We start from the raw sequence: 101,498 nt of genomic DNA on the forward strand, positions 1-101,498 counted from the left end.
CTCGGGGTTTGCGGGCTTGGAGGGCCGGGCTGTGTTAGGCCCGAACAGGCGGCCCATAATAAGCCCAAAGCCTATTTACACACATATATATCTTCAATTAAAAAAATATAGGATTTTGGCTATTTGTGATTTGAACATGAGACCTCATATAACAAGCTTTAACTCTCAACCAATTAAGCTGACTAATTTATTGGAAGAAGATCCTCTGCCTTGCTTCCCTGCAAGGCAGGGGATCCTCTTCCTAATTTATTTGTCTAGTATGTGAATCATAACATATTAAATAGCTCTTTCGTTTGTTTACTTCAATAAATTATTAATATGCTTATTAAGTTATTATATAATACTATTATGTTAGTGTAATACCATAAATAATAAACTTTTAAAATTATATACAACATTACAACTATAATAAAACATAAATGTACATGTTTATATACAACTTCTATCATACAACTATAATTAAAGTTATTAAACCACGATCGTTCATTAATTCGACCACCATTACCTCACTTTTACATCTCTGATTGAGCTAATTTTTTGCATGGATTATCTTTGAGTGGAAAACTAAAATATGAATGGTTCAGATCGTTAAACACATGATTGAGATGTGAGCTTCTATATATAAATACACTTGAAAAATATAATTCTAATAACTTTCCCGTTGAAACCTTGTCGTTTCCATAATTGTGAAGACCACAACTTAATTTCAACAATTTGAGCCGTTAATTTTCTATGTTCATAGTCAAAGATCATCCTTATAAAAAATCGGCCAAATCAAAATTCATTTACCCGTTCGATTATCATTAGAAAAACCACGATCGTTCATAAGTTGGACCACCGTTACCTAACTTTTACATCTCCGATTGAGCTAATTTTTTGTAGGGATGATATTTGAGTGGAAAACTAAAAAATGAACGGTTCAGATCGTTGAAAATACAATTGCATCTTATGTTTATAAAACATATGTAATAAAAACTCTAAACCCCAAATAATACTTTTAAAACAATCCAAACCCCAAATAATCCATTTAAATATTTAATACCAAACTTGAGATTCTTTATATATTAAATTATATAAAACCTAATTTATTGGAGTAAACAAATAAAAAACTTATTAAATATGTTATGATTCACAAACTAGACAAATAAACTAGTCAGCTTAGTTGGTTGAGAGTTGAAGCTAGTTCTGTGAGGTCTCATGTTCGAATCAAAACATAGTTAAAATCTTTTTTCTTTTTTTATTGAAGATATATTTGTGTGTAAACAGGCTTTGGGCCGGGCTTCGGGCGAGCCGTGGGCTTCAAGGAGATGGCCCAAGCCCAGCCCAAGGGACTTTCGGGCCGGGCCGGGCCGAGCTGGCCCAAATTTCGGGCTAAATCGGGCTTCAGGCCCAATGGACCGGGCGGGCTTCGGGTGGGCTTTTTGCTGAGGCCTATCTCTAATCATCTAAAATGCACCAGCATTAAACTGTGTTATTTTACAATATAGGCTTATGATTAGAACCATTCACTTTTTAGATCATCTCTACAAAATATCAACTAAATTAAAAATTATTTGGTCATGTAACTGTTATAAAATAAACATACGATTTTGGTAACTATTAAACTCACTGTCTTTTTATTCAATAGTTGTTATATAACTAAATAATTTCTGATTTGATTGATTTTTTGCAGAGCTGATCTTTAAAGAGTAATCTACTCTATAAGAAAAATCATTTTGGGCGACGAATACCATTTTCATCGCCTAAATAAATAAGGGTTTGGGCAACGAATCATTTCGTCGCTCAAAGTTACTTTAAGCGAGGAATCTACCCTTCTTCACCCAAAGACACTATAGGCGGCGAAAATGGTTCGTCGGCTAAGGTGACGCGTCAAACTGGTCTAAACGCTATATCTTGGGTGACGAATCTTTACGTTTGTGGCCCAAAGAGTGTTTGGGCGATGAACATAGTGGCTCCTCACCTAAAGTAACTTTGAGCAATGAAAAGGTTCGTTGCCCAAAGTCACTTTAGGCGACGAAAATGGTTTGTTGCCTAAGGTGGCGCGTCAAACTGGTCTTAACACTATGTCTTGGGCGACGAATCTTTTAGGTTCGTTGCCCAAAGAGTATTTGGATGACGAATATAGTGGTTCCTCGCCTAAAATAACTTTGAGCGACGAAAAGGTTCATCACCCAAAGTCACTTTAGGTGAGCAACCACTAGATCCATCGCCCAAGGTCCAGTACAGTACAATTTTAATTAGTATGCATTTTAATGCATAAACTTATTTTGATTTCACCCATTTTTTGTAGGGATGATCTTTGAGTATGAACATAAAAAATGAACGGCTCGGATCGTTGAAATCACGTTGTGATCCTCGCAATTATTGAAACGACAAGGTTTCAACAAAAGAGTTAATAGAATTTTATTCTTCAAGTGTAGAAACCGTTCATTTATATGTAGAATACGATGCGATAGTGTTTTCAATCTTTTATTTGTAGAATACGATGTGATCGTGTACTCAAGTAATCGAGTGAGTATTGCTTGTTTGTAGATTCTTATTTTCTTTTATTTATTATTACTTTCTTGACTTAAGTGACTAGTTTATGGCTCATTAATGCATAAGTTTCACACATGGGAATTTCATTGTATACAACCTTTTTGGGGGTGTGTCGGGTCAATCCTGTTGACTTTGACTTTTGTTTGACCTAGGTTGACTGAGGAGTTTTTGTATGTAATTTGATAAATAATTATCAACTTGGGCCTAATTTAATAAATGGAATAGTAACACACCTTCCGACGGGCTCACAAGTCATCGTGATGCGCACTGCTATTGACTCTGCCTGCCCATACTTCTAAGGGTAGTTCGGTATTTTAAACAGGCTTATTCTCTTCAGTTGGTTTGGGGTTGAGGCATCACTGGTGATGATCGACTTAAGATTAATTGCAGAGGATGCCGGCTGCCACGAGCTCAATTTCCTCTAGGCTCAATTTTGGGGCGTGACAAACACGAGAGTAGGTATATGGGTGCTTGCTGGGAAACACTTTCACTGAACTTGACTGAACAGAGAATCCTACATTGAGGTTTACAATATGTCAAGTAGGAGTTTTTGAGGATATGATAGATAGTCCTTAGACCTAAGATACCACCGAGGTCTTGTGTGTGTGTTTCAATATACTTTAACTACATAAATGGACCAACGCAATTAAGCACGGGTTACATATATAGGTTGTGTGTTGTGTGAAGATTTTCTTTGATTCCTGTGAGAAGATTTTCTTTGATTCGTCCATTTGCAGTTCATACATCCTCCATTTGCCTTACTAGCAAGGATGTAGGCAACAAATGAGCCATTTGTTTGTTGTTGCCATCATCAAGTTTATTGGTTATCAAGGGTGCATATGGGTGTCCATCTGCCATGATGACCAGTTCGGCCAGTGTTACGCCTCTCTCCGAAATTTCCTTCCAAATTCTTCGTGTAAAGTCTCAGTGTGTTTATATGTACCATATACTACCAAAATCCGCTAAGTCATGTCCCAACGATTATAGCCTAAAAACGTTTGGACCACGTGGACGATAGAGATATGTTATAATTTTGACCTTTTTACTGGATTAAAAATACGGGTGTGCCACTAATTGGGCTTACGGCCCAATATTGGAAAAGGAATGTGTTATGGGCCTTAGTTTTCGGTGTTTTAGGCCCAATTAACTTCCTTCTAAGACGATTGTTCAACCAAGTAGGAACCGAACTTGGTTCAGACTCTTTTCTTGCCTAGTCTGGCTAGGACTTCATTGATCTAAACAGATGGTGATAGCATGTGTAAAAATTCTAAGGATCACAAGTTAAAAATGAAATGGTCTTGGAAAAAAATAGAATTGCTTACAAACAAAAGTGAAACTAATATCATCCACACTTGGTCGATATACTATAGTGGTTCTTACCACAAATCTAGCCATCACTGTGTAGGAAACCCGAAAATGAATATACAATTACAATAAGAGACATTTTCATTGATATAGTAATCGATACCAAAGCTTAAAACAGTGCCTTGGAAATGCTAAACTACATAAAGAAGAAAATTACGTAAAGGTTGCTAAAAGAACACTTAGCTTTCTAAAAAACTAAATGGCACTTATGCTTAGAGCAATGAAAAGTACATTTAGAGCCGGTATGAGTTTTGAGAGCGTATGGGCATTATTCTGAGAGAGATCCTTTTGTATTTCTTGAAGCTGCTATATTTAGGAGAGGCTTCTTCATCCTCAAGTTTTTCTCCTTCTAAATGTGTGATGCATATAGGGTGATGAAAGAACGGTACGAATTCTTACGATGTGATAACTGCACGACTAGTGACCGTTATTTGCTGAGCTGACATTTTTTAGAAATAGTTGTCGGTCGAAGTCTTTTTTCTCTGTTCATATCCATCGACCTTGTGTCTTTGGTTGTTCGCCGAAGTCTTTTGTCTTTGGTGGTCAACTTTTATGCTCAAACCCTTTTTTTTTTTTTTGTTCTTGGGTTTGATAGGGATGCATGTCCTGCGTCCCCTTCTCTAGGGGGTCCAAACAGGCGGTTATTGGTTAGGACACCGACATTGTGGGTGGGTGGGTGGGTGGGAGGAAAGAGAAATGAGGCTTGGGTGGGTTTTTGGACCTTTTGGTTGAACAATCTTTTTTTTTTTTTTTTGTTTTATTTTTAATTTAAGTGCAAAATATATATTTTCACCATTAAAAAAAAAAATTAAATGTAGATGGGTGGGAGGAAGAAGACACGGGGATTGGGTGAGATTTGTTGATTGTTTTTTTTTTAATTGACTTAATTAAGTGTAGAATATATATATATATAATTTTTCATTAAAAAAAATTATATAGAAATACTTTTTCAATTTACTAAAAGAGATTTTGTTCTTAAATTCTATTCAAGATGAAATAGAAAATTTAGAGAAAAAAAAAAGTTTATAGTTTAACAGAAAAGTTGACGTAACTACCACATTATATGGTGGCTAATTTTTATGAGTGATATTTATGCAAAGCCGATATGGTATATGTGGAAAAAGGCCTTAGTTAATTAAGATACTGACCAAAATAGCCCTAAAAAAATCACGTGAGTAGCATATAATTATTTTAACAGAAAATATGACTTGAGTTACGACTTGACAGATGGGCCACTTTGTCACAACATTAAGTTCAGGATGTAAGTGAATAAAAATTCATGTACTTGACGCAAGCCCATTTTTCCCAGACAGCTGAAACTGCTCCTAATGCAGTTTGAATGGCAATGGATAACCATTGGTAGACTAATTAAGACACCAGTTACATGGTAGGTAATCATTGCTCTGAAATCATGTTATGAATATAACCAGATCAATTAAAAGCACAAAGCTACAGCCTACACGAAATAATATTGAAATATTAGGCCGGGGCCATGTGGAACATAAAGAATCTTAAACAAGGCCAAAGACTAAATAAACAAGTGAAGCACCCAATTTCTTTCCAGTGCCAGAAACAAATCCCATCCAGGTTTCCTTTGGTTTACCTACTAGAGCAAGGTATCTTCCAGTAGCATACAACAATCTTTTGGTTCTAAGCATATTAGTAGCAAAACAAATAACTGGATACATATGGCTGATCAACCCAGTCATTCGAAGATTTAAACCAATCGCTTGAATCTGAAAACTCCTTTTAGTCCATGAAACAAAGATTAGGCCTACCTGCAAGCATGGTTCAAAAGCATCATTGGAACCAAAACAAATGGGACTTATTTCTATTTCCATTTTAGTTTTTTAAACCAAAATAAGCATGTCGTACACAGATGACTTGTACCTGAAATTTGTGACATTAATTCTTCTCAAACCTTCAAAGCAGCCTTGTGAACCATGGTTTCTTTGTGTATTTGGTGGCAGCTCTTCTCAACAAGATCAAGCAGTTTCTCCAGGTTCATAGCCCACGAATTAAGAACATTGTTGCTGTCCTTTGCAGCTTGGAAACATATTATTCCTACTGGCCTGTCAATTTTGGCCACCAGTGCCTTAGACACAACCATATCTGAAAGATGCTTCTCAGCTTCCTGAATAAAAGGAGACAAAAACTATAGCTAAAACTATAATGAAAAAAGATGCAGAATTCAAATAATTCCAGCCATGGCATCCAAAAACTATTAGTTTTTTGACTGAGCTTAGAGATTAATAAAGTAGGCAGCATGCCAAAAAGGAACTTAAGAAAGTGAAATACTAAAGCCAATCATGAAACATACATTCCCACACCCTCCGGCTTTTATTCCTTTTACCCTTTCTAACCAATGTTACATGAATCATGGGTCGATTTAGTACATGGTATGAGTATAAAGTACAATACTCTCTCCAGTACATGGTGCAATGGGGTAACCTTAGTTGATATGGTGTTTTGGGTTGTGGTTTTTGGAACTCTTATACAGATCACTTTCATTATTATATATGACTATGTATAATTATACATTTACTTACAAATAGTCAAGTTCTTTTTTATTTTATACTTGTTTATATTTATATAATAAAACAAAAAAAATCATTTACCAATCCAATAAACTTTCACAACTAATCGACGTTACTTATGAATTTAAATATCACCAAAATATAGAAATAAAGTATGAGAAATAGAGGAAGAAAAGCAAAGAAACAAAATTGTGGGGAAGGAAGACGGATTGCACCAATTATGGGGAAGGATCCAATTCAACAAAAGTGTGACAGCAAAAGAAATAGAGAAAGAAACGCAAAGAAACAACTGTGGGGAAGGAAGACGGATTGCACAAGAGCTGGGAGTTTTATTACTCATTTTCATTGTTCTATTACTAAAACAAAATGACATGAACACATACTAAAACTAAATGACATGAACATAAGCTAAAACAAAACATCATGAACATATACACAAACTAAGTAGTTGTACATACCTACAAGTCAATCTATGAAACGTGTAAGACGGGAACTGGAAAGCATAGACTGACTTCTGAAGGGTTGTTTTGAAAATTGGAAAGTAATTATACTTTATTGGTATCTTACTATCTTGGTGTCCTAAATATATGTGGCGTTCAAATTCCTTCCAAATTAAATTTTATACAGCTGTCATTAAATGACAAAAAAAAAGAAAAAGAAAAAAAAAAGAAAAGGGGGAGGCGGCACATAACTACTGTCTATCCCACTTTCTTGCAGTTCCAAAATCTTCCCAATGTCTCCACGACAAACCGGCAACGATGATTGTCTATCTAAGTAACATGCTTTTCCAAAGAGTATTCTTCCTAATTTGGGGCTGTCAATTTGGCCAATATAGAATGAACACACATGTATATTGGGGTCATGCAACCAAGATCAGGATTCATATAGAGGACCTTCAATCCCAATAACTCTGTGCAAACCCCTTTTCCACTCCCATGTTAAATTTTGAAAATAAACAAACTAGAGCAAAATAGGACAAACTATCCAAACACACTCACCTGGAGTGCATGACACTATAGAATGTGCATATGCACTTCTAAACAATATAATTCATTGTAAAAAAAAAAAAATGTTAGTGACATATACAAATTAGCATCAACAAACCTGGATGCTTAGACACAGCAGCTCTGCAAGTCTCTTCAAGGTAATCCTTGAGTAGTACTTTGAAACAACAAGAATGTTCTGCAAAAGCATCACATGTCATCAAAAGAAATTGCTAATAACACAGCTAAGTAGAGAGAAGATAAGGATGTCTCAGAAAAGCATACATGTTCAATTATTCTCTGCCTTAGATCTTCAGCTGCTTTGTCACCCAAAGAGCCTCCAAGCATGTTCTTCTCATTCTCAAACTCATCCTTGAATGTATTCCAGAGTGTTGTCCATTGTATGACCTCCATAGTTACTACCTGTTTCAACAGCAACCTACAGCAGAATAACAAAGGTAGGCCTCATATGTCATACTAAGAGCATGTATTAAATATGTGATCCAATAAAGGGAGATGTGCACCGAATGCTAATGTTGAATATACCTAAAATATGGAATCTCAGACAGATTCTTATCCTCCAGGGTGGAATTAAGAAGGCTTGACTGCATTGGATCATATGGTGCCAGAACCAAGTACCAACAAATTTTCCTCAAGACCTACATGAAGAAAATATCAGCAAAGCTCAACAGAATTCAGGAGACATAAAATAAATTAGAGGTTTACCGGGATCCACTGAGCTGGATTCTCTCTAACAGAAGGAATCTCATATATAGCCTTGTAGCAACGGCAAATCTCAAGGTAATCATTGTTTTGAAAATAATACCTACAAAAGCAATAAGAAAACAGCATCAATAATCCACTTCCTTTCACCAACAAAGCAAGAAAACACTCGTAAACTGAGGCATCCTCAATTCAGACGCTTTTACAAGGACCACTTAAAAATTAAACTAACAAGAACCTCATAGCACCAGTTCGAACTCATGCAAAATATTGCAATCAACATTGAAATGGTTTTCATAGGTCTGTTTTTTTTTTTTTGTTGGGTTTGCATAGGTCATGTTCCGTTCTTTAAGTGATTTGTGATTGTCATTACTTGGACGACCTAAACAATGCAGAACAAGAGATATAGGAGTTTCAAGGACAGAAGCTTTTCCAAATCCAAGAAACAAAGAGCACCATCCACTTGTTGCTAGATAGCACGCAGTTTACTCATATATATATTTTGAATATTTAACTATGTCAATAGGTTATTTGTTAAGTAATCCAACATATGATGTTGTTTCGTAAGAATTTTAATTATTTTTACTGCCTACCAATTTACGCATTCTTTAGAAGCTATTCAACTTCTAGCATCTCAAAACAAGAAACATGAATTCATGGATCTCATACTTAAATCTTAGAGAGAAAAAATCATTAATGCTATTCATTAAATACATCACTTAATAAACTAGTCACTGATGATCACTATTTCACGACATTAAATATGTTATTTAGGTAGTGTTTATTTTTCAGAAACACATTCTATGAATTTCATATTCATTCTTTGGAATGAAGTTTTTAGAAATCCATGGAATCCAACATTTCCATTCCAGTGTTTAGAAATTCTTTTATTATAACACCAATGAAATTTTATATTTTGAAATAAAAAATATAAGGGTATGGTCAACATTAAAATTTAATTAAAAGTTCAAACCAGGGAATGGAAATGGGATACCCACCCCTTCCTTTGGGAATGCAAAACCTCCATTTTGTCAGTTTTGGATACCCATCAGAAAGGCAAGCCAATACCCATTTCCCTTACCAAACACGGGAAAGAAATCCCATACCCATCCAAAGTGGCAAAAGAGTGAAACAAACACTGCTTTAGAGCTTTTGAGAAAATTTTGCATTTCTTCTCAACACCCTATTAACAGCATTTCAAAAGATACATAATGTGCAGACTATTTCTTAGTATCTAAATCATACTTGAATATATAAGAATCTAATGTCTGATGAAACCTCAAGAAATCTAAATAAGGTAGTCAAGCTTTAGCAAACTGTATGAAAATAATTGAGACAAATACATAAGAACAAAAACATAGAAAAGGGAAAAAGACACCGAAATACCGTATCATTAATTCGTAGTAGATTCGCTTCAACTCCAAGAGCGATGGTATATCAGCAGGAGCTTCTTCAACAACATTGTCACCTTCTTTAGGCTTTTTCTTTTCCTTCGATGTATCAATATCAAAAACTCTTGGACTAATCTTCCTCGATAGTATTTGAGCACGAACATAATCTTGACGGTCTAAGCACAAACGAACCTGCAAAATTTAACATCCGCAGAATTGACTCAATGAGAATCATAACTAAAATCTAAAAATTTGTGCTTGTAATGAATGAGTAGCGAATTTAATGAGTAATTTAGAAGGGAATTAGACCCATACTTGTTCAAGAATGAATGCGATCTTCTCAGTTTTTGCCATAGCACCAAAAGTTTCCACCTGTAAAACTTAATGATTAAAAATGAGTGCTAGGAAATGTTTTCTTCATTTTTTTTGTGTGTGTGTGTGTTGGGTTGGGGGGGGTTCCAAAAATGATAATTTCCATACTGACCGCAATTTCTTGCATCAAATCAGCAGCTTCAGCAATAAGCCCTTGCTCTTCCTTAATCTTTGCAAGTCTTTTGATTAATCGAGCTCTCTCAATTTCAACATATATCTAAACAACCATAGAGCTCATGAAGATTTTAAAATATATATAAGGCCAAATTACATAATTTGAAAGGAGGGAGTTCAAGCTTTATAGAAAATGTTTACCTTCCCAGCCGAAATATTATTAAGTGTTTTAATAAGCTCGCTACGAGTTTCAAGATCTGGTGTCTGATCAATATATTGCATTGCTTGCTGGACCATAGCAGTTACAGCCTGCACAGAAACAGACAGCTCATGAGAAAAAACAATCAAAGAACATTACTTATATGAATATACTAGAATTATCCATGAAAAGTAGAAAAATACATTCATATTAACTAAGATGTTCACCACACAAATCCCAATATAGAAATACTGGACACACTTGATTAATAATAGGACAAAGCACAAAGATAAAATGCATTCCAAAGCCCTCTTCAGCAAAAATATCAATATTATACCAAGAGATGAAAGATATGTATTTACAGAAATAAATACACATATACACAGAGCTTTTTCTTCTTTGAAATTAAAGAGTACAAAATCATAGAAATCCTAACAACAACAGTGAATTTGCTCTTCCATAAGGGCAAGAGATACCAAATAACTCTAAACATAATCTGTAAAATTCACATGAACTAAAATATATATATATATATATATACATAATTAAGGGTCCAATATTTACTAAATGGGTACCTGCTTCAGCTGACCACGGCGTTTGGACAAGACAAGAATCTGATCATTAAGGGTCTTCCAAGCACCCGCTTTGAAGCAGAGCTCAAGAATGTCAGTGGCCGCCTTCTTGGTTCCCGTCACGTCACCGGAGAGCCTCATCTGCTTCTCTACACTGAGCAATTGCTCTATTTGGGCATCTAAATTGCCTCCTTCCTGAGAATTCCACAATTTCACAAGAACCATAACAATTCAGGATCTACAGCAACAATTATTGACAAACTAGGGTTTTGAATTGGCTTACCATTGTTGAACCCTAGAGCCCTTCTGGTATGGAAGCAAGATAGAGAGAGAGAGAGAGAGAGAGAGCGAGAGAGAGAGAGAGAGAGTGGTGTTGGGCGGATTTGAGATTGGTGAATTTGAGAGACACAGACTAGACGCCACGCACAAGTAGTGGGGAGGAGTATGAACAGTTTTCGGTAATTAAAGAGTAATTAAGTACTTTTACATAAACTTTTGGTTGAATTTTAAGGATGTAATAAAATGGGCTAATAGTTTTCCATTTAGGTTATTTAGTTTAACAATATACTGATTAAAGTTTTATGACTTTTAAAATTTTAACTAAAATTCAATAATATTGTAATTATTCAATATTATATAATATTAGTTTATTAGTTTCAAATTTTTTACACATACCAGGTGTCGAGCCTTTGACGATCATTTTCGAGTGTTCGGCAATACATATTTACTTATTCTGAAGTTCTAGTTTGTCGGCTTTATAAGTTTTTGACTCTGAGATTTTGAGTTAAAACCTAACATGCAGCTTCTATAAACCTTATTTTATACCCTAAGAAGATATGAAGTGAATTCGTACTTTATATCCTTAAAAAATAAAAAATAATGACATATTTCTTTGACTAGACAATGGTTAAAAAGCTTTATTTATAAAAATAAAGACTTTATTTTGGAAAAAAAATCATAAGATTTTTTTTGTAAATAAGAAATGTTAGAAGAACTAAACTCTAATTTTCAATAGTTTTTAAAGAGTTCAAAATTTGATTAGTTTTCCAATTTTCTCAAACATGATTGCCCAGAGAATGAGGGTTATGTTTCGAAGTTGAGGGTCGAAGGGGATGTGGGTGTATAATACGTTCCTTTTTTTTTATAGAAATTGAAAAATTAGTATGATAACGATATGTATAGGATTGAAAATTAGTTTATATATCGCATCCAAAAATACATAATTACATGTTTTTTCCCCATGAATACATAACTACATTTAAATCTAAAAAGTATGTTCAGAATTAAAACAAAGGTTATCTTGTGTTTGAATACGAAATTTGAAGATGAAATTTTGGGTCAATTTGGAATTTACAAATCCCTTTTACTTAAGATACAATTTTAGTGGAATTTGAGAGTTCCAAAATCCCATCTCAAAATTCCACGTAAATAGATGTCATTTTAGAATTCCTCCTAAAATGACTTTGTTAAAAATTAAACAAAAAATCACGGGTCCTAAGACTTGGGACCAGGGACTTGGATCTTGAATCTGGCACCCGGCACTAGGCACCCAAGACCCGGCACCGGCACTTGGACTCAGCATCCGAACCTAGACTTGGCACTCGGCACCCAGCATTGGGACCCAGCACACGAGACCCGGACCCAGCACCCAGCATCTGGGACCTGACACCCAGTAATGAATACCCAGACTCGGCAGCACCTAGCACCCTATGCCGGGCACTCGAACCCAAGACCCAAGATGCGAACCTAGACTTGATCTTGGATGCTATCATTTTCAAACCTCATAATTTTAAATAACTTAACCAAACAAGTTACTTTGCAAATTCCATCACTTAAAATGGCTTCATTTGACATCCCATCGCTTTAAAATTCCTTGAAATTTCAAAGTTCTTCATCCAAACACAGCCTTAAGGCTAAAACATAAAATAGGCTATAGCCTAGAAGGAACAAAAATAATAAATCAGACTAGTTTTTAGTAGGCTGATTGATCAGGGCTTTTTTTTTTTTAATAAAATATTGTCATTATCTGTTAGTGATAACCAATAATCATTGTTACTAAGTAATAGCTCAAAGATCACATGATAGTATTCCTAAAGGATTAAATTAATCTAGTTAATTAAAACAATAATCAATAAAGGGTGCTGCTATTTAGACCTAATTAATTTACTTTCTCACCACCATACTCTTTACACCCAACTCTAAAATTAAAATTTTAAAAATTTATTACTACACCTAATAACTTTTCCAAAAACATCCTTATTGATACCCAACAAACACACTTAACACTAACTCAACCTATTCCTTTCTATACCCAACAAACAAACCCAATACTAGGGGCGGGCACGGGACCGGGGGGGGGGGGGGACGAGACTAACCTCATCTCGTTCCCATCTCATGCTTTAGATTCGGGATTGGTACAGGACGAAGGTGGGCGTTTTGGAGCTCTGGTACCGTCTCGTCCCGGACCAAACCAATTCGGTACGGGTTCGGTACCCACCCGATCCCAGACAAAAAGAATAAAAGAAGAAAAATAAGTGGCTGGGAAAGTGGCCAGACGGCGAGGTGGGTGACTGGGCTGGGTCGCGCGCGGACTAGAAGTGGTTGGGTGGCTCGAGTTTAAGGTGGCTAGGTGGCTGGCCAGGTGCTGGTCGCGAGAGAGAGATGGAGGAAGTGAGAAGGAAGAGAAAGGAAGAAAGAAGAAAAGAAAGTGAGGGCATGAGTTGGAGAGAGAAGGAAAGGAGAAAGGAGAAGAAGGAAGAAAAAGGAAGTCACGGGTTAGGTAGAGAGAGAGAGTTTTAAAATTTTAAATAATAATTAAATGGTTGGAGAGAGAGAAAAAAAAAGTTTTAAAATTCAAAATAATAAATAAAATATAATTTGGGACGAGATGATTTTCAAACATCAGAACTGTTCTCGTCCCATTTAAGAACGGGATGAGACGGGATCGGGACGGGATGAAGGAACAAAATTTTGGGACGGGATTGACCGGGACAGAACGAAATGAAACGGGACGATTTCGGTATTTCCGGTATTAATGCCCACCCCTACCCAACACATCACCACCACCACCCAATGCCAACACCATAATCACAACCATAAGGGCTGGGTCGGTGTTGGTAACCGAATCGAGGGGCAACGACCGACCACCGAACCGCCACCGACGGAATGGCCAACTTTGCAACCTCCACCGCTATCGACATGGTCGATTACCGACAGCTTCGGAAGCACTAATTTTTGGTCGGTGTGGTTGGTAACCGAACGCTAGAACTCCACTTCTTCTATCGCACCAGCAACCCAAGATTGTTGTCGTCTCTGCCTACATATTCATCGATCTACCGGAAGAAGAAGAATTTGCAGAAGAAGAAGAAGAATTTGCATAAGAAGAAGAAGAATTTACAGAGGAAGAAGAAGAATTTGCATAATAAGGTGTCGGTCGGTGTTGGCAAACTGACGGTTCAGACTTTTCATGCCACCACCGCCAACCGACATTGACTTGTCAATTAAGCGTCGGCCAACATTTTTGCGATTGCGGTTGCGTTGGTGGCGGTTGCGATTGTGGTTGATCAGCATTCCAACCTAGCCCTAACAACCACCTAACAACCACTCCTTCTACTAATTTCTCTTCTTTTTTTTTTCTCCTACAAATAGATTTAATAAAAAAAAAAAAAACATCCCCATGATATGCGCACAAAACTACCCCCTCCTCCTTTTCTTTCTCTTTTTCTTTCCTTATTCTTCCTTCTTTTTTCTTCTTTTTATTCTTAATTTATATTTTTTGTAAAAACTCCCCAAGAGATTTCCTCCTACCCACCTACCCAACAATATGGAGCCTCCCCGGGCCAATCTAGAAGTCTGCGATGTTGCCTAGTTTGTGTCATCTCTCTCTATCTCTCTCTCTCTTTCTCTCTCTCTCTCTCATTTCTCTCTTTATTCCTCTCTTTGGTCTGCTACAATGGAGGCCAAATCAGATTGGCTTATATTTTTTTTTTTTACGACAAGAAGAAGAAGAAGGTCGAACCACCAATCCACCACCCTTGCTTTGGTGGTTTTGCAAATACAAAAAGGAAGAGAGTGAGGAGAGGGAGGGAGGGAGGAAGAGAGTGAGGAGAGGGAGGGAGGGAGGAAGAGAGTGAGGAGAGGGAGGGAGGGAGGGAGGGAGGTGAGAGAGAGAGAGAGAGAGAGAGAGAGAGAGAGAGAGAAAAAAAGAAAGGGGGATGGAGGGCTTCCAGTCTTATCCGCTGTCGGCGGTGAGGTGAAGGCAGGGAGGGGCTGTTAGCGGGCTGCAAGTAGGGATGGACGATGGGTTTGACTGAAATGCATGAGTTTTTTTTAATAAGTTAGTATGTCATGATTGGTCAATTTACATTATGGTAGAATATGAAATTACATTCTTATTAAAATATTGGGGCTATTAATAAATTAATTGGGGCTAAATAACAGCATCCATTAATAAAATTCATTTATGCGAATTTAGCTAATATCTCATAACATACGTATAGATTGTACCAATTGGTACATATATGTAAAACTGTCAGTTCAACAATTTATTGGGTTATTAACAATCCAACAATCCTAGAAAAAAGTTGTAACAAATTTTAGAATGCCCAATGACAGAGGAAAAGATTCATAACATGTGATGACATGCCTATTTTTCATTCAACTTTCAAGTCAACAACAACAATTTATTGAAAAATTAGGCCAGGGTCTTCTTAAGATATGGGAATAAGAGGCTGAATTGGCTTACCATTGTTAATGATTGAGTGATGAATGAAACCCTAGCATAGCTCTTATAGTATGAGAGAGTGTCATACTTGAAACGGGTGTACACGACATTATTGATGTAAATAGTCCTTTTAAATAGTATAAAAAGTAAAATAAAAATTAAAGGCTTGGACACTAAATTATAGTAGTAAAAGGGATATGAAGAAAAAAATCCAAGGGACATGCAATTTGAAAGAGGACAAAACCATTAAAGGAAATCCAATATCGTCATATTTTTTAGAGTAAACAAATTTAATCTCGAGTTCATGAATGAGAAATCAAAACCACACAAAAACCTTAATTGAAACCCAAGCATATTGTTAGCCAAAAGTAAAACTATAGGCAAATTGAGACACAATAAGAAATCGTAAAAGAATATAAAAAGAAAGTATACCAAATGCGGGAACCAATTGGGCCCTCTTTCGCCTCCTTCCAAACTAATATTAGTGAAAGATAAAAAAATTGGAGAGAGTTGCTCAATACTCAAGACTCAAGAGAGAGAAACATGAATGCCCTAAGAGAGAGTGAGGGATATGTTTTGAAGTCGAGGGCCGAAAGGGACCTATAAAATAAGTTCACAATATATTTTCCCTTAAAAAATGTTTGGCCTCGTTTGGTTGACAATCATTTCAGTGTATCGTATTACTATGGTAACGATAAGTATGTATCTAGGATTGAAAACTCATTTAGAATATTGCATAATTGCATTTGCATCCAAAAATACATAATTACAACTCTTTTTTTCTTGCTAGGAAAACATAATTACATTTAAATCCAAAATGTATGTTCATGAAAAAAAAAAATGTTGTTTTAAGGCTAAAATAGAAAATAGGCTATTAGCCCAAAAGAAAAGAAAATGATATGTTGGACTATTTTTTAGCGGGCAGATTGATTGGCATCTTTTAAAAAAAAAAATATATATAGATATATATATATATATTGTCACTATCCATTAGTGATAACTCATAGTCATTGTTACTAAGTAACAACTCAAAGATCACATGATTGTAATGACAACTTAAGGATTAAATTAATCTAGTCAACTCAATAACTAATAAATTATTATTAAAAATACTATTTGTAATCATAATTTCTTGCAAATATAAATACGACAAGAAAAGTGTACAAAATATTTGATATTTGTATTTACAATTTTGAGGTTACAATCTCTATGTGTCTATTCTTTACAAGAATATTCATCTGATTCGATCTTCGAAGTTGTGCTTGATCCAAGGGTGATGAACACTTGTTCTTGAATCGAACGGTTGAATCTAGCTTTGAGTCTTCTTGAACGGTTGAAGCTTGATCAAGGGCCGTTGAGGCTTGATCTTGATCAATCTTTGACCATGAGGTGTGTCACATGGTAATGGTTCTTCGGCTTTGGTGGTGAAAGAATCGGCACGTGTGTATTGTGCTTGTTGATTCTCGACGAGCTTGATGAAGAACTTTGAGTGTTTGAGTGTTTGAGTGTTTGTCTTTTGGTCAGAGAGTTTGTTTGATATTTTTTGCCAAAAGTCTGGAGGTCCTTTCTTCTGAACTAGGAGCCTGTATTTATAGGCAAGAGAGAGGAATTAATTTTCACGATTTAAATCCCTTGATTTGTGGGATTAAACCTTGATTGTGGAATTAATTCTTGATTTAATTTAAATTGGGCTAATTGAATTAATTTAGTTTATGATTTAAATAAATGTCATTGATTGAGAATATTTGGTCAATCAATGCCATTAATTTAGGCAATTAATTAATTAATTAAGGACAATTTATTCCTTAATTTAGCCTTTAACTTGAATTGAATGATGGGCTTCCCAGATGTCGGCACATGTCATCTTTGGTAGCCCAATTTATCTTGATGAGTCACATGACACGTGTACTTGTGTGGAGCTTAGCTATAGATTGCACCAGTCATCTTTGGCCAGTCAAATCATGAAATTTGCAATTTTTACCAATTTAATTTTATCAAAATTTCGGTGTCTACATTATTATAATTAATTATTGTATATGAAATTTCTAATATGTATACAAGTTATCATAGAACCAATCTTAATATGCTCGGTTCGTTTTACCAAACACAAACCCGAGGAGAGGCTAATCACGTTCGACCTGAGGGTCATTAAATACCAACAATATTCTTATATTGTTTGTCCAACTTCTCTCTCCAATCCTTCATATTACAACTCCGAAATGTCGTAGCTCTCGCCCATCCTTGAGATCGAGATGTAGTTGGTGAATGAAAGTCCTTTACCAAAAAAATGACCGTACACTCCTTCCCCCTTTCTCGATGGCCTAAATAGAGGGCATTCGCAACTGATTCCTGTGTGGTCTCTGATTTTGTTACAATCACGATGAATTATGGAGGGAGAGCTTAGTTTTAGATTGCTCGATCTCCACTTGATTGGTAGCATCTCTTGATCGCTGGGACCGATATGAAGTCGCAAAACATAGTGCTAAAAACTCTCCCTCGACTTTTCCTTAGCCTTTTTTTTTTTTTTTTTTTTCAACTTTGCTTTGTACAGTTTGGATGTGTTTGGTTGAAAATCATAGTATCTTCGACCTAAAAGAATAATCCTCAATTGTAAACTATTTTAGCTGGCATTGAAATGACCCCCTTTGTCTTGGCTGAAAAATACAGTACTCTTAGTCTGAAATTAGAATAATCCTCAGCTGCAAGTCATCATATTAATCAAAAATAAGATTGGAGGACGAGAATCATTAAATCCTTCGACACTCCCATGAGTATTCTGAAATATAACTCCCATGTCTTGGTCATTTAATTCTAAGTTGAATTAACAATATGGCGACTGCCACGTATCCAAAACTTCTAAGCCTTATTTTGGGACGCAACACGTATGGCTACCCATGGATCAACCCTCTGAGCTCCTGAACAACTATTGTGGTACAAACTGTGCCCTGCTAGACCGACTACCTCATCTCTCAGAGTCTTGTGTGAAGATTTTCTTCGATTCATCCATTCACGGTTCGAACATCCTTCATTTGCCTTACTAGCCAGAATGTAGGCAACAGAGGATCCATTTGGTTGTTGTTGCCATCATCAGGTTCATTGGTTTTCAAGGGTGCATCTAGGTGTCCATCTACCATGGTGGCAAGTTTGGCCAAGGTTACGCCTCTCACTGATTCCTTCCAAATTCTTTGTTTAAAGCCTCGGCGTATTTCTACCATACATTAAACAAAATTGACTTAGTCAGGTCTCAGCGAGTGTGCCAATTTATGTAATAGCCTAAAAACATCTTAGTTATGTGGGAGGCTGAGATTTGCTATAATTGTGGACTTTTTTACTAGGTTAAAATATGGGTGTGCCATCGATTAGGCTTGTTCCCCAATATCCAAAAAGGTATGCATCAATTAAGGGCCTTGGTTTTCGGTTTTTTGGGCTCGAGTGACTTCCTTCTAAGATGACCGTTTGATCGAGTAGGAACCGAACTCGGTCTGGAATCTTTTCTTGCCTGATTTGGCTAGGACTTCACTAATCTAAATAAATGGAGATGGCAAATGTAAATTTGAAGGATTAGACTATGGGTTGCAAATGAAATGGACATAAATAAAAATAAAATACCTTAAAAACAAAATCGAAACTAATCTCATCCACACTTAGTCGATATATATACTATAGTGGTTGTTACCACAAATATAGCCATCACTGTGTAGGAAACCCGAAAATAAAGATACAATTGCAAAAAGAAACATTTTCATTAATAAGGAAATCAATACCAAAGCTTAAAACTAAGCCTTAGCAAAGCTAAACTACATAAAGAAGAAAATTACCTAAAAGTTGCTAAGAGAACACTTAGCTTTCTAAAAACCTACACGACACTTTTGCTTAAAGAAATGAAAAATACATTTAGAGTAGGTCTGAATTTTTACAGCTGAATGCATGATGCGTGTAGGGTGATGAGAGAATGGTACAAATTCATACGATTTGACAGCTGCACGACTAGTAACTATTAGCTTTTGGTGAGCTGGCATTCTCCAGTTAAAGTTGTCGGTCAAAGCCTTTTTTCTTGGTTCATGTCCATCGGCCTTGTGTCTTTGGTTGCCCATCAAAGTTTTTTGTCTTTGGCCATCAACTTTTATGTTCTTTTGGACATTTTTTTTTTCTTAGCTCCTTTGGGCTGGATTGGGCAACGTGTGTTCTATCCTCAACCTCTACTTTTCTTTGTTTTTCTTTTTTATTAATGTAATGTTTGTATATTAACAATTTTCTAAGACAAAGCATGTGTATGTAAGTTTCTAGATAGGTTAGAGTTTTTGGGCAACGAGATCAAGATCATGTCAAGAGAAGTTTGAAGTGTAGCATGTTAATCAAGGTTCAATATCGAGGAAAATTTTGAAAGGTATGATTCGATATTCAATCCATTTAGGAAAGGTAATTTGACTTAGAGAACGGTACATTCATTCTATATGGTTAGATTCATATGCATATGTGTTTATCTTTGTTTGTATGTGTATTGGTTGTTAAAAATGTTTTTGGAATAAAAAAAAGTTCGAACTTTAGGTTTAAATGTTTTTTGAGACCAGAGGATTGATCTTATCCTTGGGAATATCGAATCTTCAGAAGTTGAGTTTTTCAATTTTTGTCTATAGGATCGATCATATGCTTGGTAAGGTCGAATCGATCCTATGATTTCAAACATTTTTTATTATTTGTACGATCGATCCCGCAAAACGTTTTTAGGTTTTTCACTTTTCCTAGTATGAGTTTTTCAAGGTTTTCATTCCTAACTCATCTCTAATTAATCTTCCATATGGGGTCTATGACTTATTTTAGTGCTGATTTTATCTTCTTAGCATATATTTATAGTGCTTTTTGTACAATTAGTTACACAATATTTTCTCATCAAGGAATTTTCTTTTCTTTTATATAAAGTAAACCAGATTTAATTATTCTTAATTTTAACAGCATCCAGCTTTAAGAAACCGAGTTATTTACGAGATAAGCTGCACAGTTTGAGAAGTTCATGATAAGTTACTTACAAGTTATTCTTTGGAATGCATCCAATCTAAGTATACGCGGTCTTGGAGGATTTACAAACATTTAATTTCTTAGGTTCACCGAAGAGATAGGCGCCTGAGTGGCCCAAAATTTCTCATATTCTAAGAATTAAGTGTAATTTTAATTCTTTCTCAAATTAGTAATATGTGATTTGTTCTGATCTCTCCCACTTTCATTTAGTTTATTTAGAGAAAGACTATATTAAACTGGTGACTGAAACCATTTATCTTTTCGATCTTTTTTTGGCCATTTGAAACCATTTATCTTTAGTTACATGTTATGTGTTCATCTTGTTTATTTTTCATTAACTCTGTGTAATAAGTGCAAACTCAGTCTAGGTACTTCAGTTCCCTTTCCCCTGCATCACACTGCATTTTTGGCTATTTAATTGGTGACAGTGATCATGAGAATTACCCTAAAAATCATATATTAAATTTCCATATCATCATAAGAATTGATCAATTACTGGCTTCTTTTGTTCCAAATATTCATGGAAATCATTTTCTATTGATATACTTGATTTGTATGTATTCATAGGGTTAGCTCGAGTCCTTATCATTTGGGATTTTTTTGTGTCGTTCTCAAGCTAGTCAGCTAGCCTCTCATTTTGAGATCATGTTCCTTTCTAAATTAAGCTCTTGTATGATGCTTAGAATTTTATTTGTTATTAAAATGCATATACATATGTTCTAAGGCATGTTGGACCCGTTTGTTATGGCACAGATACCCATTTGTTAGAAGGCAATGCTTCTCGGTATCTGTGAGTTCTTTACCACACTTCTTGGTAGACCACTTATTTAAGGTAATCTGTAGTCTAAATGGAAATTCTTTTTATTTGTAAATTTCAGAATTTCTATTTTTGATTTTTGGTTTGGTGGGCTGTGGTAGGAGAGGAGAGAGAGAGAGAGAGAGAGAGAGAGAGAGAGAGAGAGAGAGAGAGAGAGAGAGAGAGAGAGAGTTTATGGGTTTGCAAGTTCACTGAACTTTCGAGTGGATAAACAGGCCTTTACATCTTTTGACAACTGGTTTTAAAACTAACCACTTTTGCAGGTACACCTATTGAGTATTGAGGCTGACCACGTACTTGCATTTGTTGGGAAATTTGGAAGGAGCAGGAGCACTGCAAAGTTATATACCAGCATATCCCTAATTGATACCAGGACGACTCCTCCAGACAGTGCATAACTCTCATACCAGAACTAGGGCCTCTCATTGGTGTTGGCCTCTGGCCGGCAACTTCTTTAATTAAAGATAAACTTAGATGGCTCTTAGCATGATAGCTTCCTTGCTGGAGGAATTGGAGCACTGGTTCGTGATGACAAAGGCTTGTTATTTACATCTATGTTTTATGCTTTCATACTAGCTAATTTGGTGTTTCTTAGTCTTCCTAGCTGGTCGATTTCTTTCAATTCTTATGCTCATGTTTTGTGGACTCTAGTTGTATGGGCTTTGTCTCCCTTTTGATCGTTTTATTGAAGTATCCTTCAGACCGAAAAAAAAAAAATAAAAAAATAAAAAAATAAAACAGTGAAACCCTTGGAAAGATCGAACAGTCCTTGGTTTAGTGATCGTGTACTACAAGACTCATGATCACTTCTTTGTAGAAGTAAGGATTTGTCCCTACTGAACAAATGATTCAAGGCTTAAAGGACGCAAATGACTGTTATGGAAATTGAGGGACCAAAATAAAATGAAAAATGGTTACAAGACCATAGCTGTAATTTTTCCTCTTTTTTATCTATATCTACATCTAATCTATTTTTACTATTATAAAACCATAAGAATGATTTAGTTAAAAATATTGCCTAATAGGCCTCACCAAATATGGGATTGCCTAAAATACTCTTCATTCCACAAAACAATCACATAAAAACAACTTAATAAATAAAGGTATAGTTGTAAAATATAACTATTAAAATAATATTTAAAAAATAAAAAAAGACACCCCACCACCTTACACTACAAGAAAAAAGGGTTTGGGAGAGGAACGGAATTCGTCGCCCAAAGTAGAGTTTCGTCGCCCAAAGGTTTGGGCGACGAAACTGATTCGTCGAGCATTTGGACGCCTAAAATGTGACGCCCAAGAGTTTGGGCGACGAACCCATAAATTTCGTCGCCCAAAGACACCTGGAGCGACGAATTTTTTTTGTCTCCTAAAACATAAAATTCGTCGCCCAAAGCATGTTTAGGCGACGGAAAAATTTCGTCGCCCAAAGATGGTTTGGGCGACGAACACCCTTATTCGTCGCCCAAACATGCTTTGGGCGACGAAATTATCCGTCGCCTAAACATGATTTGGGAGAGGAATAACTAATTTTCTCGCTGGAACGTGCTTTGGGCGACGGACAAATTTCGTCGCCCAAACATTCTTTGGGCGACGAATAAATGTGTTCGTCGCCCAAATCCTCTTTGGGCGACGAAATTTTTCCGTCGCCTAAACATGCTTTGGGCGACGAATAAGGGTGTTCGTCGCCCAAACCCTCTTTGGGCGACGAAATTTGTCCGTCGCCCAAACGTATTTTATTTAAAAAAATTTTTTTTATTTAAATTATATATATGAATTTAATATTTAAAAAAAAAATCTTTATTCAAAAACTATATAAAACAAAATGAATAAATTTATATATCCAAACTATCCATACAAAGTAGAAACAATTTAATTAATACATACATACAAATAACTAATGGCCCCCTAGGTCAGTAGCATCATCGACACCGGTGGAGGAGTCTGGCCTGCACTGGTCAATGTTGGGCGGCAGCACAAACCCAGGTACAATCCTGGCCAACTGGCCAAACATCTGCTGCATCTGCTGCACCTTACTCGTCTGCTCCGCATATGCCGCTCTCGATTCTTCTAGCTGACCCTTCAACAACTGCACTTCAGTGGTCAGGTTGACTATATCTGCAGATGGCTGAGATGAAGACCCGGCGCTGAGATCACGAACCCGACCCGCTCCCATTCCGCGTATCTCCCTACCACCCCTAACACCCAGTGTCTCCGTCATAATACGAAGACCGGCATCGGGATCGGGGACTGAGATCGACTCCAACGGAGTGTCCGGAGGGTACTGGCTGGCCACCTCCTCCAAATAACTCGCCTTCTTGGCGAGCATCTCAGCCTTCAAAATATTATACACAAGTTAGGAATTAAGAAATCAAATACAAAAATTTAAATTTGTGAAATAAAACTAAAATATAAAAAACTAACGTGCTTCGCCTTGCCCTTGTCGTTGCCGGGTCGGGCATAAACATCCCCGTAATTGTCGACCTCCGGAAATTGCGAACCAGCCTGAAAAAGAATGTAATGTTGACAAAAACTCAAACAATACTAAGGAATATATATATATATATATTAAATTAAATAATAGTGCACCTGACTATACGACTCCACCCGGTATGAGAAGGGCATGGAACCACCATGATGATCAATCCTTGCGGGCGCTTTCCGGTTCTGAAGATTGGCATTCGACTTCCTCTGTTAAATATTAAGCAAATTGGAAATGCACATATTAGTGTATACACAATAAAGGAATAACATAAGAAAAAATAATTTTGAAGTCCTAAAATGATATAACATACCAAAAATTCCGGACTCTGAAAATGAGTGCACAACCACTGCCACTGATCAAGCCGAGCTGCCATCTCCGGAGGAGGGCTGGCCAATGCCTCATCTGCCGATCCAAACATGTTATATTCTCTGTGCAGCTCGTGCTTCCATTGTGCGTACACTTTTCTCAATAACTTCTCCATATACCTAGCCACATCCGGATCCTCCATCCGAATGTCATAGTTTACCTGAAAAAAATGCAATTATCAAATTGTTAGAAATGATCAAATTAATCATTTTATATTAATCGAAATATACTCACAGAAATGGAGCCCATAATGCTCCTCTTGATGGCGTCATCAACCTTTTCCCAACTGGGGAAAAGCATGGGGCATTCACCACGGATAATCGATCCGACAAAGGAAGCGAAAGTACTATGGACCTCCTTGCTCGGTCGTAGGTGACCTTGCTCAAGAACGATTCGAATCCTCTCGTTCGTCGTGCGAGTGATTCGCGACGCCTTCAACCCTCTACTTATCCCCCTCGTGGTTTTGGTACCTAGAAAAGCAAATATAACATATTAATTTCACAGTAATCTTATAACATCTAAATAAAATTAAACATAAACACAAGTGATGTGAAAACATTTTTCTTACTCTCTGATGATGAGGCAGTACGAGTGGATGATGCAACATTATTATATGCACCATAACGGTGACCCCGTCGGGCCCTCCGTGCCGACTGAATCGCAGACCCAGTACTAGATGAGAGATCTGGGGATATCGCCGGGGTCGAGTCGCCCTGGGCTATGAGGTCGGGCTGTACTGCAGGGGCGGGCTGGGCTGCAGGGGCGGGCTGGGCTGCAGGGGCGGACATAGATGCTGAAGTGGACCTCCGAGATCCACCCCTGTTCGAGATCAAACTCATCTGCACAATTCAATAAATATTTATGTTAGTAAAAAAGAAAACTAAAGTAATAACTTACTAATCTGAATCATCATTATCACTTACTAATATGAATCACCATTATCAATTACTAATCTGAATCACCACTAGAAATACTCATTTCATCATCATCATCATCGATACCATCAACATCATCATCTTCATATTCATCTTCATCTTCATCTTCATCTTCATCATCTTCATCATCATCATCATCATCATCATCATCGATGAAATCATTAACATCAATTCGGGGAAGTGGCCCAAGATCAATTGATAAGGCATCGATCTCAATTGGAGGAACGTCATGTATCTCGACTTGTTGTATGATAACATCATTGTTGTATGGATTAGGTATGGTCGAAGATGAATCCTCTTGATAGGCCACGTCATCCTGATTTTCTTTTTCCGGAATATCCCATATATTTCGATTCTGAATCATCTGAGCTACTTTCCAACCCACACCCGCCTTAGGATCATCCAGATAACATACTGGTTTTGCCATTGTGGCAAGAATAAATGGATCATTCTCATACCATCGAGTGTTTGTATTCACAGATATTAAGTCGTAATCGAGTTTAATACTGTTGTTCCTATTCGGGTCTGTATTAAACCAATGACACTTAAATAACACAACTTGAAAGCGATGCGAGTACAAGACTTGATGTACACTCGTCAGCTTGTCGTAGAAATCAACCGTGCCAGTGTCCAAGTTCTCTACACAAACCCCGCTATTTTGAGTGCTCAAGATGGCATCTCGTTCTACAGTTAAAAACTTGACTCCATTCACATTACATCCAGAAAACGTTTCAACCCATTGAATACCACTCGCCAAACTCATTAACTCCTTGTATAACGGCGAATTATCATCAGTCAGCTTTTCCATCTGTTAAAAGACAATGGAATTAATATATTACAAAAAATTTACAAACACATGAACGAACTGATCATTATTGTCAGTAATCACTTACATGTTCCTTAAACCATTTAGGAAACAATTCCCGATGCTTTTTCTGTACACGTTCCATGTCCCATCTTGGATAGTCGCGCTTCATTAGTTCCTCATGCTCAATGCGTAAAGAGTCAACTTCTTCGCAATTGTTGAGTATGAACCAATGAGCCACCTCCATATCGTGTTTCGAGAATTCAACAGCTGATTTAGGGGCTTCGCCAAATGGTCGTGTAATTTGAGAAAAGACAGAAAGTGTCTCATTTTTTTCACCACTGTCGTCGTTGCGTTGGGGGCGATTGAATGACGTCTCAACACTGCTGAGGTACATTGCACAGTACGTGATGGATTCATTTGCAATGTATGCCTCTGCTATGGAGCCTTCGGGGCGTGCCCGGTTTCGGACGTACCTTTTGTAATTACCCAACATTCTGCAAATGTAATTACATAGTGAGAAAACTTTTATGAGTAACATAGAGCTGAACTTGGAGAATAGTAATGAAATAGTTTAGAAATTGTTACCTTTCTATTGGGTACATCCACCGATAACTGACCGGCCCAGCAAGAATTGCCTCTTGCGGTAAATGTATCATTAAATGAATCATTATATCAAAAAAGGCCGGTGGAAATATTTGTTCAAATTTGCATAGGATGTACACAATCTCATCTTTCAATTTTGACATGTCCAACACGCGCAACGTCTTAGCGCAGATATGCTGAAAGAACCTCGACAACCCAACAATCGGTTCAACCACATCTTCGGGCAAAAACTTTCGAATACCCACCGGAAGCAGACGTTGCAATAAAACATGACAATCATGACTTTTCAAGCCCAAAATTTTTCCAGAGTCGATTTTCACATTTCGAGAGATATTGGCCGCGTATCCATCTGGAAATTTAACCGATGCAAGAAACTTTAAGAATTCTTTCTTGTCCACAGGCTTCATGGTATAAAATGGATGTTTCTTTATCATTTTATCACCCTTCTTCGTTAACCACAAATGTTTCCTGATGCCCATTTCTTGCAAATCTTGTCGAGCCTTAATTGTGTCCTTTGATTTTCCCTCAATGCCCAAGATTGTCCCCACCAAACTTTCGCACACGTTCTTCTCAATATGCATTACATCGAGATTGTGCCTGATTTTCAACTTGGACCAATACTCCAACTCGAAGAATATCGACTTGTTTGTCCAATTTAGATGTGCAGGTGACCTTGGCATATTTCGTTCTTTGTTAGAGGGATGTTTACCAATCCGGCCAAATTCTAAGTTATTCAACTGCCTAAAGATGTCATCACCAGATAATTCTTTAGGTTTCACGCCCATCTCCTTTTTTCCGTCAAAGGCCTTCTTACTGTGACGCTATTTATGATCCCCCGGCAACCATCTTCGGTGGCCCATATAACATACTTTACCACCGTGCCAAGCGGAAGTTATATCTTTATTACAAATAGGACATGCCATATAACCCTTGGTGCTCCAGCTTGATAAATTCCCATAAGCTGGGAAATCATTTATTGTCCACATGACTGCCGCACGCAAGGAAAACATTGTTTCGGTGGACTTATCATATGTCGGCACACCATTTTGCCACAATTCTTTCAGCTCATCAATCAACGGCCGCAAATATACATCGATCTCCTTGCCAGGGGATTGCGGTCCTGGAATTAATAGCGTCATAATTGTGAATTCTTTTTTCATGCATTTCCAGGGAGGCAAATTATAAGGAACCACGACCACTGGCCAAGTGCTGTGAGATGTGCTCATATTTCCGAATGGATTAAATCCATCAGTAGCAAGTCCTAATCTGACATTTCGTGCATCTGCTGCAAAATCCGGATATATCTTGTCAAATTCTTTCCATGCGCTTCCGTCTGCAGGATGTCTCATCACATCATCCTCAACCCGCTTATCTTTGTGCCACCTCATGTCACTTGCAGTATGTGTCGACATGTACAATCGTTGCAACCTTGGCTTAAGTGGGAAATAATGCAACACCTTTTGCGGAATCTGTTTCTTTCTCTCTACAGACTTGTTCTTATATCTCGGTTCATTGCACACAGGGCATTTATCCTTCCCTTGGTGTTCTTTGTAAAACAATACACAATCATTCTTGCATGCATGAATCTTTTCATATCCCAAACCGAGATCTTTCAACACCTTATTCGCAAGATAATGGGTTTCAGGTATATGATTGTTCTTTGGAAGCATTCGTTTCAAAATCCCCATCAACTGATCATAACTTCGATTCGAATGTTGATTAAGTACTTTCCAATGCATTAACTCCACAACAGCAGTTAGCACTGAGAACTCTTCACAACCAGAGTACAATTCCCGCTGAGCTTGTTTCAACAATCTCTCGTACTTATCAAACTCTTCTCTTTGGACTTCGGGCAACCCATCATCTTGATCCATATTATCGCTCTCTGTATCATCCTGACTGACTTCGTGATCTAGCGATGCATATGGATAAGCATCGTTTATTATGCCCATCACTTGGTCATTATCATCAGCAACAGATTCAGTAGGCTGCAGAATTGTTCGGGTCTCCGAGGACGTCGAAGCATAAACTCTCGGTTCACCATGATAATACCATGTCGTATAGTTGTGTGACATCCCATATCTCACCAAATGAATTCTGACTTCACGCACTGTCTTCCATAAAGAGTTGTTACAATTCCGGCACGGACACCTTATATTATTCTGAGCATTGACATGTTCCTGTGCAACTTGGATAAATGACTCGATCCCATACAAATATTCATCACTAACACGATTCGTATTACGTATCCACTGTCGGTCCATGATGCCTGTTTCCATATTACACGACAATTAGAAAACGATGCGTCACCATTCTTCGTCTCCTTATGCCTCCGGTAAGGGCCCTATCCCATTCGAGAATGCACATATGTGTCGTGGTTGTTGGCTCACACGACGTAGTTTCGATCTGGGAAAATTTCGGCAGCATCTCCCTATGGTTCTCCAAGTGCACGACGTAGATATTTAAAACAAATATCTAGTATGCACTCGAAGAACACATAAGGAGATGTTGCCGAAATTTTCTCAGATCAAAACCACATCACATGAACCGCTAACCACAACACATAATTGTGCACTCCCAAACTGTCCATGGGTAATTTGGACAATTCAAGAATCATATTGGGGCGCAGTCACGCCAAGCGCCCATGCGCGCGTCCAATAGACTCTCGAACGGGTCTAAGGTGAATTTAAATTTAGTGTACAAAGTTATCCACTGATAACTTCGCACGACTAGTTAAATGTACAAAGTTATCGATTGATAACTTCGCACAAGCGCTTCGTGCCACATGACCTCACCCAGTACTCGAGGAGTGCTGGACTACGTCATCGAAAATTTTGCAATTACAACTAAACTAAATGTAACATACAAACTAAATTATAATTAATCTAACAATATACATATAAGCATACAAACAAACTATTAAATTTTAGCATATAAAAACATACAAATTAATTAATTAATTTTAACATACAAACTAATTCACTCAAAAATTTAATACAATTATATATGAAATATTAAATACTAAATCATACAAAAACTTAACTAAAAGATAGATTAAACACATACCTCACCAAAAATGCAATTATCCTTCACAACAAATGCAACACTATCCTTCCTTCACCAAAAAAATAAATCATTGTCAAATATGAGCCCAACATCAATCTAAATTCAAATTTCACAACAAAACCACTAAATTAAAAAAACCCACAACATTAACTAATTACCACTAAAATCAGAAATTTCACAATCAATTTATGCAAAATCCACAATAAGTACAAAATCCACAATATTAGAAAACATAAAAAACAGAAAATACCATAAAAAATAGAAAATATAAAATAAAAAATAGAAAATACCATAAAAAACAGAAAATACCAATAAAAAACAGAAAATACCATAAAAAACAGAAAATACCAAAAAAAAAAAAAAAAAACAGAAAATACCATAAATTCAAAAAAAAAAAAAAAAAAAAAAAAAAAAACCTGTTCTGTACGTGTTGAGCTGCTTTCGGCTTCGAGGGGGGGGGGGTTTTGGGTGAGTGGTTTCGGCTGGGGGGGGGGGGGGATGGTTTCGGCGGGGGTGGGTATTCGCGGGGGTGGGTTTCGGCGGGGGTGGGTATTCGCGGGGGTGGGTATTCGCGGGGGTGGGTTTCGGCGGGGGTGGGTATTTTCGGGGGTGCGAGGGTGGATTTTCAGGGGAGGGGCGGGTGGGTCTCCGATGGGGGGGGTGGGTTTAGGTAGGGGGGTGGGTTTTCGCGGGGGGTGGGATGCCGATGGGGGGGGGTTTTGGGTTTCGGGGAAGGAGGGAGGAGGAGGAGGAGGCGGAAGGAGGAGGAGGAGGGAGGAGGAGGAGGAGGAGGAGGGAGTGAGAGCTGAGGGAAGGAGGAGGCGCTGCGAGGGTGAGAGACTGCGGCGCTGCGAGGGTGAGGATCGAGTGAGTGAGCTGACTGAAGTGAACCCAGAAATGGGTATAAATTTAAAGACTTTGGGCAACGAACATGAATTCGTCGCCCCAAGTATATTAAAGCGACGAACATGAATTCGTCGCCCAAAGTGACTTTGGGCGACGAACGTGTTAATTTGTCGCCTAAAGTCACTTTGGGCGACGAATTCATGTTCGTCGCCCAAAGTTGTTGACTTTAGGGCACCGTTTTATCCCGCCATAATTTCAGGCTTTGGGCGACGAACTGTTCGTCGCCTAAAGCTACATTTCGTCGCCCAAAGTTGAATTTTTTTATGAACCATGATCGTTCATACGTTCGAGCTCCAATACCAAACTTCTAGATCTCCAATTGACCTAATATTTTAGAGGAATGATCTTTGAGTGACAAACTAATAAATGAACGGTTCAGATCGTTAAAAACACAATCGACATATAAGGTTCTACATATAAATCAGTGGTTTTTGCATTTGAAGAATAAAATTATATCAACTCTTTCGTTAAAACCTTGTAGCTTCAATAATTGTGAAGACCACAACGTGATTATCACAATCAGAACCATTCTTCATATATGTTCATACTCAAAGATCAAGCCTGGAAAAAATCGGCTCAATCGGAGTTCATCTACCCGTTCGATTATTATTATAAGAATCAAGATCGTTCATACATCCTAAATGCTAAACCTAACTTCTACATCTCCAGTTGAGTTAATTTTTTGCATGGATGATCTTTGAGTGAGGCACTAAGGAATGATCGGTTCGGATCGTTAAAAACACAATACAAAAGTGATCTTCTACATACAAATACACTTGAAGAGTATACTTATATTAACTTTTGGGTAGAAATTTTGGTGATTCAACAATTTGTGAAGACTACAATGTGATTTCAACGATCGGAACCGTTCATTCTATTCGTTTATACTGGAAGATCATCCCTGCAAAAAATCGGCTAAATCGGAATTCATCTCATACTTCGATTCGTATTAGAAAATTTACAATCGTTCATAAGTTCAACCACCGTTACCTAACTTCTACATCTCCGATTGAGCTAATTTTTTGCATGGATGATCCTTAAGTGGGGAATTAAAAAATGAATGGTTATGATCTTTGGAAATACAATCGTATAGTATGCTATTACATATATAAAATTGTAAACAAAAAAGTATTCTCACTTTGGGCGAGGAACTACAAATTTCGTCGCCCAAAGTTCTCTTGGGCGAGGAACCTCACAATTCGTCACAAAACAGGATGACCGATTTGGGCGACGAACAGGTTCCTCGCCCAAACATAGTTTGGGCGACGAACATAATTTCGTCACCCAAAGTGTCTTTGGGCGAGGAATATGTATATTCCTCGCCCAAAATGAGTTTGGGCGACGAAATATTTTGTCACCCAAAGTAAGTTTGGGCGACAAATTTTCGTTTTCCTCGCCCAAAGGCACTTTGGGCGACGAACATGTATATTCCTCGCCCAATGTATTTCTCAATTAATTGTTTGTTGTTAATGTTTAGGCGACGAAATGTGTTCGTCGCCCAAAGTTACTTTGGGTGAGGAACGTGTGATTCGTCGCCCAAACCTTCTTTGGGCGACGAACATGTTCGTCGCCCAAACCTTTATGACATTGAGCGACAAATTTTCTTGTTCGTCGCCCGAAATTGCTTTGGGCGACGAATATATGTTCGTCGCCCAAAGTGTGGTCGCCCAAATATGTTTTTCTTGTAGTGTTAAAATGTAGAGTGAATGGTGTGAAGTTATATAAAACAATTATAACAAAATAGAGAAAGAAATCTTTTCCCAATAGATTAATAGGTTTGAGTTTTCTAACAAACCCTAGCCGCCACCCCTAAACCCTCTCTTCTCTCTCCTCAACCCTATCTCTCTCAGCCCAGTATTTCCAGGGGGGGGCGGTGACTCCTTTGTTCCTCACAGGCCCGTTGCTCCTACTCCCACCTCTCCTTTCTCTTTCTCTTTCTCTTTTAGAGCCCTTGTAAAATCTACTCTGCATTGTAGTTCGATATATAATTAGATCGAGCTATCTATTTTCTAGGATCCATTCAAGAATTACCCTACAATAAAGTTAGACACATCAGAAACCACTGAGCTATATAATTCTGATCGAATAAACAGACAAATGTTAAACACTAAAAATAATGATGATTTTATCAATTGGTTAAATAGTTAAATGATTTTCGATTTGTCTAATTTATGCATGGATGATCCTCAAATTAATCGAGAATTAGAAAATAAATGGCTATGATCATGGAACTACAGAGTGGATCTAACAAGGGATCCCTTAAATAAACTTATTTTAGGAATCTCTTTTGGGCCCACTGTATAATGTACTTTGAAGATCAGAATGTCTATTTTGTAGGTGTCCATTAAAGAATCATTTTTACAAAAAATTAGATAAATAAGAAACTATTTAATCAATTGATAAAATGGTATACCATTTAGAATGTTTATCGAAATTATTTTGTTCATCGATATGGTAGCTATTAATGGTTTTCGATTTGTTTATTTTTTTTTTTTTTTTTTTTTTTTTTTTTGTAAAAATGATCTTTTAATACAAACCTAAGAAGAAAAAAAATGGCTCGGATCGTTAAAATACAATATGTCCCACGAGGGATCCCTTAAATAAAATTATTTAAGGGAGCCCTTAACGGAAGAGGCATGTGTGTGTGTATATATATGTATATACATGCATGCCCCTTTCATTAAGGGATCTCTCATTTAAGGGTGAATAAAAGATCTCTTGTGGGGCTCACTCTACATTCTATTTTGATGATGGTTAGAATTGTCTACATTAATTTTTAGCTCTCCATCAAAGAATCATCCTTGCAAAACATTAGCTCAATCAGAAATCATTTACTCGTTGGATTAAATGGTTATTATTTCAAGTGTTTATGGAAAATATTTTGTTCGTCTATTTATTTGATTAAATTCAGATAGCTTAATGGTTTCCGATCTGTCTAATTTTTTGCAAAAATAATCTTAATTTGAATAGAGACATAAAAAAATAGACAGTTCGGATCGTTGAAATATTATGTGAAGTAGGCTCTATGAGCCATCCCTTCAATAAAATTATTTGAGGGATTCCTCAATTGAAGGGACCTATATATATATAGGTCTGCTATAAAGCTAATTGATTAGTAAGTTAATACGAAACTAACCACTCTTTTAGGCTCACCACATGACTAATCGGATAATCTAAACCATCCATTTTTTAGGCCACATGCACTTCAAAAATCATCTTTGGAAAAAATCAACCAAATCCGAAATTATTTAGTCATTTAACTATGATCAAATAAATATAACAATATGATATAACTAATTTATATTTTTCAAACATCTATTATATATTTCTTGCGGGGATTTGTGTGCACACAAATGTCGTCAGCCACTTAATTAGAATATGTCAGCTAATTACATATATAATTACATTAATTCTATAGGTTAAATCCTTTAGTCAGTTACGATTTGTGAACGTGAGCTGTGGAAAACGGTCGGGTATTTTCTCATCCAATATGGTATAGGAGAGCTTAAAGAACCTGGAAGAACTTGAAGTAAGAGACTCACTACAAGAATAACCCCCTTTTGTGATTGTACAGTGAAGGCTGATATACATTTGTCACTACTGTTGGGTTGGTGGTGACTCTTAAAGTTGCAAGTTCCTTTTGGATCCAAAAGTAACGGTTGGATTGTTACTCTCTAATTAATCAATTAAGTATAACATATTTATTGAGAGAAATGAATTACTGTGTATTTAAAAATGGACAGTTCTCATATTTATAATTTTTTTATTAATTGAAAAGTTTAATTTAACCAGAATGGGTCCCGCAATGTCGAAGCCACAGTCCATTATTATTTGCACTGACTTGACATGAATATCAATGCTGGTTTAAAAAATAAAAACTTACCAATTAACTTCCATTTAGACTACGCCCCTATACTCTCCTCCCTTATCTTCTCTCTCTCCTTTCTTATCTCTCTCGTAATCCCTCCGCCCCTCTCTCCTCCACACCCACATCCACACCCACACCCACACCAAATTCTCTCCATCACCACCCTCTCTGCGAAGACAAAACCCAAGTCATTCTCGACACCGACAGCAAAAAGGTATCATTTCTCCCTTTTTTTAAGTTTTCCTTTGGGTTTGACTTCTGGGATTTTGATTATAGGGTTTGATTTCTGTAGAAAAATTTGTAACTTTTGGGAACACCCAAATCCCTATATCTGTCAGCATTCTTCTTCTTCGACAAAGTGAACACTAAAAAAGGATTTTCTTTTTCCCATCTTTTCTGATTAGGGAACACCATGTGAATGATTTTTATTCTCTGAAGGTGTTTTGTTTCGGTTTTTCTGGAGGGAATACCTAAAGCCCCAAAACCTTAAATACCCAGACATCCAACCAGAAGAGAAGATCAAAAGGTAAAAATAATGGAAAAAAGGGATGGATTATTGATTTGGATTGAGGGGAGGATTCCACTGCAACATGAGACATGGTGGCCCAAATGGAATCGCATAGCCATTTACAGTTTAATTCCACTGCAACATTAGACATGCAGGCTAGAGTGGAATGGCACCTATGTAGCAGTTAAGATCCAATGCAGCAAGAGAGTAGAATAACCAAGTGGAAGTGCAGATATTTGTAGAAGCAGTGATCCACTGCAGACGCATCCCAACATAAGTCATGAATCCAGCCGACAAGACCTGACTTCTGCCTGCAAATTGGCAGCCAAATTAATAAATAAAACACAGTAGCTGGAAATAAAGGAAGGACGGATAGGCTTGAAGTTGGGATAGTGCTATACCGACCCCATCCTGTTAGACTGTCATTGCTTTGGTCGCTGCACTGTGGCTATTGGATAATTGTGATTGATAACAGTCAGTCCAAGAGAGAAAGGGGACTGTTATATATCAGAAGGAAAGGCATGTTATTGTTGTAGTGATTGTAGCTTGCTGGAATCGGTAATTGACTTTGAAGGTCTATAAATCAAAGATAAGCATGCTACTGCAACATTCTCTTGCTTAGAAATAATGGAGTTGAATGATCTACCCATGTTGCCTCATGTTCTCAAAACATTTTTGCATTTCAAAACTTGAGAAAACTCCAAGTTTTCAAATTTAATAAATTGAGATATGTGTTCCCACTCTTCATTGCTGAAGGTCTAGTCAAACTAGACTCCATGAATATAAGTGATTTCCTGGGGATGGAAGACATTATTGCCAAAAATGCAGGAGGTGGAGATGGAGAGGTTACACACAACATCGTTTTATCTCAAGTAAACACTCTCGTTCTTGTCGATTTAAGTCGCCTCAGAACTTTTTGTGCTGCTCCTATGATGCAGTACAATCAACCAAGGCTTACAAGTGTAAACCTAAAAGAACAAGAACCCTGAAATCCATCAGAAAATTGAGAGAAAACCTTAATAATTAATTTGATAAAATAATAGGATAATTCGGCTAGCAATTGTAAAATTGCTTAAGTACGCTTAAAGAAACCCTAGGGTGCAAACAACCTTATAATTAAGGCCCACGGGTAATTACAAACCCAAATAAAATATAAACGAAAATAAATAAAATGTCTAAAAGTTTAAAATGCAGTTTTGAGGCCTTAAACGACCTCAGAAGGCCGAAAAAGCCCATATATCATGGCAAGCAATGAGTTTGACTCGTCTCGCGATTTCCTTCGAAACGATATGCATTAGTGCCACTTTCAAAGCCAAACCTTCCGACTAGTAGAAATAATTTCCCAAATTTCTTGGGTTTGCAACGATCAAGCTGTTGCATGAACTTTTCCGCCATCCGTTCTGCATCATCCTAATTGCACTCTTAACTGGCCATCACTGAGAAGTTTGGTGCTTGCCGACTTTCCTTACATGAAAACATTTGTTGCATCCACAGGAATCGGCCTAGGCCATCTTTTCGATGAAAAGGTATGCACATGACTCAAAAACCCACTCTACATGTTCAAACCATTTCCTCCACATATATATATATATATATATGATTTTGGACTCTTGAGACATCATCGTTTACTCATGCCGGTTAGTTAACAGAAAACTTGTCAATATGATATAACTGTGATCAAATAAATTGGTGGAATACAGAGTTTTCAACAAACACTGAAATCATCACTATTTAGTCAAATAGTTAAATGGCTCATAATTTGTCTGTTTTTTTTTTTTTTTTTAGCAGAAATGATCCATTAATAGAAACCTTAAAAATGGACCATCAGTATGCATGCATGCATTCATACATATATATATATATATATATACCCATAATTTTTTTTTTTTTCCAAATTAACAGTTATGATTGCATAGAATCGGTGGTTAATTATGTGAAATAAAGTTTTTAAGTGTAGTCCTAATTTACAATGTTTTAAAAACATAGAATGTCACTTATATATATAGCTAGTATAAGATGTCACACACACACTGACACACACACACACATATATATATAGCATAATTATTTGGGACAAAAAAAAAAATTAATTGCATGGACAATGCATTTAATGGTTGCATTTAAAATGATTTTGAAATGAATAAATAATTGAAGTAAATCAGTTCCTTGTATCGATTGTCTCTCACATCTTCGATGCGGCATCTTTCTCTCCACACATACGGAAGTTTGTCTCCCACAGGTGGCACTTGCGCCATTATCCCTATGTGTTTAATTCCATTTAGATAAATGACTCAATATTAATCTTCGTTTCTTACCTTGAAACTATTCAAGTTCAATTTCGAATTTCGATTCATCATTACTTGAGTATATATATGAACATGCATTAATTAACATTATAAATAAATAAAAAACATGTATCTAGATTCTTGACTGCTAAGTTTGGGAGACATATATTGTCGATCTAGACTATGTATTAACAGAATTCAATGTATTTTCAGGTTGATTTTCCAGTCTTGGAGACATTAAAAATTCGCAAGATGAACCACATCGATCAGATGTGGAACAACCCACTTCCACCCAACTCCTTTTGTGAACTAAGAGAACTGGATGTATCTGATTGTAACCAATTATTGGGTTTGGTAACAACGTATATGCAAAATAGATTGCAGAAACTAACGACATTAAAAGTGAGCAATTGTGATAGACTAAAAGAGATTTTTGAAGAGCATGCTGTCACAATCTCAGAGTCAGGAGAAACACCTTCAATCTCTCAACTTGAAGGAATGCAAACTCGAGGCCTTCAGAATCTAACAACATTGGTTATTCAGAAATGTCACAGTTTAAAATATTTATTCTCTCCTTCTGTTGCCAGAGGTCTGGTGAACCTCAGAAGACTAGACATATATAAATGATCAAAGATGGAAGAAGTAATCACAAAGCCAGCAGACAGTGAAGAAACAGTGAATAACAGCATGCTTCCTCAGCTAAGTGGTTTGTATCTTGGTTTTCTAACAGATCTGACCAGTTTCCCCCAAGGAAATTATACTATCGAATGGCCGTTAGTGACAAAAATAGAAATTTGGGCATGCTTTAAAATGGACTTTTTTACTCAAATACCACCTGAACTATAAAGGGTGTGCTCAAATACCACCCAAACTTTTTTTCTTGCCAATTTACCACCTGAACTTTCACATATTGGCCAATTTACCACCTACCGTCATTTTAGTTAAATTTTCTGTTTATTTCAAGGGTATTTTCGTCATTTATATAAAAAAAGCATTTTAAATATTAAAAAAAAATCTAATTAAACCCCCTAAAAAAAAGGGTATTTCCATTTTCTATTTTTTTAGTTTTTAATTTTTTTTCTAATTATATTTTAAAAAAAGTTTTTAAAATAATAATATTTTTTTATTGTATTCAAGGGCAAAATGGGAAGTTTGGGAAATTTTTTGATGATTTAACAGAAAAATGGATGTTAGGTGGCAAATTAGCACATATTAATAATTTCAGGTGGTAAATTGGCAAGAAAAAAAGTTTGGGTGGTATTTGAGCACACCCCCTGTAGTTCAGGTGCTATTTGGGTAAAAAAGCCTTTAAAATGAAGAATTTCTGTTCAGGATCCGTTAGCATAGCACGAGGAGTGGAAATGAAAGGCAGTACCGCGCTTCAGAATGTTTTTGAGGAGCTCGAGAACAGTAAGAAATAAACCTCACTTGGAATATATTTACCTCATCCATAATTGCATTTTTGTTGTATAGTATTATCATTTGTATTTTGTGTAAGCTAAGGGATCAATGTGTAGCGTATTTGTTGTGTGTGACTCCAATTTGACTGCATTTCTGCTCGTGCAGAAGTGAATCCTGCTTGAGCAGTTTGGTACAGATTGGGATGCTGTGTTTGCCACATGTCCTGCTCCACCGGAGATAAGTTTTTTAGCTGGTGACAGTTTTTTAGCCATGTTGTGTCTCTCCTCTAGAGTTTTGTAAATAAGTTTGTTTAAGACTTTTTAACAATAGTGATATTCGTAAGATTGTGAGTTTTTGAATTTGGGTGTAATTTCGGATTCTTCATTTTCTTTGAGGAACCAAAAGGTTCTTTGTAATCTTCTTCTTCATGTGTTTTGTTCTTTATTATTATTATTATTATTATCTACATTTGCACTTGCATTTGCATTTGTGTTTGCGATTTTGAACTAGGGTGGGTGATGATTGCTTAACTAAAATACTTAAATAACAATGGTATATCCTGGCCAAAAAAAAAAAACCAATTTGGTATATGTACGGTACAAAAAAAGGTGCTTGTTACATCAAATTGGATTGGACAAAACCATTTTTTCGATCAATAATAGACGGGAGAATTGAAGGAAATCGAACATTTAGATTACCATGATCCTATTCTATTATTCCATAATCACTTACTACTTGAGCTAATTTTAAAAAATTTTAAAATAACGTCGTTTCATATTTAATATAATTAAAAATTTATAATAAAAAGAAGAATGAAAACAAAAGAAAATATATGCAGTTTAGAAGTGTTGAACGATCTCTTTATTGCAAACAGAGGTATCCATCTTATTGTGTAAACAGAGAAAGTAGAATACAACAAGACAAACATGAATTACAATTAGTTGATTATTGAGAATAGAGGTATCAAACGGACCGGCCCATACAGTTAAGACCTAGGTCCGGCACAGCCAATAATCATCTTGATTGGTGGTTTTACGTGCCTTACTTCTATAAGGTTTTTGTCTTATTTCCTTATTCCATAAGGTTTTGCTTTTTATATAGATCTAGCTTTCTCATAATTCTAGGGAGCTCACACATATTATACACTTATGAGAGATTTTTCATATTAGGCCTTCCACATCAATGAGTTTGAGGGTGAGAGTGAGAGTGAGGGTAGCTGAGAGTGAGAGGAAACCATCAAAATGCCTACAGTGGGCTGGTATTATGAGAGTGAGGGTGAGTGAGAGTGAGAGTGAGAGTTGAGGGCTAGAGGAAGCTCCGGCTAAGCGTGAGAGTGTGTGAGTTTTTGGGTTTCGTGGGCCCCACCACCTGTGAAAAGACAATGAAGGGCTTTTCAAAAATCAAAAAAGGTGAAAATAATGAAGGAATTGTGATAAAAGGGAGAGGAAATGATGTAAAACAGGAGGAAGCCAAAAAGTGGCCGACAAGCCACTGTGCATCGCAACAGCTGTCGGCCACCCTCCATCACGTGCGTGTGCCTTACACGGAAGGCCCTAAATCACTTGACCGTTAGAGATTAACGGTCAAGATTAATAGCCCGGTTACAAATTATGTGCACTATTCATCTATCCCTCACACAAACTCACGCACTCAGCAGTGAACATTCCTTTGCTGAAATTCTTCATGCTCAATCTCTTACTTTAGCCACATCATCATTCTCTTCTTAATCCTTTCATGGCATGATACTTGGATATTCCTTTTGCTAGCTTTGTCTTCTAGCTAAACCAAGTAAGAAACCTCCAAGTGTCCATGTTAGGTGATATTTGATCAAAACATGGGCACGATTTTCATTGTTCTTTATCTCTTTCCATTTCTGCATTTTTTACACCTTGGGCATTGAAAGAGAGTATGCTAGTTATACCAGTGAGGAAAATTATTTTTCTTATGAAAAATTGATTTCTAAAATATGAGTTTTGTTTTCTAAAATCTGAGTGTGTTTTGTATGTTCTTCATCATCATCATCAAACACTCATATAGATTTTAGATTTTGGATTCTCCATCGACTTCTTTAAGTTTTGTAACTTGAGGAAGTTGATTTTTATAGAATTTAAACTTGCATCTCATAGTTAGGGTTTGGAGTGAGTCATTGGATGTATATTTTCATGTTATCATAGTTAGGGTTTGGATTGAGTTATTGGATTTATATTTTCATGTTATCATAATGAATTGTTTATCTAGACTAGGTCCGCAGTTTTTCCCATTTGAGGGCTTTTCACATCAACAATCTCGTGTGCACTATGTGATTACGTGTTGGTTTGATTGCTTAAGTTAATTTGATTTTCAATCGGTTGCATAAGTAGTCAACTTGGTAATTTTTAAAATTGGATAATTTTGTGACTAAGCCTATTCACCACCCTCTAGGCTTAGTTAGTAATCAGGCTTGGGAATTTTATTTTTGTCATGCTCAAACCCTTTTTCTTTTGTTCTTGGGTTTGATATGGATGCATGTCGCGTGTCCTCTTCTTTGAGGGGTCCAAACAGGTGGTTATTGGTTAGGACACCAGCATTGTGGGTGGGTGGGTGGGTGGGAGGAAAGAGACAAGGGGCTTGGGTGGGTTTTTTGACATTTTGGTTGATCAATTTTTTTTATCTTAAGTGAAAAATATATATTTTCAATTAAAAAAATTAAATGCAAATGGGTGGGAAGAAGAACCAACGAGATTGGGTGAGATTTGTTAATTGGGTTTTGTAGTTTTATTTAATTGACTTGTTAAGTGTAGAAAATATATATAGTTATTTTTTTTATTAAAAAATTTATATATATATTTGTTTCGGTTTTTTTTTTTCTTTTATTATGTCTAAAATAGAAAAGCCCACATGCAAAAACACGGTGTCAAACCAATCTACTTTAATAAGCCGAGCGCGCAGCATTGTCCACCGATCTCACAATACTATTAACTAAGCACTCGATATTGTTCACCGAGTGCTTAGAACTGTTCATCGAGTGCTAAGCAATTGCCACTGTTTGACAATGGTAATGATTATTACTGTACAACAATGATTATTTGAAACTGCATAAAAATGATTCTTATAAATATACTTTATGTCTTTTCTTAAATAAACATATTAAAAACTAATGAAACCAACATAAAACACAAGATTCAAGCTTGTGGAGTCACATCCACCCGTGTTGTAATGTAAAAATAACTGTTACTAATTGTCATTATTTGACAATGGCAATCTGGCCAGTTAAAAAAAAAAAAAAAAGTAGCGCCGAGCAATCCACACTATAAAAACATGGGATATGTTATAACGTGGGTTTATTTGTAAAAAAAAATGGACATATTTGTCATTGCAACTATTTAAGTGGGCTTATTTATTGTTAAGAGCTGTAAAATGAACTTTAAAATCAAATACTTGTTATAGAATAAAAGAGAAAGATAGGAGAATTCAAAGTGTCTTTTTCATTAGCATATGACCTCTATTTATAGGCCACAGGATGACTAGGGTTATGCTCCCACAGTCTCATATTTTACAAGGGATTGAACTCTCTGTAATTATCTACACAATTATCTTCTAGATAAATACAAGAGATTGTTAGAAAGTCAACTATAAGATTAAATGTAATTATGTGATTGATTGTAATTTGTTTCCTGTAATTAATTCCTATAATTCCTCCTTGTAATTCTGGTAGACGTTTGTACTTATACCACCATTGTGGTCTTAATTCAATATCAGAAATGTTTTCCCTCAAACGTTTTGGCATGGTATCAGAACCAACTATGATCTTCTCTCTATTTCCATAGGAATCAGAGATTGTTTTGCGTTTTTGGGTTGTTTTTTTTATCACTACTATCAGTTTGGTTAACAATTTTTCCATAAAATCGTGGATCTGGGGATTTCTTGATCCGTGCAAGAGTTCTGCTGTGCCAGTTCGTCAGTCCCGTTGTGCACCGATTTCTCGGGCACATCGATTGCTCAGTGGTATTTTCCAAGCGCTCGGGTCTAAAGTAGTGACGCTGGTTCTTTTTTCTTCAATTTGTTACTTTGAGCCACTTTCGTATCATCATGTTTTTTTGCTTCCTCTAATCCCAAGGCTGAGGACTTGGTTTTCAAGGGCAATTCAGCCATTGCTTGTCGATTCATTGCCAAGTCAGGTTTATCTAACTCTACTACTAGTATTCTTGTTTTTACTAGTGATAGTGCTTGAATAATTGACATAGGTGCTACTTGTGATCGCTATGTGTTTAGCCACTTGTCATCTCATTGCCCAAAATCTGTCATTACTAATGCCAATAGTGTGTCTTCTCCGATAGTTGGGGTTAACACTGTGTCACTGTCTTCATCTTTATCTGTCACTCGTGTTTTATTTGTTCCTTCTCTAAATTGTAACCTTCTGTCTGTCAGTCAACTAACCAAGTCCCATAATTGTGTTGCCACTTTTTTTCCTACTCATTGTGTTTTTCAGGACATCCATACCAAGAAGAAGATTGTCAATGGTAAATGGAGTGAGGGCTTGTACCATTTGGACAACGGGTTACCAAAGATCAGATGGTGAAGGTTTAGTTCATGCTATGGGCAACAACAATTTGAAGAGGAAAATAGAGATTTAGTTGTGGCACCGACAACTAGGTCATCCCTCCTTTAGTTATCTGAGGCGACTATTTCCTTCATTGTTTATTGGCTATAATCTTTCAGATTTTGTTTGTGAAACTTATGTGTTAGTAAAAAGTCATCATAGTATTTTTTCTTCAAATGATAATAAAGCTAGAACACCTTTTGATTTGGTTCATTCAGATGTTTGGGTCCAACTCCGCTTTCTACAAATAAAGGAATGAAGTAGTTTATTACATTTGTTAATGATTGCATCGGGATGACCTGAGTTTATCTTTTGAAGCATAAAAATGATGTAAGTTGGTGTCCTTCATCAAACATTTTGTCCTCATTCTCCTCAGCAGAATGAGGTTGCTATACGAAAAAACCAAAAAAACCAAAAAAATCCATCATCTTTCAGTGGTGACTCAGTCACTTTTACTTGGGGGCCATGTTCCCTCCCATTTGTGAGGTGATGCCTTGAGTTCTGCAGTCTATTTATTTAATCGCACACCATGTAGTGTTCTAAATTTCATGAGGCCTTTGGATGTGCTAGCTGATTACTGTACTGTACCTCCTATTCTACACTTGGAGCCCTGTGTTTTTGCAGGTGTGGTCTATGTCCAATTGCACTCCATCAGCATACCAAACTTGCTCCAAGAGCATTGAGTGTGTTTGTTGGAATATGGACCCTCTCAGAGAGGGTATCTGTGTTATCATCCATCTACACAAAAGTTCTATGTTTCAATGGATGTTACTTACTGCTTCTAATGCAGTTTGAATGGCAATGGATAACCATTGGTAGGCTAATTAAGACACCAGTTCATGGTAGGTATTCATTGCTCGGAAATCATGATGTGTGTATAACCATATCAATCAAAAGCACAAAGCTACAGCCTACACGAAATAATATTGAAATATTAGGCAGGGGGCATACAGAACCATAAAGGCGGCCAAATGACAAAATAAACAAGTGAAGCACCCAATTTCTTTCCAGTGCCAGAAACAAATCCCATCAAGGTTTCCTTTGGTTTACCTACTAGCAAGATATCTGCCTGTAGTATACAACAATCTTTTGGCTCTAAGCATATTAGTAGCAAAACAAATAACTGGATACATATGGCTGATCAACCCAGTCATTCGAATATTTAAATCAAACGCTTGAATCTGAAAACTCCTTTTAGTCCATGAAACAAAGATTAGGCCTACCTACAAGCATGGTTCAAGAGCATCATTGGAACCAACACAAATGGGACTTATTTCTATTTCCATTTTGTTTTTTAACCAAAATAAGCATGTCGTACGCAGAAGACTCATACCTGAAATTTGTGACATTAAGTCTTCTCAAACCTTCAAAGCAGCCTTGTGAACCATGGTTTCTTTGTGTATTTGGTGGCAGCTCTTCTCAACAAGATCAAGCAATTTCTCTAAGTTCATAGCCCACGAATTAAGAACATTGTTGCTGTCCTTTGCAGTTTGGAAACAGACTATTCCTACTGGCCTGTCAATTTTGGCCACCAGTGCCTTAGACACAACCATATCTGAAAGATGCTTCTCAGCTTCCTGAATAAAAGGAGAACTATAGATAAAACTATACTGAAAAAAGATGCAGAATTCAAATAATTTCAGCCATGGCATCCAAAAACTGTCAGTTTTTGACTGAGCTGAGAGATTAATAAAATAGGCAGCATGCCAAAAAGGAACTTAAGAAAGTGAAATACTAAAGCCAATCATGAAATATACATTCCCACACCCTCCAGCTTTTATTCCTTTTCCCCTTTCTAACCAATGTTACATAAATCGTGGGTCGATCTGGTACATGGTATGAGTATAAAGTACAATACTCTCTCCAGTACATGGTGCAATAGGGGTAACCTTAGTTGATAAGGTGTTTTGGGTTATGGTTATTGGAACTCTTATACATTTACTTACACCTCTTTTTTATTTTATACTTGTTTATATTTATATAAATAAAACAAAAAATATCATTTATCAATCCAATAAATTTTCACAACTAATCGACATTACTTATGAATTTAAATATCACCAAAATATAGAAATAAAGTATGAGAAATAGAGGAAGAAAAGCAAAGAAACAAAATTGTGGGGAAGGAAGACAGATTGCACCAATTGTGGGGAAGGTTCCAATTCAACAGAAGTGTGACAGCAAAAGAAATAGATAAAGAAAAGCAAAAACAACTGTGGGGAAGGAAGTCGGGATTGCACAAGAGCCGTGGATTTATTACTCTTTTTCATTGTTCTATTACTAAAACTAAATGACATGAACATATGCTAAAAGTAAACGACATGAACATATACACAAACCAAGTAGTTGTACAACCTACAAGTCAATCTATGAAACATGTATGACGGGAACTGTAAGGCAAAATCGGACTTCTGGAGGGTTGTTTGGAACATTGGAAAGTAATTATACTTGATTGGTATCTTACTATCTTGGTGCCCTAAATATATGTGGCGTTCAAATTCCTTCCAAATTAAAATTTTTATATAGCTGTCATTAAATGAAAAAAGAAAGAAAAGGGAGGGGGTGGGGAGAGGAGGAGGGGTGATACTCAAAATTTCCATTTCTTTAGAACAGCACAAAACTACCGACTATCCAACTTTCTAGCGGCTCCAAAATTTTCCCAATGTCTCCACGACAATGTCACTGGCAACGGTGATTGTCGATCTCCGTAACATGCTTTTCCAAAGAGTATTTCTTCCTCTCTTTTTTTTTTTTTTCTGAAATCAAACACCAACATGGGGCTGTCAATTTGGACAATATAGAATGCACACACACGTATTTTGGGGACATGCAACCAAGATCAGGATTCTTATGGAGGACCTTCAATCCCAATAACTCTGTGCTAACCGCTTTTCCACTCCCATTTTAAATTTTGCAAATAAATAAACTAGAGCAAAATAGGACAAACCATTCAAACACGCTCACCTGGAATGCATGAAACCATAGAATGTGCATATGCACTTCTAGACAATATAATTCATTGTAAATAAAATGTTTGTAATATATACAAATTAGCATCAACAAACCTGGATGCTTAGACACAGCAGCTCTGCAACTCTCTTCAATGTAATCCTTGAGTAGTACTTTGAAACAACTAGAATGTTCTGCAAAAGCATCACATGTCATCAATAAAAAATTTCTAACACAGCAAAGTAGAGAAAAGATAAGGATGTCTAGGAAAAGCATACATGTTCAATTATTCTCTGCCTTAGATCTTCAGCTGCTTTGTCACCCAAAGAGCCTCCAAGCATGTTCTTCTCATTCTCAAACTCATCCTTGAATGTATTCCAAAGTGTTGTCCACTGTATGACCTCCATAGTTACTACCTGTTTCAACAGCAACCTACAGCAGAATAACAAAGGCAGGCCTCATATGTTATACTAAGAGCATATATTAAATATGTGATCCAATAAAGGGCGATGTGCACCGAATGCTAATGTTGAATATACCTAAAATATGGAATCTCAGACAGATTCTTATCCTCCAGGGTGGAGTTAAGAAGGCTTGACTGCATTGGATCGTATGGTGCCAGAACCAAGTACCAACAAATTTTCCTCAAGACCTACATGAAGAAAAGTATCAGCAAAGCTCAACAGAATTCAGGATACATAAAATAAATTAGAGGTTTACCGGAATCCACTGAGCCGGATTCTCTCTAACAGAAGGAATCTCGTATATTGCCTTGTAGCAACGGCAAATCTCAAGGTAATCATTGTTATGAAAATAATACCTATAAAAGAAATAAGAAAACAGCATCAATAATCCAGTTCCTTTCACCAACAAAGCAAGAAAACACTCGTACAATGAGGCATCCTCAATTCAGACGCTTTACAAGGACCACTTAAAAATTAAACTAAATAGCACCTGTTCTAACTCATGCAAAATATTGGAATCAACATTGAAATGGTTTTCATAGGTCATTATTTTTTTTTTGGGTTTGCATAGGTCATGTTCCGTTCTGCAAGTGATTTTTGATTGTCATTACTAGGATGACTTAAACAATGAAGAACAAGAGATATAGGAGTTTCAAGGACAGAAGCTTTTCCAAATGCAAGAAGCAAAGAGCACCATCCACTTGTTGCTAGATAGCAAGCAATTTACTCATATATATATGTCAATATGTTATTTGTTAATTAATCCAACATATAATGTTGTTTCCTAAGAATTTTAATTATTTTTACAGCCTACCAATTCACGCATTCTTTAGAAGCTATTTAACTTCTAGCATCACAAAACAAGAAATATGATTTCATGGGTCTCATTCTTAATCTTATAGAGAAAAAATCATTAATGCTATTCATTAAATACATATCACTTAATAAACTAGTCACTGATGATCACTATTTCACGGCATCAAATATTTTGTTATTTAACACTGTTGTGGTTTGAATGGAGCCAGACCAGAAAAAAATAATAATAAATATAGCATGGGACCATGCCAATAATTGCACTAGGAAATTTTAGGTAGTGTTTGTTTCGCAGAAACACATTCTATGAATTTCAAATTCATTCCAAGGAATCCAACAATTTTTTTTTTTTGGATAAGAAACAAACTTTCAATAAACAAAAACAAACAGAACAAACAAACCAAACAGTGAACAAGATGCCCACTCGCCTACTACTAGCAGCTACTAAAGGACGAGATAAAACACAGAAAGCTCACTACCACCAACATAAACAAACCCACACAACCCCAAAACCACCTTATCCAACTGCAGCTTTCCAATCCAACAAAATTAAAGAAACTGAAAGATATCTGAAAACTGGAGAGACTGAGGACCATAACGACGCACAAAATCTCACTTTGTCCCAGGAACACTCCACATTATCCCCCTTAAAAATCTTCAAAGATTCTTCTATTTCTCTCCCACCAAATTACCCACACCACTGCCATCACACCACAAGACCACAGGACCTTTGCCTTCCTACCCCTCCTCCCAAAATCCAACATTTCCATTTCAGTGTTTAGATATTCTATTATTATAACACCAATGAAATTTTATTTTTTGAAAGAAAAAATATAAGGGTATGGTCATCATTAAAATTTAATTAAAAGTTAAAACTAGGGAATGGAAATGGGATACCCACCCCTTCCTTTGGGAATGCAAAACCTCCATTTTTTCTGTTTTGGATACCCATCAGAAAGGCAAGCTCATACCCATCTCCCTTACCAACCATGGGAAAGGAATCCCATACCCATCTCAAGTGGCAAAAGAGTGAAACAAACACTGCTTTAGAGCTTTTGAGAAAATTTTGCATTTCTTCTCAACACCCTATTAACAGCAAACACAACGTGCAGATTGCACTATTTCTTAGTATCTTAATCATACTCGAATATCCAAGAATCTAATGTCTGATGAAACCTCAAGAAATCTAAATAAGGTATTCAAGCTTTAGCAAACTGTATGAAAATAATTGAAACAAATACATAAGAACAAAAACATAGAAAAGGGAAAAAGACACCCAAATACCGTATCATTAATTCATAGTAGATTCGCTTCAACTCCAAGAGCGATGGTATATCAGCAGGAGCTTCTTCAACAATATTGTCACCTTCTTTAGGCTTTTTCTTTTCCTTCGAAGTATCAATATCAAAAACTCTTGTACTAATCTTCCTAGATAGTATTTGAGCACGAACATAATCTTGACGGTCTAAGCACAAACGAACCTGCAAATTTAAAATCCGCAGAATTGACTCATAATGAGAATCATAACTAAAATCTAAAAAATTGTGCTTGTAATGAATGAGTAGCAAATTTAATGATTAATTCAAAAGGGAATTAGACCCATACTTGTTCAAGAATGAATGCGATCTTCTCAGTTTTTGCCATAGCACCAAAAGTTTCCACCTGTAAAACTTAACAATTAAAAATGAGTGCTAGGAAATGTTTTCTTCATTCTCTATTTTTTTTTTTTTTTTTGGGGCGGGGGGGAGGGGTGTTTAAAAAAATGATAATTTCCATACTGACCGCAATTTCTTGCATCAAATCAGCAGCTTCAGCAATAAGCCCTTGCTCTTCCTTAATCTTTGCAAGTCTCTTGATTAACCGAGCTCTCTCAATTTCAACATATATCTAAAGAACAATAGAGCTCATGAAGATTTTAATATATATATATATAAGGCCAAATTACATAATTTGAAAGGAAGCAGTTGAAGCTCTTTAGCAAATGTTTACCTTCCCAGCAGAAATATTATTAAGTGTTTTAATAAGCTCAATACGAGTTTCAAGATCTGGTGTCTGATCAATATATTGCATTGCTTGTTGGACCATTGCAGTAACAGCCTGCACAGAGACAGACAGCTCATGAGAAAAAACAATCAAAGCACATTACTTATATGAATAAACTTGAATTATCCATGAAAAATAGAAAAATAAATTCATATTAACTAAGCTGTTCACCACACAAATCCCAATATAGCAATACTGAACATACTTGATTAATACTAGGAGTCTATGACAACGCACAAAGACAAAATGCATTCCAAAGCCCTCTTCAGCAAAAATATCAATATTATACCAAGAGATGAAAGATATGTATTTACAGAAATAAATACACATATACACAGAGCTTTTTCTTTGAAATTAAAGAGTCCAAAATCATAATGGTCAAATTAAAGAGTCCAAAATCATAGAAATCCTAACAACAGTGAATTTGCACAGAAAATAACTCTTTCCATAAGGGCAAGAGATACCAAATAACTCTAAACATTATCTGTAAAATTCACAAGAACTAATAATATATATATATATGAATATAATGCACAGCAACTAAATATAAATAATTAAGGGTCTAATATTTACTAAATGGGTACCTGCTTCAGCTGACCACGGCGCTTGGATAAGACAAGAATCTGATCATTAAGGGTCTTCCAAGCACCCGCTTTGAAGCAGAGCTCAAGAATGTCAGTGGCGGCCTTCTTGGTTCCCGCCACGTCACCGGAGAGCCTCATCTGCTTTTCTACATTGAGCAATTGCTCTATTTGGGCATCTAAATTGCCTCCTTCCTGAAAATTCCACAATTTCACAAGAACCATAACAATTCAGGATCAACAGCAACAATTATTGAAAAACTAGGGTTTTGAAATGGCTTACCATTGTTAAACCTAGCAGAGCCCTTCTGGTATGGAAGAGAGAGAGAGAGAGAGAGAGAGAGAGAGAGAGAGAGAGAGAGAGAGAGTGGTGTTGGGGGATCTGAGATTAGGTGAATTTGAGAGACACAGAGTCGTAAGCCACGCACAAGTAGTAGAGTGTTTGGGGAGGAGTCGAACAGTTTTGGCGTGATAATGGTAATTAAATACTTATACATCGACTTTTGGTTGAATTTTAAAAAGGCCCAAATTTTCGACAACTCTAAGCAGTTGAGTTGATCACCTTTATTTTATTCACCACCCACAAATTTAAATTTTTTAATTTCTGTTAAATTGACCACTTTAATATGACACAAATACCCTTAATTTTCATAAAAAGCATCATTTTTACTCTCTAAACCCGCCAATCAATCCTACCCCACCCTGCAGAGATCGAAAGTTTTGGTCGGTGCTTCCCTTCGCCGCCGTTTCCTCTGTCGCTGATGCTTCCCTCTACCGCCGATTCCTTCGTTGCCAGTGCTAAAAAAAAAAATTTTAAATCTCAGTATTCGACGAGAAATCACCAAATATATCATATATATATTCGATGGCAAACTACTAAATATACTTACATAGTTCGACAAGTCACTGCTAAATGAAACAATAAAAAATGGATACTTTTATTCATTCGACAAGTAATTACCGAAATATATACATTTATTCGGTGACCATTTACCGAAATATATTGGTACTGGTTTACAAAATAAAAACTCGAACTGATAGTTTTGAGACGCGAAAAAATTCATGAAAACTAAAAAAAAGACCAAACTTTCTTCATTTGATGACTCAAAATTGTTGTTCTTAGTGTCCATTCGTCAAAAGTAGGTGATTTGGGTACAATTTGATATGTCTAGGGTTTTGATTAAAAAGGATAAAGGTTGAAGATGGTGGTGGTGGAAGATAGTGGAGTGTGAGGATGATGGTGGTGTACGGGGTGGAGCCAGCTAGTGGTGGAAGAGGGTAGGTGTAGGGAGAAAACATGTTCTAAAAAAATAAGATGTCATTTATGGTCCATTTGCAATAGGGTATATATATCTTTTACTAAATTAAAAATAGGGTGGTCGGAATAGCCCCGGCCTTTTAAAAATGTAATAAAATGAAAAAGAGTTTTTGTCTATATACTACTTGCGCATTATTGTTGGAATTCTTGGTCTAGTTTTTATGGCTCTAACTTGGATATGATCAGGTTTTCTCAAAATGGGTATTAGGGCCTATTTGACATTACTTCTTAGAAGTGCTTTTATTTAGTGGCGCTTTTATTGGAAACACTTCTACTAAGAAGCACAAACATATTTTTATTAAATTTTTAAGTGGTTCATGCAAAAGCATTTGAAAGTGTTTCTCAAAAAACCCCTTAACAGCACTTTTATAACCTAGAAGCACTTTCATTTATTTTTGTCAAATGCTACCAAAAGCACTTTTTCTAATCTGAAAATATTTTTGGCAATTCTAAAAGCATTTTCAAACGGGCATAATTGGAGAAAACATATATATGAGCTTTGAAGGTGATGAAGTTTCCAACAATTAGGTTGTGGACATGTGGTTCATTCTCTGTTGTGATAAATTTGAGGCAGAGTATTTACCCTTCCTTCCTCTATTTTTTTTTTCTTTTGGTTTTTCTTGAATTTTCAAAACTTGTGTATGCTATGGGCCCTAATGACAACTTGTGTCAAAAATAGGATGCTATGGATCCTTCTCCAATAATTATTAAGATCAATAATTTCATTATTCGATCTACTCACCTTGACCACTAATGCTTACATGAGCGCTTCTTCGAGTTTTTTTAGAGGAAAGTGGTCTCGTACGTATTTTAGATGAGAGTTATGCATCCTTTTTTAAGTGCCAAATGAGTCCACAAATTAACTAACATTTATCACCTTAGTCCATTCCGTCAAAATTGACGTCCGTTTAGGCTATTTTAACATAATGAACTAAGATAGTAAACGCTAGTTAATTCGTGGACTCATTTGACATTTAAACAAATTCGATGACCAGCACAGGAATTATGAAATAATAATTAAATGGACCAAATGTGTAATTATCTCTTGAATTAATGACACAAGAGCAAAACAAGAAATAAAGTTTCTAACAAAAGTTGTTTAACTTTTTTGAAAATCCAAATTACGTGTAAGTTGATACTCCAGTCGCTTTAGGTGACTCCAAATAACAAACCAAGTCATCAAGTCAATACATGCATTATTATATAGTAGGAGTGGGCACAATTCGGTTCCGCTCAGTTTACCTCTGAAACTGCGAGGCAAGCCGAAAATTCAAGTACAGTTTGGTTCGATTCTGAAAACTAGCTGTCACACCCCGAACCTCAGGTATGCGATAGAGGCACCCTCCCTGAGTACCCCAAGAAATTACTACCAAACCACTGGCGTTAATCCCCCAAGATGCTCAGGAAGGGTTGAGCCTTTGTATTTAAATAGACCGGGTTGAATCATAGTACTCATTACACAACAGGATCTTTAAGAAAATAATAAGATCAAAATAAATAGTTGATATAAAATAACCAACCCGCTAGGGTGGAATAGTTAAATCAACACCACAGAAAGGGAATTACCAAAGTATAAGTAAAACCTACATAAATTACAAAATGATTAAAACAAATTAATATTATTGAAAATGGGTTCCCATTATAAAACACACATAGCAAAGTAAGAACCACTGCAATAGCAAAAGACATGATAACAGAGACCTTGAAACACCCGACAAGAGAATCTAAGCTGCGCAACCCTCAGTCAATATCTCCTCCAAGAGGTAAATCTGCAAAAGCAATATGGTATAAACAAAACAACAAAGAAAGTAGGGGGTAAGCATCTCATACGATCATAACTTCCTTCTGGGGACCCTGCTAGGTTTGAAAACCTTTAAAAACATTTCCCTGTGAAAGATTAATTTCCAAAATCCCAAAACATTTCCACAAAATCGATTTAACACCTTAGTTGCAGCAATATATGGTAAACATGCATAGTACCCATAAATAACAATAACTCAAATGGTCGATACAGATTAGGTATGACTACGGCAGTACTGAACTTTCCTTATTTCCTTCTCTATTTGAGCCTTAACTGATTGGGCTTGCTTACATAAAAACGTGGGCTTAGGCGTTTACTAGGCTTTATTAACAAAACCATGGACTTAGGCTGTGCTTTGGCCCAAAATCAATTTAGGGTGTAAACAAAAGGAAATTAAAAACCCACAAAATATAATAAATAACAAAAAACATAAAACCCACACCAAAAACAACAAAATCCACAAAATAAATTAATAACCAAAAAAATACAAATTCCACAACAAGTGCAATCCATAATCCTGCAAATCCACAATAAATGCAATCCACAATCCTACAAATACAAAATCCACAATATTAAAAACCAGAAAATTAGAAAATCCACATAAAAACATAAAATAAAATAAAATTAAAAATTACCTTTGGGTTTCGGGTCGGATTTATGGGTTTTCAGTTTTGGCTGGGGTTTCGGTGGTGCTGGTGGCAGATAGTGCATAGAGTGAGTGGAGAGGGACGGGGAGGAAAGGGGAGAGAAAGTAAGGGGGTGGGTTTCGGTGGGCCGACGACGGGGAGGAGAGGGGAGGGGGAGCGACATGGGCAACAAAATTAGCTTCGTCGCCTAAGCATGTGAAATTTTTTGCAGGAACTTACCCCGCCTATTTTCACTCCCTTGGGCAACAAAATCATAAAAAAAATTTGTCGCCTAAGCAGCTTTTGGGCGACGAAAAACACCTTTTAATTACACACGTCAATACATCCGAACTTTAATATCTAACTTATACATCTCTGATTGACCTTTTTTTTTTTAGAGATGATCTTTGAGTGAGAAACTAAGAAATGAATGGTTCGGATCTTTGAAAACACAATCGAGATGTGACCTTCTACATATAAATGAATGGTTTCAACACTTGAAGAGTATAATTCTATGAACTCTTTCATTGAAACATTGTCGTTTCAACAATTGTGAAGATTACAACGTGATTTCAATGATCAGAGCCGTTCATTTTATGTGTTCATACTCAAAGATCATCCCTAGAAAAAATCGGCCAAATCAGAATTTATCTAGCCGTTCGATTAGCGTTAGAAAAACCATGATTGTTCATAAGTTCAACCATCGTTACCTACTTCTACATATCCAAGTGGACTAATTTTTTGCAGGGATGATCTTTAAGTTGGGAACTAAAAAATGAACGGTTTTGATTGTTGGAAACAGGATCTAGATATGAACTTCTACATATAAATACACTTGAAAAGTATAATTCTATTACATTTTGCTTTTAAACTTTGTCGATTCAACAATTGTGAAGACTACAATGTGATTTCAACAATCGGAGCCGTTCCTTTTCTTCTGTTATACTCAAAAATCATCCCTGCAAAAAATCTACCAAATCGGAATTCATCTACTCGTTTGATTAGTATTTGAAAATCCACGATCGTTCATAAGTTCGATCACCGTTACCTAACTTCTACATCTCCGATTGAGCTAATTTTTTGCAGGGATGTTCTTTGAGTGAGGAACTAAAAAATGAGAGGTTTGGATTGTTGAAAACACGATCGCATCGTATCCTATTACATACATTAAAATGGCACTGGGACTTTGGGCGACAAAGAAGATTCGTTACCCAAAGTGACCTTGGGCGACGCAAGTGGATGATCATCGTCTAAGAGAACTTTGGGGGACGAATATATTTCGTCGCCTAAGGATATGAAATTTTTTAAGGCAATTTCCCCGCCTATTTTTCACACCCTTGGGCAATGAAAAACGTAATCAATTTGTCGCCTAAGAACGTTTTGGGCGACGACTTTCCTACTTTGTCGCCTAAAAGCTGTATGAATAATTAATTTTAAATAATTAATTATGTTGTTAATTTTACATAATCAATTATGTTGTTAATTTTATATAATCAATTTATTTATTTTAACGATCCCTGCAAAAAATCGGTCATATTGAAATTCATCTAACCGTTCGATTATCATTATAAAAATCATGATCGTTCATACATTCAATCTACCTAACTTCTACAACTTTGATTGAAATGATCAACATTACTAGCCATGTCAATGATCTCATCCACATCTGCCTCATCAACATTCCTTCCCATACGATTGTAGCTGGATATATAAATCTTTAGTAATCAGCATTCAAATATTTAAAAGAAAAAGCAATGCAACATGCACAATATATGAATGAGAATGGTAGCATCAATTCACAGAGGATGCATTACACTGAGTAAATATAAAGAACATAATACATTATATTTGGAAAATAAAGATTAATCATGGTTCTTTAAGCTTTCAAAGCTTTAAAAGTTACTTGAAATTTAAGATCAAATTATCAGATTAGTCTCATAACAACAAAGTAATGTAACTTTTTTGCAGAAACATGCATTCATATCAGAAGATGGTAACGTGCCACAAACCTGGTATATAGGAATAGGCGATTAACATCTGCTTCAAATTGTAGTTGCCTTGGATTCTTGGCAAACTTAGGATTTTTGGCAAAAGTTTTCACAGCCTGGAAATAAAAATGATCATAACTCATAACCAAAGTTTCATGAAGAGGCACAAAGGACAAAATAGCATTCATTTTAGGTATAGCATGGCGGTGTAATGTAGTAGCCCATTTGGAAATTCAGAAAACCAAATTGCACCAAGAACTGAAACTGTACTAAAACCCCAAAGTGGTACAAGCTGACCTCAGCAATAAAATAACATAAGCAAGTATAGTACCCATTTTTTGGCATCTCACACAGTTCAGTTCACGTGTTTAAAATTTAGTGGGTTCCTTTAGAACCAGTACACTAAGAATCAAAATCCTAAACTATTATTGTTTCTTATGGGGCACTGCCATAAAATGATCTATATGAACATAAAACAGATCCTCCAAAATAAATTACATATTCAAAGAAGTAAAGTTTGGTGCTTTTTTTTGTTGTTTTTTTTTTTTTTTTGCCAGCTAGTATACATCTTTTAGAGGCTTCTTCACGAATGTCCCTAAATTCGTGGAACCCTCTTGATATTTTCATCGAAAACTAATCCCAACCACTCCAAATCAGAGAAATGAAGAATTTAAACAAAGATAAAGAAGCATTCCAAATCTGTAGTCACTAAACTCTAGTGCAAATATCTAATTGACCAATTACAAATACTGACAGCAGACTGCAGAGACATAAAAGAATCAGGAAAGCACGGCAAGGAGAATCCTTAACCTCCTGTTTGGCTGCAGTGAAATTTTTGTTTTTTTATCAATTATATGGTTTCGCATAAACAGAGAGGCGGAATGTTTAGGAAAAGAGAGAAAGAAAAAGATACCTCCTGAAACTTGTGGAAAATAAAAGCCATCGGCAATTCCCCACTCACTAGTAGTAGTCAGTAGACTCAGTACTCAGGAAACAAAAACATCGGAAGATCCTTGTGCGATTTCTATTCTACATTTCTACTTCATTTGGTTTCCTGGAAAATGAATTGGGCTACAAATGAAAACGAATTGGGCTGTAAACAAGGACAAGGACCGCTGTTACGTTGAGTCCTTGGGCCCTCCTAGATGGGTCATATTGGACAGATGGGCCATCAGTCATCCTCATATATAATTTTTTTTTTTTACTTTTTTACAAATCACCCACCTGATTATAACTCCGTTTGCACTTCACTACCCAAATTAAAAATTGAATCAATCTGCCACCTTAATTTATAAAAAATTGCAATATCATGCCTTATCCAATTCTATTAGTTTTTCCGTCAAAAAACACCACGTGCCCTATTTTTTTAGGGGTTTTTTCGTCATTTTAAGCCTCTCTTAAATTAAGGTGGCAAATTTATTCAATTTTTAATTTGGGTGGTGAAGTGCAAACGGGGTCATAATCGAATAACTTGTAAAAAACCCTCTTTTTTTTTTGTAGAAACTCTCATGTATCACTATGACTAGGGCTTTTTTTTTATATAGATTTTTCAAATGCTTGATGGCGAATTTAAATTCAAAAATCTTTTTCTCGAATGGTGACCTGAACAGCGGCGACGCTAGCGCATTGGAAGTCGTTTGGGTTGGGTGAGGGGTTGCGACGGGGACGGGGCTGGGTGGGGGGGTTGCGACTAGGGCGGGGCCGGGGCTGGGTTGGATGGGTTGCAACGTTGCTGAGTTGGGGAGGTGGTGGGGCAGTCTGGGTGGGGGGGGGGGGAGTAGGGGAGAGATGGAGAGAGAGAAGGGGGAGCTTGGGGTCACGCCAGCAGGTAGGGCCTCCGCCGACGGGTAGGCTACTACCTGCGATAGGTTGTAGGTTGGGGTGGCGTGGGTTGGGTTGGTGCAATCCCAGATATGCTGCATCTTTTGTTTTTTTTTTTTGTTATTAGTTTTAATCTTTTTGAAATGTTAACTTTTTTTAGTTTTAAACTTTTTAATGATTTTTTTCTTTAAAGTCCCTAAACTTTTTAATGATTGGCCGGTCCACCTGTGAAAACATGGTGATTGGCCAGTCCACTTTAATGAGCCGAGCACTCGGTAAGCCACTGAGGGTTCAGAAAGGATCCACCAAGGGATCAGCAGGCCACCGAGGGCTCGATGAGGTTTTTTTTTTAAAAATTGGATAAAAATGTCACTGTGCGCCGGAAATTACCTTTATTAGACATTGACAAAAAATGTTACTATGCGACAGTAGCTATTTAAATTACAAAAACACCTTATATATTGCTATTGTACGATAGTAGCAATCATTATTACTGTGGGACAGTAACTATTTAAATTGCAAAAATACTCTATTAATTGCTACTGTTTGACAGTAGCAATCATTGTTACTATGACAATTTGCTTAGTTTAAAATAAAAAACAAAATTCATGGAAAAAAAAAAATGTAACGTGGACTTATTTGTACAAAATGTAGACTTTATTTGTACAAAGTGGACCTATTTATTATTCAATTTTTTAGGTGGGTTTTATTGTACAAAGGGCTATAAAAATAGACTTTTTAGTAATTAACTTTTTTTTTTTTCCTCCAAAAAAAATTTGATTTTTGATTTTTTATATTTTTAAGTTTGATTTGTTTTTAAACTATGAAATTACCAAATTATCCCTTATTTGGATGGAAAAGGTAACGGAGTTGACGGATTGTCTCACACTAACACAAATTCTAAATATGTGTCATACACAAACACAAACTCAAACTGGTGTCCTAGACTAAAATTGACCCCAAAATAGGTGTCCTGTATGAAAATTTTTCCACAAATCATCCCATTCTTTCCACAAGTATCACATATTATGCCGATAGTCCTTAATTCTATGCTTATACAATTCTCTATCCTTGATGATGGTGTCATTTTGGATGATTCTCTGGTCCAGTGGTCACTCACACAGCCATTCTTCCAATTCCAAATTTCCACAAATCATCCCATTCTTTCCACAAGTACCACATATTTGACTTTATATATATGGTCACTCACACAACCATTCTTCCAATTCCAAATTTCCACAAATCATCCCATTCTTTCCACAAGTACCCCATATTTGACTTTATATATATGGTCACTCACATAGCCATTCTTCCAATTCCAAATTTCCACAAATCATCCCATTCTTTCCACAAGTACCACATATTTGACTTCATATATATGGTCACTCACACAACCATTCTTCCAATTCCAAATTTCCACAAATCATCCCATTCTTTCCACAAGTACCCCATATTTGACTTTATATATATGGTCACTCACATAGCCATTCTTCCAATTCCAAATTTCCACAAATCATCCCATTCTTTCCACAAGTACCACATATTTGACTTTATATATATGGTCACTTTTAATATATATAAATGCCAAAAGGAAAATAAGTTGCAATAATTGCGACCATGATGCATGCATTGCAAGTTGCAAAGCGTTTTCCTAATTAATCTTGAGTTTAATTAATTATTAATATGGAGGGAAGGTGCCTCAAAACTTTTTTAGTCAAGCAATTTGCATGATTCAATTACTCAAGTCAAGTCAATACTTTATTAAACTAGTAAATAATTGAAATGAACAATAGTCATCAAGTCAAGTCAAGTCAATACATGCATTATAAAGTATTTGGGGGGGTAAGAAGAAAAATTAATGACCAGCTCAAGTCAAGTACTAATGTGATGTACGCCTTACAATTAATATATTTGGACCATTTGGTATATATGAGAATTAGGAATATCGTTTGTTAAGTATAATATCCAAATAAATATGCGTACATCTTGGAGACAACATCATCCACACCTACTCCAGATGACATTCTTTATATGAATCTATTATGTCAATCATTTTTCGTACGTAAAGAATTCTTGTATAAGATCTTGTTGAGACAAAATTTTTAATATAGAATTAAAGACCAGGTGTAAATGGCCTGAGTGTGATGTAAGAATCCCTGTCGGAAGATTCAATTAGTAGTATATGTGAGAATGTGGAGCGTTGTTCCACATTAAAACATTGTAGGATTGTCTTTACAAAAAATTAGGTTAATTGGAAACCATTTGACCGTTGATTAAATGGTCACTATTTCAAGTGTTTATCGAAAATATTTTATTCTTCTATTTTTTTTATCAAAGTTTGATAGCTTAATGGTTTTCGATTTGTCTAATTTTTTGTAAAGATGATATTTAAATATAGATCTAAAAATAAACGGTTCGGATGACTGAAATACTATATGAAATAGGCCCCATGATGAATCCCTTAAAAAAAATTATTTCAGAATTCTCTTAATGGAAAGAGGCCTGTTCATATATATATATATATATATACTTTAATATATATGATGATGTGACGTACAGTAATTATGCAAACATGTACATTTTCTTTTTGGTGAAACATTTTTCTACGTGATTGTTACGAAATAGTTAGTAGGCAAGGCAGAGGCCTATAAATACTTAATGCATGCTTGAATTCTGAAAACTCATCACAACCATAGATATACTTAATTGCAGTGCTCTATGCAATAAGCTAGCTTACAATACATACCTTCATCGCTTCATTACTAGATTAATTGTGCTTCATTACTGTGATTAATTGTGCTTCTTCGTTCCATCGTCTTAATTAATCTTGATCTAATTGATTATTATGATGGAGGGAATTAGGTGTCTCAAACTTGTTGAGGCAATATTAATTATGGTGCTTTGGCTACTTCTACATATCAACCCTTCCTTATCCACTGGATTCAACTCTGGAGTAGTTCGCCACCCAGATGCTAACATGACGATGATGAGGTGCATAGAGAGGGAAAGGCAAGCACTCCTTGCAATCAAACAAGGCTTCATCGGGGATGATTACAAGGGATCAATATTGTCTTCATGGGCCGGAACACAAGCACAAAACAATGATTGTTGCAAATGGGAGGGAGTCATCTGTAGCAACCAAACTGGCCATGTTGTTCAACTTCATCTGCAAGACCAAAGTTTGCAAGGTAAGAATATTAGTCCTAAACTCATTGAGTTGCAGCATTTGAATTATTTGGACCTCAGTTTCAATGACTTCAATGGGACTCAAATTCCAGACTTCATTGGTTCTCTCACCAATTTAAGGCACCTCGATCTCTCTGATAGTAATTTTGGTGGTCAAATTCCTTATCAACTTGGAAACCTTACCCACTTAAAATATCTCGATCTCGGATATAATTACCTAATTGCCTATACAGAAAGCCTCAATTGGCTTCCCCATCTTTCTTCTTTAAAATACTTGTACCTAAGTGGTGTCACGCTCAGTAATGTTTCTGACTGGCTGAGAACAGTAAACAAGCTCCCTAATCTAAGAGAGTTGTCATTAAACGAATGTGATCTTCCTCCGCCAATCCTTTCCACTCTTTCTGACATAAATTCGTCTTCTAAATCTCTTACTCATGTTGATCTCGGTGCAAATTTCTTTAATGCCAGTTCTTCAATATTATTCAAATGGTTGTGCAACTACAACACCAGCCTTGTTTCTCTTGACCTCTCGTCCACCTCTTTAAGTGGTCAAATTCCAGAAGTTTTTGAAAACATGAGCTTTCTTGAACATCTTGATCTCATGAACAACAAACTTGAAGGAGGAATCCCGCATTCCTTTTCCAAGTTGTGTAGTTTGCAAACATTGTGGCTTTTAAACAACAGTCTCAGTGGACAATTTTCTGACTATGTTCAAATATTGTCTACATGTACTCCAAACTCATTAGAAAGATTGGATCTCAGTGAGAATAATATTTCCGGGTCATTTCCTAATCTCACAAACCTGTTGTCATTGAGAGAATTGTATCTCAGGGGAAATCGATTAAGTGGAACCATTCATGAAAGTATTGGACAACTATCCAAGCTGGAGTCAATCGATCTTAGCTCAAATTCTTTGGAAGGGGTGATTTTGGAAACACATTTCTCAAAACTCTCCAAATTATGGCGTTTGGATTTATCCTTGAACTCACTAGTTTTTAACATCAATTCTGATTGGGTTCCTCCCTTTCAATTGTGGTCCGTATCATTGCGGTCTTGCAAAGTAGGTCCCCATTTCCCAAAATGGCTTCAAAATCAAAATAATATACTTGTACTTGATATTTCTGACGCTGAAATTTCTGATACTTTTCCAAGCTGGTTTTGGAATCTTTCTCACAATCCAACGATTGTAAACATGAATCTGTCTCACAACCAAATTAGAGGAACATTTGAAAATTTGACATTGGAGCTTGGAAAGGATCTTACAGTAGATTTGAATTCAAACCAATTGGAAGGTCCAATTCTATCACAAGCTTTATATCTGGATCTCTCAAGTAATAAGATCTCAGGGCCAATTTCTTTCTTGTGTGAAAGTGCAGCTGTGAATTTAGGCTTTCTTAGTCTGTCAAGCAATCATATATCTGGAGAACTTCCAAATTGCTGGTCGCATTTGGAATCTCTAGTCTTTCTTGATTTGAGTAACAATATGCTTTATGGGAAAATTCCTACCACAATAGGCTCCCTATATCGAATGGAAACATTGAAATTAAGAAGCAATGGACTTGTGAGAGAATTGCCTTCATCCCTGAAGAATTGCACACGCTTAAAAGTTATTGATATTGGAGACAATGAATTGTCAGGATCAATACCTGAATGGTTAGGAGTTAGCCTTCCAAATTTGGTTATCCTTATGCTTCAATCTAATCACTTCACTGGAAGCTTGCCTTCACAATTATGCCATCTATCACACGTTCAAATTTTAGATTTCTCTGCAAACAACATCTCTGGAAGTATACCCAAATGCCTCAATAATTTAATTTCTTTGGCTCAAAAATTGAATTCAACTCCAACCATCAAACATGGGTATCTCATGTATTCAGAAAAATTGAATTCAACTCCAACCATCAAACATGAGTATCTCATGTATTCAGAAAAATTGAATTCAACTCCAACCATCAAACATGAGTATCTCATGTATTCAGAAAATGTTCCATATTGGGGTTCTTATGAGGATGATGCAACCTTCATGTGGAAAGGTGGAATGCAAACATACAAAAAAACTTTGGGCCTTGTGAAGAGAATTGATCTCTCTAGAAATAGATTGACTGGGGAGATTCCAAGTGAAATCACTGAACTTGTTGGGTTGGTTTCTTTAAACCTGTCGAGAAACCAGTTAAGAGGTCAAATACCTTCAGAGATTGGACGGTTGCAGGAATTAGATTCTCTTGATTTGTCAAGAAACAAGATACAAGGCAGAATTCCAACAAGCCTTTCTCGGATAGATCGTCTTGGTTTCTTGGACTTGTCATATAACAACTTGTTTGGTGAAATTCCAAAAGGAACTCAGCTCCAAGGCTTTGATCCCTCTGTTTATGCTGGAAATCAACTGTGTGGACTTCCACTTCAAAACATGTGCACTGATCAAAGTACTGTGTTTGGCAATCAAGAAGATAAGGATGAGCTTATATCTCGCGGATTTTACATCAGTATTGGAGTTGGGTTTGTTTTTGGATTTTGGGGAGCTTGTGGAAGTTTGATATTCATCAGTTCATGGAGATACACCTACTTCAGCTTCTTCAGTGTTTTAAATGACTGGCTTTATGTGAGAGTAGCTTTGATCTGGCGGAAATTAAGGGATGCTAAATAGATAAGCTAGTGGTAATCTCTCTCTCTCTCTCTCTCTCTCTCTCTCTCTCTCTCTCATATAAACATGCACAAAGTAGTATTAAAAGAAGCATGCTCAAAGACAGAAAATGCATCTTCGAATTAAAAGAAGCACGCATGCTTTTTTTGTTAGTTAAAGAAACTCATGAAGTAGTGTTATTGTTAGCATCAGCATCGTGACTAATATGGTTTTTACTTTTTACAGTTAATTGTTTTTCCGAAACTTATGGGTGCTTGTTTACTTGTATGTTTTATGTTTAGCTCCTTCATCTTCAGCTGAAGAGAGAGCAGTGAGCAGCAGAGTTGCCATGGACAATTATCTTGAGGGTCTTAGAGTATTGGAGCGCTGGACTGTATAATAAAGAGATTGTTGAAGTACTACTAGTTAGGAATTTGATTTGTACTGTTACAATTGTAAGAACCATTGGTTGGGAGTTTTAGTACTCTGGACAAGTATCTGTAGAAGTTTTTGAGTATTTTTGAAGTGCTTAACTTTTCTTTTTATCTTGTTTTTGCCTTTTTTCTTTGATTAATTTCTACACTTTATTTTCTTTCTTTTCTTTTTTGGTGTTCTACTATACTCAAATGAAATTGCAGAATTCTTCTCTTCATACAAGGATTTTCTTTCAGTTCGGATCTACTAATTAAATTGAAATTCATATTTCGGGTTTTTGTGTATAATGAAAGTTGGTGTTAACTTAGTTTAGAAGCAATACTTTAAAACCAATGTAATGAAAGTTGAATATTTGCTGATCAGCTGCATATTTTGAGTGACAATGGATTTGAAGAAAACTTCACTTGAAGATTTTCTGGTGGTATTTTGGAAAAAGCTTCAATGAAGTTTTGCTAGTTATTCGTTCTTGAATTTTTGTAAATGATCATTCTATCAGTGATTTATCTCTGTTTTGTAAATGAATCATACAGTCTTGAAAGTCCTAGTTTGGAGTTGAATTGAATGTGAATGTTGCACATATAATGGAGGATAGGCTGTATTAATGACTTCAATCATTTCCCCTCATTGTTACTCTATTTATTTCATTCTCTTATGATTGTTTTTCTTACGGCACTGAGAAAAGGTATGATAGTTGGCAGGACACTTTCCCCTGATTGAATTGCAATGTCCAGGTTGTTGCCTCCTTCGTTGAGATCATTTAAAAACTGGAGTGTATTAGCATAGGCCTCTTAAAATAGCCAGGCAAGCCAATTAGCAAGGGGGATAATCAAAAAAAAGAAAAACACAAGCCTAGAGTTATTATAAAGTGACGGTGAAAGTCAGCAATACAATGAGCCAATGACGATGAAATTATCCAATACAGTATACATAAATTAAACAATCACAATGTTTTTTCTTAAACAAAAAGAGCATCAATGGTCTAAATTACCAATGGCAATCAAGCAAGCCGATAAAATGAAACTAAAGAAACCTACAGTAAGAAATCCTAGCAATAATCGGCATTCCTTCTCAAAAAATCCAAATGTAATCTGATAATTGATTTCGTTAAATTACATAAGAAAAAAAAAAAAAAAAAAAACCAAAATATGAATTTTGTTGTAAAAGTATATGAAAGTAGGGTTTGAGGCAGAGAAAAAATATGATCTGTCTATTTTATTTATCAGATAAATATCCTTATATAGAGGTAGGGTTTACTAGGATTTTGTGCAAGTACTAGTATGCCCCTACAACTAAATACAGAAATAGCCATACTTAATAAAGTATTTACAACAAATTTCTATTTAGTATATATATACAGGCTCCTTCTATTGAGGTATACCTCAACTTATTTATGTTGAGGTATGACCTTGTTGGGTCCCACACAAGTCGTTTTGTGTCGATCTGAATTGTTCATTTTTTACATCTCTATTGATAGATCATCCTTGCAAAAAATTAGTCAAATCAGAAATCATTTGCCTATCTAACTCTGATAAAACAAATGGACGGTTTCTCGAAAATATTTGATTCGTGCATTTATTTGATCAAAGTTAGATAGGTAAATGGTTTTCGATTTGGCTAATTTTTTGAAAGGATGATCTATCAATGAAGATGTAAAAAATGAACGGTTCGGATCGACACAAAATGACTCGTGTGTGCCCTAATAGAGAATACCTCAACATAAATAAGTTGAGGTATACCTCAATAGAAGGAGCCTCTATATATATATATATATATATATATATATATACACAAGCCATATCTCATCATGTTTAAGATGAGATATACCTGAACGGAAGGCGCCTAATATACAGGCCCCTTCTATTGAGATATATCTCAATTTCGGGTTTCGACGAAATTTTGATGGAAATTTCAATATAATGGAAATTTCGACGAAAATTTCGAAAATTTTAAAATTTCGACAGAAATTAGACAGAAATGACGGAAATTGCTATCCAAATACGGAAGTTTTGAATGAAACTTTACCATATGTTTATTTAACATATTATCTACTACACTGATAAAAAACATTGAAGAAACCAAATTATATAGTAAGTTTCATGTGATATAAGATGAATAAAATGCGCGCTGAAGACAAATACTGTTAAATAAAATTAGTATAATAAATAAATAAAATTAGTATATTCTTTATATTTTATAATCTATACACTAAATCCTAATACTAAACCCTATATACCCTAATACTTTTTATACTCTATAATCTATACACTAAACTCTATATATATACTTTATAATCTATACTTTATATTGTTTAAGATATCGTGTAGGATATTAGGGTTTAGGCTCTTTAGGGCATTTTTAATTATTTTTTATATAAAAATGTATTAAAGTTTACTGGTTTAGAGTTTAAAAACAACTAAACGAAACCCCAAACCATTTTTTTTCTTTCCAATTGCCCAAAAGCCCCAAACCCCAATCAAAAGAAAACCTTTTATTTTGTTTCCTTTTTTTTTCTTTTTTTTTTCTTTCCTTCCTTTTCTTTCCTCGTGACTCTCCTTTTATCCTTTTCTTTCCTTCCACTCCTTTCTTCTCATTTCTTCTCATTTCTTCCGCATGTGCATCTCTCTCTCTTTCTCTCTCACTCTTATTCCTCTATCTCTCTCTCTCTGCATGTCCATCACCAGCCCACCCTCACCCTCATCCTCACCCTCATCTTTTTCTCCCTCCTCTCTTTCTCCCTCATCTCCCCCTACCGCCAAAACCCACCGAAAACCAATTGCTTCCAGCTCCTCATCTCTTCCTCCCTCATCTCTTTCTCCCTCATCTCCCCCATGCCACCGCCCTCTTTTTCTCCCTCGATCTCACCCGCCGAAAATTTCGCCGAAATATAGAGGATTTCACGAAAAATTGACGATTATGCGTTTCGATTTTGAACCCCCCTAAAATTGAAATTTTTGGGCAAATTTCACCGTAAATTTCAGAATTTAAACCCTTGAACATGATAAGGTATGGCTTGCGGTACCCATGCACTCCGCATTATAATTCAATGATCGAAGCCGTCTATTTTTTAAGTCTATATACAAGGATTATCTTTGCAAAAAATTAGATAAATCAGAAATCGTTTAATCATTTGATTAAACGGCCATCATTTCAAGTGTTAATGAAATCCATATATTCGTCTATTTATTCTATCACAAGTAGATGTTTTAATGGTTTCCGATTTACCTAATTTTTTGCAAGGATGATATAGAGACTTAGAAAATAGACAGCTTCGATCATCAAATTACAATGCGAAGTGGGTCCCACAAGTCATACTTCATCATATTTAAGATGAGGTATACCTCAATGGAAGGGGCCGACCTAATATCTTTCTCCTTGTTGGTTTGGGACTCTCCACCTCCTCACTTCTATTTAAAGACCCTCACTCCCTCATAATTGAAGGAAGGAAGGAGACCTTTTCCGCAAGCCCTTAACTAGCCCTAGTCGTGAGCAACCTTGCCTAGCCGAGCCTCTCTTGCTTCTTCCATCCTTGCCACAACCCTCTTTTGTTGTTCTTTATGCTTTTCTCTCTTGTTTTCTTATCTCCAATTGCTTAGTTAATTTAGTTTGTTATTCAACAATGAATTGAGAATTTATATACATTATGCATCTTTGGTTTATGAGTTTATTTATGGTTTAGTTAATTGTTCTTGCGTGTTAAGATGAAAGATAAAGTTCTAATCACAGCGACAACAAATTATTGTCATATCTCCGAGTATTTGGTTTGATGTTTGCATGTAATAAAATTCTGTTATCTATTAGAATTGTCATGCTAGATTGTTTACTCTCTTTGATTGGCCACCAAAGGGATGTTTGCATCTAGTTAATGTTATGGAATTAAATAAGCTCACAAGGATGATAATTTCAATGGTAACGAGTGGATAACCTAATAACCTATCCATGATAATAGAATTCATAGTGAGGGATATAGTTTGAAGTCGAGTACTATATGATCTATATGTGTTTGACGTTAATCTCCAAGAACTTAATGACTTTTGCATGGTTAACAGTCCTAGGTAGGCCCAATACGCTCTAGGAAACATGCATAGTTAACTAACTACGGTAAGCCTAATAAGCTCTTAGTTATGTCATAGAGGAATAATTTCTAAACTGGGCCCAATAAGCCGTTTAGTAATCAAACTTTATTGCATGTGCATGTTTAAATTGATCACTAGCAGTCATGATAGTTGAATTATACATGATTGGAATGGATTCTGAATTCTTAGGATTGCAAAACAATTGGTGTTTGTGCGTGTGTGTGTTTGTGGTGTTGCGTGTGTTTAAACCCTAAATCAACCCCTTATTCGTGTGCGTGTGTTAGTGTGATTCTAATTGCTAAGTTGAGTTGATTTGGTGAAGTTTAATCCATTCATATGGGATTGATCTCGTACTTGCATCATTTGCTATATATTAATGCGATTTGTGCACTTGCGAATATACTTAGAATTGAATTAATTAATTCGTTCTAAGAAAACAACAGAAAACCCTTGTACAGGTGTTCTGCCACCGCAAGCTCCTCTGTTTTGTTTTTTTGAAATCACAAAAATCATTGTATTGTTGTATTTTCAGGTTGTTTAATCTTTCCCTATAACCTGTTGGTGTCAGCTTGGATTAGAAATGAAAACCAAAATTATAACCTTGGGTCACCGTATAAACCACAAAATCCAGCCAACCTCAATTGCTAAATCGATGTTCTGTAGTTACCAACTTTTGGGCAGATTGTGTATACACCAAAATAACTCACCGGAAACTATTTGTGGATTAAAATCGGAATCCAATTCATATCCTTATTGAGTAACTTTCAATGAGAACCACTTTACTCAATTATCAGTAAAATTAATTTGGGAATTCGATTTCATCTTGGAATGCAATCGACCTTGAAAAGAAGTCCTAAAACCTAGTTTGGTGTAGAAGGGTATTTTGGTCATTTCAAATATTTCCACCGAGTCTCATGTCATCAATTCTCGAACAAGTTAAACTCACTCTTTTGAATTAACCTAATCTATTTGTAATCAGATTGGTTTTAGATTGACATGATGTTGAAATGTAAGCCGTAGACCCTCAATTCACTCTAAGGCTAGGGCATTTCGGTCATTTCACCATTCTCCTTTGAAATTCGTATTATTATTGTTTTAAGGTTTTGACCTCCAATAAATTAAATACTCTTTTGTCCCATTTTTGTTTGTAAGGGCAATTTGGTCAATTTATTATTTTTTTGAAGATTTTGACGCGTACGTTTGAGCTGGTCGATCTCATGTGGTGGTGGTGTTGACAAAACAAATTAGGATTTCGTTTGGAATCTAGGTGGGTCAACCATTGTCCCTTTTAATACGCTTAATTTTGTAAGGACGCATATTTACAAAGGAAACGCAAATTTTTGAATATGACTGGATAACCTGAATTGTGTGGCTTGGTTAAATGTTGTTTGCTTAATCGAAATTATTGTTTAGCATATCATTTAATTATGTTAATTGAGTCTTCTAACTTTCTAAAATGAATCATGTTTGTGGATTGGTTTATGTGTACGATTTAGTATCGAAAATGGATATAACCGCATGTTTAACTGACTGACATGACCTGTTTACTGAGTTGAGTAGTAGATGCATGGTTGACCGTTTTGGTCGAAAATTGACTTATTAAACAAGTCATGAAATTGAAATGACCATTTTTATTAATTGAACTTCACCATTTGAGAATAATAGATATTAAAATTATTTTAATGTTGACGATGAAAATTAATTTGGATTAAGAACTAGAAACTCCACTTGTTTTTCTATATGCATGTCCCTTTATATACCATTTAGGCTAGGACTTTCATAATACACTTAACTATTAGTAATTCACACTTAGTAATAGAATCAATTCGTTTAGATGATTTCTATTAATTAGTAAGTAAAATTAAACTAAGCTAATAACAACTTTTAAGTTATTGGTTCTAAATTAATCAAATTTCTTTTAGAGATCTCACATAGATACGGTTGTCTACGGTTTTCTTTTAGAGTTGTGCTTCTATGACATTAATATGAAGTATGGATGGTCAAATGGCAAGAGAATGGCATTCGTTTGGTGAAGAGTGGCCAGGTTGCGCGCATAAAAGGGTAATTTCGTAATTTGGCTGTTTTGGGGTCTTTCGTTTGGAATTTGGGAAATCTATAAATACCAATAAATCTAAGAGGTCGAAACAAGTCCAATGCAACTGACAGTTCGTCATTTGGAGTTTGGATGAATTAATTATGGCCAATTATGACTCCTCGCGCAAGTTGATGTTTCCTCCTGTTTTGTAAAGAAAGACATAAAATGCTCTTTAGGGGGAAGCATGGTGTCAGGCTCTCCACCACCCCCGACGCCCACACCCTTGGAGCGTTAAGCGAGCTACTCTAGGAACCTTTGGGGATGTAAAGGGCGAGCATATGACTTCTGGAGGGCGGTTATGTGTCTTCGTGGAACAGAAGGTCCCACAGACAGTACAAGCGAGCGAAATTCTTTTATTGCGTTGGGCGCGCGCAGACGAGGCTACAAGGGGAATTCCTTTATGACGCGCCGTATGCACATCACGCAAAATATATGTGAACTCCCGGACACTCCATGGTGCATATTGGCCATATATGTAGTAGCCAATGAGGGCATCGGCTTGGGTTCGGCCATGCGCAATATATGATGCTAACATGCACGGGAAGGGGCGACCATGGGCCAACGAGAGAAAGCTAATATGGGACATCGAAGAAGAGTTTCTCACTCGGGTGGGATGCTTGCAAGTTAGCATGCATGTTCAACTTGAGGAAAGGACTGTGGGCGCGAGCTAGCCCTTAGTGCCATGACAAATGAAATGTGGGAACGAAGCATGACCCGACATGAGAGAATGGAATGCCGGCGTCCTAAGAACCTATCGATCGGGCGAGTGTCCTTGCTAAGAACCATGACACAAGGAAACTGTCACGCCCCAATCCGTAATTAAGAACTAATTACGGATTAAGGTGTGAATCACACTCTAATTATAAAATTAACTTCTATAACTAAAATATGACGGAAAAATAATAAAATAAAATAAGAAACTGTATAATATTAACATACCATACTGAATTCAAGCTTAGTTTACAACATACAACATGTCTCAATAACTTAAGTTTAACAGAACTTCCAAACTTTTATGAAATTATACTTCAAAGTCTGTTCACACTTATGTACACAAACTTCTTCTTCTTACTTCTTCTAAGGGTTCTGATCTTTAGTATTTGAACCTGCAAAGTCTATAAGGGGGTAAACTTTAACCAATGGCTCAGTAGGGACATTTCACCTTAACATGCAAAATTAATTATATTGAATCTCAATGAATCATACAACATGATGCAGATAATAAATATTTAATAATATTATAGATGCATGAATGTTGTGCTACACTTTCTTAATAAACCTTTTAAAAAAAATAAATTATAATTCATCTTAACTTCGGTCTCTGCCGAAGGTCCCAATGCGCTTTTGGGAGGTTAGATCGTTTTATCAGACTCAGCTGAAGGGGCTTCACTCCCCGCGCACTCTAGCTATGAATTTAAATTTAACTCCCAAACCCCTTCTCACCACCAAAATCTTCATTTCTCAATGAATCATGCTTCACGTTCAAATAAATGTCACATTCAAATAAATGCACATAATTATATAATAATTAACTAATTTAGATCATGTTTAAGTAATTCAAATAATTCATATAAATCACATATTAGCACACATATTGCATTTTTTTCAACAAACATTCAATAAAATCAAATTTTGCAGTTTAAGGTTCCCTAGATTCCCCTACCTCGAAAACGAGCTTAATCCGCCGCTAAAAATAGCCTTTTGTCTCTGTGTCGTTCTCCAAACCTAATCTCGTATAAGAAAATCACAATTAATTACGGAATAACTATCGCTCTCTCTAATTTTAGTGTGTGTAGTGAAAATACTAAGTCAGGGGTTTCAGATCGCAAAACGGAGGCCACCATCGGACTCGGAATTGAAAATGCAGTGGGGGGGACTTTCCCTGGTCACCGGAGCCGCTGCACACAGCCGCCACTCGACGGTGGTGCGAGTGGTGGTCCGGTGGCACTGTTCATCATCTTCAACCTTGCTGCCAGTTTTTGCTTATTTGTTTTCCAAATTTGGCTCGCTTTTTACCCTATCAAATCAACTCCAAATTGACTTGTAACTCTTCTTTAGAACCATCCAAAGAACACTCAAAACGGATCTCTATAACTCAAGATATAAGGTCTTTTGTTTTTTATGTGTTTGTTCAATTTGTTAGTTTTTTGTTTAACTGAAGTTTGTGATTTTTTTTTTGTTTAGTTTACAAATAATTTTTTATTACTTTTTTGTCCACATGGGATCTTACATAACTAAAAAAGGGTCTCACGTGTGCTACGTCAGCTCTTTTAACGGCAAAATGGATGGAGTTGGACAAAAATCGTCTAATGAGAGTCATTTGTAAAGTTTGGGGGGCAAAGTGGGAAGATTTAACTTTAACGGGGCAAAGTGAGATAAAAAATTAGTTTCAAGGGGCAAATTCGCGAATAAGCCAAAAAAAACCTTTTATATTTTACCCTATTAATACATATTTTCACTTGCACAGCTACACCTAATTTTGGGCCAAATAAAGACATTTAGCCCACTTTTTTAATTATTAGAAATCTAATGAAAATTAAAGTAAAAATGACTTATACCCTTAAAATATAAAAAAATTTCCAAACCCAAGAAAAGCCTGATAGTCTCTCCCTGAAACATAAGAAATTTTGGAAAACTAACCCAAATTCAAGTCAGGTAAAGACTTTTTACCATTTTTTTAAAGCCCCTTAGTAGTGCTCGAGCTCCCCTCGAGAATCGCTCAAACACCCCTCATTAGTCTTTGAGTGGGGAATAGATGAAGAAGATTGCATATAAAAACTCACCAGCATGTCTAACAGGTGGGCTATTCCCACCAACAGCAAAACTAAGGCCACTTCGTCGAGGAGCAGCATTTGATTGTTCAGGTGATTCAGTTGCCTCATTTATCTTCTTTACATCAGGGAGAAGAACTTCATCCATAGACGTGCAGAAGCTTTTAATCTGAAGATGAATGTTTTCTTGGACTTGCTTGTGTTGATCAGCAACAGAGGCTTTACTAGCCATGTCAATGATCTCATCCACATCTGCCTCATCAGCATTCCTTCCCAAACGATTGTAGCTGGATATATAAATCTTTAGTAATCAGCATTCAAATATTTAAAAGAAAAAGCAATGCAACATGCACAAGATATGAATGAGAATGGTAGCATCAATTCACAGAGGATGCATTACACTGAGTAAATATAAAGAACATAATACATTATATTTGGAAAATAAAGATTAATCATGGTTCTTTAAGCTTTCAAAGCTTTAAAAGTTACTTGAAATTTAAGATCAAATTATCAGATTAGTCTCATAACAACAAAGTAATGTAACTTTTTTGCAGAAACATGCATTCATATCAGAAGATGGTAACGTGCCACAAACCTGGTATATAGGAATAGGCGATTAACATCTGCTTCAAATTGTAGTTGCCTTGGATTCTTGGCAAACTTAGGATTTTTGGCAAAAGTTTTCACAGCCTGGAAATAAAAATGATCATAACTCATAACCAAAGTTTCATGAAGAGGCACAAAGGACAAAATAGCATTCATTTTAGGTATAGCATGGCGGTGTAATGTAGTAGCCCATTTGGAAATTCAGAAAACCAAATTGCACCAAGAACTGAAACTGTACTAAAACCCCAAAGTGGTACAAGCTGACCTCAGCAATAAAATAACATAAGCAAGTATAGTACCCATTTTTTGGCATCTCACACAGTTCAGTTCACGTGTTTAAAATTTAGTGGGTTCCTTTAGAACCAGTACACTAAGAATCAAAATCCTAAACTATTATTGTTTCTTATGGGGCACTGCAATAAAATGATCTATATGAACATAAAACAGATCCTCCAAAATAAATTACATATTCAAAGAAGTAAAGTTTGGTGCTTTTTTTTCTTGTTTTTTTTTTTTTTTTGCCAGCTAGTATACATCTTTTAGAGGCTTCTTCACGAATGTCCCTAAATTCGTGGAACCCTCTTGATATATTCATCGAAAACTAATCCCAACCACTCCAAATCAGAGAAACGAAGAATTTAAACAAAGATAAAGAAGCATTCCAAATCTGTAGTCACTAAACTCTAGTGCAAATATCTAATTGACCAATTACAAATACTGACAGCAGACTGCAGAGACATAAAAGAATCAGGAAAGCACGGAAAGGAGAATCCTTAACCTCCTGTTTGGCTGCAGTGAAATTTTTGTTTTTTTATCAATTATATGGTTTCGCGTAAACAGAGAGGCGGAATGTTTAGGAAAAGAGAGAAAGAAAAAGATACCTCCTGAAACTTGTGGAAAATAAAAGCCATCGGCAATTCCCCACTCACTAGTAGTAGTCAGTAGACTCAGTACTCAGGAAACAAAAAGATCGGAAGATCCTTGTGCGATTTCTATTCTACATTTCTACTTCATTTGGTTTCCTGGAAAATGAATTGGGCTACAAATGAAAACGAATTGGGCTGTAAACAAGGACAAGGACCGCTGTTACGTTGAGTTCTTGGGCCCTCCTAGATGGGTCATATTGGACAGATGGGCCATCAGTCATCCTCATATATAATTTTTTTTTTTTTTTTTTTACTTTTTTACAAATCACCCACCTGATTATAACTCCATTTGCACTTCGCTACCCAAATTAAAAATTGAATCAATCTGCCACCTTAATTTATAAAAAATTGCAATATCACACCTTATCCAATTCTATTAGTTTTTCCGTCAAAAAACACCACGTGCCCTATTTTTTTAGGGGTTTTTTCGTCATTTTAAGCCTATCTTAAATTAAGGTGGCAGATTTATTCAACTTTTAATTTGGGTGATGAAGTACAAACGGGGTCATAATCGAATAACTTGTAAAAAACCCTTTTTTTTGGTAGAAACTCTCATGTATCACTATGACTAGGGCTTTTTTAATATAGATTTTTCAAATGCTTGATGGCGAATTTAAATTCAAAAATCTCTTTCTCGAATGGTGACCTGAACAGCGGCGACGCTAGCGCATTGGAAGTCGTTTGGGTTGGGTGAGGGGTTGCGACGGGGACGGGGCTGGGTGGGGGGGTTGCGACTAGGGCGGGGCCGGGTTGGATGGGGTGCAACGTTGCTGAGTTGGGGAGGTGGTGGGGCAGTCTGAGTGGTGGGGGGGGAGTAGGGGAGAGATGGAGAGAGAGAAGGGGGAGCTTGGGGTCACGCCAGCAGGTAGGGCCTCGCCGACGGGTAGGCTACTACCTGCGATAGGCTACAAATGAAAACGAATTGGGCTGTAAACAAGGACAAGGACAGCTGTTACGTTGAGTCCTTGGGCCCTCCTAGATGGGTCATATTGGACAGATGGGCCATCAGTCATCCTCATATATAATTTTTTTTTTTTTACTTTTTTACAAATCACCCACCTGATTATAACTCCGTTTGCACTTCGCTACCCAAATTAAAAATTGAATCAATCTACCACCTTAATTTATAAAAAATTGCACTATCACGCCTTATCCAATTCTATTAGTTTTTCCATCAAAAAACACCACGTGCCCTATTTTTTTAGGGGTTTTTTCGTCATTTTAAGCCTTTCTTAAATTAAGGTGGCAGATTTATTCAATTTTTAATTTGGGTGGTGAAGTGCAAACAGGGTCATAATCGAATAACTTGTAAAAAACCCTTTTTTTTGTTAGAAACTCTCATGTATCACTATGACTAGGGCTTTTTTTTTTATATAGATTTTTCAAATGCTTGATGGCGAATTTAAATTCAAAAATCTCTTTCTCGAATGGTGACCTGAACAGCGGCGACGCTAGCGCATTGGAAGTCGTTTGGGTTGGGTGAGGGGTTGCGACGGGGACGGGGCTGGGTGGGGGGGTTGCGACTAGGGCGGGGCCGGGTTGGATGGGGTGCAACGTTGCTGAGTTGGGGAGGTGGTGGGGCAGTCTGGATGGGGGGGGGGGGAGTAGGGGAGAGATGGAGAGAGAGAAGGAGGAGCTTGGGGTCACGCCAGCAGGTAGGGCCTCCGTCGACGGATAGGCTACTACCTGCAATAGGTTGTAGGTTGGGTTGGTGCGATCCCAGATATGCTGCATCTTTTGTTTTTTTTTTTTTTTTGTTATTAGTTTTAATCTTTTTGAAATGTTAACTTTTTTTAGTTTTAAACTTTTTAATGATTTTTTTCTTTAAAGTCCAAAATAAAAAATCCAATGATTGGCCGGTCCACCTATGAAAACATGGTGATTGGCCAGTCCACTTTAATGAGCCGAGCACTCGGTAAGCCATCGAGGGCTCAGAAAGGATCCACCAAGGGATCGGCAGGCCACTGAGGGCTTAGTGAGGTTTTTTTTTTAAAAACTGGATAAAAATGTCACTGTGCGCTGGAAATTACCTCTATTAGACATTGACAAAAAATGTCACTATGCGACAGTAGCTATTTAAATTACAAAAACACTTTATATATTGCTATTGTACGATAGTAGCAATCATTATTACTGTGGGACAGTAACTATTTAAATTGCAAAAATACTCTATTAATTGCTACTGTTTGACAGTAGCAATCATTGTTACTATGACAATTTGCTTAGTTTAAAATAAAAAACAAAATTCATGGAAAAAAAAAAATGTAACGTGGACTTATTTGTACAAAATGTAGACTTTATTTGTACAAAGTGGACCTATTTATCATTCAATTTTTTAGGTGGGTTTTATTGTACAAAGGGCTATAAAAATAGACTTTTTAGTAATTAACTTTTTTTTTTCCTCCAAAAAAAATTTGATTTTTGATTTTTGATATTTTTAAGTTTGATTTGTTTTTAAAATATGAAATTACCAAATTATCCTTATTTGGATGGAAAAGGTAACGGAGTTGACGGATTATCTCACACTAACACAAATCCTAAATATGTGTCATACATAAACACAAACTCAAACTGGTGTCCTAGACTAAAATTGACCCCAAAGTAGGTGTCCTGTATGAAAATTTTTCCACAAATCATCCCATTCTTTCCACAAGTACCACATATTATGCCGATAGTCCTTAATTCTATGCTTATACAATTCTCTATCGATCCTTGATGATGGTGTCATTTTGGATGATTCTCTGGTCCAGTGGTCACTCACACAACCATTCTTCCAATTCCAAATTTCCACAAATCATCCCATTCTTTCCACAAGTACCACATATTTGACTTTATATATATATGGTCACTCACACAACCATTCTTCCAATTCCAAATTTCCACAAATCATCCCATTCTTTCCACAAGTACTCCATATTTGACTTTATATATATGGTCACTCACATAGCCATTCTTCCAATTCCAAATTTCCACAAATCATCCCATTCTTTCCACAAGTACCACATATTTGATTTTATATATATGGTCACTTTTAATATATATAAATGCCAAAAGGAAAATAAGTTGCAATAATTGCGACCATGATGCATGCATTGCAAGTTGCAAAGCGTTTTCCCAATTAATCTTGAGTTTAATTAATTATTAATATGGAGGGAAGGTGCCTCAAAACTTTTTTAGTCAAGCAATTTGCATGATTCAATTACTCAAGTCAAGTCAATACTTTATTAAACTAGTAAATAATTGAAATGAACAATAGTTATCAAGTCAAGTCAAGTCAATACATGCATTATAAAGTATTTGGGGGGTAAGAAGACAAATTAATGACCAGCTCAAGTCAAGTACTAAGGTGATGTACGCCTTACAATCAGGGGTTTAAATTTCGAAAATTTCGCCGAAATTTTCGATTTGAGGAGGGGTCGAAATCGAAACGTATAATTTTTTATTTTTCGTGATAATTTCGACGAAATTATCGAAATTTCACTGAAATTTTCGGCGGGTGAGATCGAGAGGGCGACGGCAGGGGGGCCGGCATGGGGGAGATGAGGGAGAAAAAAAAAAGAAAAAAAAAAAAAAAGAGAAAAACAATAAAAGATTTTTTTTATTGGAGTTTGAGACTTTTGGGCAATTTGAACAAAAATATGATTTGGGGTTTCGTTTGGCCAATTTGGGGTCTCGTTTAGTTGTTTTTAAACTCTAAACTAATAAACTCTAATACATTTTTATATAAAAAATAATTAAAAATATCCTAATGGGTCTAAACCCTAATATCCTATATTATATCTTAAACAATATAGAGTATAGATTATAAAGTGTATAGGGTTTAGTGTATAGATTATAAAATATAAAAAATATATTAATTTCATTTAATCATTATACTAATTTTATTTAATAGTATTTGCCTACAGCGCACATTATATTTATCTTATATCACATGAAACTTACTATATAATTTGGTTTCTTCAATGTTTTTTTTATCAATGTAGTAGATAATATGTTAAATAAACATATGGTAAAGTTTCATTCAAAATTTTCGTATTTTGATAGTAATTTCCGTCATTTCCGTCTAATTTCTGTCGAAATTTAAAAATCTTCAAAATTTCCGTCGAAATTTTCATCGAAATTTCCTCGAAACCCGAAATTTTATTCCTTGCTTACAATTAATATATTTGGACCATTTGGTATATATGAGAATTAGGAATATCGTTTGTTAAGTATAATATCCAAATAAACATGTGGACATCTTGGAGACAGCATCATCCACACCTACTTCAGATATAAATGCCAAAAGGAAAATAAGTTGCAATAATTGCGACCATGATGCATGCACTGCAAGTTGCAAATCGTTTCCCTAATTAATCTTGAGTTTAATTAATTATTAATATGGAGGGAAGGTGCCTCAAAACTTGTTTATTCAAGCAATTTGCATGATTCAATTACTTAAGTCAAGTCAATACTTAATTACACTAGTAAATAATTGAAATGAACAATAGTCATCAAGTCAAGTCAATACATGCATTATAAAGTATTTGGGGGGTAAGAAGACAAATTAATGACCAGCTCAAGTCAAGTACTAAGGTGATGTACACCTTACAATTAATATATTTGGACCATTTGGTATATATGAGAATAAGGAATATCGTTTGTTAAGTAGAATATCCAAATAAATATGTGGACATCTTGGAGACAACATCATCCACACCTACTCCAGATGACATTCTTTATATGAATCTATTATGTCAATCATTTTTCATACGTAAAGAATTCTCATATATGATCTTGTTGAGACAAAATTTTTAATGTAGAATTAAAGACCAGGTGTAAATGGCCTGAGTGTGATGTAAGAATCCCTGTCGGAAGATTCAATTAGTATACGTAGTATATGTGAGAATGTGGAGTGTTGTTCCACATTGAAATATTATAACCTTCCATAGTAGTTTATAAGGATTTTGAGCTTCTCTTATTGCTAATTGGCTTTGGGATGGAAGCTTAGATTTTTTCATGATATCAAAGCAGGTTCACCTACGTGTGTTAGGGTTTCCATTAAAGGATACTCAAATAAACTTATTTAAGAAATCTCTGGTGGTCGGGGTCCATTACACATTGTATTTTGATGATTAGAACTGTCTATTTTTTTTTTTGTCTCCATTGTAGGATCGTCCTTACAAAAAATTAGGTTAATTGGAAACCATTTGACCGTTGATTAAATGGTCACTATTTCAAGTGTTTATCGAAAATATTTTATTCTTCTATTTTTTTTTATCAAAGTTTGATAGCTTAATGGTTTTCGATTTGTCTAATTTTTTGTAAAGATGATATTTAAATATAGATCTAAAAATAGATGGTTCGGATGACTGAAATAATATATGAAATGGGCCCCATGATGGATCCCTTAAATAAAATTATTTCAAAATTCTCTCAATGGAAAGAGGCATGTTCATATATATATATACTTTAATATATATGATGATGTGACATATAGTAATTATGCAAACACGTACATTTCTCATTTTTCTTTTTGGTGAAACATTTTTCTACGTGATTGTTACGAAATAGTTAGTAGGCAAGGCAGAGTCCTATAAATACTTAATGCATGCTTGAATTCTGAAAACTCATCACAACCATAGATATACTTAATTGCAGTGCTCTATGCAATAAGCTAGCTTACAATACATACCTTCATCGCTTCATTACTAGATTAATTTTGCTTCATTACTGTGATTAATTGTGCTTCTTCGTTCCATCGTCTTAATTAATCTTGATCTAATTGATTATTATGATGGAGGGAATTAGGTGTCTCAAACTTGTTGATGCAATATTAATTATGGTGCTTTGGTTACTTCTACATATCAACCCTTCCTTATCCACTGGATTCAACTCTGGAGTAGTTCGCCACCGAGATGCTAACATGACGATGATGAGGTGCATAGAGAGGGAAAGGCAAGCACTCCTTGCAATCAAACAAGGCTTCATCGGGGATGATTACAAGGGATCAATATTGTCTTCATGGGCCGGAACACAATGTTAGAATTAAGGCTCCTAACTAATGTCCTAATTCAGTTTTGGTATGAATTAGTTACTTAAATGTATAGAATAGTTTTAATTAAGCTGTTAGTGAATATAGCTGTCAATTGGACAGATGGCAGTGTCTTATAGGGCATTGCTTCTTTGGTGAGGTAGAGGTTATAGGCTCTCCTCCACATTTCTGTTGCAACAGCTAAAGGCCCACATTCATTGTACTGATGAATAGATATATATGAATATACTGCTCCAGAGCTTTTGGCGTGAGCTCCAGCAATTTACAAAATATTCCCTTCCTCTCTCTTTGATTTTCTTTGCTAATTTCTCAAATCTCAACATGGTATCAGAGCAGCCAGGTTCAATCTGAGCTGGGTGTTGCTTCTGTGTGAATCCTTGAGAGAAATTTAACGAAGAAACATTTTGTTTCTGCAATGGGCGAATCAGGTGGTGAGCTACGGGCTCCCATCTTTGATGGAACAGAGTATGAGTTCTGGAAGGTAAGGATGATTACAATTTTCAAGTCTCATGGGATCTGGAAAATTGTAGAGAAAGGGATTACTGTTCCAGAATCAAAGAAAAAGAAAACAAAGAAGGAAGGAGAACCAGTTGGCGTTGACGATGAAGAAGAGGTCGATGCCGTCATGGAAGGGCTGCTCATGAAAGACGCCAAAGCACTGGGCATCATCCAGGGAGCAGTCACAAAGGAAATCTTTCCTCGAATTGTGAATCAAACCACTGCGAAGGGAGCTTGGGATCTACTTCAGGAAGAATACCATGGAGATGAATAGGCAAGGTCAGTAAAATTACAGGGTCTACGTCGTGAATTTGAGTATATGAGAATGAGGGAAAATGAAACTCTACCTGCATATTTCTCCAGATTTTTTGATTTAACAAATCAAATGGAAAAATATGGTGAAAATTTAACAAATGAGAGAATGGTTCAGAAAGTTTTAATTAGCCTGACCAAAGTGTATGACCCGATGTGTGTCATAATTGAAAGAACTGTGGATTTGCGTACTGTATCAGTGCATGAGGTTGCTAGTTCTCTAAAGAGTTATGAACTGAGGTTAATAAGACATGAGGAGGAGGCTATGGACTCTGAAAGGGCACTTGCTAGCATGAGTTTTTCTCCCAAAACTCAGTCTACACAAAATAGAGTGTTCACTCCTGATGGTGTAAAGAAGGGGCAGAAGAACTGGAAGGGAAAATCTAGAAAATGGGAATCGAAACCTCAGAATACAATGAAGCAAGGAAATGGTGCTGACACAGGGAAACAAAGATGCAAAATCTGTGATAAATCTCATCTTGGTGAATGCTGGTTTAAAGGAAAAGTTAAGTGTTATAATTGTGATAAGTTTGGTCATGTTATGAAGGATTGTCATCAGCCAAACAAGAAGGGTCCAGTGGCTAATTATGCCAATCAAACACAGGAGACAGCTACAATGTTTTATGCTTGTCATGTTGCTTCTGTGCAGAGGAGTAATGATGTGTGGTATTTGGACAGTGGTTGTAGCAACCACATGACCAGCTGTGAAGACTTGCTTATCAACATCGATAGGACTGTGAGGTACAAAATTAAAATGGGGACAGGAGAACTTGTGCAATCAGCTGGAAAGGGTACTCTTGTAGTGAAGACCAAAAGGGGCACAAGATATATACCAGAAGTGATGGTGGTGCCAGGGCTAGATGAGAACCTTCTGAGTGTAGGACAGATGGTGGAGCATGGATATTGGATTGTATTTGGTGATTTTACAGCATGTATATATGAAGACAAAACACTCCAAGAACCTATTGCCACCATTCAAATGAAAGGGAATCGATGTTTTCCTTTTACATTTGAGAATGTGAATCCAATTATGGCTAACAAGGCTACTTGTGCTGACTCATCTTGGAAGTGGCATAGACGGTTTGGCCATTTGAACTTTGATAGCTTAAGGCTACTTCAAGAGAAGGAAATGGTGTATGGTCTACCAAGTCTCATGGAGTGTGCTCATGTGTGTGAAGGGTGTGCCACTGGAAAATCACACAGGGAAGTTTTTGATAGAACCAAGGTGAGAAGGGCTGAAAATCCACTAGATTTAGTACACACAGATGTATGTGGTCCCATGGTTGAAACCTTTGGAGGTAATAGGTATTTCCTTACATTTATTGATGACAAGACAAGGATGTGTTGGGTTTATTTCCTTAGACTCAAGTCTGATGTGTTCTCTATATTCAAGAAATTCAAAGCCATGGTGGAACTGCAAAGTGGCTACAAATTGAAGAAACTAAGGAGTGACAGGGGTGGAGAGTATACATCACATGAATTTGAGAGGTTTTGTGAAACTTTTGGAATTGAAAAGCAGTTAACAGTGGCCTATTCTCCTCAGCAAAATGGTGTTGCTGAGAGGAAGAACAGAACCATAATGGAAATGGCTAGAACTATGCTTTTGGAGAAGAAGATGCCTCAAAGGTTTTGGGGTGAAGCTGTTAACACAGCTGTGTATCTCCTTAACAGATGCCCTACACATGCCTTGGAAAATAAAACCCCATTCGAAGAGTTTAGTGGAAGGAAACCTGGAGTAAAGCACTTAAGGGTATTTGGCTCAATTTGCTACTTTCACATTCCAGCACAATTGAGACAGAAATTGGATGAAACTGGACAGCAAGGTGTATTTGTAGGATATGGAACAAGGGAGAAAGGCTATAGGGTCTTTGACTTGAGAAGCGACAAGGTGGTTGTTTCAAGAAGTGTTATATTTGATGAGGATGCAATGTGGAACTGGGAAACTAGGCAAACACTGTATGTGAATGCTCCTTGGAACAACAAACAAGATGAACCTACTACTGAAATAGAAGATGTGCCTGCAACTCCTTTTCTGTCTACTCCATGTTCCAGTCATAGGCTAAATGAAGACTTGACTGACTCAAACTCACAAAGTGTGATAGCTCCAAATGAAAATGGAAGACAAAGGACTGTTTCACCTGCAACTGAATCTGAAGGAGGCATAAAGTTGTCAGAAACCTATGACTTCACTCCCAGAAAATGGAAAGATCTCAATGATGTTTTTGCACAATGTATGGTGAGTGTCATCGAACCAGAAAACTTCAGAGAAGCTGCTGCCGATCAGGCTTGGCAAAAGGCAATGGAGGATGAGATTGCAATGATAGAGAAAAATCAAACTTGGGAGTTGGTTAGCAGACCGAGTGAGAAACCTATTGTGGGGGTCAAATGGATCTTCAAGACCAAGCTGAACCTTGATGGCACTATCCAGAAACACAAAGCAAGGCTGGTAGCTAAAGGCTACACTCAAAAACCAAGGGTAGACTTCAATGAGACCTTTGCCCCTGTGGCAAGGCTTGACACAATTCGAACCTTGATTGCTTTGGCTGCTCAAAGGGGCTGGAAACTCTATCAACTTGATGTTAAGTCTGCGTTTCTAAATGGAATTCTAGAAGAAGAAGTCTATGTTGACCAGCCAGAAGGTTTTATTGTGAAAGGTGAAGAGAGTAAAGTGTACAGGTTGAGAAAAGCTCTTTATGGGCTGAAGCAAGCCCCAAGGGCCTGGTATGGAAACATTGACTCCTACTTGAGTCAGTGTGGTTTTGAGAAGAGCGTAAGTGAGGCTACCCTGTATGTGAAAAACAAAGGGGACCAAGGAACTCTGATAGTGTCAATCTATGTTGATGACATTATCTATACAGGAAGCTGTGAGAAGATGATAGAAGAATTTAAGAAGGAAATGATGATGAAATATGAGATGACTGATCTAGGCTTGCTGCATCATTTTCTTGGCATGGGAGTAATTCAGCAAGAAGGGGGTATCTTTGTGCACCAAAAGAAATATGCATTGTACTTATTAGAGAAGTTTGGGCTGAAGAACTGCAATCCAGTAACTACTCCCTTAGCTGCAACTGATAAACTGAAAAAGGAGGATGAAAGTGCACCTGCAAATGAAGAATTGTATAGGAAAATGGTGGGCAGCCTACTGTATCTAACAGCTACTAGACCAGACATAATGTATGCTGCTAGTTTGTTGGCTAGATTTATGCATTGTCCTACCTCTAAGCACTATGGTACTGCCAGGAGAGTTCTCAGATACATACAGGGAACAATAGACTATGGAATCAGATATGAGAAGGGTAGTTCTGCAGTTTTGATTGGTTATTGTGATAGTGACTGGGGAGGGGATGAAGATGACATGAAATCCACCTCAGGCTATGCTTTCTCTTTTGGCAGTGGGGTTTTCTCTTGGGCATCAGTGAAACAACAGAGTGTGGCTCTCTCAACAGCTGAGGCTGAGTACATGAGTGCCTCAGAAGCCACCACTCAAGCTGTTTGGTTGAGATTTGTTCTACAGGACTTTGGGGAAGAACAACTGGAACCTACTGTTTTGTTATGTGACAACACCTCTGCAATAGCAATGGCAAAAAATCCTGTCTTCCACCAAAGGTCCAAGCATATCAAAAGGAAATTTCACTTCATTCGTGATGCAATTCAAGAGGGGACAATTGAGCTGTTGTACTGCAAGAGTGAAGAACAACTTGCTGACATCTTCACAAAAGCATTGGCTAAGGATCGTTTCTGCTACTTGAGGGACAAGCTGGGAGTTATATCAGTTAGGGCCTTAGAAGGGGGTGTTAGAATTAAGGCTCCTAACTAATGTCCTAATTCAGTTTTGGTATGAATTAGTTACTTAAATGTATAGAATAGTTTTAATTAAGCTGTTAGTGAATATAGCTGTCAATTGGACAGATGGCAGTGTCTTATAGGGCATTGCTTCTTTGGTGAGGTAGAGGTTATAGGCTCTCCTCCACATTTCTGTTGCAACAGCTAAAGGCCCACATTCATTGTACTGATGAATAGATATATATGAATATACTGCTCCAGAGCTTTTGGCGTGAGCTCCAGCAATTTACAAAATATTCCCTTCCTCTCTCTTTGATTTTCTTTGCTAATTTCTCAAATCTCAACACACAAGCACAAAACAATGATTGTTGCAAATGGGAGGGAGTCATCTGTAGCAACCAAACTGGCCATGTTGTTCAACTTCATCTGAGAAACCAAAGTTTGCAAGGTAAGAATATTAGTCCTAAACTCATTGAGTTGCAGCATTTGAATTATTTGGACCTCAGTTTCAATGACTTCAATGGGACTCAAATTCCAAACTTCATTGGTTCTCTCACCAATTTAAGGTACCTCGATCTCTCTTATAGTAATTTTGGTGGTCAAATTCCAGACTTCATTGGTTCTCTCACCAATTTAAGGCACCTCGATCTCTCTGTAAGTAATTTTGGTGGTCAAATTCCAGACTTCATTGGTTCTCTCACCAATTTAAGGTACCTCGATCTCTCTGGAAGCAATTTTGGTGGTCAAATTCCAGACTTCATTGGTTCTCTCACCAATTTAAGGTACCTCGATCTCTCTGGAAGCAATTTTGGTGGTCAAATTCCAGACTTCATTGGTTCTCTCACCAATTTAAGGTACCTCGGTCTCTCTGGAAGCAATTTTGGTGGTCAAATTCCAGACTTCATTGGTTCTCTCACCAATTTAAGGTACCTCGGTCTCTCTGAAAGTAATTTTGGTGGTCAAATTCCTTATCAACTTGGAAACCTTACCCACTTAAAATATCTCGATCTCAGAGATAATTACCATGCCTATACAGAAAGCCTCAATTGGCTTCCCCATCTTTCTTCTTTAAAATACTTGTACCTAAGTGGTGTCACGCTCAGTAATGTTTCTGACTGGCTGAGCACAGTAAACAAGCTCCCTAATCTAAGAGAGTTGTCATTAAAAGGATGTGATCTTCCTCCGCCAATCCTTTCCACTCTTTCTGACATAAATTCGTCTTCTAAATCTCTTACTCATGTTAATCTCGGTGCAAATTACTTTAATGCCAGTTCTTCAATATTATTCAAATGGTTGTGCAACTACAACACCAGCCTTGTTTTTCTTGACCTCTCGTCCACCTCTTTAAGTGGTCAAATTCCAGAAGTTTTTGAAAACATGACCTTTCTTGAACATCTTTATCTCTTCAACAACAAACTTGAAGGAGGAATCCCACATTCCTTTTCCAAGTTGTGTAGTTTGCAATCATTGTGGCTGTCAACCAACAGTCTCGGTGGACAATTTTCCGACTATATTCAAATATTGTCTACAAACTCATTAGAAACATTGAATCTCGGTGAGAATAATATTTCCGGGTCATTTCCTAATCTCACAAACCTGTTGTCATTGAGAGAATTGTATCTCGGGGGAAATCGTTTAAGTGGAACCATACCTGAAAGTATTGGACAACTATCCAAGCTGGCGTTAATCGATCTTAGCTCAAATTCTTTGGAAGGGGTGATTATGGAAACACATTTCTCAAAACTCTCCGAATTATGGCATTTGGATTTATCCTTTAACTCACTAGTTTTTAACATCAATTCTGATTGGGTTCCTCCCTTTCAATTGGGGTACGTATCATTGCGGTCTTGCAAAGTAGGTCCCGATTTCCCTGAATGGCTTCAAAATCAAAATAATATTCAGGTACTTGATATTTCTGACGCTGAAATTTCTGATACTTTTCCAAGCTGGTTTTGGAATCTTTCTCGCAATCCAAGGATTGTAAACATGAATCTGTCTCACAACCAAATTAGAGGAACATTTGAAAATTTGACATTGGAGATTGGAGAGGATCTTACAGTAGATTTGAATTCAAACCAATTGGAAGGTCCAATTCCCTCATTTCTATCACAAGCGTCATATCTGGATCTCTCAAGTAATAAGATCTCAGGGCCAATTTCTTTCTTGTGTGAAAGTGCAGCTGTGAATTTAGGCTTTCTTAGTCTCTCAAGGAATCATATATCTGGAGAACTTCCAAATTGCTGGTCGCATTTGGAATCTCTAGTCTTTCTTGATTTGAGTAACAATATGCTTTCTGGGAAAATTCCTACCACAATAGGCTCCCTATATCAAATGGAAACATTGAAGTTAAGAAGCAATGGACTTGTGAGAGAATTGCCTTCATCCCTGAAGAATTGCACACGCTTAAAACTTATTGATATTGGAGACAATCAATTGTCAGGATCAATACCTGAATGGTTAGGAGTTAGCCTTCCAAATTTGGTTATCCTTATGCTTCAATCTAATCACTTCAGTGGAAGCTTGCCTTCACAATTATGCCATCTATCACACGTTCAAATTTTAGATTTCTCTACGAACAACATCTCTGGAAGTATACCCAAATGCCTCAATAATTTAATTTCTTTGGGTCAAAAATTGAATTCAACTCCAACCATCGAACATGAGTATTTCATACCTTTGTCAGAAAATGCTGAACATTGGTTTTCTTATGAGGATGATGCAACCTTCATGTGGAAAGGTGGAATGCAAACATACAAAAATACTTTGGGCCTTGTGAAGAGAATTGATCTCTCTAGCAATAGATTGACTGGGGAGATTCCAAGTGAAATCACTGAACTTGTTGGGTTGGTTTCTTTAAACCTGTCGAGAAACCAGTTAAGAGGTCAAATACCTTCAGAGATTGGACGGTTGCAGGAATTAGATTCTCTTGATTTGTCAAGAAACAAGATACAAGGCAGAATTCCAACAAGCCTTTCTCGGATAGATCGTCTTGGTTTCTTGGACTTGTCATATAACAACTTGTTTGGTGAAATTCCAAAAGGAACTCAGCTCCAAGGCTTTGATCCCTCTGTTTATGCTGGAAATCAACTGTGTGGACTTCCACTTCAAAACATGTGCACTGATCAAAGTACTGTGTTTGGCAATCAAGAAGATAAGGATGAGCTTATATCTCGCGGATTTTACATCAGTATTGGAGTTGGGTTTGTTTTTGGATTTTGGGGAGCTTGTGGAAGTTTGATATTCATCAGTTCATGGAGATACACCTACTTCAGCTTCTTCAGTGTTTTAAATGACTGGCTTTATGTGAGAGTAGCTTTGATCTGGCGGAAATTAAGGGATGCTAAATAGATAAGCTAGTGGTAATCTCTCTCTCTCTCTCTCTCTCTCTCTCTCTCTCTTTCTCTCGTATAAACATGCACAAAGTAGTATTAAAAGAAGCATGCTCAAAGACAGAAAATGCATCTTCGAATTAAAAGAAGCGTGCATGCTTTTTTTATTAGTAAAAGAAACTCATGAAGTAGTGTTATTGTTAGCATCAGCATCGTGACTAATATGGTTTTTACTTTTTACAGTTAATTGTTTTTTCCGAAACTTATGGGTGCTTGTTTACTTGTATGTTTTTATGTTTAGCTCCATCTTCAGCTGAAGAGAGAGCAGTGAGCAGCAGAGTTGCCATGGACAATTATCTTGAGGGTCTTAGAGTATTGGAGCACTGGACTGCATAATAAAGAGATTATTGAAGTACGACTAGTTAGGAATTTGATTTGTACTGTTACAATGGTAAGAACCATTGATTGGGAGTTTTTAGTACTCTGGACAAGTATCTGTAGAAGTTTTTGAGTATTTTTGGAGTGCTTAACTTTTCTTTTTATCTTGTTTTTGCCTTTTTTCTTTGATTAATTTCTACACTTTATTTCCTTTCTTTTCTTTTTTGATGTTCTACTATACTCAATGAAATTGCAGAATTCTTCTCTTCATACAAGGATTTTCTTTCAGTTCTGATCTACTAATTAAATTGAAATTCATATTTCGGGTTTTTGTGTATAATGAAAGTTGGTGTTAACTTAGTTTAGAAGCAATACTTTAAAACCAATGTAATGAAAGTTGAATATTTGCTGATCAGCTGCATATTTTGAGTGACAATGGATTTGGAGAAAACTTCACTTGAAGATTTTCTGGTGGTATTTTGGAGAAAGCTTCAATGAAGTTTTGCTAGTTATTGGTTCTTGAATTTTTGTAAATGATCGATCATTCTATCATTGATTATTTCTGTTTTGTAAATGAATCATACAGTCTTGAAAGTCCTAGTTTGGAGTTGAATTGAATGTGAATGTTGCACATATAATGGAGGATAGGCTGTATTAATGACTTCAATCATTTCCCCTCATTGTTACTCTATTTATTTCATTCTCTTATGATTGTTTTTCTTACGGCACTGAGAAAAGGTTTGATAGTTGGCAGGACACTTTCCCCTGATTGAAAATGCAATTTTTGATCTAGGCCTCCTCAAATGTTTTTGCCCCATCAAAAGATTTTGTAGATACTGGATGGATGTGTGGTGTTACTATTAAGTGTATGTAGTGAATGCAAAAATTGCCAAGTGACATCAATCTTTTGGGATCTATTGTTCTGCTTCTGTTAAAACCTTCCAGGCCTTTGATGAAAGGTTTCATTATACTTAAGTTAAAACCTTCTGTTACTATATATTAAGTGTTACTATTAAGGATTGAATGGTTATGATATTCTAGTACTTGATGATGCTAATCAATATGCTAAAATCAAGTCGTTTTTACAGCAAGGAAATAGTTTTCTGGGATCTCTTCTAATTGTTCAATCTGCTACATACATCACAATGATCATTCTACTAAGTATATCAAGGAATGCAGAAGCTTTCACCTCAAAAGATAAACAATTGAGCTAATCTTACATTACAATATTACATTAATTGCAAATACAAATGAAAATGGATAAACAACATTGCACGATTGTAGAATTAAATTACATTAAAAAAGCTATGTCCAGGTTGTTGCCTCCTTCGTTGAGATAATAGACATACCAAAGTTCTACATCATTTAAAAACTGGAGTGTGTTAGCATAGGCCTCTTAATTAAAATAGCCAGGCAAGCCAATTAGCAAGGGGGAAAAAAAAAACACAAGCCTAGAGTTATTATAAAATGACAGTGAAACTCAGCAATACAATGAGCCAATGACAATGAAATTATCCAATACAGTATACACAAATTAAACAATCACAATGTTTTTTCTTAAACAAAAAGAGCATCAATGGTCTCAATTACCAATGACAATCAAGCAAGCCGATAAAATGAAACTAAAGAAACCTACAGTAAGAAATCCCAGCAATAATCGGCATTCCTTCTTAAAAAATTCCAAATGTAAACTGATAATTGATTTCGTTAAATTACATAAGAAAAAAAAAAAAACCAAAATATGAATTTTGTTGTAAAAGTATATGAAAGTAGGGTTTGATGTTGAGAAAAAATATGATCTGTCTATTTTATTCATCGGATAAATATGAGGTAGGGTTTACTAGAGTTTTGTACAATTACTAGTATGCCCCTACAACTAAATACAAGAATAGCCACACTTAATAAAGTATTTACAACAAATTTCTATTTAGTATTTATATATATATATATATATATATACACACACACAAGCCATATCTTATCATGTTTAAGATGAGGTATACCTGAACGGAAGAGGCCTAATATATAGGCCCTTTCCATTGAGGTATATCTCAACTTAAACATAATCAAGGAATAAAATTTCGGGTTTCGAGCAAATTTTGATGGAAATTTCAATGGAAATTTTGACAGAAATTAGACGGAAATGACGGAAATTGCTATCAAAATACGGAAATTTTGAATGAAACTTTACCATATGTTTATTTAACATATTATCTACTACATTGATAAACAACATTGAGGAAACCAAATTATATAGCAAGTTTAATGTGATATAAGATGAATAAAATGCGCGCTTAAGGCAAATACTGTTAAATAAAATTAGTATAATGAATAAATGAAATTAGTATATTCTTTATATTCTATAATCTATACACTAAATCCTAATACTAAACCCTATATACCCCAATACTTTTTATACTCTATAATCTATACACTAAACCCTATTTATTTTATAATCTATACTCTATATTGTTTAAGATATCGTGTAAGATATTAGGGTTTAGGCTCTTTAGGACATTTTTAATTATTTTTTATATAAAAATGTATTAAAGTTTACTAGTTTAGAGTTTAAAATCAACTAAACGAAACCCCAAATCATTTTTTTTTTCCTCCAATTGCCCAAAAGCCCCAAACCCCAATCAAAAGAAAACCTTTTTTTTTTCTCTTTTTTCTTTTCCTTTCTTTTTTTTTTTTTTTTTTTTTTTTTCTTTCCTTCCTTTTCTTTTTTCGTGACTCTCCTTTTCTCCTTTTCTTTCCTTCATTTCCTTTCTTCTCATTTCTTCTTCTCCTTTCTTCCGCCAGTGCTTCTCTCTCTCTTTCTCTCTCACTCTTATTCCTATATCTCTCTCTCTCTGCATCTCCATCACCAGCCCACCCTCACCCTCATCTTTTTCTCCCTCCTCTCTTTCTCCCTCATCTCCCCCTTGCCGCCGAAACCCACCGAAAACCAATTGCTTCCAGCCCCTCATCTCTTCCTCGATCCCTCTATCTCTTCCTCCCTCTATCTCTTCCTCCCTCATCTCCCCCATGCCGCCGCCTTCTCCTTCTCCCTCGATCTCACCCGCTGCGCCGAAATTTTGAGGATTCACGAAAAATTGACGATTATGCGTTTCAATTTTGAACCCCCCTAAAATCGAAATTGTTAGGAAAATTTCAAAATTTAAACCCTTGAACATGATAAGGTATGGCTTGTGGTACCCATGCAATCCGCATTGTAATTCGATGATCGAAGCCGTCTATTTTTTAAGTCTATATACAAGGATTATCCTTGCAAAAAATTAGATAAATCGAAAATTGTTTAATCATTTCATTAAAGAGCCATCATTTCAAGTGTTAATGAAATCCATATATTCGTCTATTTATTCTATCACAATTAGATGTTTCAATGGTTTCCGATTTATCTAATTTTTTGCAAGGATGATATAGAGACTTAGAAAATAGACAACTTTGATCATCAAATTACAATGCGAAGTGGGTCCCACAAGTCATACCTCATCATATTTAAGATGAGGTATGCCTCAGTGGAAGGGGCCGACCTAATATCTTTCTCCTTGTTGGTTTGGGACTCTCCACCTCCTCACTTCTATTTAAAGACCCTCACTCCCTCATAATTGAAGGAAGGAAGGAGACCTTTTCTGCAAGCCCTTAACTAGCCCTAGTCGTGAGCAACCTTGCCTAGCCGAGCCTCTCTTGCTTCTTCCATCCTTGCCGCAGCCCTCTTTTGTTGTTCTTTATGCTTTTCTCTCTTGTTTTCTTATCTCTAGTTGCTTAGTTAATTTAGTTTGTTATTCAACAATGGATTGAGAATTTATATACATTATGCATCTTTGGTTTCTGAGTTTATTTATGGTTTAGTTAATTGTTCTTGCATGTTAAGATGAAAGATAAAGTTCTACTCACGGTGACAACAAATTATTGTCATATCTCCGATTATTTGGTTTGATGTTTGCATGTAATAAAATTTTGTTATCTATTAGAATTGCTATGCTAGATTGTTTGCTCTCTTTGATTGGCCACCAAAGGGATGTTTGCATCTCGTTAATGTTATGGAATTAAATAAGCTCACAAAGATGATAATTTCATTGGTATCGAGTGGATAACCTAAGAACCTATCCATGATAATAGAATTCATAGTGAGGGATATAGTTTGAAGTCGAGTACTATATGATCTATATGTGTTTGGCGTTCCCCAAGAACTTAATGACTTTTGCATGGTTAACAATCCTAGGTAGGCCCAATAAGCTCTAGGAAACATGCATAGTTAACTAACTACGGTAAGCCTAATAAGCTCTTAGTTATATCATAGAGGAATAATTGCTAAATGGGGCCCAATAAGCCGTTTAGTAATCGAACTTTATTGCATGTGCATGTTTAAATTGATCACTAGCAGTTATGATAGTTGAATTATACATGATTGGAATGGATTCTGAATTCTTAGCATTGCAAAACAATTGGTGTTTGTGCGTGTGTGTGTTTGTGGTGTTGCGTGTGTTTACACCCTAAATCAACCCCCTATTTGTGTATGTGTGTTAGTGTGATTCTAATTGCTAAGTTGAATTGATTTGGTGAAGTTTAATCCATTCATCGTGGGATTGATCTCGTACTTGCATCATTTGCTATATATTAATGCGATTTGTACACTTGCATATATACTTAGAATTGAGTTAATTAATTCGTTCTAAGAAAACAACAACAGAAAACCCTTGTACAGGTGTTCTGCCACCGCAAGCTCCTCTGTTTGTTTTTTTGAAATCACAGAAATCATTGTATTGTCACTACAATAAATTTGGGATTAGGCAACGGAATAATAGGCAACACCTTTAATTTCGTTGCCTATTACGTGAATAGGCAACAAATTTTTCTACATAGGCAACGACCATGTACCTGATCTTGGATAATTAATAGGCAACGAACTATATAGAATAGGCAACAATTTTTTGGTTGCTGATTATGAGAATAAGCAAGGAAATAAAAAGGGGGTTGCTTATAATTTGGCGGGAAAGAGGCGCGAAGTTTCACAACGACAAGGTCGTTGCCTATTCATTTGGCGGGAAATTTCGGCGCCATAATGAATATAAAATAGACAACGACTGTTATTGGCGTTGCCTATGCGTATAGGCAATGAGTTTGCAAGAGTTTAGGCAACAAATTGGATTTGTTGTCTATAAATTTTGGCAACGACTACTCTATAATAGACAATGACTGTTATTGGCATTGCCTATGCATATAGGCAATGAATTTGCAAGGGTTTAGGCAACAAATTGGATTTGTTGTCTATCTATTTTGGCAACGACTACTCTATAATAGGCAACGAACATGAACCTAATATTGAAAAAATAAAAGGCAACGATATTTGGTCATTGCATACTATGGGGATTGGCAAGGAATTAATTACGGCTTTGCCTATTAGTACAAGAGAAAAAAGCACAAAGTTTAGCAAGAAAGAGGTCGTTGACTATTATTTTTCAAGTGGTTTCCAATTCATATGTTGGGGATTTTTGGCGCTATAATTAATATAAAATAGGTATGTAGAATTAATTTCAAGTGGTTTCCAATCTACCACCTGAATTAAAAAAAATTCGCAATGTACTGTTTTTGTCCAAGTCCGTCAATATTTTTGTCAAAAATAAGGGTATATTAGTCTTTTCAGATGAATTTTTTTATTATTAAATATATAACTAATAAATAATTCAATAAAAAATAAACATTAAAAAGCTGAGAACCCAGCCGGCCTCCGATCTGGAAGAAAGAGAGAGAGATGAGGCTCGGGTCGGTGCTGGGTTTGGGATTGGTTTCGGTGGTAATGTGGGGTCGGGGCTAGGGTTGGGCGTCGGGGCTGGGCGGGGCGGAGTGGGTTTGGGTTGGGTAGGGGTTGGCTTGGGTTTGGCTGGGGATTTAGAGAAGAAAGGCGGTAGTTGGGGTGGAGGGGGTGGTCGGCACAGGGAGTCTGCCGGAGGTGGCTGCGGGGGTGGAGGGAGGGAGGGAGTTAGTGTATTTTTTTTCTTTTTTTGAAAAACTTTATTTTGTAGGTATACTAAGTAAAGTTTTGGGTATGGAAAGAATATTTTAGAGTAAGAATATTATAAGTCTTAAACATATCTCATGGGAATTCAAAAAGACCAAAATATCCCTTAAAATTTACTTGAAAAGACCAACATACCCTTATTTTTAACAAATATATTAACGGAATTAGACGGAGGCAATACATTGCAAAATTTTTTTAATTCAAGTGGTAGATTAATTCAATTTTTAATTTAGGTGGTGACTTGCAAATCGAGTATAGTCTAAGTGGATAATTTGTAAATAAACCATATATACATATATATATATATATATTCTCTATGAAGTTCTTAATATCAATGCAATGTATATTTATAAAATTTTTAAATATATGTTTCAATCATTTTTTATATAAAAAACAAACTCAATTGACTTCTTTTAGTCTAAACAAAGGTCAAGAATAATTGTTTCGTATCAAAGACTAAAGATAAAGAAGGCAAAACTTCCCTATGTGCCTTTTGAGAGGGACGGAGGCAATGAGAATCAAATATATGCATGATTTTTCCCCTTTTATATCATTGCTTACCCTTTATGGCCGGGTCATGATTAAATTTTGTTAATTTCATTGTACAAATTTGTTATGTTGATTCCTATAGAAATATATTTTTTCTGCTACACAAATTAATTTTTTTTTTTGGTCAATACACAAATTAATTAAGTCACAAAATACTCGAATTGCATTCCACAAAGTCACAAAATAGTTGTCAACCTTTTCTCTTTCTTTTATGATTCTGTATATTCCACATAGAGTGTGCTAATGAGGTAAGCTTCCCAACAAGCCATAGAAGAGCTAAAAGAGTATGCCTGAGAGCATCCCCAGCTGTGAGAATGAGTATGGCAGAGTAAGTAGAACTTGAGCCACCTGATCAAACACACATAGGGGTGGGCACGGTACGGTATGGTACGGTATGAGCCTCATATCGATACCATACCGAAATTTTTATTCGGTACGGTATCGGTACGGTATGGACATTTTTAAAACTGGTACCATACCATACCAGTGTTCTATGAATTCGGTATGGTTCGGTATGGTTTCGGTATATACCAACATTTTAAACTTTTTTTTTTTTTGTCAAAAAACAATATTTAACAACCAAAAAGAAATACTTTTTCCCAACCAAAAGATAAAACAAAACCCAACTTTTACGTTCCTTTCATTTCTGTTGTGAACTATGACAGATGGTATTGATCCTTAATTAACCATCAAACGACTAATTAAGCACATATATAATTCTAACCCAATTCATCATCAACCAGTGTAAACACAGAATTAGAAAAGAAAGCAACTGATCATAAATCACACACCATTCTATATATATATATATATATATATATATATCAATGCCAAAGAAACTACAACAATGACAAAAAGAAGAGTAAAACTGTAAAACACAAGAGCAACTCAGACCCAAGTATAGAAAGCATGATAATGAAATATATATTAAATAATTAAATTAAAAATATATCGGTACGGTACGGTATTTCACGGTATTGAAAGTTTCATACCTATACCATACCGATTTAGACTCGGTACGGTACGGTATCGGTACGGTATATAATCGGTATTATTTTTCGGTATAACATTGACACGGTACGGTATGGTACGGGTTCGGTATTTCGGTAGTAAATGCCCACCCCTAAACACACACACACACCACAAACAAACCGTTAGAACCTTGAAAAATTTATTGACCAAAATGCTTCTTGATTCTCATACCTCTTTACGTGATATATCCTTAATTGATACCATGTAACAGTCACTATTTTTGTCAACATGACAGACACTTTATAAAAAATAGGGTTTATTTCATATTTAGTACCTAAACTTTGACCATTGTCTTAATGTGGTACTTAAACTTTTATTTGTCCCAATTGAGTACCTAAACTTTTATTTTGTGTCTAATAGGTACCAAAATGAATTTATGTTAAAATTGTCAACAAAATTTAGGGGCAATATAGTCAAAGTATATTTTAATTATTTTCTTTATATGTTTAAAATTATTAAAAACACAACAAACAAAAAAAATATAAATTATAATTAAAATATAAATTTTTTGAAGTGACTATATTGCCCCTAACTTTTGTTGACAATTTTAACAGAAATTCATTTTGGTACCTATTAAACACAAAATAAAAGTTTAGGTACTCAATTGGGACAAATAAAAGTTTAGGTACCAACATTAAGACAATGGTTAAAGTTTAGGTACTAAATATGAAAAAAAACCTAAAAAATAACAATTGTGCCGCCTATTTGTAAACCAATAAAAGAACAATATGTACTTAAGCTAAACCAATTCCATAGGAAATGGTCACCCAAAGGTTCAGACATCATGCTATTTAGAACATGAGCAGACCATATGTTGAATATTTTCATACCTTGACTATTTGTTGTCTTGTAATAATGTAATTAGAGGATCCCAGAATCTTTGACTTAGACTCCATAAAAAATATGCAGGTATCAATTTAGAGAATGTGAAGTTCTAGTTAATAAGAATCAAATATATATTATATAACAAGGAGCAAAAACAAGGAGAAATAAGTTGAGAATAAGAAGTTGGTATTAAATTTCAAGAACATAAATCGTGGAATCATGTCTAAAAAAGGACTAAAGACTACCGACTTAGCATTGGTGGCTTGACTGTTTGTTCTCTTTTAATAATGTAATTATAGGATCCCAGTAGCTTTAACTTAGACTGTGTAAATGGCCAAAAAAAAACTTAGACTGTAAAAAAAGAGTTGAAATAACTACTAACATTACAAATCCAGCGCCTTTAAAATCTAAAAACCTCCCAAAACCCAAATAAAAATTTAATAGTACAAACCATGATATGTGCGAGATATGGTCCTCCTTCCTCTTAATTTCCACAATACAAAACAGTCACAGTAAATGTATTGTGATGGCTAGCTAGCTTATATACTTATATTCATTGCTTTCAGTAGAAAACAATACCTTACAAGAAAGGCATAAACGAACTCAATATCTTAATTAGAATAATTGAAACATGTTAATCCTACTTCCAATTTGTACGTAATTTATTTTCATAGATATTGTTACATATATAAGCTTCTAACATGCTTGTCCCTTGTTGTCATGAAACCACAATGAGCCATGGCAACATATATTACTTGTTTATTTGTTTTCATAGATCAGCTTCTTTTCACAGTGAAACACACTGCCCTCAATGTAAAACAATACTAAAGGACGGTCATGGTACAAAACATTTAATATTTGGAGTAAAACGAAGAGATCATTGAATTAACATAGTGGGGTCCTAAAAGCATGGCATACATGGCATCTTGCACTAAACTAAGACATACATGGCATCTTGCAGCCATCTACTTCTCATACAAAGAGAAAAAGGACAAAGGAATTGAGATTAGGAAATTGGTATTGCATTTTAACAAATAGACAATCAAAAATACAAATAGACCAAATAACCACAAAGCCCAACTGTAAACCTGCTTTCCAAACTCAGAAAATTAAAATTGAAATTTGTTTAAACCTGATTTGCAATGGAGGGGGTGGTGCACGGGGATTTGCGATTGAAGTGGGCAAAATCAAATAATTCAACCTGCATAAACACAAACATAAACCAAAAATCAAAAGTCAAGAATGTAAAACATCAAAATAATTAAAGATGTGAAAAACTTGAAAAAAAACAGAAAAACCTGGATAGAAGAGAAGACAGGCGGAGTTAAGAGGCTAAGAGGCTCTTGGGCTTGGGCGGTGGTTTGGGCAACCAAAGAGGACGAGGGCGAGAGGGGGTGAGGGAAAGAGAGGGGCGTTGGCGAGAAAAGGGAGATAGGGTGAAGGAGAGGGCAGAGGAGGGAGGAGTAGCATAGTGAGAGTAGTTGAGTCGTTTGATTGCTGTTTGGTGAGTACGGCATATATTATTTTCTAAACACCAAAAACTTTTTTTTTGGCCAAAGAAACACCAAAAACTTTAATGGTGTGTTTGGATGGAGAAAAAAAACTTGGAATTTAAACAAAACTCAGCATTTAAGAAATTACATGCTCTAATTTCCTTGTTTGGGTCCATAAATATAGAATTTCTTAAATTCTATATGGAAAAAAACTTGGAATTTGAAGGCTGTAAATTCCAAGTTTAAATTCCACCTAAATTAATGACATTTTCAAAATTCCAATTTTTATAAAAAAAAAAAAGTCGTATCCACCCATTACCTTGCCAAATTAATTACAATACCACCACTACTACTACCATGTCCCCGCTACTACCACCACCATCGTCACCACCACTGCCACCGCCACTGCACCTCTGCCGCCACCATCACCACCGCAACCACCGACACCACATCCGCCGCCACCACCACCTTTGCCACCACTACGACCACTACCGCTGCCACCTTTGCTACCACCACTACGACCACCACCGCCGCCACCATTACCACCACCACCACCGACACTGCCACCATCACTACCACTACCCGCTACCACCACCACCAACACCACCACATCCGACACTATTACCACTACCATCGCCGCCACCGTCACCACCACTGACACCGCCATCACCGACATTGACACCGCCGCCGCCGCCTCCATCACCAGTTCCATCACCACCACCATCGCCGTTGCCGTTGCCGTCGCCATCACCATCACCATCACCATCAACGCCAATGTCGCCGTTGCCACCACCTCCAATACCCCAATTTTTGCCACCACCATTTCTCCCCTCGCTCGTGGGCAATCACCCCTACTACCATCATCAACTTACCACAAACATCATTTTTATTGTTGCCACCATCACCATTACTCTTTTATAAAACTACTATAAATTTCGTATTTAAATTTCATTATGATTACATTTATCCAAACAAGAGAATTTACAAATTCTAGAATTTTAAATCACGTCATTTTTAATTCCGTCATTTGTGAATTCCTTAGTAGTTTCAAATTACTTCATCCAAACGCACCATAATCGTTGCCTAATATGGGCAAATTCCTTGCCTATTAAAAAATGCAACATTTGTATAGCTTGCCTCTCTTACCCGGCAACAACCAATTTTCGTTATAGCGGGAAGCATGCCGCCCAAATTTCGTTTTCTCAACCTATAAAAACAAATTAAAATTATTAAACAATGACCATCAAAAATTATATGTCACCAAGGAGTTAAATTTCGTTTTTTTAGGGTATGAAAATTTTAATACTAATTAGTGTATAGATTATAGAATATAAAGATATTATGGTATATAGAGTATATAAGATTTAGTATTAGAGTTTAGTGTATAGATTATAGGTATAAATAATATACTAATTTTATTTATTCATTATACTAATTTTATTTAATAGTATTTGCCTTCAGCACACATTATGTTCATTTTATATCACATGAAACCTACTATATAATTTGGTTTCTTTAATATTTTTTTATCAATGTTGTAGATAATATGTTAAATAAACATATGGTAAAGTTTCATTCAAAATTTTCATATTTTGATAGCAATTTCCGTCATTTTCGTCTAATTTTTATCGAAATTTAAAAATCTTCGAAATTTCCGTCGAAATTTCCATCAAAATTTCCATCAAAATTTTCTCGAAACCCGAAATTTTATTCCTTGTATGTCACTCAAATTTCCTGATATATTAATATGGTTATATACTTATATACTAAAAAAAAAATTCAAAAAAAAATTGCAAAGAAAAAATCATCGTAAAAACTAAAAAACAAAAATTAAATTATGAGTAATGCTATTTGGACAAGATTAAATGACTAAATGAGAGGGACCAAGTGATATGTCACTTAGAGAGATGTGGAGATGAGAGACCACATGGAAATGAGGACCACCTCCCTAAGTGACACCTCACTTGGTCCCTCCTATTTAGTCATTTAATTTGGTTCAAATAACATTACTCTTAAATTATAGAGCAAAAGATGAATTTTACTTGTGGGTTTCAGTGATTTTGACTTGAAGGGTTCCTTGGAAGGGGTACGGGGGAGCTGTATGTTTTGGGTGGAGGTGGTAGTGGCAGAGGCATGTTATACCACACAAACGAATGCTATCAAAACATTCTTTCGTGAGGTTATTAGGTTATGATTAATAAAATATAAATACATGAGTACTCTTTTTACTAAATAATTGAGTAAAAAAGACACTTTCAGTATTATGTTCATTTAGTCATCATACACAATCACAACACTTTAAAATTGAAATTTACGAAACACTCATACACTGGTTTTATTAAAAAAATTATTTGGACATATAGTTAAAAAATTTATAAATATATATTGCATAAATATTAAGAACTTTCAAGTTGTTTAATCTTTCCCTGTAACCTGTTGGTGTCAACTTGGATTAGAAATGAAAAACCAAAATTATAACCTTGGGTCACCGTATAAACCACTAAATCCGGCCAACCTTGATTGCTAAATCGTTGTTCTGTAGTTACCAACTTTTGGGCAGATTGTTTATACACCAAAATAACTCACCGGAAACTATTTGTGCATTAAACACGGAATCCAATTCATACCTTATTGAGTAACCTTTCAATGAGAACCACTCAACTCAATTATCAATAAAATCAATTTGGGAATTTGATTTCATCTTCGAACGTAATCGACCTTGAAAAGAAGTCCTAAACCCTAGTTCGGTGTAGAAGGGTATTTTGGTTATTTCAAATATTTCCACCGAGTCTCATGTCATCAATTCTCGAACAAGTTAAATCCACTCTTTTGAATTAACCTAATCTATTTGTATCAGATTGGTTTTAGATTGACATGACGTTGAAAAGTAAGCCGTAGACCCTCAATTCACTCTAAGGGCATTTTGGTCCTTTCACCATTCTCCTTTGAAATTCGTATTATTATTGT

At 36.0% G+C, this 101,498-nt stretch overlaps 5 protein-coding genes, 2 long non-coding RNA genes and 1 pseudogene across 14 annotated transcripts; 2 read left to right on the top strand and 6 right to left on the bottom strand.

The window, feature by feature from the left end:
- Nucleotides 1-5,338: 5,338 nt before the first annotated feature.
- On the bottom strand, nucleotides 5,339-11,225 carry LOC147293024 (26S proteasome non-ATPase regulatory subunit 12 homolog A-like). The gene is made up of 12 exons (XM_086230355.1): nucleotides 11,078-11,225; nucleotides 10,798-10,989; nucleotides 10,225-10,332; nucleotides 10,022-10,126; nucleotides 9,853-9,909; nucleotides 9,533-9,729; nucleotides 8,150-8,249; nucleotides 7,970-8,082; nucleotides 7,709-7,862; nucleotides 7,545-7,622; nucleotides 5,794-6,037; nucleotides 5,339-5,681 (listed from the first exon to the last, which is right to left on the bottom strand). Exons 1-11 carry the CDS (start codon nucleotides 11,078-11,080, stop codon nucleotides 5,819-5,821), a joined length of 1,326 nt encoding a protein of 441 aa, XP_086086481.1. The 5' UTR covers nucleotides 11,081-11,225; the 3' UTR covers nucleotides 5,339-5,681; nucleotides 5,794-5,818.
- On the bottom strand, nucleotides 5,339-50,484 carry LOC147293023 (26S proteasome non-ATPase regulatory subunit 12 homolog A-like). 5 transcript variants are annotated; one of them, XM_086230352.1, is made up of 13 exons: nucleotides 50,360-50,469; nucleotides 50,291-50,325; nucleotides 50,011-50,202; nucleotides 49,373-49,480; nucleotides 49,166-49,270; nucleotides 48,989-49,045; nucleotides 48,668-48,864; nucleotides 46,827-46,926; nucleotides 46,646-46,758; nucleotides 46,385-46,538; nucleotides 46,223-46,300; nucleotides 44,491-44,734; nucleotides 5,339-5,681 (listed from the first exon to the last, which is right to left on the bottom strand). In XM_086230352.1, the coding sequence occupies exons 2-12, from the start codon at nucleotides 50,291-50,293 to the stop codon at nucleotides 44,516-44,518; spliced, it is 1,326 nt and encodes a 441-aa protein (XP_086086478.1). In that variant the 5' UTR covers nucleotides 50,294-50,325; nucleotides 50,360-50,469; the 3' UTR covers nucleotides 5,339-5,681; nucleotides 44,491-44,515. The 5 variants fall into 5 exon arrangements, with proteins under 5 accessions (XP_086086478.1, XP_086086477.1, XP_086086479.1 ...); XM_086230351.1 differs by lacking the exon at nucleotides 5,339-5,681 and adding an exon at nucleotides 44,135-44,380; XM_086230353.1 differs by lacking the exon at nucleotides 5,339-5,681 and having other exon boundaries at nucleotides 44,135-44,734; nucleotides 50,291-50,314; nucleotides 50,379-50,484.
- On the bottom strand, nucleotides 23,245-23,813 carry LOC147293025 (uncharacterized). The gene is made up of 2 exons (XM_086230990.1): nucleotides 23,772-23,813; nucleotides 23,245-23,682 (listed from the first exon to the last, which is right to left on the bottom strand). The coding sequence occupies exon 2, from the start codon at nucleotides 23,674-23,676 to the stop codon at nucleotides 23,245-23,247; it is 432 nt and encodes a 143-aa protein (XP_086087116.1). The 5' UTR covers nucleotides 23,677-23,682; nucleotides 23,772-23,813.
- On the bottom strand, nucleotides 25,243-28,977 carry LOC147293026 (uncharacterized; annotated as a pseudogene).
- A 4,810-nt stretch (nucleotides 50,485-55,294) lies between the features above and the next one.
- LOC147293027 (uncharacterized) lies at nucleotides 55,295-56,791 on the bottom strand. Of its 2 annotated transcripts, none has more exons than XR_015120726.1 (3): nucleotides 56,654-56,791; nucleotides 55,762-55,856; nucleotides 55,295-55,453 (listed from the first exon to the last, which is right to left on the bottom strand). It is a non-coding gene; the product is annotated as an uncharacterized LOC147293027 (long non-coding RNA). The 2 variants fall into 2 exon arrangements; XR_015120727.1 differs by having other exon boundaries at nucleotides 55,762-56,561; nucleotides 56,654-56,767.
- Nucleotides 56,792-60,226: 3,435 nt separating this feature from the next.
- On the top strand, nucleotides 60,227-64,037 carry LOC147293028 (receptor-like protein EIX2). Its single transcript, XM_086231505.1, has 2 exons — nucleotides 60,227-63,402; nucleotides 63,670-64,037. The coding sequence occupies exon 1, from the start codon at nucleotides 60,410-60,412 to the stop codon at nucleotides 63,389-63,391; it is 2,982 nt and encodes a 993-aa protein (XP_086087631.1). The 5' UTR covers nucleotides 60,227-60,409; the 3' UTR covers nucleotides 63,392-63,402; nucleotides 63,670-64,037.
- Nucleotides 64,038-79,887: 15,850 nt separating this feature from the next.
- On the top strand, nucleotides 79,888-89,012 carry LOC147293029 (receptor-like protein EIX2). Of its 3 annotated transcripts, XM_086231498.1 has the most exons (4): nucleotides 79,888-80,293; nucleotides 85,253-85,466; nucleotides 85,827-88,259; nucleotides 88,531-89,012. In XM_086231498.1, exons 1-3 carry the CDS (start codon nucleotides 80,047-80,049, stop codon nucleotides 88,246-88,248), a joined length of 2,883 nt encoding a protein of 960 aa, XP_086087624.1. In that variant the 5' UTR covers nucleotides 79,888-80,046; the 3' UTR covers nucleotides 88,249-88,259; nucleotides 88,531-89,012. The 3 variants fall into 3 exon arrangements, with proteins under 3 accessions (XP_086087624.1, XP_086087622.1, XP_086087623.1); XM_086231496.1 differs by having other exon boundaries at nucleotides 85,253-88,259; XM_086231497.1 differs by having other exon boundaries at nucleotides 85,253-88,259; nucleotides 88,543-89,012.
- Nucleotides 89,013-95,397: 6,385 nt separating this feature from the next.
- Nucleotides 95,398-98,508, bottom strand: LOC147293030 (uncharacterized). The gene is made up of 3 exons (XR_015120309.1): nucleotides 98,337-98,508; nucleotides 98,171-98,239; nucleotides 95,398-95,529 (listed from the first exon to the last, which is right to left on the bottom strand). It is a non-coding gene; the product is annotated as an uncharacterized LOC147293030 (long non-coding RNA).
- Nucleotides 98,509-101,498: the final 2,990 nt, after the last annotated feature.

This window comes from Dryas octopetala, chromosome 2 (genome assembly GCF_963921425.1).
Source record: "Dryas octopetala chromosome 2, drDryOcto1.1, whole genome shotgun sequence".
NCBI classification, from domain to species: domain Eukaryota; kingdom Viridiplantae; phylum Streptophyta; class Magnoliopsida; order Rosales; family Rosaceae; genus Dryas; species Dryas octopetala.

Excerpts from the sequence above, each read along its gene's own strand:
- LOC147293025 (XM_086230990.1), bottom strand. The coding sequence starts at position 23,676 with ATGCTCGCCAAGAAGGCGAGTTATTTGGAGGAGGTGGCCAGCCAGTAC.
- LOC147293023 (XM_086230352.1), bottom strand. Across the intron at positions 49,046-49,165 it reads ATTTGATGCAAGAAATTGCG|GTGGAAACTTTTGGTGCTAT; the intron begins GTCAGTATGGAA and ends TAAGTTTTACAG. Across the intron at positions 46,539-46,645 it reads TCTGAGATTCCATATTTTAG|GTTGCTGTTGAAACAGGTAG; the intron begins GTATATTCAACA and ends ATTCTGCTGTAG.
- LOC147293029 (XM_086231496.1), top strand. The coding sequence starts at position 80,047 with ATGATGGAGGGAATTAGGTGTCTCAAACTTGTTGATGCAATATTAATT. Across the intron at positions 80,294-85,252 it reads TTCATGGGCCGGAACACAAT|CACAAAACAATGATTGTTGC; the intron begins GTTAGAATTAAG and ends TCAACACACAAG.
- LOC147293024 (XM_086230355.1), bottom strand. Across the intron at positions 10,333-10,797 it reads GCCGTGGTCAGCTGAAGCAG|GCTGTAACTGCTATGGTCCA; the intron begins GTACCCATTTAG and ends GTTTCTGTGCAG. Across the intron at positions 9,910-10,021 it reads ATTTGATGCAAGAAATTGCG|GTGGAAACTTTTGGTGCTAT; the intron begins GTCAGTATGGAA and ends TAAGTTTTACAG.
- LOC147293028 (XM_086231505.1), top strand. The coding sequence starts at position 60,410 with ATGGAGGGAATTAGGTGTCTCAAACTTGTTGAGGCAATATTAATTATG.